Below are 144179 nucleotides of genomic sequence, written 5' to 3'. Positions count from 1 at the left end.
CATTTGTTTGTGTTGTCTCTAATTTCTTTCATCAGTGTTTTGTAATTCTGGTTATAGAGGTCTTTCACTTATTTGATTAGCTATATTCCTAAGTATTTTATTCATTTTGAGGCTATTGTGAATGGGACTGCATTTTTGATTTGGCTCTTAGCTTGGATCTTGTTGGTGTATTAAAATGCTACTAATTTTTTTTTTTTTTTTTTTTCCTAAACGAATTCTCGATTTTCTGCCCAGGCTGGTGTGCAGTGGCATGATCTTGGCTCATCACAACCTCCACCTCCACTAAATGATTCTCTTGCTTCAGCCTCCCGAGTAGCCGGGATTACAGTGTGTGCCACCACACCCGGTTTTTTTTTTTTTTTTTTTTTTTTGAATTTTTAGTAGAGACAGGGTTTCACAATATTGGCCAGGCTGGTCTTGAACTCCTGACCTCAAATGATCTGCCCACCTCAGTCTCCCAAAGTGCTGGGATTATAGGTGTGAGCCACTGTGCCTGGCGTATGCCACTGATTTTTGTACACTGATTTTGTACCCCAAAACTTTGCGGAAGTTGTTTATCAGATCAAGTAGCTTTGGGGCATAAACAATGGAATTTTCTAGGTATTTAATTATATCATCTTCAAACAGAAATTTTGTTCTCCTGGCTTCCTATGTGGATGGCTTTTATTTCTTTCTCTTGCTTGACTGTTCTGGCTAAGACTTTCAGTACTGTGTTGAATAGGAGTGGTGAGAGAGGGTATCCTTGTCTTGTTTCAGTTTTCAAGGAGAATGCTTCCAGCTTTTCTCCATTCAGTATGATGTTTGCTGTCGGACAGTCATAAATGACTCTTACTATTTTGAGGTATGTTCCTTCAATGTCTAGTTTGTTGAGGGCTTTTAATATAAACAGATATTGAATTTTATAGAAAGTCCCTTCTGCATCTGTTGAGATTATCGTGTGTTTTTTGTTCTGTTTATGTGGTGAATAACATTTATTGATTAATGTATGTTGAACCAACTTTACGCCCATGGGTAAAGCCTACTTGATCATGGTGGGTTAGCTTTTTGATGTGCTGCTGGATTCGGTTTGTTAGTAGTTAAAGATTTTTTGCATTTGTGTTCATTAAGGAGCTTGGCCTAAAGTTGTTTTGGAGCTATTGTGTCTCTGCCAGTTTTAGTATCAGGATGAGTGCTCATAGAATGGGTTAGGAAGGATTTCCTCCTCCTCAATTTTTTTTTTTTAATAGTTTCAGCAGAAATGTTATCAGCTCTTCCTTATGTATCTAGTAGAATTTGGCTGTGAATCTGTCACTTCCTGGGCTTCCTCTGATTGGCAGAACTTTAATTACTGATTCAATTTTAAAACTCACTATTGGTCTGTTCAGGGATTCAATCTCTTTCTCGTTCAAGCTTGGGAGGTTGTATGCATCCAGGAATTTATCCATTTCTTTTGGGTTTTCTAGCTCGTGTGCATAGACAAAACCTTATTTTCATTATTGCCTTTCTAAGCCTGTCATGGTAGTTTTTTTCTAGTCACTGAAGCGGAATTTTAATACCAGAAATATACTGTACTTTTGTTTATGTAGTGTATGTATATTTTTGACCCCTAAGAACCAATTATTTCCTGATTGATGGCAATACCATTTCCATTGATAATGCATATAAGTATGTGATTTTTTACATTAATGACATTGGAGCTGATGGAATCTTTGATACTTTCACTATTTTAGGACACTTGGTAATCTCTTGATAACATTTAATTTTGTATATTTTTTACAATTTGGTGTGACTTAGGGTCACAGCTTATAACATTGTTCATTCTACTCATTACATCTTAACGTATAAAGTGCCTTCTGATTGATGTATTCATGTATCCCATTTATGTATTCTTTTAAAATAAAATAATTGAATTCACAGTCATAGCATGACTAACAAAATTGAACTACAACAAAAACATTCTAGTTAACTTTATTGAAGTTATGCAATTATGTTTGCAGAAGGCCAAGTATCTGTGTAACCTTGGTCAATCCTACACTTTCCACTCTTGCTTGCAATTCTTGGGTAGGATGTACCAAGAATGCAGCATCCAGAGATAAGGAGGAACTGTACAGAACAGCCCAGTCATTGTCCTCATCTCTCCTAGAATAGGATGTCCACAAATCTTTAGCACAGAAATCCCAGTTACACCCAGAATATAAAACCCAGAGCAAAATGTTTTTGGGGTCTCTCACCTGTGGTACAATGTGGCACACAAAGACAAGACCCTATCCATCCTGGGAAGCTTCCTTGATCCACTGGGGCACTGGTTCAACTTATTTTTATTCTTACTACCTACCAGGGAGTAATGCCTGCCTGACTTATGAGAGTATTGTTTTAAAAGACTGGGCTTAAGAAGGAAAGTGGTAGCAGTGTGACTGCTATGCATCTGGGTCTTCTATGAGCCCCTGCCAGAGTCAAGAACACCTGCAGATCTCTGGCAGATTGTTCTGTGCAAAATTTTCTGCCAAACATAGGAATCTTAGAATAAATTAGTGAGGTATTTAGAGTCCTTTCCTCAGATTAGTGACTAGCACATGGTGCCCCTATCCCAGGGGTGGATACCAGTGCATGGCATTCTGATTAACAATGTTTAGTGCTTCTTTTTTTTTTTTTTTTGTACATTTCAGTAGAAGAGGCTCATGTATTTTCACAAAATCAATATATTTTAATCAACTGCAATCAAGTTTTCTTCTTTTGATGCTCAAATGGTAATCCCTGGCCACTTAGAATTTCCTTTAGGTTAGGTCTTGTTTTCTTTTGACATCACTTAAGTTATTGTTTTTCTTTCTGTCACAAAAACTATTTAAGGGTCTTCTTGTTCCTTCCTGGTCCAGACATAAAATCAGAAATTTCTTAAAGTAGCCATCCTTTCAGTAGGAAAAAAGTATTAGAAATAATGATTTGAGCATCTTTAATGTTTATTAAAGATGACAATTTGCTTTACAACAGCTCGAAATAAAGAGCTATAAAATAAACATTGTGAAATTTATATTTTAAGGTCATAAATTTATATTGACATTTCCTATTTACTTTTAACATCGTAATGCTACTATTTAAATTTTTTGATCCAATATTATTCCTTTTTAAAAATAAAAGCCTTTATTCTTAACTATTTGGTAAATGTTTCAAAAACATGATGTTTTTTAAATTTATGTCTTATTTTTAACTAACAAAAAATAATAGTATATATTTATGGTGTACAATGTAATATTTTGAAATACGTACAATACATTGTGGAAAAATTAAATCAAGCTAATTAGCACATCCATCACCTCCTCTACTAATCTTCTTTTCTGGTGAGAATAATAAAAATCTACTCTTTTATCAGTTGAAATGTATAATACATTATTATTAACTATGATCAATATGCTGTGCAATAGATCTCTAAAAGTTATTCCTACTGTCTAACTGGAACTTTGTATCCTTTCATCAACATTTCCCCTTTCCTCCTTCTCCCCATCTCCACTAGCCCCCAACCATGCCAGCCTCTGTTAACCACCATTCTTGTCAAAAATTGATTGGCCTTAAACATGTGGATTTATTTCTGAGCTTGTATTCTATTTTAATAGTTAAGTTTTTTTTTTTGCCAGTACCATTCTCTATTTATTACAATAGCTTACAATATATTTTTAAATCAAAGAGTGTTATGTCTCCAGCCTTTTTTCCCTCAAGATTACTTTGGTTATTTGAGTTTTTATCATTCTATGCACATTTTAAGATTATTTCTTCTATTTCTGTGACAAATACCATTGGAATTTTGATAGGGATGATGTTAAATCTGTAGATTGCTTTGGGTAGTATGAACATTGTAACAATATTAATTCTTTCAACCCATGAACCTAAAATATCTTTCCATCTATTTGTGTCTTTTTCAAAGACATCATCAATGTTTTACAGTTTTCAGTATGGAGGTCTTTCACCTCCTTTATCAAATTTATTCCTAAGCATTTTGTAGCTATCATACTGAGATTGTTTTCTTGATTTCTTTTTCAAATATTTTATTGTTAGTGTATACAAACACTACTAATGTTTGAATATTGATTTTGTATCCTGCAACTTTACTGAATTCATTTATAAACTTCATTTCTAACTTTTTGTTGGAGCCTTTAGGGTTTTCTATATACAAGCTCATGTCATTAGCATACAGAGACAATTTCACTTCTTCCTTTCCTATTTGGGCACCTTTTCTTTCTCTTGTCTAACCACTCTAGCTAGGTCTTCTAATACTGTATGTTGAATAGAATGGGTATTTTTTGTCTTGTTCCTGATCTTAGAGAAAAGTCTTCCAATTTTTTACAATTGGAGTGTAATGTAAGATGTGGGCTTATCATATATAGTCTTTATTCTGTTCGGGTATGTTTCTTCTTTTCCTTCTCAGCATTTATTTTCAGTTCAAGGTGTACATGTGGTTTGTTTGTACATGCAGATTTGTTACATGGGTAAATTGCATCTCATGGGGGTTTGGTGTACAGATAATTTTGTCACCCAGGTAACTAACATAATACTCAATAGGTAGTTCTTCAGTCCTCACTCTCCTCCCAGCCTCCATACTCAAGTAGAACACAGTGTCTATTGTTCTCTTCTTTTTGCCCATGTATGCTCAATGTTTAGCTCCAACTTATGAGCGAGAACATGTGGTATTCGGTTTTCTGTTCATGTGTTAACGTGCTTAGGATAATGGCCTCCCATTCCATCCATGTTGCTACAAAGGATAAGATCTCATTATTTTTTATGACTGTGTAGTATTCCATAGTGTTTATGTACCACATTTTCTTTATCCAATCTACAATTCATGTGCCTCTGGGTTGATTCTACATCTTTGCTGCTGTGAATAGTGCTATTTAGTAAAGACACCATGTGTTTATGGTAGAATAATTTATATTCCTTTGGATATATTCCCAGTAATGGGATTGCTGGGTCAAATGGAGTGAGTTCTCACGAGATCTGATTGTCTTAAAAGGAGCTCTTCCCGTTTCATGCTTCTCTCTCTCCTGTTACCTTGTGAAGAAGATGCTGGCTTCCCCTTCTGCCATAATTGTAAGTTTCCTGAGGCCTTCCCAGCCATGTAGAACTGAGTCAACTAACCATCTTTCCTTTATAAATTACCCAGTCTTGGGTATGTCTTTATAGCAGTGCAAGAACAAACTTTACATATGATTTTACTCATCTTAGAGATGAGTAAAATTTCATTACATTCAGCTCTGATTTCAGTTATTTCTTTTCTTTTGCTAGCTTTGAGGTTGGTTTGTCCTTGTTTATCTAGTTCCTCTAAGTGTGATGTTGTTAATTTGAGATTTTTCTTTTTGATGTGGATGTTTAGTGCTATAATCTTTTCTCCTAACACTGCCTTAGCTATGTCCTAGAGATTCTGGTATGTTGTATCTTTGTTTTCATTAGTTTAAAAGAATTTATTGATTTCTGCTGTAATTTCATTGTTTACCTAAAAGTCATTCAGAAGCAGATGGCTTAATTTTCATTTAATTATATGGTTTTGAGGGATCTTCTTAGTAAAGATTTCTATTTCTGTTGCACTGTGGTCTGAGAATGTGGTTGGCATGATTTTGGTTTTTTAAAATTTGTTGAGAATTGCTTTACCACATGGCTGAGCATGTGATCAACTTTAGAGTATGTACCATATACATATGAAAAAATGTATATTCTGGTGATGCTGGGTGGAGTGTTCTGTAGATGTTTGTTAGATCCATTTGGTCAAGGGTCAAATTTAGATCCTGAATACCTTTGTTAGTATTATGCCTCAATGATCTGTCCAATATTGTCAGTGGGGTGATGAAGCCACCCACTATCATTGTGTGGGTATTTAAGCCTCTTTGTAAGTCTGTAAGAACTCATTTTGTGAAGCTGGGTGCTTCAGTGTTGAGTGCATATGCATTTAGGATAGATAAGTCTTCTTGTTGAATTAAACCTTTTATCATTTTGTAATGCCATTCCTTGTCCTTTTTATCATTGCTGGTTTAAAGTCTGTTTTGTCTGAAAAAGGAGTTACTACTTCTACTGTTTTTTGTTTTCTGTATGATTGATACATCTTTCTCCATCCCTTTACTTTGAGCTTATGGATGTCAATGCATCTGAGACAGGTCTCTTGAAGGTAGTATACAGTTGGGTCTTGCTTCTTTCTCCAACTTTGCCACTCTGTGTCTATTAAGTGGGGGCATTTATCCCATTTATGTTTAAGGTTAATAATGATATATACAGTCATCCCATCATCATGTTAGTAGCTGGTTTTTATATAGACTTAATTGTGTAGTTACTTTATAGTGTCAATGGTGTATGTACTTGAGTGTTTTTTGTGGTGGCCAGTAATGGTCTTTCATTTCCATCTTTAGCACTCCTTTAAGGACTTCTTCTAAGGCAGATCTGGTGGTAATAAATTCTTTTAGCATTAGCTTGTCTCAAAAAAAAAAATCTTATTTCTCTGTCACTTATGAAGCTTAGTTTGCCTGGATATGAAATTCTTGGTTTGAATTCCTTTTATTTATGGATGCTGAATATAGGCCCCCAATCTAATCTGGCTTGTAGAGTTTCTGTTGAAAGGTCCACTGTTAGCCTATTGTGATTCCTTTGTAGGTGACCTGCCCCTTGTCTCTAACTGCTTTTAATATTTTTTCTTTCACACTGACTTTGGAGAATCTGATGACTATGTGCCTAGTAGTCACTATGCATGGTATCTCACAGAGGTTCTTTGAATTTCCTGAATTTGAGTGCCAACTTCTCTAGTGAGGTGGGAAAAAATTTTGTAGGCAACATCCTCAAATATGTTTTCCAAGTTGCTTACTCTCTCTCCCTTTTCATTATGCCAATGAGTCATAAATTTAGTGTCCTTACATAATCCCATATTTCTCAGAGGTTTTGTTCATTTAAAAATTCTTTTCTCTTTATCTTTGTCTCACTCAGTTATTTCATTGAATCAGGCTTTGAGCTCTGAGATTCCTTTCTCAGCTTGGTCTATTCTGCTCTTAATACTTCTGATTGTTTTATGAAATCCTTGTAGTGAGTTTTTCAGCTCTATCAGTTCAGTTTGGTTCCTTCTAAAAATGGCTATTTTGTCTTTAATCTATTAAATCATTTTTACTGCATTCTTTAGATGCTTTAGATTCAGTTTCAACTTTTCCTGAATCTCGATTATCTTAATTGTGAGGCAGATTTGAATTCTATACTATTTCAGCCATTCCATTCTGGTTGAAAATCATTATTGAGGATCCACTATGATCATTTGGAAGTAAGAATATATTCTGTCTTTTAGAGTTGGCAGAGTTCTTGTGCTCATTTTTTCTCATCTGTGTGCAATGATGTTCCCTTAACAGTGGTATAATTTTAGTACAGATAGTTGGCTTCATTTTTGCAGGTTTTAAGAGGCCTGGGGCTTTTTCTTGTGGCTGAAATCTTGTCCTTGGTTTCACAGGGGAGTATATTCGTAAAGTATTTTTGGTGTTGAAGTTTGGGCTGTGATCCTGTAGATGGTGCTTAGTGTAATGGCCAGTGATAGGCTGTTATTCAGCCATATGAATCCTCTATATTTCCTCACACTTGCAGCTGTGCTCCCTCTCAGTGCTTTAAGAGTTTGAGCTCCTTTCCCACTTAAGTGCTGTTTACAGATCTTCACTTGGCACTGCCAGGGTGCAGACCACAGCCCTGGAGAGTTCAGTCTTTTTATTCTCAACTCAGCTTGGAGGCAGCAGGCTCACGGACCTTGGTAGTGGCAATGGCAGAAGGCCTTTCACTTGTCTTTTCGGGCTCCACCCCAGAGAAAAGGAGAGCCATTGCCAATCAGAATAATCAGCCCACGGTGGGGTTTCTGCATATCAGGCCCAAACTGGGAGGCCTTGCCTGGTGAAGGGGAAGGGGGACGGGGGAACATGGGGAAGATAGTATGTCCTCTTCTCCATAGGGCAGCAGTGGCATGCTGGAGGTGTGAATAACGCACTCAGGCTCTTTGTGTCTTCCCCAGCCTGATGGCGGAAGGGCATATACTGCAGCAGCAGCTGCCACATAGGGGATGTCAGTTGTCTATGTGAACTCCACCCCAAAGAAGTGTTCAGTCAGGGATAAAATGGCTGTGCTGTGGGCCCAAGGCAGAGTCCCTACCTGGTAAAGAGTAGGAAGTGGGGGCTTACAGGGTAGACAGATTGGGTTCCTCTCTGTGTGGCAGCTGTGGAGTACTAGGGGTGCAAGCAAACATCAGAGGCTTTACTCTTTCCCCAGCCTGAGGGCAAAAGGGGAACTACTGCTGCAGCAGCAATGACAGAGATCCTGTGGGTTGTCTCTGGGATTTCTTACACAGAGGAACAAACAGCCCGTATTGACTGAAGTGATCAGGATGGGGCAGGGCGATTGTCCTGTCTGGGGTCCCAGATCAGGAGGTCCTACCCAGTGAGAAGTAGCATGGTCAGGGAACCACATGGAAAACATTCTGACAGCTTTTCCTTAAGGCAGCTGCAGTGTGATATAGGCTGGTGAGAGTTCTTTAAAAATCTTCTGGCTGGGTGCGGTGGCTCACACCTGTAATCCCAGTACTTTGGGAGGCCGAGGTGGGTGGGTCACCTGAGGTCGGGAGTTTAAAACCAGCCTGATCAACATGGTGAAACCCCACCTCTACTAAAAAAGATATAAAATTAGCCAGGCATGGTGGTGCATACCTGTAATCCCAGTTACTCGGGAGGCTGAGGCAGGAGAATCACTTGAACCCAGGAGGCAGAGGTTGTGGTGAGACAATATCGTGCCACTGCACTCCAGCCTGGGCAACAAGAGCAAAACTCCATCTCAAAAAAAAAATTGTATATTTAATTTTTGTGGCTACTATGTATATACATTATATACACACATTATATATAATGTATATATTATGTATATATACATATATGCATATATTATGTATATATGTGTATATGTGTGTACATATATAATGTATATATTATGTATATATATAATGTGTGTATATATACACACACATACACATACATGGATTACATGAGCTATTTTGATACAGGCATGCAATATATAATAATCACATCACTCACATTCTGTGTTGTCTTTTCAACTTGCTGATCGTTTCCTTTGCTTTACAGAAGCTTTTTAACTTGATGTGATCTCATTTGTTCATTCTTGCTTTAGTTTTCTGTGCTTATGGGGTATTACTCAAAAAATCTTTGCTCAATCCAACGTCCTGGGGAGTTTTTCCAATAATTTCTTTTAGTGGTTTCATAGTTTGAAGTCTTAGATTTAAGGCGTCAATTTTGATTTTTTATTCAAACTTTTCTTTTTGGTCTTTTTTCGTTTTGTGGATATCAGGGTATCCCTATGTTACCCAAGTAGGTCTTGAACTCCTGGGCTCAAGCTATCCTCCCACCTCTGACTACCTAAGTAGTGAAATTACAGGCATGAGAAACCACATTCAGCCTGATTGTTTTATATGGCAAAAAAATAAGTGTCCAGTTTCCTTCTTCTACATAAAGATATCCAGTTTTCCAAGCACCATTTATTGAAGAGACTGTCCTTCCACTAACACATGTGGCATCATTGTCAACAAATAAAAGTTCACCATAGATTTATTTCTGGGTTCTCTAGTCTGCTCCACAGTTCTATGTGACTGTTTTTATGCTATTAGTATGATGTTTTGGTTACTATAACTCTGTAGTATAATTTGAAGTCAGGTAAAGTGGTTCCTCAACTTCTGGGGTTTTTTGCTTAGTCTAGCTTTAGCTATTGTGAGTTTTCTGAGGTCCCATATACATTGTAAAACTTTTTTTCTATTTTTATGAAGAATGTCATTGATATTTTTGATAGAAATGGCATTGAATATGTAGATTGCTTTGGGTAGTATGAATATTTTAACAAAATTGACTTTTTTAATTCATGAAAATGGGACATCTTTCCATTTTATTGTGTCCTCTTCAATATCTTTCATCGATGTTTTATACTTTTTATTGTAGAAATCCTTTATTTCTTTGGCTAATCCCTAGGTATTTAATTTTATGTACAGTTATTGTAAATCAGGTTACTTACTTGATTTTTCAGATTACTATTGGCATATAGAAATGTTACTAATTTTTGTATGTTGATTTCGTAACCTGCAACTAAACTGAATTTAGTTTATCAGTTCTAATAGTTTTTTTGGTGGAGTCTTCAGGTTTTTCCACCTGTAAGATCATATCATCTGAAAACAAAGATAATTTGACTTCTTTTCCATTTTGGATGCCCTTTCTTTCTTGCTCTTGTCTAATTGCTCTAGTGAAGACTCTAGTAATATGTTGAATAACAGTGGTGAAAGTGGGCATTCTTGTTGTGTTCCAGATCTTAGGGAAAAGACTTTCAGTTTCCCCATTCAGCATGATAGCAGCTGTGGGTCTGTTGTATATGGTCTTTCTGTTCTCCAGGAATATTGGCCTGTAGTTTTCTACTTTTTTTTTTTTTTAATGTGTCTTTGGTTTTGGAAACAGAGTAACAGTGGCATCATAGAATTAGTTTGGAAGTATTCCCTCCTCCTCTATTTTTCAGAATTGTTTGAGTAGGATTGGTATTAGTTCTTTTCCAAATATATGGAAGAATCCAGCCATAAAGTCATCGGGTCCTAAGGTTTTCTTTGCTGGAAAATGTTTTATTATAGCTTCAATCTCATTACTTGTTAATGATCTGTTCAGATTTTGAATTTCTTCATGGTTCAACCCTGGTGCATTGCATGTGTGTAGAAATTTATCCCTTTCTTCTAGATTTTCCAATTTATTGCCACATAGTTGCTCATAGTAGCCACTAATGATCTTTTAAGAAAGTTTTCAATGTTCTTCTTAATTTCATTGACCCAGGAGTACATTGTTTAATTTCTATGTGTTTGTATATTTTCTGAAATGCCGTTTGTTGTTTTTAGATTTATTGCACTATTGTGAGAGAAGATGCTTGATATTATTTCAATTTTTTGAATGTTTTAAGACTTGATTTGTGACCTAACATATGTTCAATCTTTGAAAATGACTCCTGTGCTGAGAAAAAGATTCTTTTGCAGCTGTTGAAAAAAATGTTCTGTACATATATATCATGTCCATTTATTCTATATTGTGGATTAATTCAGATATTTCTTTATTTTCTGTCTGGGTGCTCTGTCTAATGTTGAAAGTTGGGTGCTGAAGTCTTCAGCTACTATTGTATTTGGATCTATCTCTCTCATCATCTCTAATCATGTTTGCTTTATATATCTGGATGCTACAGTGTTGAGTGCATATATATTTACAACTGTTATATTCTCTTGCTGAATTGATCCCTTTATCATTACAAAATAACCTTCTTTGTCTCTTTTTGTAGTTTTTGTCTTGAAATATATTATTTCCACAAATACACAAAGAACTCTAATAACACAATTAAAAAAACAACCTATTTAAGAAATGGACAAAAGACCTAAAGCAGCAGCACATCAGAGAAAATACACATAGTAGAAAAACCATCTGAAAAAATGCTTGACATCATGTGTCTTTAGGAAATTACAAATTAAAATGATGAGATTCCACTACTACTACACAACTATTAGAATAAGCAAATCCAAAAATACTGACAACATCAAATACTGTGAGAATGTGGACCAAAAAGAACTCCCATTCACTGCTTGTGGAAATGGAAAATGGTACAGTCAATTTGGAAGACAGTTTAGCAATTTCTTATAAAACTGAACACACTTTGACCATAAATTCAGCAATTATACTCCTTAGTTTTTACCTAAAGGAGCTGAAAACCATGTGCACATAAAAACATCCACATGTATGTTTACAGCCGTTTTATTTATAATTGACAAATGTTGAAGGGTAACATGATGTAGTACATCCACACAATGAAGTATTATTCATTTCCAAAGAGAAATGAGGAATCAACTCACGATATGATTAACCTTAAAAGCATATTACTAAGTGAGAGAACCTGATCTGAAAAGGCTACATACTGTATGATTCCAAATATAGGACATTCTGGAAAAGGCAAAATTATGGAGACAGTAAAAAGTTGAGTGGTCGCCATGATTTAGAGGAGAGGGAGAAATGAACAGTATGCTCTATGGCAAGGGTCCCCAACCCACAGGCCACAAACTGGTACTGGTCCATTGCCTGTTAGGAACCAGGCCACAGGGCAAGAGGTGAGCTGCTGGGGTGTAAGCATTACTGTCTGAGCTCCACCTCCTGTCAGATCAGTGGTGGCATTAGATTCTCATAGGAGTGTGAATCCTATTGTGAACTATGCATGTGAAGGATCTACGTTGCATGCTCCTTATGAAAATCTAACTAATGCTTGATGATCAGAGATGGAACTGTTTCATCCTGAAACCATCCCCCACCCTAGTCCATGGAAAACTTTTCTTCTACAAAACCAGTCCCTGGTGCCAAAATGGTTGAAAACTGCTGCTCTATGGTACTATAATGATAGATACATGTCATGCATTTGTCAAAACTCACCGAATAAATACCAAGAGTTAAACCTAATGTAAAATATTGACTTTGGGTAATAACGATGTGTCAATGTAGGTTCGTCGATTTTAATATAGGTACCATTCTGGTTAGAGGTGTTGATAAATAGCAGGGAAAGCCCTACAGGTTTGAGGACAGGGAGTATATGGGAAATATCTGCACTCACCACTTAATTTTGTTGTGAACCTATAACCAACCACTCTAAAACATAAATTCTATTATTTTTTAAAAGCCAGTTAACAAGTGTTGGTGGGCACATGCAGATAACAGAACATTCACACACTACAGAATGTAAAATGGCCTAGCTGCCTTAGAAAATAGTCTCACATTTCATCTAATAATTAATATAAATTTACCATATGATCTAGTGGTCCCTGTCTTAGGTAAATATTTCAGAAAAATGAAAATGTATAGCCACGTAGAAACTTACACACAAATGTTTATAGTACTATTATTCATTATATCTAGAAAGTAGAAATAACCTACATGTCCCTGAAGTGATGAATAAATTTAAAAAGAGTGGTATAACTTAAAACCATGGAATTAATTATTCAGCCATAAAAAGGAAAGAAGTACTGATGCATGCTAGAGCATGGATAAACTTTGAAATATTATGCTAACGAAAAGAAGCCATTCAGAAAACACCACACACTGTATGATTAAACTCATATAAAAGTCCAGAATAAATAAATCTAAAGAGACAGAAAGTAAAGTAATGGTTACATAAGGCTGAAGTAGGGGTTAAGGAAATGAGAGGTAATTGTTAAAAGATACAGAGTTACTTCCTCAGGTAATAAAGTGTTCTAAAATGGTAATTCCTTACATACTATCTCCAATATACATTTAAAAGTTATAAGGCGGCCGGGTGCGGTGGCTCACATCTGTAATTGCAGCACTTTGGGAGGCCTAGGCAGGTGGATCACAAGGTCAGGAGTTCGAGGCCAGCCTGGCCAACATAGTGAAACCCCGTCTCTATTAAAAATACAAAAAATTAGCCAGGCATGGTGGCAGGTGCCTGTAATCCCAGTTAATCGGGAGGCTGAGGCAGAATAGCTTGAACCCAGGAAGCAGAGGTTGCAGTGAGCCAAGATCGCACCATTGCACTCAAGCCCCGGCAACAGTGTGAGACTCTTTCTCAAAAAAAAAAGAAAGAAAGAAACTACAAGACATTCTAAGAAAAAAGACAATGTTACTAATAGTTCAGAAAAAAAATAGACAATATAAACAGATACACTGTTGATAAAGATGCTGAAAACAAGAACTATACAATAAGTATTATAAACATAGTAAAGAGAATAAGAGGTGGATAACATGGACGAAATATGTAAAGACTGAACCAAGGTAAATCTTACACGTATTAATTAATGTATTATGTCCACCTAAAATACTTAAAAGCAAGCTGTATCCTGAACATTTGGGCACACATTGTCAGGACCTCCTAAGGTTGTGTTACAGGTGAGTCCTTAACCTTGGTAAAATAAACTTTCTAAATTGAATGAGATCTGTGTCAGATATTTTGGGCTCACACTATAAAGGTACACTTGAGACTAGGTAATTTATAAAGAAAATAGGTTTACTTGGCTCATGGTTCTGCAGGCTGTACAAGCCCATCTCACGTGCAAAGACGCACATAGGTTCAAAATAAAGGGATGGAGGAAGATCTACCAAGCAAAGGGAAAGCAAAAACAAAAGCAGGGATTGCAATCCTAGTCTCTGATAAAACAGACTTTAAACCAACAAAGATCAAAAGAGACAAAGAAGTTCATTACATAATGATAAAGGGATCAATTCAACAAGAAGAGCTAACTATTCTAAATATATATGTACCCAATACAGAAGCATCCAGATTCCTAAAGCAAGTCCTTAGAGACTTACAAAGAGACTTAGACTCCCACACAATAATAATGGGAGACTTTAACACCCCACTGTCAATACTAGACAGATCAACAAGACAGAAGGTTTACAAAGATATCCAGGACCTGAATGCAGCTGTGCAACAAGGAAACCTAACAGACATCTACAGAACTATCCACCCCAAATCAATAGAATGCACATTCTTCTCAGCACCACATTGCACTTATTCTAAAATTGACCACGTAATTGGAAGCAATCCTCAGCAAATGTAACAGAGCAGAAATCACAACAAACTGTCTCTCAGACCACAGTGCAATCAAATTAGAACCCAGGATTAAGAAACACTTAAAACGGCAAAACTACGTGGAAACTGAACAACTTGCTCCCGAATGACTACTGGGTAAATAATGAGATGAAGGCAGAAATAAAGATGTTCTTTGAAACCAATAAGAATAAAGACACAATGTACCAGAATCTCTGGGACACATTTAAAGCAGTGTGTAGAGGGAAATTTATAGAACTAAATACCCACAAGAGAGAGCAGGAAAGATCTGAAATCAACACCCTAACATCACAATTAAAAGAACTAGAGATGCAAAAGCAAACAAATTCAAAAGCTAGCAGAAGGCAAGAAATAACTAAGATCAAAGCGGAACTAAAAGACATAGAGACACAAAAACTCCTTCAAAAACATCAATGAGGGCCGGGCGCGGTGGCTCAAGCCTGTAATCCCAGCACTTTGGGAGGCCGAGACGGGTGGATCACGAGGTCAGGAGATCGAGACCATCCTGGCTAACACCGTGAAACCCCGTCTCTACTAAAAATACAAAAAACTAGCCGGGCGAGGTGGCGGGCGCCTGTAGTCCCAGCTACTTGGGAGGCGGAGGCAGGAGAATGGCGGGAACCCGGGAGGCAGAGCTTGTAGTGAGCTGAGATCCGGCCACTGCACTCCAGCCTGGGCGATAGAGCGAGACTCCGTCTCAAAAAAAAAAAAAAAAAAAAAAAAACATCAATGAACCCAGGAGCTGGGTTTTTTGAAATGATCAACAAAATTGATAGACCACTAGCAAGACTAATAAAGAAGAAAAGACAGAAGAATCAAATAGATGCAATAAAAAATGATAAAGGGGATATCACCACTGATACCACAGAAATACAAATTACCATCAGAGAATACTATAAACACCTCTACACAAATAAGCTAGAAAATCTAGAAGAAATGGATAAATTCCTGGACACATACGCCCTCCCAAGACTAAACCATGAAGTTGAATCTTTGAATATACCCATAACAGGCTCTGAAATTGAGGCAATAATTAATAGCCTAACAACCAAAAAATATCCAGGACCAGACAAATTCACAGCTGAATTCTATGAGAGGTACAAAGAGAAGCTGGTACCATTCCTTCTGAAACAATTCCAATCAATTCAAAAAGAAGGATTCCTCCCTAACTCATTTTATGAAGCCAACATCATCCTGATACCACAGCTTGGCAGAGACACAGCAAAAAAAGAGAATTTTACACCAATAACCCTGATGAACATTGATGCGAAAATCCTAAATAAAATATGGGCAAACCAAAGCCAGCAGCACATCAAAAAGCTTATCCACCATGATCAAGTCAGCCTCATCTCTGGGATGCAAGACTGGTTCAACATATGCAAATCAATAAACGTAATCCATCACATAAACAAAACCAATGACAAAAACCATACGATTATCTCAATAGATGCAGAAAAGGCCTTCGACAAAATTCAACAGCCCTTCTTATTAAAAGCTCTCAATAAACTAGGTATTGATGGAATGTATCTCAAAATAATAAGAGCTATTTATGACAAACCCACAGCCAATATCACACTGAATGGGCAAAAACTGGAAGCATTCTCTTTGAAAACCGGCACAAGACAAGGATGCTTTCTCTCACCACTCCTATTCAACATAGTGCTGGAAGTTCTGGCCAGGGCAATCAGGCAAAACAAAGAAATAAACGGTATTCAATTAGGAAATGAGGAAGCCAAATTTTCCCTGTTTGCAGATGACTTGATTGTATATTTAGTAAACCCCATCATCTCAGCCCAAAATCTCCTTAAGCTTATAAGCAAATTCAGTGAAGTCTCAGGATACAAAATCAATGTGCAAAAATCACAAGCATTCATATACACCATTAACACAGACAGACAGCCAAATCATGAATGAACTCCCATTCACAATTGCTACAAAGAGAATAAAATACCTAGGAATCCAACTTACAAGGGATGTGAAGGACCTCTTCAAGGAGAACTACAAACCACTGCTCAACAAAATGAAAGAGGACACAAACAAATGGACGAATATTCCATGCTCATGGATAGGAAGAATCAATATCGTGAAAATGGCCATACTGCCCAAGGTAATTTATAGATTCAATGCCATCTCCACCAAGCTACCAATGACTTTCTTCACAGAATTGGAAAAAACTACTTTAAAGTTCATATGGATCCAAAAAAGAGCCCACATTGCCAAAACAATCCTAAGCCAAAAGAACAAAGCTGGAGGCATCACACTACCTGACTTCAAACTATACTACAAGGCTACAGGAACCAAAACAGCATGGTACTGGTACCAAAACAGAGCTATAGACCAATGCAACAGAACAGAGGCCTCAAAATAACACCACATGTCTACAGCCATCTGATCCCTGACAAAGTTGACAAAAACAAGAAATGGGGAAAGGATTCCCTATTTAATAAATGGTGCTGGGAAAACTGGCTAGCCATATGTAGAAAGCTGAAACTGGATCCCTTCCTTATATTTTATACAAAAATTAATTCAAGATGGATTAAAAACTTAAATGTTAGACCTAAAGCCATGAAAACTCTAGAAGAAAACCTAGGCAATACCATTCAGGACGTAGGCATGGGCAAAGACTTCATGATTAAAACACCAAAAGCAATGGCAACAAAAGCCAAAATTGACAAATGGGATATAATTAAACTACAGAGCTTCTGCACGGCAAAAGAAACTAACATCAGAGTGAACAGGCAACCTATGGAATGGGAGAAAATTTTTGCAATCTACTCATCTGACAAAGGGCTAATATCCAGAATCTAGAAAGAACTCAAACAAATTTACAAGAAAAAAACAACCCCATTAAAAAGTGGGTGAAGGATATGAACAGACACTTCTCAAAATAAGATACCTATGCAGCAGACACATAAAAAAATGCTAATCATTACTGGTCATCAGAGAAATGCAAATCAAAACCATAATGAGATACCATCTCACACCAGTTAGAATGGCAGTCATTAAAAAGTCAGGAAACAACACATGTTGGAGAAGATGTGGAGACATAGGAACGTTTTACACTGTTGGTGGGAGTGTAAATTGGTTTGACCACTGTGGAAGACAGTGTGGCAATTCCTCAAGGATCTAGAACTAGAATCACCATTTGACCTAGCAATCCCACTACTGGGTATATACCCAAAGGATTATAAATCATGCTACTATAAAGACACATGCACATGTATGTTTACTGCAGTGCTACTCAAAATAGCAAAGACTTTGAACCAACCCAAATGTCCATCACTGATAGACTAGATTAAGAAAATGTGGCACATATACACCATGGAATACTATGCAGCCATAAAAAAGGATGAGTTCATGTCCTTTGCAGGGACATGGATGAAGCTGGAAACCATCATTCTCAGCAAACTATCAACAAGGACAGAAAACCAAACACTGTATGTTCCCACTCATAGGTGGGAATTGAACAAAGAGATCACTTGGACACAAAGCGGGGAACATCACACACCAGGGCCTGTCTGGGAGTGGGGGGCTGGGGGAGGGATAACATTAGGAGAAACACCTAAATGATGAGTTGATGGATGCAGCAAACCAACATGGCACATGTATACCTATGTATCAAAACTGCACTTTGTGCACATGTACCCTAGGACTTAAAGCATAATTTTAAAAAAGAAAGAAAGAAAGCTAAAGGGGTAAAAGGACATGTCAAGTGAGGGAGTAAGAGAGTTGAGAGGAGGGGCAAGGCTGCTTTTTACTTTTATTTATTTTTTGAGACGGAGTCTCACTCTGTCGCCCAGGCTGGAGTGCAGTGGTGCAATCTCGGCTCACTGCAACCTCTGCCTCCTGGGTTCAAGCAATTCTCCTGCCTCAGCCTCCTGAGTAGCTGGGACTACAAGCAGGTGCCACCACGTCCGGCTAATTTTTTGTATTTTTTTAGTAGAGATGGGGTTTCACCGTGTTAGCCAGGATGGTCTGGATCTCCTGACCTCGTGATCTACCTGCCTTGGCCTCCCAAAGTGCTGGGAATACAGGCATGAGCAACCATGCCCAGCCAGGCAACACTCTTTTTAACAATCAGATCTTGTGGTAACTAATAGAGTGAGAACTCACAGATTACCACAAGGATGGAACCAAGGCATTCATGAGGGATCCACCCCCATGACCAAAACATCTCCCCCTAGGTCCCACCTCCAACAATGGTGATTAAATTTCAACATGAGATTTGGAGGGGACAAACATCCAAACTATATCATTTCACCCCTGACCTCCCCAAATCTCATGCCCTTTTCACACTGCAAATTCACATTGGGGGACTATTCTCAATAGTTCCCTAGTTTTAACTCATTCCAGCATCAACTCAAAAGTCCAAAGTCCAGTGTCATCTGAGACTCAAGGCAAGTTACTTCCACCTATGAGTCTATAAAGTCAAAAACCAGTTATTTCAGTTATTTACTTCCAAGATACAATGGTGGTACAGGCATTGGGTAAACATTCCCATTCCAAAAGGGAGAAACTGGCCAAATAAAATGGGCAATAGGCCCTACAGATATCCCAAACCCAGCAGGGCAGACACTAATCCTTAAAGCTCTAATATAATCCTTAACTCTATGTCCCATATCCAGAGCACTCTGGTGCAAGGAGTGAGTTCCTAAAGCCTTGGGCAGCTCTGCCCCTGTGGCTTTACAGGGTGCAGCCCTTGTGGCTGCTGTCACCACAGGGTTAGAGTTGAGTGCCTTTAGCTTTTCCAGGCTTAGGATGCAAGCTGCCAGTGCTGGATTATTCTCAGGTCTAAAGGGCAGTGATCCTCCTCCCACAGCTTCACTAGGCAGTGCCCTGGTGGGTACTCTGTGTGCTGACTCCTTGGGGAAATGGAAATGTGCAATTGGAGCCCCCACACAGAGAAGCTGTGTAGAGACACAGTAGAGGCTTTCTTGCAGCAGGCTTCTGCCTGGGCATCCAGACTTTCCGATACATCCTCTGAAATCTAGGTGGAAGCTGCCAAGTCTCCACCACTCTTGCATATGCTTGCATTCTGCACCCCTGCAGACACCACCACATGCAAGCTGCCAAAGCATAAAATGTGTGCCCTCTGATGCAGCAGCCCAGGTTGTATCTGGGGCTGTATAGCTATTGCTGGAGCTGGAGTGGCCTAGATTCAAGGAGCAGTGCTGAGGCTGTGCAGGGCAGCAGGGCGCTAGGCCTGCTCCCTGAAACCATTCTTTCTTCATAGGCCTCTGGGCCTGTGATGGGAGGAGCTGCCTGAAAGACTTCTGAGATGCCTTCAAGGCCTTTTTCCCACTGTCTTGAATGTTAGAATGTGGGTCCCTTTTAGTCATGCAAATCTTTCTAGCCAGTTCTTGCTCTGCAGCCACTTAGATTCTGAAAATACTCTTTCCTTCTCTAGCACACAGCCAGACTGCAAACTTTCTGAACTTTAATGCTCTGCTTCCCTTTCAATTGTAAGTTCCAACTTTAAGTCATTCCTTCACTCCCAGATCTGATCATAGGCTATTAGAAGCAGCCACATTACTTCTTGAATGCTTCACTGCTTAGAAATTTTTTCTGCCAGATACCCTTGGTCATCACTCTTAAGTTCAACCTTCCACAAATTACTAGAGCATGGACATAATGCAGCCAAGTACTGTACTTGGCGAATGGGTAACAAGGGTGACCTTCATTTCAGTTCCAAGTTCTTAATTTCCATCTGAGACCTCATCAGCATGGCCTTCACTTTCCATATTTCTATGAGCATTGTAGTTACATTTAACCAGTCACTAGAAGTTCTAGACTTTCCCTCATTTTCCTGTCTTTTTTTGAGCCCTACAAACTCTTCCAACCTCTCTCCATTACCCAGATCCAAAGCAGTTCCACATTTTCAGCTGTCTTTATAATAATGTCCCACGCTTTGGGACCAATTTTCCACCTAAGTCCATTTTGGATTGCTAGGAAGAAACACCTGAGACTGGGTAATTTATAAAGAGGTATATTTGGCTCACAGTTCAGAAGGCTATACAAGCACAGCACCAGCAACTGCTTTCTGTCAGGACCTCAAAAAGCTTCCACTAACGGTAGATGGTGAAGGAAAAACACACATTTTACAGGGCAAGAGAGGGAGTGACAAGGTGAAGAAGTGGTGCCAGGCTCTTTTTAACAATCAGATCCTCCACTACCACAACAATGGCACAGATCCATGCACAAAGGATCTTCCCCCATGGCCCAACACTTCCTGCAAGGCCCCACCTCCACCACTATGGAAGGTTATGATTCTACTTATATTACATTCTTGAAATGACAAAGGACATGGAGGAAAAAAATTGTGTTTTCAAGTATGAATTTTATTGCATTTATGAAACATGCTGTTCAACTATTCTGTACTTTGTCCACTTGACATATCATTAACTAATACCGAATCTATGTAAAGCAGTTCACTTTTCCAATCTGTTGTTCCATCTTAGGCAAGAGATGTTAAAAGTTTTGCTTCTGTCCCATCTACTCAATAGAGTTCCTTTGTGTAAGACAAACCTCATGATCAGTTCATGACCAGAATCAGTGAATAACTCCCAGGGTACAAAATGGCAATTACAAGGTCACCCTCTTTCTGGAATTCCAATTGTTTCAAAATCCATTGTCTTCACAACTTTCCAATTTATTTAAAAACATATTTTTTGAAATTTTTATTTTTTAAGTTTTTGATGTGGGAGCATTGGGCTCCCATGGTCTAAAAGATTATACTCAGAAATGTAAGTTTATGATCTATGACATTGACATTTTTAAGAAATGGTGCCAGTTGTTTTGCTTAATATACCAGATTAAGAATTTTTCCGTTATCTCATTGTCATTTAACTTTTTCCTCTAACTTCAATATTTTTGGTAAAGTGAAATTTGGTATAAAGACTTGTAGGAGATTGGTCAGGGTGGTGGGAGAAACTATAGAAAAAGGAGCAGGTCTTCTGAAAGGTCGGAAGGCTCTACATAGCTTTGGGGGAGAATAGCTGAAGGCAGCTGTTCTCTGACCCTGAGGCAGAGGGCAAAAAAGTAGGTACAAGGGAGCGTAGGGGAATTTATCCTGATCAAGTTTGTTTACTTATGTTGACCAGGAACTGACCTGTGTGTGACATTCCCTGAAAGGGGAACAATAAACGTTAATTACCTGCAGGCTGTCTTGGCTTCAGCTTTTTGGCATTGTGTCTGCACTGAATAAAAGCAAGCAGCACCAGATTCTTGGGGCTGCATTTTGACCACTTGAGCCAGGCAGTCCCCTAGCTGCTCTTACACTGCATACCTGTGTCTGAGTACTCCTTTCAGTCTTTTTGATGTCACTGTTTAGGGCTACCAACTTTCCTCTTAGCAACACCTTTGCTGTATCCCAGAGGTTTTGATAGATTGTGTCATTAGTGCTGTTCAGTTTGAGGAATTTTTAAATTTCCATCTTGATTTTGTTTTTCACCCAATGCTCATTCAGGAGCAGGTTATTTAATTTCCCTGTATTTGAATGGTTTTGAAGATTCCTTTTGGAGTTGATTTCCAGTTTTATTCCAATGTGGTCTGAGAGAGTGCTCGATATAATTTAAATGGCCTTAAATTTATTAAGGTTCATTTTATGATCTACCATATGGTCTGTCTTGGAGAAAGTCCCATGTGCTGTTGAATAGAATGTGTACTCTGTGGTTGTTGAAATGTTCTGTATATATTTGTTAAGTCCATTTGCTCCAAAGTGTAAATCCATTGTTTCTTTATTGACTTTCTGTCTTGATGACCTGTCTAGTGCTGTCAGCGTTCCTCTATTATTGTTTTATAAATGTGGGAGTTCCACTGTTAGGTGCATGTATGTTTAGGATTATGATATTTTCCTGTTGGACAAGGTCTTTTACCATTATATAATGTCCCTCTTTGTCTCTTTTAATTGCTGTTACTTTAAAGTTTGTTTTGTCTAATAGAAGAATAGCTACTCCTGCTCACTTCCAGTGTCCTTCTGCATGAAATGCTTCTTTCCATCCCTTTACTTTATGAGAGTCCTATGTGTTAGATGAGTCTTCTCAAGGCAGCAGATGGTTGGTGAGTTCTTATCCATTCTGCAGTTCTGTATCTTTTAAGTGGAGCATTTGGGCCATTTACATTCAATGTTAGTATTGAGATGTGAGGTACCATTGCATTCATTGTGCTATTTGTTGCCTGTGTACTTTGGTTTTTTTGTTTCTTGCTTTTGCTTTTTAACTTGTATTTTTGTTTTATAGGTCCCATGTGATTTATGCTTTAAAGAGGTTCTACTTTGATGAGTTTCCAGGATTTGTTTCAAGATTTAGAGCTCCTTTTACCAGTTCTTGTAGTGGTGGCTTTGTAGTGGTGAATTCTCTCCTCATTTGACAGTATGAAAAAGACTGTATCTTTTCTTCACATATGATGCTTAGTTTCGCTGGATACAAAATTCTTGGCTGATAACTGTTTTGTTTGAAGAGGCTGAAAGTTGGGCTCCAATCCCTTCTTGCTTCTAGGGTTTCTGCTTAGAAAACTGTTGTTAATCTGACACGTTTTCCTTTATAAGTTACCAGGTGCGTCTGTGTCACAGCTCTTAAGATTCTTTCCTTTATCTTAACTTTGGATAACCTGATGACAATGTGTCCAGGTGGTGATTTTCCCAGGTGTTCTTTGTGCTTCTTATATTTAAATGTCTAGGTCTCTAGCAAGGCCAAGGAAGGTTTCCTCGATTATTCCCCCAAATATGTTTTCCAAGCTTTTAGAATCCTCTTCTTCCTAAGGAACACTGATTATTCTTAGGTTTATTTAACATAATCCCAGATTTTTTAGAGGTTTTGTTCATATTTTCTTTTCCTTCTTTGTCTTTGTTCTTGAAGTGGATTAATTCAAAGACCTTGCCTTCGAGCTCTGAATTTATTTCTCTATTTGTTCAATTCTATTGCTGAGACTTTCTAGAGCATTTTGCATTTCTATAAGTATGTCCAATGTTTCCTGAATTGTTGATTATTCTTTAAGCTATTTCCTTGAATATTTATCCATTCATTTCTTGTATCATTTCTTTAGACTTCCTTGCATTGGGCTTGGCCTTTCTCTGGTGCCTGACAGGCTTAATAACCTCCTGAATTCTTTTTCAGGTAAATCATGGATTTCTTCTTGGTTTGGATCAATTGCTGGTGAACTAGTGTAATTTGGGGGGAGGGGGGGTGTTAAAGGGGTTTGTTTTGTCATATTACCTGAGTTGGTTTTCTGGTTCCTTCTCATTTGGGTAGGCTGTCAGAGAGAAGGCCTAGGACTGAAGGCTGTTGTTCAGATTCTTTTGTCCCACAGGATGTTCCCTTGATGTAGCACTCTTCCCCTCTCCTATGGATGTGACTTCCTGTGAGCAGTACAGTGATTGTTGTCTCTTTTCTGGGTCTAGCCAACCAACAAGTCTACCCAACCAATAAGTCAACTCTGGGCTGGTACTGGGGGTTGTCCACACAGATTCCTGTGATATGAACCATCTACAGGTCTCTCAGCCATGGATACCAGTGCCTGTTCTGGTGGAGGTGGTGGGGAGAGCAATGGACTCCATGAAGGTTCTTAGCTTGGTAGTTTAATGCTCTATTTTTGTGCTGGTTTGCCTCCTGCTGGGAGGTGGTGCTTTCCAGAGAGCATCAGCTGTGGTAGTATGGAGAGGAACCCATGGTGGGTGGGGCCCTAGAACTCCCAAGGTTATATGATCTTTGTCTCCAGTTACCAGGGTAAGGAGGAAAGGACCATCAAGTGGGGGCAGGGCTAGGCATGTCTGAGCCCAGACTCCCCTTGGGTGGGTCTTGTTGCAGCTGCTGTGGGGGATGGGAGTGAGGTTCCCAGGTCAATGGAGTTGTTTCCTAGGAGGATTATGGCTACCTGTGCTGAGTCATCCAGGTTGTCAGGCAACTGGGGGAAGGCCAGCAGTCACAGGCTTCACCCAGCTTCCATGCAAACCAAAGGGCCGATCTCACTCCCACCACGCACCCCCTAACAGCCCCGAGTCTGTTTCTAGGTGGTAGGCAAGCCAGGCTTGAGAACTTGCCCCAGGCTACCTGCCTCCCAGTTGAGAAAGGGCTTAGTTCTTCCCGCCTGTGGAGTCTGCACGTTGGATTCACATTCTCCCCCGAGTTCTGGCCAGACTTCTCAACCCATTCAAATTATCACAAAATTCAGCTGGAAATGGCCTTCTCCCTATGGTGCTTATCTCTCCACCTTGTCCTGCTCCTCTGGCCATCCTCCTGATGGATTCCTGTGGTGCCAGGTAGGAGTGGCCTGCTTGGGAAACTGGCAAGCTCCCAGGGCCTTCCTGCTGCTTCCTCTACCCCTGTATTTTGCTCAGCTCTCTAAGTTGACTCACCTCCAGGTTAAGGTTGGAAACTTCTGCAAACAGACCTTCAGTTTCTCCAGTGGGGGTGTGTGTTCAGAAGAGGAGCCTCTCCCACTTCCACAGTTGGGGCAATCACAAGATCTGGAGTGTCTTGTGGGTCTTGCAGGAGCAGTCTGCTTCCTTCAGAGGGTCTGTGGGTCCTCTCGGGATTGCTGGTTCATTCTTGCAGTCGATCTGGTGCTAAAATTCACAATGTGGGCCTCCATACACTGTTCTGTCCATCCAGTCAGAGCTGCAATCCAGTCCTGCCTCCTGTCCGCCATGATGACCTGCCTCTCCCTTGGGATTTTTATATCCAAAAATGTCTTCCTATATATTTGACATATAGATTTAAGTTGGCAATATCTTGTTTTAGGTCTCTGACTGAATCATTACCTTCATTACCTTCTACTTTCTACTATTTCTGTTAGGAAATCACTTTTGAGTCTTATTTTCCTCTCTCAATGATAATGTATCTCTTCTTCCATTAAAGAATTTCTCCTTGACATTGATTTTTAGTAATTTTAGTATGATGTAATTCAGTATGGTTGATTTTCATTGACATTACTTTATAACATTTTTTTGAATTTTCAGATTTCTTTATTTGGTCTTGTATCACTCTTCAGCCAGTATTTCTTTAAGTACTGTTTTACCCTGTTCTGTCTCCACCATCCTTCTTCACTCCACTGACAATAGTATTTCTCATTATATCAATTTATCTCTTATAATGCTTCATCTAAAACCATTTTTTTGTCTCTCTGCAACTCCACCTAAATATTTTCCCTGACAAATCTTTCAGTTTACTACTACTTTTTCCTCTATGTCTACTGTGTTTTCAAATGAATACACTAGTTTCTTAATTTTATTTGCCAAATTTTACTTCTAGAATATCCATTTGGTCCTTCGAACGACTTCCAGTTCTCTGCAAAATGTATTTGTCAATCTTGTTATTTCATTTTAACATCCATGTTTATTAATTCCATTATTTGGGTTTCCTTGTGGTATAAAATGGTTTCTTGGGTAAGTCTTGTTTTCCCATATACTTAACTGGTTGCCAGATATTTTAATATCAGATATAATGCAAAAACTTATAGATGAACTCTAGATGACTTTATCTTCCACCAGAGATAATTTACTCATGCTTTTGTTAGGGAGATGGGCTACAGAAACTAGAAATCCAGGAGTACATTGATTTATTCAAGAAATAATATCTGAAGTTGGAATTCATACTCTATGAAAAAATCATATACATCCACTTCAGCCTTACACTTGTTAAGAGTCTCAACTGAAAGTTGGGCTTGTTTGCCAAAGTCTCATCTCCTTCCCAATTATTTCAACAATTGTAATTGTACCATGAGTCTTCTTAGCATCTGCTTTCAAAACTGGCATTGTCACAAGTTGAGAAAAAAGCTGCATCAATGATAGGCTTACTTCTTTGGGCTTCCTTTATTTGTAAAGGTTGGCCTCACGATTCACCAGTACCTGTGTACCTCTCTGATGCCTTCTAAAAGACTTCTATATTTCCACACAAAGCTAATTAAAATAAAATTAACAAAAAAATGCATCTATCATAAGTAGAGAGTTACATTTTTTTTTTTACAATACAAAAATGTAAGCACTATCACAATCAAGAAGTAAAAGCAAGCCATAACTCCAAAAATTTCCTTTGCAGTCACTTCCCCTACTCCCAGGCACACACACAGTTTTACCTTGTATAATTACAGATGTTTTTGCCTTTTCTAAAATACCATAGGAATGAAATTATACATCATTTCTAGCTACATTATGTTTTAAAATTTCATCCATGTTGTTAAAATTTCATTTTACTTTTTAATGTTTAATTCTTATGAATACTCTTGATATAAGCATACAATATGTTATAATCAAATTTGGGTGATTAGGATATCCACCAACCAAAACATTTATCACTTCTTTGTGCTGGGAACATTCCAAATCTTCTTTTATCGTTATTTAAAAACATACAATAAATTATTGTTAACTATTTCACCTTGTTGTGCTATCAAACACTAGAAATTATTCCTTTTAATTGTTCTTTTGTACCCATTAACTGACCTTCCTTCATTCAATCCTCCCCACTATTACTCCTAGTCTCTGGCAACCACCATTCTATTCACCGCCTCCATGAAATCAGTTGTTTTAGCACCCACATGAGTGAGAACATGGAATATTTGTCTTTCTGTGCCTGGTTTATTTCACTTAACTTAGCGTCATCGAGGCTTATCCCTGTTGCTGCAAATAACAGGGTTTTTGTTTGTTTGTTTGTTTCCAAGACCAGATCTCACTCTTGGCACACAGGCTGGGAGGTAATCATGGCTCACTGCAGCTCCGACCTCCTAGGCTCAAACAATTCTCCCACTTAAGCCTCCCAAATAGCTAGGACTATAGGTACATGCTACCATGCCCAACTAATAATTGCTAACTTTTTGTAGACACAGGATCTTACTGTGTTGCCCAAGTTGGTCCTGAGCTCCTGGGGCCAAGTGATCCTCCCATCTCAGCCTCCCAAAATATTGAGATTACAGGAAAGAGCCACTAAGCCAGACCAATTTCATTCTTTTTAAGGCTAAATAATATCCCATTGTGTATATATACTGCCTTTTCTTTCTTCATTCATCCATTGATGGAACACACAGGTTGATTCTATATCTTGGCTATTATGAATAGTGCTACAATTAACATAGTGGTGCAGATATCTCTTCGGTATGCTGATTTCCTTTCTTTTGAATATATACCTACTAGTAATATTGTTGGATAGTACAGTAGTTCTATTTTCAGTATTTTGAGGAACCTCCAGAGTATTTTCCATAGTGACTGTACTAATTTACATTCTCAGCAGTGTAAAAACATTCCCCTTTCTCCACATTTTTGGCAGCATTTATTTTCTTTTTGATAAAAGCCATTTAACTAGGGTGAGGTGATATCTTATGGTAGTTTTGATTTGCATGTCCCTGATTATAAGTGATGTTGAGCAGTTCTTCATATATCTGTTGACAATTTGTCTTTTTACAAATGTCAATTGAAATCTTTTGCTCATTTTATATAGAAATATTTTTTATTCCTATTGAGTTGTTTAAAATCCTTATACAATCTGGTTATTAATCCCTTTTTGGATGACTAGTTTTCAAATATTTCCTTCCATTCTGTAGGTTGTCTATTCACATTGTTGGTTCTTTCTGTGCAGTTTTTTAGCTTGATGCTATCCCATTTTAAAATTTTGACTTTGGTTGCCTGTCAGGTCTTACTCAAGAAATCTGCCCAAATGTTCTGAAACATTTGCTCAGTTTTCTTCTAGTAGTTTCATATCTTATATTTAAGTACCATCCTTTCCCTAATGTATGGTCTTGGTTTGTCAAAAAGAGTTGACTGTAAATGTATGAATTTATTTCTGGACTCTCTATTCTATTCTACTGGTTTATGCGTCTGTTTTTGTTCCAGTACTATGCTATTTTGTTTACTATAGCCTTGTAGTATATTTTGAGGTAACATAATGTGATACATTTGACTTTGTTACATCTGACTTTTGTTCAGGATTGCTTTGGCTATTCAGGTCTTCTGTGTGTCCATACAAATTTAAGGATTGTTTTCCCACTATCCATGAAGAATGACATTGGTTTCATTAAATCTGTTGATCACTTTGGTTGGTATAAACATTTTAACAATATTAATTCTTCTAATGCATGAACATGGGATATCATTCAATTTTTTTGGTATCTGCTTCAATCTCTTTCATCAGTATAGTTTTCATTGTAAATACTGTTAACCTCCTTGGTTAAATTTATTCCTAAGTATTTAATTTTTTGGAGCTATTATAAATGGGACTGCTTCCTTAGTTTTTCAGATAGTTCTTTATTGAAATATACAAATACCATTACATTATTCACTGACATGCATGTTGATTTTGTATCCTGCAACTCTATTGAATTTATCAGTTCTAACAGATTTTTATCAGGATCTTCATGGTCTTCTGAAAATATCATCTGTGAATAATGACAATTTAAGTCCTTCCTTTTGAATTCTGAAGCCCTTTCTTCTTCCTCAGTAATTACCCTGGCTAGAATTTCTGGTGTGAAATTGAATACCATTGTTAAAACTGGGTATCTTGTCTTGTTTCAGATCTTGGAACAAAAGGCTTCCAATTTTTCCCTGTTTGTCAATATCATGCTATGAGTTTCTCATACATGGCCTTTACTGTGTTTAAGTATGTTCTTTCTATACCCAGTTTGCTGTTTTTATCATAAAGGAATGTAGAATTGCATTAAATGCTTTTCTTTTTTTTGGCATCTATTGACATGATCTATGGTTTTTGTCCTTGATAACGTTACTGTGATATTCAATTTTATTGACTGGGCCAGGCATGGTGGCTCACACCTGTAATCCCAGCACTTTGGGAGGCCAAGGTGGGCAGATCACTTGGGGTCAGGAGTTTGAGACCAGCCTGGCCAACACGGTGAAACCCTGTCTCCACTAAAAATACAAAAATTAGCCAGGCATGTGGTACATGCCTGTAATCCCAGCTACTCAGGAGGCTGAGGCAGAACTGCTTGAACCCAGGAGGTGGAGGTTGCAGTGAGCCGAGATCACGCCACTCCACTCCAGCCTGTTCTTGCTTGCCTAGTTCTTTAAGGTATACCATTAAGTTATTTATTTGGAGTCTTTATTGATTTGGCATTTATTATTATAAATTTCCTTCTTAGCACTGTTCTGCTATATTCTTACAGTTTTGGTATGTTATGTTTCCATTATCATTGGTTTCAATAGATTTTTAAAGTGCATTTAAAATTTTTTCATTGACCTATTGGTTGTTAGGAACATGTTTAATTTTGATGTATCTGTATAGTTTCCAACGTTTCTCTTGTTATTGGTTTCTAGTTTTATTCCAGTGTGGTCAGATACTTGACACTATTTTGATTTTTAAAAAATTTGTTAAGCTTTGTGTCATAACATATAGTTCATTCTGCAGAATTCTCCTTGTGCTGATGAGAATGTGTATTCTGCAGCTATTAGAAAAAATGTTCTATAAATGTCTGCTAGTTCCATTAGGTCTAGAGTGTAGTTTAATTTTATTGTTTCTTTTTGTCCTAATGGCATGTCCATTGCTGAAAATGGGACACTGCAGTTCCCTTTTATTATATTGCAGTCTACCTCTCCCTTTAAACCAATTAATACATGTTTCATACGTTTAATTACTCCAATAATGGTTGCATATATATTTAATTGCTCATTCCTCTTGGTAAATTGCTACTTTATCATTACATTGTGATGTTGTCTCTAATTTTTAGTTTTTGACTTGAAGTCTATTTTATCTTAGTAGCTACTTCTGAGATTTTTGATTTTCTATTGCATGAAATATCTTTTTTCATCCATTTGCTTTCAGTCTACATGTGTCCTTATAGATGGAGTGAGTTTCTAGCAGGCAGCATATACTTGGGTCTTAAAAAAAAAAAATTCAGCCTTTCCATTTCTTTCAAATGAAGAATTTAGTCCCTTTACATTCAATTCTAATATTACTACGAAAAATTTACACCTGCCATTCTGTTGCTTTCTGGTTGTTTTGTAAATCATTTATTCCTTTCTTAATATCTTTTGTGTAAACGTGATTTTGTCAAGTAGTACATTTTAATTCTTTGGCTTTGATATTAATGTATTACGAGTTTTTGCTTTGTGGTTATAAGGCTTACAAAAAATATTTTAAAATAAGTTACTTTAAACTGATTACACCTTAACTTTGGTCAGTGTGAGAAAATACTAAAAAAAAAACTCTAAGCTCTAAGTTTATTACCCCTACTTTTAGACTTTTCATTGTCTCTGCATCTTTTTTATATTGCCTATTTCTTAAGCAATATAATTTTTGGTAGGTTTATGTTTTAGTTTTCATTCTAAACTTTCTAGCATCTTACACACAATTATAGCATTCGAGTGCTCTCAATATTGTGTGCTTAGATTTACCAGTGAATTGTCTATCTTCAGATGATTTCTTGAAGCACATTAGAGCCCTTTTCTTTCAGAGTAAAAAAATCTTTAGGTTGTCTTGTAAGACAAGTCTAGCAGTGACAAATTTCTTTCAGCTTTTGTTTGTCTGGGAAAGTCTAGTTCTTTATGTTCGAAGGATAGCTTTGCTGGATACAGTATTCTCAGCGGAAGCTTTTTTGTTGTCCTTCAGCACCTCAAATATGTCTTCCCACTTCCTCCTGATTAAGTTTCTGCTGAGAAGTCTGCTTCCAGATATATAGGAGCTCCCTTATACATATTTACTTCTTTTCTCTTCCTGCTTTTAAGATCCATTTTTTTGTACCTGAAAAGAGTTTAACTATATGCCTTGTGGTATTCTTGTTCAGGTTTAATTCTCTTGGTGTTCTCTGATCTTCTTGTATTTGGAGATTCATATCTTTTTCTAGGTTTGGAAAGTTCTCTATTATGTATGAATATTTGTTCTGTATCATTCTTTCAATCTTCCCCTTCTGAGACTCAATTACAAGGATGGTAGGCCATTTCACTTTCCTTCAAATTACACACATTCTATAATTTTACTCATTCTATAATTAGAATTACTAAAATTATACTCATTCTATAATTTTTTCTTTGCTTTTTCATTTGTATACTCTCAATTGCTTTGTCTTTGTTTATTGATCTTTTCCTCTGTGTACTCTTAGATTCATTTCTAGATTTCTGTGTTTTGTTGTTTCCATATTTCTGCTGAAATTCTGTATCTCTTCATGTATGTTTTCCTAGACCTTTAGGCACTTTTATCGTCATGACCACCCTCTGATAATGCAAACATATGACAATTTCAATTTGCTTCTATTGACTGATTCCTCTCTGGATAAAACTTTTTTCTCCTATGCGTGTCACATATATATATATATATATATATTTTTTTTTTTTTTTTTTTTTTTTTTTACTGTGTGCTGTATATTTTTTATAAAAGGTCAGTAAGTATGGAAAGAAGTAATAGTTAACACCAGAAAACAGCATGCTCCTACTGTTAGGTTCAGAGTTTGACACTGAATCAATCTGATGTACAGTTGAGAGCAGTTGGGCTTTGTTGCAGCTGTAGTTTAACTTCCTCCCTCCTTTCAATTATATATATAAAATTGTATTATATATGTGTGTTACATACACACACACACACATATATGAGACAAGGTCTCACTCTGTTGTCCAGACTGGAGTGCAGTGGTGTGATCATAGTCCTGGGTGAAGTGATCCTCCTGCCTCAGCCTCCCAGGTAGGTGGGACGGCATGCATACACCACCATGTCCTGCTAATTTTTAGTATTTTTTTGTAGAGATGCGGGTCTTGCTATGTTGCCTAGGCTGGTCTCTAACTCCTGGCCTCAAGTGATCTTCCTGCCTTGGCTTCCCAAAGCACTGGAATTACAGATATGAGCCACTGTGATTGGCCATTTCAGATATTTTGAGTGGACAAAGTTTTGTTTTAACAGAAAATTTGGATATGAGCACTGGTGAGATTCTAGTGTTTTTTAGGTTTTGTTTTTTTGTTTTGTTTTGTTTTGCTTTTCAGCTGAGCTGCCAGTTTTTGAAAGAACAGATTTTTCTTTGCACTAATCACAATAGTGTATTTTTTGTTTTCTGGGGTATTTGACTTGTAATCTATTGATGTACTTGGCTTTCTGTGCCTCAGGTGAACTCTCAGTCATATTATCATTCCCTTTGGAGGCCACAGTTCTTAGACCATAATGCCTCAGAATGACTTCCTTTGTTCCAGGTCTGTTATTTTTCTTAGCTTCCTAATAAATGAGCACACCCTTTCTAAAATCAGCACACTGGTTGTTTAAAACCAAGAAATATTTCCAACACTAGACTTACAAGGGTACTAACAAGCCACTATTTGCTGAACTTTCATTTTGCAACAAGTCTCTACTGGACAATGAAAGATAAAAGTTACCTTCCTTTTTCACAAATTCATTGAGCACTTAAAATACATAACATCTTACTACAAAATACAGTATAATCTTAGTCCTTCTACTTTGTGATTCCCCATCTTTTTTTGTTGTTGTGGTTTTTTTTTTTTTTTTTTTTGAGACAGAGTCTTGCTCTGTGGCCCAGGCTGGAATGCAATGGCATAATCTCAGTTCACTGCAACCTCCACCTCCTGGGTTCAACTGATTCTTCCGCCTCAGCCTCTCGAGTAGCTGGGATTACAGGCACACGCCACCAGGCCTGGCTAATTTTTGTATCTGTAGTAGAGACAGGGTTTCACCATGTTGGCCAGACTGGTCTTGAATTCCAGACCTCAGGTGATCTGCCCACCTTGGCCTACCAAAGTGCTGGGACTACAGGTGTGAGTCACTGTGCCCAGTTGATTCCACTATCTCTTACACGCTTGTAATCAATATCCAATCGGTACAAAGAGAAAAAACTGGGAGAAAGCATTATGAATTCTCAAAACCTTAAAAATAGAAATACATCCATTCCACTTTCTAAAATTCAGTTTTGCACCTACATCTAACTGCACGTGAGGCTAGGAAATATAGTCTTGCTGTATACCCAGGACAAAAAGGAAACAGATTTTTCACTATCAGTTCACAGTATCTGCCAATTTTGTTAGCTTAAGACCTCTTACTTTAAAAGTTAAATATTCAACTCAAAAATGTTGATGGAATTGAAGAGAAATGCCTTATCTGTTCAATCAAGCTACTGTATCTGACAATGGAGGCAAGGTATATTTTGATGGTCAGTATGACTGTCTTCTGTCACTTCAGCATTACAGTTAGGGATAAACACACATTCCAAATTCTCTTATAATCCCTCCACAAAGCTACAGCAGTGTCCCCTTATCAGTAGGGATATATTCCAAGATCTCCTGTGGATTATCTGAAACTATAGATAGTACTAAACCCTCTATATACTGTGTTTCCCTATACATATATATATAGACCTATGATAAAGTTTAATATATATGAGATAAAGTTTAATATATATATTAGGCATAGTAAGACATGAACAACAATAATAAAATAGAAAAATTATAATAATATGCCAGCATACTACTCTTGTGCTTTGGGGCATTAAATAAAATATGGGCTACTTGAACACAAGCACTGAGATACTGCAACAGTCCATCTGATAACTGAGATGGCTACAAAGTGACTAATGAATGGGTAGTCTCTACAGCATAGATATGCAGAAAAAAAGAGATGATTTACATCCTGGGCAGCAGGGCAACAAGATTTCATCACACTACTCTGAAGAGCCTATAATTTGAATTTATGAATTATTTCTGAAATTATCTTATATTTTCAAACCATGATTGACTGCAAATAACTCAAAATGCAGAAAGCTAAGCCATGAATAATGCAAGCCAACTGTATTAACATTTTTAGCCTATGTTATTTCTAAGGGTAAAAGTTAACTAATGGGATTCAAATATTATCAAAGTATTTGTTTGGTCTTAAAACAATTTATTTAATATGTTGGTATGTATCGCTAAGCCTCGTGTTCTAGGAATGGACAAAGTCCATGTTTTTCCCTGAGCCACCTTCCCCATACAAATTTTATAATTTTATAAACGTTGACTCTGTCAATTTCCTTCTCCCCATACTACGATGCTTCATAACTTAAATAATAGCTTCCCTAATACAGGAATCAGGACTAAATGACATTTTGCAGGTGTGTTACACTGTGCTTTTCAAAGGCATGATACTTTTTCATGGTTTGTATCCAAATTATTTCTAGCAATGTCAGTATTTAGTCAATCAATGCTTATGGAAATGTCTCCCAGGTTTACTGCTGTTTAATATAGGTATAGTATTTTATTCCCTTTCTGTCTTATCAGTCCAGAAGACCTCAGAAATATTATTTACTGATTCTTGTATCTAACAACTAATTTATAATTGAGGTCTCCATCACATAAGCATTATTCCTTGAATTGCTCCACCTGACAGTTTAAATGTTTTCTCACCATCTTTTCTTCTGGCCAGGGAACTCTCTCTTCTAAAAAGATAAAAAGCCTGGTTAATCGTCTTCAAAGATTATTTTGTAAACCAGTTCATCACTGGGCACTTTCCAAATGAGCATTTTTTTTCTTTTTCATCAGAGATCTGTAAACTATTCTTTACCTGCACATACAGAGATCCAAGGAGAAACAATCCAATCATCTGCATAACCAGAAAAAATGAGAACATTGTTTTTGTAGATGCATGTATCACAATTATTTTGCATGTAGTTTAACTGGATTGCCAATTTTGTTCTTTAGAATTTGGGCTCTACAAAGGTTACATCCCATTAAAAAGGCTCAATATTTACCTGTTCAAGACTACTTTTACATGTAATTATAACTTGCTATAAACAAAAATCTAAGAAGCTCTTGACTACGGTTATGACTTTTGTTTGATATTAATCATATCTGCTGTTATTCCCAAACTTCTCAATGTTATATGAATACTAACCCTTGTTTTATATAAAATATGACTAAATTTACCTATAGGTACCTCTCTCCTTCATTGGTGATTACAGTCTCACACCAGAGACTAAACTGCATGAAACTACTGCAAGCATGTGTATGACAGACCAATCAGCTTAGTATCTGGCATTGTGACCAGAAAAAAAAAAAAGAAAAAAAAAATCATCACCTACAAAATCTCTTGGGCAAAACTCAAGCCATGAAAGAGCTCACACGAATCCAGGTCTACTTTCCTTTACAGGTAGATTCCAGAACAATAACAAAAAATTTAAGACTATGAGAAATGATTTAATATGATAAAACTCCCATTTCAAAACCCAGTTCTAAAGGATTTACTGACCAATGCTGATTATTTAGTCATGGAAAATGTCTCTCATAAAAGTGCTCCTAACAAAACATGATCTATAATAATTTATAAAATGTGAAGGGCTAGATGTGCAGACTGATTGGTGCACGTCAGGTTGTTTCTCTTAAATAAGGTATAAAAAACTATGATATCATAGTCTTTCGACTTCATTTTCTAGGATAGAAAAGTATAGGCATAGGTGTTTTTAATAGTCTTCTTGATGATATCCTTTAAAATAATCTATCGAATGGCTTCTTTCATATTTCCTGATTATCAGTATTCATCATTGTTACTGTCAGCCTTGATTAACTGGTTGAAAATTTCAGAGCAGAATAAGCAACTTCTGTGAACCTTTCCCCAATCCCTGAGAATCATAATCATTACAGAAATATTTTATCCTTTCATCAAATATCTCTGGAAAGTAGCCGTGTTCGTTCACCGTTAATAGGGCAAGGTGCAGTGTCATAGAGGGTTAATCCATGTAAATTGGCTTCCACCCGTAAAGAAATTTTCTGGAACAGAAAAGAAAATTATATATAGAAGTTTCCTCCTTAAAGAGAGATCACTCCTTCAATATGTTCTATAGGTTACCTTGTGATTACGAATGTAAATCAATTCTAATGATAATAAGAGTGAGATAACTGTTTTACTATCAAAGGTATCCTCTTTGTACCAATTAAAATCTGGAAAAATCAAGCTTCTCTATTCATAAAGTTCCTTGTTTTTCTTTGGTTTCTACTAAGAATCAGTAAAATGTTGAGAATGACCTATGTAAAAGTACACAGAATCAATAAAAATTTCTATTTAAGAATTTCTGAAATTTATTTCATAGCCCCATTTTCAAGGCTAAATCTTGCTAGCAATACACTACTTCTTTAAACACAGAAACAATTTACCTGAAAAGTTACATCACTTGTTTATGATACCAAATCATAAACAGTTAATTTTCAAAAAGGCTGAGAGTTGCCTATGGAAAGTTCTCTTAGTCCACCTTCCTGGACTAAGATAAAAGAAGGAAGTCTCACTGAATGAAGCTAATACTGTGTTTTCTTACCTGAAAATCACGAATGTAAGTCAGGAAAAAACCAAAGAAGGAAAATGACATAGACCATTCTGCTGCAGTAGTGATCATGTGAAGCACATAACCCTGAGTGAAAGGAAAAAAAAGAACAGTTTTGCGAAACTTCATTTAAATGATCTATATACTATGTTTCAAATAAAAAACACACAATTCTTATAAAACAATGGAGCTTCTGAAAAATCAACCCTTGACTCACCAGGCATATATCTCTAGAATTAAAGAGCCAGCATTAGGAAGTCTTCCTAAATGACACTCTATTTGTTTCACTGGGAGCGAATAAAATTTCCACTTAAATAGCTAAGACAGAACAGGATCATTTTTACTCTACAATCGAGAAATTACTACTGCCTTACCCAAAGCCATAAGATTCATAATATGTGACTAAGAAAAGTTTAACAATGCTCAGAATAAACTTAGTAAGTGGTGTGTTTATGATATTAAATAATATATGGGTTACAATTGGGAAAATCAAGTAAATTATTTCATTCATTATCACAAACATGTCCAATTTGGGGATAATTCTTAAATAAACCACCACCAAGTGGTTTGTGAAAACAGAGGAATTCAATTTATTCTTTAGTATATGTTCCTCTTCCTTTATTCTCAGGGTCCAAGATGCTATCTACATTCAGATATCAACAATACTGAAACCTAAATGCAGAGTCCATAATCAATTTCCAGATAACAAAAAGTGGGAGATGTCTTTTCAATTCAGAAAACAAGTATTGAAAACATAAATGATCGTGGTTGGCTATATTATATACTATACCCACATTTAGGGGAGTCAATTTCTCAGAAAATTCTTTTGCCATCACAGTGCTCTTCATATTTTGACAATATCTACAGATCACAGGTAACAGGAGAATATAGAAGGTTCTACATAAACCCTACCATATCCAGAAAATAATTTTAATACAGAACTGATTATTCCACTAGAAGACTTTCATTATTACTGATAAAATGAAAAACACATCAAGATCAACCAAAATAACCATCTTTAATATAAAACGAAGTTTTATAGACTATAAGTTCTTACTTTGTCCTCGGGGTTCCAATGGAGTTTCTGTTCTAAATCAATCCCAAAATTGCCACTGTGCAAAACTGATGAGCAAGTCAGCACTATAAAAACATAAGTCAAGGAAGAATCTCAGAGAAGACCTCAGAGAACAAAAATCACTTTACAGTCTGAAAGGATTACTCACACATTTATTGCTAAGGTCTGAACGCATTTTCTTAAAGACTTAATGTTACACAGCAGTGGTACTGTAAAACAAAATGTGCTGCTCAGAGGGTCACAACAAAATGGTTCTCACAGTCAAATCCCACCTCTTTGTTCAGAAAATTAGCAGTTCTATCATAATCTTTAACTAAATAATGGTTCTCAGAGACAGCATTTACTCATCCCTCATTTCTTTAAAGTGAGTATGATCAGGCTCAACATTTTCGTTCCTAGCTCAATTACTGAGGTGCTATGTACAATCTGAGTTTCATATTTCAAATTCTTTAGTTTAGGGTTGTGAACCTAAGAATCTCTCCTACAAAAAAAAAAAAAAAAAGAAAGAAAGAAAGAAAAAAAGGCTTCTTACACTGCACCAATAGTGTTCACTTAAATTTTGTCATTCAATTCCTTTCCAAGTGTAGTCACATTGTACAGTGAAGGATACTGCTAAATGCACTTACTCCACACCAGATAACCAACAATAGTCTGATCCAGAAGACTTGTTTGCCATGGATTTTGGGCTGCATTTGGTAGGAAAGGATGGTCTGAACAAACATATATAATGAGCCCATACCAAAGGTAAGCACAGCTCCACTTACATGTGCAGCAAAAAGGGCTGTTTTCTGAGAGATAGAGAGAAGAAATACGTCAATAAAAGAAACTCAGAACACATTGGCAACACAACATTTAAAAGCACAAGTCAGAAATTTTAATAGGACATTCACTGAGTAGAGAAGCTGAGCTCGGCCAATTCTACAAATTACTGAGGTAATTTTCTCTCATAATACTCGGCATAAACCTGAGGATTATAGTAATACCAAACTATTTCATACATCTCCACTGGAAATATAATAGGAACTATTCATTTATTATTTTCTTCACTTAATAATATGTTTACTGGGTGCCTATTAGGTGCTAGGTACTATTCTAAATCTTCAGATCCATTAGAGAACAGGCAAAAATCCAGCTCTGAGTTTAGTAAAGATACATAAACAATAAATATAAACTTCAGAAATAAGGAAATTCCAGTGTGCCTGATGGTGATAAGTGTCATAGGAAAAGCACAGTGCAGTAAGAAAAGATTAGGATGGACTGCAGTGCTGGGAATTGGGAGTTTCCATTTAAATTCAATTTAACTGTAAATAAAATTTAAAGACTCAAGAAATTGAAACATTCTCCCTTGGCTCTAGCTTGATTGGTTTTATATAGTTACGCTGCCATTAGCCAAGGAACACCAAGGACTACTGGTAATCACCAGAAGCCAGGAACAGATTCTCCCTCTGAGCCTCCAATAGAGAATCAACCCTACCAATACCCTGATTTTAGACTTCTGGCCTCCCAAACTTTGACAGAATAAATTTCTATTCAGTCGCCCAGTTTGATATTTTATTATGGCAGCCATAGAAAATTAATATAGATTTCTGCTTACTAAACTTTTACTACTCTCCTTTGATAAATTTCGTATGAAGAAAAAATTCCTCTAAGTAGGTAGTGAAGACACTTGCCATGTAGTTATTTTACTGAACAACATATACAAATTTGTTTTAAAAGAAATTCAATTTTTATTTTTTAAGTTAGATTTTTCAAATACCATTTTATAGCAATTATTAGGCATCTCTTTAAATGCAGGCAACCATAGCAATAACAGAATTTTTTCTAATCCTGCATAGTCCCTTTAACCTCTCTCAATAAGTTACTAAATAATTAATGAAAGCATGTTTGTCCTAAGTACTACGCTAGGTGCTGGAAATACAATGGTGAACGTTTCAAAACCATTGTGCTTATAATTAATAAAGAAATACATCAACTAAAAAATAAAAATAATAAATTTACAACCATGGATATAAAGGGCGTTATGGCATACCAAACAGAGGAAACAGTACGTGAAAGGGAATTAAATAAGCTTGTCCTATTTAAGCAGCACAAAAAGTGATATATACAATGGAGACATTAAGAAGGGGAATAATGCAAAATTAGGCTTGAAAGGTAGACATCAGGCAGATCATACAAGATCTTTGAGTTAGTTAGGCATTTTGGTGGTTTAGCAAATTATTTCTTTCTCTCTTGATTGTATCTCTTTTTACATAATTTTTAAACCTGTAGAACTTTAAGCAAGGACACAGGGAAGCAAAGTGAGATGTATATACATTTCCAAAAGATCACTTTTACTGCAATATGAAGAAATGATTCAAGGAATGTAAGAGTGAATGCACAGGAACCATTGAGGCGGCTATGGCAGTAGCTCAGATGAGAGATGATTAAATCTAAACTAGCTGAGAAGACAGTAAGGAGGGAAGTAAAGACAGAAATGGAAAGAAGTGAATGTCTTCAAAAAATATTCAAGAAGTAAAACCAGTAAGTCCCAACTCCATTTAAAACACAGTGCTAGCCTCTCTTCCAAGCCAATATCTGCAAGGGTAAACCATTTATAGACCTGGTTTTGTAAAATTTTTCCTGTATAAATCACCCAGAATTTGTCTCCACAAAAGAAAATGGGGAAGTGGAGGAGGAAGAACTGCACTCGCCACTTTAAGTAGTAAACGTTTACTCTGGAAAGGAAGGAGATCCTCATTAGGATAGCAGTGAGTAAAAAAGGAAAAAAGAAAGAGAGTCGTTTGATATCTGCGTAATGCTACAGGCTCTGGTTATAAACAGGGCCCAGCAATAAAGCCATCAGTGAAGGATGAAGAGGGCATCTAAAGTTGCATGAAGAGATGTTAACAAAAGAGAAAAAGTAATTTAATTCAAAATTACACGGCCATAGGTACTCTTGCGGTGAAGGTAAATTAGAATAAAAGCTAAAAGCAAAATAATAAAGAAAGTATATAGGCTACCTTAAGTAAATGAGATAAAGGTGGAAAGGCAGCTTGTGTGGGTGCTATCAAGAACTGCTATTAGCATTTGCTGGGCTGTGTAAACAAATATCGGAGATCCATTTTTACCATAAAAGTGATGAGAAACATTGTTAAATTGACCAAGAGACAGAGAATCACCATCCTCACACTGAAATTCCCCAAAACATTTTTTAACAATGAGCTACAGAAACTGATTAGGGAAGGCAGAACTCTATTTGTGGCACAGACAGCTAGCTAGTTGTACACCCAAATTGTTGGTAACCTTTCATAGTATAAAGTGGCTGTTGGGAAATAATGTCCAGCAAAACTACATTTTCTCCAGGGTCCATTTTTTCTGACCTGTGCACACCTGCTGCACCCCTACATCTAGCAAACATGAATGTCAATGGAATTACATGAGTTACTGTCAGGTGACAAAAATTCTCTCCTTCACCAAACCCAGCTCAGCTTACTCTGAACTCTCTTGTCAACTAGGTCCTAACTTCCGGGTTGCCATGTTCATCTCTGCATTGTCCAATTTTAGCAAGAATCTTGTTCAATTTAACCATAATCCTCCATTCTCAATATCTGATCACCATAAATATAATTATCACCTCTACCATGCCTCAAGTGATGTCTAATCACCCTGGTCTGCCTTCACCAAGAATCCTATTAGGTCAGTACTATGGTTTTGACATTTGACCCCTCCAAATCTGAAGTTGCAATTTGATCCTCAATGTTGGAAATGGGGCCTAATGGCAGGTGTCTGGGTCACAGGGATGGATCCCTCATGAATAGACTGATGTGGGGAGTTGTGGATGGTGAATGAGTTCCCACTCTATTCATTCCTGTGAGAGCTGGTTGTTAAAAAGAGACTGGCACCACCACCCCCTTGTTTCCTCCCTTGCCATGTAAAGCTCTGCACACACCAGCTCCTGCTTTGCTTTCCATCATGTGTAAGCTTCCTGAAGTTCTCATCATAACCAGATGCTGGCATCATGCTTCTTGTACAGCCTGCAGAATCATGAGCCAAATAAATTTTTTCTTATAAATTACCCAGCCTGAAGTATTATTTTATAGCAACACAAAACAAACCAAGGCAGTTTAACCAGAATTCCTTCTTAACCCTTACGTTTTCAGCTTAGTAACTTTCCATCCACTAACCACTGCACCCTGCTCCACAGCTATAAATTCCCACTTTTACTTGTATTCAGAGTTGAGCCCAGTGTTTCTTTCCTACTGCTCTCTCTGTGGAGAACTGAAAAATATTTGATGAAGGTTGATCACTACTTTCACATTAAGTATTTGACATTATTTTTTCCTGAGAAAAAGCTAGAAGACCTACAGCTCTTCCTTTCATTTCCTCATATACAAGGCAGGACACCTAGGAATGCAGGCAATCAATGAAAACATCCAAACAAGTAGGTAAAATAGGTAAATGATTATAAATTGTTAGGCATGCTAAAAACAAAACTTCTAAAATCTGTAATTGTGTCACTTATAATTTATATCAATTTTGTTTCAGTAGTGAGTTGAAGTAATCTCCAACTAAGTAGTAATGACGACTCTATAGTCCTGTGGATCCTAAAAAAAAGTTAAAATAATTTGTATTTGTTCAGACTTCTAAATATGAATTTTTCTAGTTGTGCAAGTAGCTATTTCTAGTAGGGTCAAATAATTTAAAGGAAGTGATTTCTGCTTTGTTAAGGTAAAGAAATAACAGCATGTAACTGAATGCTTCAGGTTTCCCTTTTAATATGTATTATATTTATGTACTTAAGGAAAATACCTATGCTGGGCTAAAACACAAACCTGGAAGTTTGCCACAACAGCAAGTCCTAAACAACTCAGTATTCCAAGTACAAGGCCAGCCTTGTTTAATTTGATGATAACGTTCTCTTCAGGACTCAGAGCATGAACTTGCTTATAACGAACATAAATGGTAGCAACGCCTGGGAAAAGATAATCCAAAAAACAACAAAGTAATAAATAACCAAGAAACAAAGTTGCCAATGAAGAGTTCACAAAGGTCACTGCTATCCAGAATCACAGATTTTCCTTTTAAAATTAACCAGAGAGAATGAAAAGAAAAAAACAAAAAACAAAATAGCTGTAGTTTTGTTTTTGCTTTTAAGAGATGGGGGTCTCTCTATGTTGCAGAGGCTGGATTCCAACTCCTGAACTCAAGTGATCCATTGGACTCAGCCTCCCAGACAGCTGGGACTGTAGGTACATACCTGTGTGCCTGGCTCATGCTGTGGATGTTGGAGAGCCTTAAGGTTGTATTACAGAACTACTGATGTCTCCAGTGACTAAGCAAATCATCTGCCTTCCATGGGTCTCATATTTACAAATAGTTACATAAAACACAAAATATTTTTACGATGAACATCAGAATCAGAAGTAACTAGTTCTAGAATATAGGTAAAATGGGCATAGGCAAAAAACCCAAAAGCTTATTTGTGTCACTCTCATATCATTTTATTTCAAATTACAACTTGGCTCAATAAGATATTGCAGCCAATTACACAGGGAGAAAAGCCCACCTTACCATATTTATCAGTCAAGAACTAGCTAAATCAAATTTTCCACTGCAGAAATATTGCCAGAGAATTCAACAGTGTAGAAAGCATTTCAGAGATATGCTGGTAAAGACATGTTTCTAAAGAGTTTGGTCATGAGATGAACTTCTTTAAGTTGAATTATCTTCCTGATTTCCATTTTTGACCCAAGCAAATAATAAACATCATACAGAAGAATGCAAATATTTAAAACAATCACACTTGATAGAAAAATATCATGTGAGTAAACCATTAATAAAAATTTGGTTCAAATTAAATAGGGCTATGAAATACTTCAGTAGCAACTCTATCCCTTTAGCATTAGAATATTGCTCAAAAATCAAAACATGGTTCCATCTTTATTCTCAAACACCTAAACTGCTTATCCCAAAGGAATTTAGTTAAGATTAGTTGTGGTCAGCTGCATCCACAACTCTTTGTTCCTTACTGGTTGCTTAAGAAGTCCACTACAGTCCTCAAGGAATATATGGTTATACTTAACAACTTCCATTTGAATGAATAGTAGAATAATCCTATACATATTTTTTAAAGGTTTATTCCCATAAGTCAGCATTTCTAGAAAAGTGTTTATCTTTTAAAAGGAGCATAATTATGATCAATTATTTAGTGATAACATACTCTCAAATACAACTAGAAAGTAAAACAAGTAACACTCCAGTGTTGAAACAAGAAAATACAGTAGCAATTTGGCTACTAAGTATTATTGTTAAAATCACTTTAACAATACTTACATAAATACTTACATAAAACTGCTGCGATATTTAGCATTGCCCCAAATAAGCATTTTTCTGGAGCCAGTGTACCAGTGTCACTGAAAGAAGAAAAGGAAGATATGTGCATTTCTCACACTAGATAGACACATATATTTCTTCTAAGGGATAAGAATACCAGGAGTTACTTCAAACCTCTTATCTAAGTCCATGAATTCAACTCATATCATTTTATACAGAGAACATGACAATTTGAGTTCACAAATAACTGCCTACTTCACTTTCTACTCACATCATTTTAAGATTATTTTTCTTCCACATAGTAGAAATCAATATATACTGATCTTTAAAAAGCTATCCTTGGTATGTTAAGACTATGTTATTGACCGACCATCATTCAGGCAGATGCATTTATCTGTCCCACCAGAATATTCCTTAAACACCACAGGTTTTTCACAACTCTGCCTTTTTGCACCTTTTGTTGACTATGCTTGTATTCAATTAACACCTATTAACCTACTGATCAATTTTTAAAAGTATTATCAAGTACTTACCATGTGCCAGACACCATTTCAGAAATGGGAACACAGTGATAAGTAAAACAGACAAAGCCCCTGCCCTCGCAGAGCTTACATTCAAGACCAGTTTTGAGTCTCTTCCCCTCTATAACCTTGGATGACTCCTCTAGCAGACAGTGACTCACACACAGCATGTTTTCTGAACTTCCATAAACTCACTTACCACACAGCATTGCCATGTATCCACTTACATGCCTGTCTTTCAGGGCAGTATGCAACACACCCAGGCAGATTAAAACCCCACCATTTACTTACTGCAGGACCTTAGGTTCATCCTTTTATCTCCCTAAAACTGTTCCTTTCATTTGCAAAATGGGGCTATTCATTCCCTCCCAGCTTCATCATATCACTATAAGGATGAAATGTAATGGTAATGCATGTTAAGTATCTAGCACAGTAGCAGGCTCATGGGAGATACCCATTAAATATTAGTTCTTTTCCCCTTCTTAAAACTACTACAAAGATTAAAAAGACAATGTCTTTGGCCTTGAATTGACACACTACAGGAAAGAGATAATCAGGGTTTCAACCAAGACAATGCAATGGGGATAAAAAAGAAATAGAAAGTTATAGCTGGTAAGAAGCCATAACATTTAGTAAACATTTAGATTAAAGGTGTTAGGAAATGGAATATATTAAACATGAATTGTAAGGATTGCTCCTTCTAACTTTACAATTCCGTGAGTCTTTCACTTAAAAAAAAATAAAAATCTGCAGTGAAAAATAGAGAAACAAAAAATAATGTATTTGTAAAGAAACAATTATAAAATAATAAAACGGATCTTTTACATACAAAAGATTTTGGTACTTTGACCATCTTCAGGAGGAGGGAATGAAAAAGTAGAAGTTCCTTCTACTTTTCAAATTTTCCACAATATATATGTATTATTCTTAGAAAAAAGAAATCCATAATTTTCATAGATATACTTCAAATGGTACATGTAAGTTAACAAAGGCATGTATTTCCAGGATGGTTGGCTGAGAGTGTTTCTTCCTTTGGCTCAGGACAGAATGACATACACTGGCCTACAAATGAAAACAGCCATGCCCATCACCTCATTATCATAGCACTTCATCTCAGTGGTCACATCATCACCAAAAAATGTCTGACCATCTAACATCAAAATATATGTTATCATTATTCTATATGTTAAATATTGGCAAAGTTTAAATGTTTTTAGATTAAAAATATACATAGATGTTGTAGTATTTCTTCTCTTACCCCAGTGGCTAGTCACTCCCTTGGGCATCCACTACTTGAACCAACTAAGAGAACACCTGAAGCACACTTATAACAAAATTGCCTTTGAAGTGAAATTTACATTTGGTTATGTCCACTGGGGCTGTTAACAGCTAAACTTTTTTTTTTTTTGAGACAGAGTCTTGCTCTGTTGCCCAGGCTAACAGCTAAACCTTTTGGATAGGATCTATGAACTGAAAAGAATTTTGCAGACTAGCTAGTTTAATCATTTTGCAGATGAAGGAAATGAGCCTACAAGAAATAAAAATAAGTACTAGAGTTTAAATATGTATGTCAGAATGTTGGAGAAAGACCTCAGGGTAATACTAAGTTCAACAGCAGAAAAATGAAAAAGCAGAAGGGGCAGAACAGAAAAGGATGTGCCTAGGGTGCTTTTTAAAGAAAATCACATGCAGTACCATCAAGGAAGTGAAACTCTGAAAAAGAACTAAGTAGCATTTTATGTTACAGTAGTCTCTTGGTATCTGTGGGGGAATGGTTCCAGGACCCCCATCAGATAACAAAACCTGGGGATGCTCAAGTCTCTTACATAAAATGGTGTAGTATTTGCACATAACCTATGCACATCTTCCCATATGCTTTAAATCATCTCTAGATTACTTATAACATCTAATACACAGCATTTCATTCCTGTGGATTCAACAAAGTACTTGGCACTTGGCAAACTCAAGTTTTGAGACCTGATGGAATTTCTGCAGAATATTTTTAATCTGTGGTTGATTGGATGTATAGAAGTGGAACTATGGATACGGAGGGCTGGCTGTATTAAAAGTTCTTCAAAATGAAAGCAGATAAGTTCTCAGATGGAGAAAAAAAATATTGTGAAAGACCCTCACAAATGTTAAATATATACCTTCTGGAGTTACTAAAGAATGGTGTGGCTCCTTAGGCTACATATTCCACTAGCAGAGTGGTAATTATTTATCAAATTATTCCTTGAAATGGAAGCTTAAATTCTAAAACATTTTTGGGTTTTGTAGATCTTCCCAAACTGCATCCAATTTGTTTATATCTCTTGTGCCATGTCATACCACTGCAGAAACAACATGTAAATAGTAATGTCCAGATCTTCTCTTGACATTTTTAAAAGATAAATTTAACCTTCCAATTTATCATTCTTTAAAAGATTACTATTTTCTGTGCTGGAAAGGTTATTTTTCTGAAGGTAAACAAATAAATGAAACAACCACAACAACAACAAAACAAAAAATATTACTTAACAATAGCAACAAAATCTGGCATCTCTATGAAGAGACCAATGTTTCAAAAGCATCATATAGGGGTTGAATACTTTCAGGGGCAGACCTAACCACATTCCATGTGAAATCATCTAGATTAAAACACTAGTAGTTGCTTAATCATATTTAATAATAACAACGTTTTAATAATTATGCTTTCTTCATCTCCCTGACCTATGTAATTTAACTTTTACAGAGAAATTTAAGCCTCAATAGCTCAGAAACCATGCATATGATTATGATTTCCTCATATCCTTTTTGTGAATGCATAAATAGATGCAACACTTTTAAAAGCATTTCTAGAAATGTCAAATGAAAAATGTAGATGCCCTATTACCTATCTAGCAATCTCACTTCTAGAAATCTACCTCACATCAATATCGGTATGTAAAGTTATATGTAATAAAACCTTCATTATAGCAGTTTGTAACAGCCAAAAGGAAGAAAGAATAAGTAAGCAATTTCTGTATCAACATCCTATCACTTTTTACAAACAAAACAAATTTAAAAACCCAAAACAGTGAGAAAGGAGGAGAAAAAAAAGAGAGAGTTTTGTACATACATGATAATAAGATAAAACAAACCAAGCTCTGGAAGGAAATCTACCAAACTACGAATTGTCTCTAGGGTATAGAAATTGGAGGGTTTCAGGAAGGGATTTTTGCTTTTCATTTTTATAATCACTCTGGTATTATTCAAAATTTGTTGTAATAATTACTGCCATTGCAATTTTAAAAAAAGAGGGTTATTATAGCTTCTTGGCCTTTTGCCTAGGATCAAGTGTAAAAAAAGAGCATATGCAACTGACTATCCCTTCTTCATTCGTTGTGAGATTTCAAAAACGTTATCGATCAATTTTGATACTTAATATATCAAAAATATCTAGGCAGCATAAAGAGTAAGAGCGTAGCTTCTAGAGTCAAACTGTCCAGGTTTAATCCTTGGTTCCAACACTAACTGAGTTGTATGCTCATGAGCAAATAACTTGACCTCTCTGGACCTCATTTCCTTCTCTCTCAAATAAGGATCATAGTTCCTACCTTATCCAGTTGTTGTAAGGATGCAACTATTTTTTTTTTTTTTTTTTTTTTTTTTGAGACGGAGTCTTGCTCTGTCGCCCAGGCTGGAGTGCAGTGGCCGGATCTCAGCTCACTGCAAGCTCCGCCTCCCGGGTTTACGCCATTCTCCTGCCTCAGCCTCCTGAGTAGCTGGGACTACAGGCGCCCGCCACTTCGCCCGGCTAGTTTTTTGTATTTTTAGTAGAGACGGGGTTTCACCGTGTTAGCCAGGATGGTCTCGATCTCCTGACCTCATGATCCGCCCGTCTCGGCCTCCCAAAGTGCTGGGATTACAGGCTTGAGCCACCGCGCCCGGCCTAGGATGCAACTATTTAGGACATGAAGAATGCTTAGAAAATTACTTTCTACGAGGCTGGGCGCAGTGGCTCATGCCTGCAATCCCAGCACTTTGGGAGGCCAAGGCGGGCGGATCATGAGGTCAGAAGTTCAAGACTAGCCTGACCAACATTGTGAAACCCCGACTCCACTAAAAATACAAAAATTAGTCGGGCGTGGTGGCATGTGCCTGTAATCCCAGTGACTCAAGAGGCTGAGGCAGGAGAATCACTTGAACCTGGGAGGCGGACGTTGCAGTGAACTGAGACTATGCCACTGTACTCCAACCTGGGCGACAGAGTGAGACTCCATGTCCAAAAAAGAGAAAAAAAGAAAAAAAAAAACAAAGTTTTGGGCATGGTGGCTCACACCTGTTAATCTCAGCACTTTGGGAGGCTGAGGCGGGTGGATCATGAAGTCAGGCGTTCAAGACCAGCCTGACCAATACCGTGAAACCCCATCTCTACTAAAAATACAAAAAATAAAAACATTAGCTGGGTGTAATGGTACACGCCTATAATTCCAGCTACTTAGCAGTCTGAGGAAGAAGAATCGCTTGAACCCAGGAGGTGGAGGTTACAGTGAGCTGAGATTGCACCACTGTACTCCAGCCTGGGCAATAGAGAGAGACTCCATCTCCAAAAGAAAATTACTTCATATGCAGTAAGTATATCAAGAAATGTTTGTTGTTTCCAGTATCTTTTCATATTATTATTATTATTGTTTGTAGCTTTTTTTTTTTTTTTTTTTTTTACTTTAAGGGGAGAATAATTCCAATTCTATATTCTGAAACAACTTCAAATACTTACTTAGAAAACAAGGCACTAAGGAGTCACAGTTCAATAACCAGTTCACAAACTGAATCTTACTGAGCTGTCTCTACATTTCTCTATCACAAAGGAAAAGCCAAATTTAAGTTCCTTTATATATTCCCTTTATTGTTGCAATGCCAGTGTAAAATCTGATTTTTAAAAGGTTGACATTAAATGTCAGCTTCAATGTTAAAATAGGAATGAGACATAGAGTCTCCTATCTAAAGAATACATTTCACTTACCTGATATAAGGTAAAGCCGGGTCTATATGGTGGAGTGTTACTGCAGTAATGTATGAAAATATGAAAGCAGCAGATGTCCAAATTACAAGAGCTGAAGGAAGGAAACTTAGGCCTTGCTGAAACCACCACATTTCAAACAGGTTTTCTGAAATAGAAAAAACACATTAGAAAATTCACAAGGATTTCTTCATCCTACTTTAGCCATCCACGCCCACAGCCTTGTATTTACCACTCCAAGCTGTTTCACCCCGAAATCATCCCTCATGCCATACCCCAACACTCGCTCTCCTTCCCTTTCTTGGTGAGTGGAACCAAGATTCACCCACTTGACATAGCTAGAAACCTGCTTTCTTGTCCCATCTTTCCATGGAAAGTACCAAGTACTGTTTATACTACCTCCTAAATTTATTTCAAATCTACCTTTTTTCTCCATCTTCACTGTCATTACTTTACCCAAACCATCATCATCTCTTGGCCAATTATTATAACTTCCTAAGGGGTACCTGTGATATTGTGAAATATATATGTATTTGGTCTTCATCCCATTTCCTGGCAAAAAGCTCTTAAAAACGCTTGGAATCTCCAGGGTAATAGGAGTGTCTTCTATATACTAATAAGGCTTGCAGTTCATAGATAGTTTTAGGATGGGAACTGGTCACAGGAAAGACCAAGGCATAATTACAGGGTTGGATATTTAGTCCTCCATCCCCAATTCCAGGAAGGGAGAGAGAGAGGATGACAGTTAAGTTGATCGTGCCTGTGTAACCCATAAAAACCCAAAAGGACTGGGTTGAGAGAACTTCTAGATAGCCAAGTATGTGGAGATTCCTGAAGGATGGCATACCCAGAGAGGGTGCAGAAGCTCCGTGCCCCTTTCCGTATCCCTTGCCTTACGCGTCTGGTAAATGTAAGCATTTCTCTGAGTTCTGTGAACCACTCTGGCAAATTAATCAAACACAAGGAGGGGGTAGTGGGAACCTTGGTTTACAGCCAGTCAGTTAGAAACATGGGTAAGACAAGCCAGGCTTGTGATTGGTGTCAGAAGTTGGGAGGTAGTCTAGGGGGACTGAGCCCTCAACCCGTGCAATCTGATGCTCTCTCTAGGTAGATACCATCAGATTTGAATTAGGGGGCATCCAATTGGTGTCGGCTGGTGGAGAGAAATCTCCATACTTCTTGATGATCACAGAAGTATTGTGTTGACTATTGAGTGAGAGAACAGGAAGAACACTTTGGTTGGTTTTTCTTCCTCTCTTTTTTTTTTGAGACAAGGCCTCACTCTGTTGCCCAGGCTGGAGTGCAGTGGTACAATCACAGCTAACAGCAGCCTTGACCTCCCTGGCTCAAGTGATCCTCCCACCTCAGCCTCCCAAGTAGCTGAGACCACAAGTATACACTACCATGCCCAGCTAACTTTATTATTTGTAGAGATGAGGTCTCATTATGCTGCCCAGGCTGGTATCAAACTCCTGGGCTCAAGAAATTCTCCTACTTCAGCCTCCCAAATTGCTGGAATTATAGGTATGAGCCACCCAGTCCAGCCTAGTTTTTCTATTACTCAGTCCTCCTCCAGTCTTGACCAAACCAATCTAGACTCCATTCTAAAACCAAAGTAATCCTAATTTCAAAATACCAATCTGATCACCTTATTCTCCTACAATGGTTTCCCCTATACCCTTAGTCTTTCCTCCTTAACATGGTCCATAAGGTCCTTGCATCATCTGTCTTTACTTATCTTTTTTTTTTTTTGAGCCAGAGTGTCACCGTGACACCCAGGCTGAAGTGCAACGGCACAATCTTGGCTCACTGCAACCTCAGCCTGCCAGGTTCAAGAGATTCTCCTGCCTCAGCCTCCTGTGTAGCTGGGATTACAGGCGTCTGCCACTACGTCCAGCTAATTTTTGTATTTTTAGTAGAGATGGGGTTTCACCACATTGGCCAGGCTGGTCTCGAATTCCTGACCTCAAGTGATCCACCTGCCTTGGTCTCCCAAAGTGCTGGGATTATAGGCTGAGCCACCGTGCCTGGCCTGTCTTTACTTATCTTTCTATATTCACCTCTGGCCATGCTTGGTTCTCAATTCTTTGCTCTAGCTATCATTATCTCATCATTATTACAAAAGCAAACACCTAGCATTTACTATGCCTTACCAGTGTTTACTAAACACCTTAAATACATGAAATAATGTACTTTCCTCAACAGAATTACAGAGTTTAAGACAATTGCCCAAGGTCATAGAGCTGGATGTGGTGGAGATAGGATTCGAACTCAAGCAATTTGATTCTAATGCCCAATCAACTATGCCACACTGCCATAGCATAGTTCTTGCAGATCTTCAAATGTGTCATGCTCTCTAGCACACCTCCAGACCTTCATGGTGACTACAACACTACCTACCCAGTTAACTTTTATATGTTTTTCAAGGCTCAATCTTTCCAGCTTCAGTTGAGTGTCCCTGCTTTGTTTTTAACAGCACCCTTTACTTCCCCAACCAGAGCACTCATTACATTTAACTTGCTTGTTTGGTTTTCGCTTCCTCACTAAACTTAAAGTTCTGTGAGAGCAGGAAACAACTGTTGTGTTCACTATTATATTTCCAGCTCTTACATTGGGGCGGCGGGAGTGGGGGCAGAGACAGAGGGCCTAAATACCCCCATACCACACATCACCACTTTCTTCCTTGAATTCCAGACTAAGGACGTTATTAAGTAATAATGAGTCAACAATGTGAATTAAGAAACCTTGGAACAACTTCATGCTTTTAATTTTTTTAATTTAATTTTTTTAAATATAGGAATACTTTTAAATTAGAATACTCCTATGCATGTGAGAATAATTTCATGTTTGAAGGGGTATCTTCTCATATTTTTTGATGACCTAAGGAAATTTAGTGTTTTCCATGAACTTTGTGAATACTTACAGCTTCCTCATCTGAGCCTGACTTTCCAAATAATGAAATCTCAGCCATTTTTGATTTGTATTTGTCATTTACTCTGGCCATCTGATTTGTTGCTAAATATATACATTTGCATTTCATAATCTTCTCTTTTCTCTTCCTTTTTCCTTGTCAGTCCTTAACATCCCATCAATATCTTTTTTCTTCATCTATTCAGTTAATCATCACAAGTCCTTGCCAAAATCCTATTGGTGCTTTCCCCAGTATAGGTTTCCAGGACAAGAGTTCTTAATTTACATAATTTCGAGTCATTTCTAAGATCTTTAAATTTTTCATTTTTCATCTCTTTAAATGTTCATTTCTGTTTCTGATCATTCCCATAAGTCCTTAGGTGTCTAGTCAGTTTAGCTGTCCCTTGCATATGTTTTACAGTTTTTGACTCTGGGCCTATATTGGACAATCTTAAAATCTGGAAGTATCCTAAAAGGCTTAACTAAGGGTGAGTCATTACAGAGAGGATCTGTATTTGTTTTTTCCAGAGAGTATGGCACACTACCAACCCGAGCCAACTTTATGTTAATTTCTTGGCTTCTGGTTTTTCAGACCGTGTAGGTATGTAAATTTGAACTTTTTGACTATGAGTGATGGCAGACCCTACAGTTTCAAATTTTCAGGTGGTATCTTTATTTCCCCACCTGGAGCTGTGATGAAAATGAACAAATTTCTTTGTGATCTCCCTTTGCCAGGAGGGAGATATTTTCCTGGCCCACCTATAACTGAGTGTATAGACTTTTGTGGGTCCTGGCTGAATTTGGGGAAAAGTGCTTCTCCAACACCATGAGTTGTACAATTTCAAGTGGAAATACTTAAACTTTATTCTATGAAAACATCACCCACTGAAACACAGGTACCATTTATACCAACTACCATGGAACGGCACCCATTGGAGCTATGTGCCTGGGAGGTTACAGGGGTATGAATTCTATTTCTCTGTTTTGGGTAGAGAGCAGCCTGTCACCTGTCCCTGATTGTGCTTTACTTCTGCCATCAGCCAAATGCCCCCAAAGGAAACACACTGCTAGTATACTACTCTAGTTTCGGTTGTTTTTCTTTTTAAACTTTTTAGCCATGGAGATTTCCCTGTCTTTCGTAGAAGACCTGTCATGAATTTAATGAGCTAATGTAATTTATTCAGCATTTAGGTGTATTGGTAAAAAGGATTTTCAAACATTTTGTCCACATCATTGCTAGTAGCAAAACCTCCTCCCCCTTTGTTGTTTTACATGTCTAAATCCTTCCTTTTCTTCAAAAGTTCAAATGCTATCTTCCACAGACAACTTTACCTAAGCCCTCTGTAGATAGAAATAAGCACCCCTTTCTCCGAGAACATTTGATTTTCACATCTTTCAGAGCTCATTATCTTCTACAGTATGAAAATTCAGGACGGTGTCTTAAGGGAATGAAATCTTTCCACTTATCTGCCTAAGCAGAGCAGAGGACCTTACCCATAGTAATCATTCAATTATGTGTTGAATGAACAGCCAAAGCAAAATCCTTTTAATTCCCAAAACTGTTTATGATTTTTCTATTTCAGTAAACAACATTACCATTTTTTTCAGGTTATGACGATTCTAAGACTTCAGAGGAATCTTAAGTTCTCTCTATAAAGTCCTCACATGCTGTCACCAAGTGAGGGCAATTCTATTTCTACAAGTCATTTAAACCATTCTTCTTCTCAGTTCACACTGTACCCATGTGATTCTGACTTTCAATTCTCTTGCCCTATCTGCTTTTTCCTTCCCCTTCACCCATTCCACTTGCATTACCAAATTAACATTCCTAAAGTATTCCTCTCCTCAAAACTGTTTTTTTAAATAAAATTGTGTGAACTTAAGCAAGCTTCGTAACTTCTCTGAACCAGTTTCTCCTTTGAAAAATGGAATAATGTGAGGCGGGGTGAGGTGGCTCACGCCTGTAATCCCGCACTTTAGGAGGCTGAGGTGGGCGAATCATGAGGTCAGGAGTTCGAGACCAGCCTGGCCAGCATGGTGAAACCCCGTCTCTACTAAAAATACAAAAATTACCCAGGCATGGTGGCATACACCTGTAATCCCAGCTACTCGGGAGGCTGAAGTAGGAGAATGGAGGCTGATGTAGGAGAATCGCTTGACCCTGGGAGGCAGAGGTTGCAGTGAGCCGAGATTGCGCCACCACACTCCAGCCTGGGCGACAGAGTGAGACTCCATCTCGAAAAAAGAAAAATGGAATAATGTTAAGGTTATCGGCACAGATTGTACCATCTGATATAGCAACCACTGCTACGTGTAACTATTGAAATTAACATCTCAAATAGATTAAAATTAAATAAAATTTTTAATTCCTTAGTCACACTAGCCACATTTCATATGCTCAAAAGCAACGTCATCATCCTGGCCAACATGGTGAAACCCCGTTTCTACTAAAAATACAAAAAAATAGCCAGGTGTGGTGGCAGGCGCCTGTAGTCCCAGCTACTTGGGAGGCGGAGGCAGGAGAATCACTTGAACCCAGGAGGCAGAGGTTGCGGTGAGCCGAGATCGTGCCACTGCACTCCAGCATGGTGACAGAGCCAGACTCCGTCTCAAAAAAAAAAAAAAAAAAAAGAAAAAAAGCCACATGTCTAGTGGCTACCATTCAAGACAGTAAAAATTTAGAACATTTCCAAGATTGTGGAAAAGTTCTACTGGACTGTGCTGAGTAGTTTTTGTACAGCTTATACTGATAGCACAAGCAAACAACCTAACACATTGCTGGTGCATAATAAATGGTAGCTTTTAATATTATATGTTAAATAGTATAAAACAATACCCAGTTCATAGAGGTTTATTCAAGGATTAAATAAGATATGTATTTTCAGAGATGATTAGTATGTACTTATTCCTCTTATAATATGAAAATGAATTACCTGTTTTACAAATTCACAAAATGTTAGTCTTCAGATCTGCTCATACCTGCACCTTTTGTAAGTCCTAAAATCCACACACAAAGAAAACAGAAAGTTTTTCTCTCAATCCAAACAATTTTAAACACATACAGTTTTAAGTTAACATACCATATTGTTCATGGGCAGAATACTACACTATAGCATTGTTAACAGGTTATTTTTCTTTAAAGAGTTGACACTTTAGTTTTTTACAATGATGTTGTACCATCTAGAATTAAATAACGTTTTAATTCTGGGATATCAATTTTCATATGCATTCTCACATTCAACACCTTCACTATCTTAAAGAGGATAAAAGAAAAATCATTGACTCCTCCTATAGAGAGACAACATGAGGAAAAAAATAATAGACTAAACAAAATAAAGCAATTGCAAGTCCATGTGATATAAAGAACACAGCTGTGAGATGAGATTTCTCCAAATGCAAGTCCCACCTTTACTACTGCCCAACTCTGTGATTTCAGGCAATTTACTTAGCTTCTGAGTTACAGCACTCAAAGAGTTGTTCCTTGGAGTGGAGTAGAATAAGCACACAATATAATAATGATAGCTGATTTATTAATTATGTAGTTATAAGGCCACAGGTATGGAGAACAACTCTGTATGAATTTTTTCTATGTAGGAATTATCTTGGATTCATATCTCCTTAGGCTTTGAGAGTCCTAGTTGTTTAAACTGACAATTTATAGAGAAGCAGAGCTTGAAATAAATGGTTTACCAGTTTGCGAATGACAACTGAGGAATTTAAATGCATGGACTAGTTGAGGAAGACTAATTGTCAATGTGTTTTCGCCTTTGAAACCCGAAAGCATTGCTGAGTAATTGCCAACCAAACAAAATTAGAATTTTAATGATTCATAATTTAAAAAACCTTTCAAAATAATTGAGAGTATGGAGGAATAAATTTCACAGGGCAGTAAGAATGTTTATAAAAATGTTCTTGTAGGCTGGGCGCAGTGGCTCACGCCTGTAATCCCAGCACTTTGGGAGGCTGAGGCGGGCGGATCACGAGGTCAGGAGATTGAGACCATCCTGGCCAACATGGTGATACCCCGTCTCTACTGAGGCAGGAGGCAGGAGAATCGCTTGAACCCGGGAGGCGGAGGTTGCAGTGAGCCAAGGTCTCACCACTGCACTCCAGCCTGGCAACAGAGCGAGATTCCATCAAAAAAAAAAAAAAAAAAGTATTGCATCTCTAGCCTATCTTCTCTGCTTTCTTTGAAGTTCCATGAATCAAAACCGTGATTACAATTTTTTTAACAAATATTTAAGTACCCGTGGTAATAAAACGAATTCCTCATGCTGTCTCTGCTAAGTGGCGAATGCTACGAACTAAGTAAATTCTGGAAGTTCCAAGTGAACGGTCAGAAAGCCCTAGGCTGCTTTTAGAGATGGACAGAACCATCAGGCTCAAAGCAAAATATAATTTAAAAATACTTACTTTTCTAAACCCTAATTTGGCCTCCTGACAAACGTAATATTCTCCTAATGGTTAAATCCAAAAGAGTATAGAAAATTAAGTTTTTTAAAAAGCTGCATCAAATGTTACATTAAGAGAAATGAGGACAATCCGATAATGCAATGCAAAATACAGAGTTGCATTTGGTTACTGATTTATAAATTAAAATTTGGGAGAACTGGAAAGATTATTTCTACAGTGTTTCTGTATTTTTCAGATGTATTCTACTATAAAACACGGTTGTGAAGATACCCACGACAGGCAATTTCCTTCCTGTGTAGGACCCACCCGCTGCGATAGAATTGAGTGTAGAAAACTGAGCTTCGTGTAAACACAAGGTCACCGGGGATCATAATTTCAAACTCTCCCCTCCCCCTCACTCCCTCCAGCCACCAAGGTATATGAACCCCGAACTCACAACAGGAACGTGGACTCAACCGTAGCCTTTGTGGGAAGGGGGTGAAGATTCTTGGTAACTGCTTCAACAAACCAGAGGAATTAATTAGATCTTTGATTTTCTCCGGAGGCGCGAAGCACTAGGACGTTTGAGGATCTCCGCTCCGCTTTGCCTGGGACCAGGAAAAGACGCGAGAGACGGAACTCGGCACTAGGCACTGCTTGGGGAAGGAGGAGAGTAGGGTAGACCAAGAAAGAGGACAGAAAGGTAGGGCACGGAGAGCTGAGCCCAGCTGCACTCATCCCCGCCCCCGGAAACCCCCGCAGCTCCCGCCCCAACCAGCCCCTCTCTGGCGCCTAGCACAAGGTAGCCGCCGGAGGCAATGAGTGCTAGCACGAGTCTCGCGCGCCCGCGACGCGGGTAAGGCGGCTCCAGGCTGCGCCCACTTCCGCAAGCTGCCAGATCCCAACCTCTGACGCACCCTTCTAGAGGGAGCGGGCTCCAAGCGCTGGGGCCTGTGGTTTCTCCCCTACTTCGGCTTACCTTACCAGAACGACCAGCGCTGGCCGGTAGCTCCTACGCCCGCCCGCTAGAAGGAAACAGGGCTGGGCCTTGGGGCGCGCTCCCGATCTGACCTGCCAGCCCCGGGGCGCGCTCACGGCCCCGAGGAGCGCGCTTACGGCGCTGCTCTTTCAAACCTTGTTTCCCTTTACGGCAATCGCGAAAGTGTCGTGAACGTGCTGCCGCCGATCAGTCATCCAGTCGGCTGGAGTCGGAGGTGGTATTTCTAGGGGTGTGCTTGTTGGGGTCAGGGTAAGGCTGCTGGACGCGGTCACCGGGCGTGAAGGATTTGAAGGGCGTTGTAGGGGCCGGTGGAGAAAGGACTGGATGCTCTGGGGCAGGTCATTAGGATATAGCTGTGTATGGACTCGCGCGAAGCGAACGCCGTCCTTCTTCCTGGCGCAGGGTGGCCTCGCGCGCGGGGTTGTGGGGAGGCGAGGGGCGACTGCCCCTTTGCTCCTCTGTGGAGACATTGGGGTGGCGGAGCGCCGGCGCGGGAGCCGGGGGGCTGTTGTGTGGGAGCCGAAGGTAGGGGTAGGAAGAACCATGGAGGGCCAGCGCTGAGCGGGCCGAGGGCTGGGAGCGCTACCCATGCGGAACGGACCTTGCCTGTCAGGTCCACACCCTCCTGCCCGAATGCTGGCAAGTCCACACACCGTGTGGCATCCTCTGCCGGGTTTGCCTCCCCTTAGGAATGCGGTGCTGATGTTTGTGGCTGGGACTCGATTCTGGTCAGCAACTTTTTTAGAAATTTCAGCCTATATTAATAAGCTGTGAGACTGCTAGCCGGCGTTTATTTCAGCAGTAGTCTTTCAAGGAGAAATAACCAGAAGAGTTGCTGGTGTTTGCCAGTATTCCCAGAAACACTGCATGAATGGGATCTTTACATTTAGCCGTGTTTAACTTGTTTTCTCCAATTCAGTGCTTGGCATTTTGGTGTCATTTTTGCCATTTTGCATCATTAGTATTGAATATATAATTTTGCTTGAAGTCTTTTAGTTCATCAGTAAATCCGTAGTATAATAGTAGGCAAATTCATAGATGTCTTTCAACAAATGTTAGTGCCTTGTATTGTATGTGGACAAAGAATAAAGATGTATTTCCTACTCGAACTATTAGGAATATGTCCAGTCCGTAGATGTTGAGTTGAACGACTTATAACACAAGTTAGACTTTGGTAAGGGCATTTAGAGCATTACTAATTTAGAGCCATTTGCCATTCACATAAAATTCAAGATTGAAGTTCTAAAAGTATTTATTTGCCTGTTAGTTTTATGCTGAGAAAAACTAGTTAAAGCCCCCTGCACAACTTGTCTTTCCAACACTTCTAAGAAATAAATTAGGTAAATCTACCTTGTATTAACACCAATTACATTTTATTGCACAATTTCTTTGTTTTCTAGGCTGCAGATTTGTTTTTTAAGCTGGCTAAAGGTGATGTTCTTTTCGAGGGTTATGCTGTGTTATTTTTTTAAGAGACTAGAAAAATAACCTATAAAATGCCAAGCTTTTGCTAATTTTTGTGTTGTGTGTGTGTGTTTTTTAAGGGGGAAGAAAGCTATTTCCTCTTTTAAGGAGTGCAAGATTTCACTTCAGCAAAACGCTAGATCTAAATTATGTTACACAGCCCTGTTTTTGCTTCCGAGTCTGCTGAAAAGGCTTTTGTTTTTGTAAACTTGCTCTATGTATCACTTGTTAAATAATGCTGAACTTAATCCTGTGATCCTATTAGTTTTCTTTTCCTTTTTTTCCCCTCCTTTCTTTCCTTGTTCTTTATAATTTGCCCTTCCTTTCTGCTAGTGTTGCCATGAGTGTTTTTCTTTAGGTAGCCAATTACCTGTGAAAAGACTGTAAACATACTGCTGAATCAGTACAGATCAAAACTTGGTACCCTTAGACATGGCAGGGATGGACATTCTGGAATTTCACACAACAGGTTGTATATTGTGTAAGCTTACCTTATGCACTGCTCAGAAGGTAGAGTTTTGTGTTTTGTTTTTTTTTTTTTCAATATGGTACTTGTCAGCCGTTCCCCATGCTAAAGTCCACACAGGAATAATGTAGCCAGTATGCCATTATCCTCAGCTGATACAAATGCAGCCATTGTGCATGATAGACTTTTTTAGTAAAGGTATTAATTAAATATCTCTGATTATACTTTTCTACCTTTTTTGGATTTTCCGCATAAATATTTAGCTTGCACAAAGAAAATTCTTTGTCAGACCGTATGTGTTTTCCTAGTTCTCCTCTGGACTTACAAAACAGTTTGTTGATAGCATTCATAATTTAGCCGTTTGTGAAACCCCACCCTCCCCCTTTTGAGCTTCTTAAATGTATGGAATGGTATATTTCAGTCTTTTTGTTTCCTCAGAGTCTGGAACAACTAAGTGTTTATTAAATACTAGACAAGTAATATTTGTTAATTGTTCAGTAAGTACTGGTTACCTACTAGTAGGGTGTGGTGGCACATGCCCGTAATCCTAGCTACTCTGTGGCTGAAACACAAGAATTGCTTGAACCCAGGAAGAGGAGGTTGCAGTAAGCCAAGATCGCGGTACTGCCTCCAGCCTGTGCTACAGAGCGAGATCCTGTCTCAAAGAAATTAAATTAAATTAGATTAAAATAAGTATTGATTATCTACTTAGTGCTAAGTATGGTATGAGCTTGTGGGAAAAGAATGTTAACAAGACAGGCTTGGCCCATGCACTTGTGGAGTATACAAAACAGTGTGGGAGAAAGACCAAAAAAAAAAAAAAAAATCAAACAAAAATAGTTCAAAGTGTGATGAGTGCTTTAAAGGGAGCAGAGCACTGGAGCCAGATTTTAACAGAGGAGGGGAGTTACTGATTATAAGTGCAAAGGCTACAATAGCTATAGGACTGTGACAGTATTATTATGAACTGACTTACAGCATTACAGCTGATGGGAATTTTATACAGTTTAAAATATTCACTTTTGCTCTTATAATATATGAAAACGTATCCTCAGTGAACAAATAATTTTGGCTGTATTCTAAAGTTACAGTTTTCTTTATAAGCACGTCAGTTGCTTTCCATTACATCCAAGTAAAAATCACAACTCTGCATTAATTCTCCAGACTTCATTTTATCCCATTCTTCCATCTGGTTTATTCCTGTCCATCCGTGGTGATCTCTCTTGTACCTGAGCAAGACAAACTCTTTACTATCTCAGGGTGTGTTCCATTTTCTTGGATTATTCTTCCTCCTGCTCTCCTAAAATGTCTGGCTCCTTCTTTTCCTCTGAGCTTGGTATAAAAGCTACTTGAAGACTTCACCCTATTTAAAATGTGTACCCCCAGCTATTTTCTAGCTTGGCACTTTGTTTTCCTCATTGTGCCTATCACAGTGTGTAATTTTTTTATTTGCTTGTTTACTAGTTTTTATTTATTTTCCCACTGGACATAGGAGATGGGATCATGTCAGCCTCATTCACTGCATTTATATGTTGGCTGAGTGTATTGGAAACTTGTAATCTATTTTCTTATAAAAACTATTAAGACTGGTGGCTAGGTTTCTGAGCTAACCAGCAATAATTTTAATTTCTTACTTTTTTTTTTCTTTTTTTACTTATACTGTGGTAAGAAAAGGACATTTTCTGCTCATCCTTTTGGTCATAGGCCTGACTCCATATAAAAATTACAGCTGGCTAGAAAAACTTTTGGGTTTTTTTGTTTGTTTTTGAGACATGATTTTGCTCTGTTGCCCAGGCTGTAGTACAGTGGCATGATCATGGCTCACTGCAGCCTCAACCCCCAGGAGTCAAGCAATCCTTCCAACTCAGCCTCCCAAGTAGCTGGGACTGCAGGCACAGGCCAGCATGCCAAGCTAATTTTTTTGTATAGATGTGGTTTTGCCATGTTTTCCAGGCTGGTCTTAAACTCCTGAGCTCAGGCGATCCACCTGCCTCAACCTTCCGGAGTGCTGGGATTACAGGCAATGAGCCACCGTTCCCAACATAGAATAATTTTTTAATATTCTCCTTCCTTCGTGTATTCCCATCCCACATCCGTTTTTCCTTTCTCGCCACATTGCCCTGATCTTCCTATTGTAGCCACCTACCTATCCTATGCAGCTCCATTGAGATATGCTTGCTTTTAATTTGCTAAAATTCAGAAGTTCCTGTTTTTGTCTGTAATGGTTTTCATGGTCAAAGACCCTGGATCTCAGATATGACAGAAGGAAGAGTGGAGATGAACCTGTAGTAGTGACTGCAAACTCTGTATCTGTATGTATATGTTGAAAGTAAAGTAGCCATCTGTAGGTAAGAGACTACATGTATCTGAATTTATATTTGCAGTGTTGTTGTTAATAGCTTCACAGAGACATTGTTGCTGCAATGTTGGCAAAGAAAACTTTCAAAAACTCATTGCCTCTTTTCATATATAAATTTATACAGTGGCTAGATCTGGAAAGGTTTGTCAAAATGTAGATTTTTGTAAAAGAGAAATAGAAGGTTAAAAAACCATCTAGGTCGCAGAGGGGGACAACTGAGAGGGAAAGTATCCATTTATCAACTAGTCCTGCCAAATGCTCAAAGTTAAAACCGTTAGGATCAGTTGCTTATAGCTATTCAATGCCAAAAGCAGGCTAGCACTTATCTTTTTTTTTCTTTTCTTTTTTTACAGTAAGAGAATAGAATACTGCAACAGTAAAATACAAATGGAATTGACTAAATTTTTAATTCCCATTTCAAGTGGAATTCCATAAGAGCTGTCGTTTACCAAATACAAAAATATATCATTGCTTGACTATAGAAAATTTGGCTACTATGAAGCTAAGTGTATTGGTGGTTATTGATCTTTCATTTGATCTAAAGTAATCTGGTCACCAGTTATTTAATATTATATAAACATTACTTTAAAACAGTTTTAATCAGTAACTTTGTGATGCACTTGTGTGAAAGAATTCCTCAAAATGTAAGGAATTAGCTTTGATTTTTCTCCTTGATTTGAAATATTAATTTTTTGGGTTTTATTGTTTGTTTGTTTGTTTTAAGACAAGTCTCACTTTGTCGCTCAGGCTGGAATGCAGTAGTGCGATCTCGGCTCACTGCAACCCCCACCTCCCGGGGTCAAGCAATTCTCCTGCCTCAGCCTTCTGAGTAGCTGGGATTACAGGTGCCTGCCACCACACCCGGCTAATTTTTGTATTTTTAGTAGAGACGGGATTTCACCATGTTGGCCAGGCTGGTCTTGAACTCCTGACCTCAGGTGATCCGCCTGCCTCAGCCTCCCAAAGTGCTGGGATTACAGACGTGAGCCACCCTGCCCAGCGAAATATTAAATATTTTTATTTCAGGGCACCTCAGTCGGTTAAATTGTGACACTGATGAGTCTCTTGAGATTTTTGAAAATTTATTTAAGGGCATTAACTTGACTATAACGACTATTTTCTAAACCAAATATTGAGATACGTGATTTACAGAGGTCATTCACCTTAGGTCATTAGTAATATTGAAATTTTGGAATTTGGTATTTATGGGGATATACGAAAAAAGTTCTGGTCTGTATGTGACACCAATATTGTGTTCACATGTCCCTACTAGGCTGTGGGGTGAGTGTCCCCCTGGCCAGTACCTACTTGTCCATGTGGTTACTCATGAGCTGAGTGCCTACATTACATGTTTTGTGGCATGTGACCCTGTGGCCCACTTCCCAGAATGCACATGTGGCCTGGGTTCATAGTCCTCTAGCTATGGTCCGGTCTCAGTTCAGTGCCTTCCATCCTGGGCAGCAGGAGCACCATGCTCCAGTCTACCACAGCTGCCTCTGGGCCTTGGCCTGGCTTCACTGCATTCCAGGGACTATGTGCTGCCTCCCCTCCACCCCAGACAGAGGGGAACCTGCCGCTCTCAGGACCACCCTGCAAAGGCAGAATAAACCAGCAAAAATAGTTAAAAGGGACAACTGAGCATGTTTTGATAGTAGATCCATTGTTGAGATGTCCTAAACCCATACCATTTCTGGGACTTTGATCTTGCTTTATGGATAGTTTCCAGCCAGAAGATCAAAGTATACCTATGCCACTAATCTTTTTGTTCTATTAAGATTCTTTCTTTCTTTCTTTTTTAAATAATCTTATGGTCTCTGTTCCTCCTTCTCCTAACTATGGTAAGTTTCTCACAAGGTTCTTTATTCATTTTTTTCTTTCCATGCTTAATCCCTTTGAGAACTTTTCTACTTCCTAGTTTTTAACCAGACTAGCTTTTAAGTTGATGACCTGAACTTTTCACTCTTACCAAAACTCCAGTTTTTCGATTTGGTCTAAAACATCTCTACTTAAAAGTCACATGTATATATATATATTCCCTTCCTACCCTCGTCCCTAGTTCCCTTTCACCCCCTGCACCCTAAAAGTCAAAAAATAACAAACTGATTTTCTTTTCCAGCTTGCCCTTTTGACAACAGTACCAGTAATCTCTAGCAGTTGACTCTTTTTTTCTTGTTTCCTCACCTCTCATATCTAATTCTTAAGTACCTTCTGCTGAGTCTTCCATCTAAATAGAAATTACTTACAGGTTTGACTGTCTTTCATATTTTCATTTTTACTATCCTACTATAGGCCCTCACCACTTCAAACCATTGAGGTCACTGTAGTTACTAATTTTTAATTGTTCTCACTATTTTCTCCATTCTGATTCATCTTGAAAATACTCTTGTATTTCCTCATGCTACCTGATTACTTATAATTGTTATCTCTAATCTTTTCTAAATGAAATACAAATACTTCAGGGATTAAACTCAAGGTCCTTTATCAGCAGTCATCACTTGACCCACTTTTACTTTTTTTCCTTGTACTTCTTCAGTTCATCAGGACACTCTGCTAATACATATATACTCTCTTAAAGTTAATTTTTTTCATTGTTTATCTCCACCGAGAATACCATCTATATTCGTTTTTACCGATAAGAAGTTTTATGTTTTGGTTTAGTTTAAACAGAAACCCTGTGTTTGTTTGAATACTACTTGGTTTAGTTTAAACAGAAAGCCTTGTGTTTGTTTGACTACTACGTCCAGCTGTGTGATTTCAACAAGTTAATTAGCCTCACTGAGCCTTAGTTTATTTTTCTGTAAAAATGGGGATAATTAATAGTCCTTGCCTTCTAGGGTGGTTATGAGGATTAAAGGAGTTAGTATATAAAAAGTGCTTAAGTTTTGTAATATGAAGGGCATGCCCGACAAATGTTAGATATTACCATTAAATAAAAATCTAGTTTAAGACTCATTCAAGTCATTCCTCTGATACTAATACTGATTTGCTAGCCTTGAGACCTCAGTTTCCGTATATGTGTAATGATGAGATGATTTCTAACATTTGTTGCATTATACAACTGAAAACTGTGTGAGATCGAAAAAGAATATGAGCTTCAAAGTCAGACAAGCTATCGGATAATAGGAAGTGTACTACTATTAAAGGCTCTTACTGTTTTTTGCTTAAAGTTGAGGTTATACACTTTCAATAAGAACTAGAACCAAAATCAGGTCCCTACTTTTCTGGTCCTGTTTGATACTTACTACTTTATTGACAATTGGATTTTTTTGTTTCCTTATTTGTTAATATTGGCATAAGATGTAAATAGTGGCTGACAAGTGTATTTTTTATTTTTATTTTTATTTTTTTTAGGTAAGCACCAGCCACAAAATCCTACAAAAGAAGTAAATTACTGTCTTTAAATATTAAAAAAAAAACAAGATCCATGAGTGGGCATCGATCAACAAGGAAAAGATGTGGAGATTCTCACCCGGAGTCCCCAGTGGGCTTCGGGCATATGAGTACTACAGGATGTGTATTAAATAAATTGTTTCAGTTACCAACACCACCATTGTCAAGGCACCAACTAAAGCGGCTAGAAGAACACAGATATCAAAGTGCTGGACGGTCCCTGCTTGAGCCCTTAATGCAAGGGTATTGGGAATGGCTCGTTAGAAGAGTTCCCTCCTGGATTGCCCCAAATCTCATCACCATCATTGGACTGTCGATAAACATCTGTACAACTATTTTATTAGTCTTCTACTGCCCTACAGCTACAGAGCAGGTAAGAGTTTCTTAACAGATCTCAGTATTTGCTGTATACCAAAAACATTGTAATTGGGATCTTGGGGTCATTTTAACCAAAGATGAAGTAATCTGACAGCTATCTGTCGACTATTTTAAAATATCACACACACTGTGATAAAGCTTATAAGTACAACCTACACACTTGCTTATTAGAAACCAGAAGCAAAGGGTAGACTGTGATCCTAGTAGTTAAATTAATGTTAGCAGGGATTAATATGTAAAATGTTCCCTTTAAAGTCACTAAATCTCAATTTTTTACAAAAAAGTTTTTCATTCTTTTAAATGGTAGAATAAAGTCTTAGCAAAAAAAAAAAAAAAACTGAGAAAAGTCTCTGGTGTTTAGTATGGCATGACTGTAAACTAGCCTTATCAAAAGGTTTTTTTTCCATTCTCATGAGAAGTTTTAAATTACGTTTCTCTCTTCCTTTAAACATGTATGCCTGATGGACTTCAGGTATATGGCTCATTATTCTAACAATTGTGACAAAGGAAGTGTAAGAAAAAGTCAATATAATGTATTTCCTATTCCATATCTTGCTCTGGCTACCATTAAGAAAGGATGCATGCTATTGCTTACAAAGACTCACAGGCCTTCTCACATCCAAGCCTCTCTTCTACTGTTACCCTCTATTACCCTCTGTACTCATTACTTGAAACCAAAACTAGAACTCTTTCTCAGAATAGATAATTGATATTTATTTCTTTGGTTTTAAAATGTCCTTACCAAAACATGAACTAAGCTAGTTAGGTAGATGAGAGAATTACAAGCATTTGTTCTGCCTGTATTAGTTAGACTGATCAGTTTCTGGTAATTCAAGACAACAGAAGGTAATTCTAACTAAACATGTCAGAGTGACTGAGCTAAATGAGACGATAATGGCCACAATGTTCCTTACCTTGTTTTAAGCTTGAAGTAATTTTTTTAAGTAATCTTCTAGATTATTTGTCCTTTGAGATAAAATTACCACCATTCAACCCTCTGTTCTTTTCTGTTTTCATCAATTTGTCTGTTGCCGTAGGTTAAATTAAAAGTCATTAAAGTGAATGGCTATTGAGGGTCACAGTTACCCACAGAACATGTGATTTCTGTCATTTTCCAGGTTTTCGTTTCCCATCACCCTTAGTTCCTCTTTTACAAATACAGTCCATACAGATTTTATAGATGTAAAATCTGGTTTCTCCTCGTCTTTCTCATCTTTTTTTTTTTTTTTTTTTGAGACAGGGTCTCCGTCTGTCACCCAGGCTGGAGTGCAGTGGCGCTGTGTTGGCTCACTGCAATTTCCTCCTCGGGGGTTTAAGCAATTCTCCCGCCTCAGCCTCCTAAGTAACTGGGATCACAGGCCCACACCACCACGCCTAGCTAATTTTTTTATTTGTAGTAGAGATGGGGTTTCACCTTGCTGGTCAGGCTGGTCTGGAACTCCTGACCTCAGGTGATCCGCCAACCTTGGCCTCCCAAAGTGCTGGGATTATAGTGAGCAACCAATACAAACCAGTGCATTATTTAAATGTGTCCTTGGATTCTTTATCACATATCCTTTAAATTGTTTCACTTGAGGCTTATCTGAGAATTTGACTGCCACTGCCAGAAGAGTTTGGTCCAAATCACACAAATCATTAGAGATACAGTAGAACAACAGGGAGGTGGGTTGATTCCAGTGGAAGACCTCCAGTACTAAACTAGTTCTAGGATGGGGATCAAGGAGTGAGAGCAGGTTTAAGGATAGTTCAGCCACTGATAGTCATTTATTGAACACCCCAGAGTATATCAGATAATGTGTTCCCCTATAATACTTTTTCTTGGCCTCTGTTCTTAAGTGATTTGGAATATATGACTAACCCAGGAATTAGTTAAATCTTTAGGAAGACTTCCAGAATGGAAGCTATTCTTTTCACTAGTTGTAATGGTTCACAATTGCTGCTAGGAGGAATCAAGGCGGGGTATAACTGAGCTACTGTTTGTTTCTCTGCAAAGGAAGGTAATGTCCTACAGTGGAGATACCTGGATGCATCTTCAGCTACAAGGTAGTTATCCTTATTAGGCTCAAAGCAGAATTCATTGAAATAAGTCTTGGTTGTTTTCTGTGACAAGCTGTTATTATCTCTGTGATCTTCAGTAAGATATGTAAATTCTCTAAGTCACCTTCTTTAAATCTTATTTTGTAGTATGACGATCATACATTCAGAGTAACTAGCATATAATGTTCAAAATAGTAGATGGTGGTTGTTTCATTGATCAGAAGGATTAGGTATATAATCTGTTCTTCCACAGTCACCTTCCCATTCGTGATTTCCTCTAATAATACATAATATGTCCAGTCACAAATTCATCTAAGTCCTTATTTCTTTTATATTTTTCTTAATCATCATGTTGGAGTCAGAGAATTTCATAAATTTTATCACCCAGGGAAATTCTCTTTCGTTATATCTCTGATTCTTTTGGGCCTTATGCCAGTGGATGATCATTAAGTTTCATGTCTACTTGTATAGTACTACGAACTTCCATTTATTTTTTATGTTACTAATTTTTTTTAATGTATTAGAGTTTTAGACACCAATCTTTCTGGTAGAAAGGAAGGTCATTATTATAATAGTTTAAGCTCAGTTTGTTTCTTTTCTTAGAAAAAGCAATCTTCCTAGTAGATAAGAAAATAAGTTAGTCTTTATTTTTCACATTCTTAAGGTAGAAATACAGACTTCTCTCTTTTTATATGGAGAGCCAAAATTTCCCCTTGATCTGTTCATTACTCAGTATTTAAACTTCATTAGCTAGTAGCTTTAGTTTTAGTGTCAGAAGTTAATTTGGAATTTCTCTTGTAACTTGGTACATATATACTTGTGTTCACCTTGCCACCATCCACAAAAAGAGCCGGACTCTGTAAAATATTTGAAGAGATTTATTCTGAGCCAAATATGAGTGACCATGGCCTGTGACACAGCCCTCAGGAGGTCCTGAGAATGTGCCCAAGGTAGTTGGAGCACAGCTTGGGTTTTTTTTTTGTTTGTTTGTTTTTTTGAGACGGAGTCTCGCTCTGTCGCCAGGCTGGAGTGCAGTGGCTCAATCTCAGTTCGCTGCAACCTCCACCTCCCTAGTTCAAGCTATTCTCCTGCCTCAGCCTCCCGAATACAGAACTACAGGCGCGTGCTGCCACACCCAGCTAATTTTTGTATTTTTAGCAGAGGCAGGTTTTCACCATGTTGGCCAGAATGATCTCAATCTTTTGTTCTTGTAATCCACGCGCCTTGGCCTCCCCGAATGTTGGGATTACAGGTGTGTGCCACTGCACCCAGCCAGCTTGGTATTGTACGTTTTAGAGAGGCATGAGACATCAATCAAATACATTTAAGAAATACATTGGTTTGGTCCAGAAAGGTGGGACAACTCAGAGTGGAAGGGCTTTCAGGCTGTAGTTGAGTTTAAACATTTTCTGGCTGAGTTTGTCCAAAGATCTGGGATTGATAGAAAGGGAATATTCAGGTTAAGATAAAGATTGTAGAGACCAAAGTTCTTTTGAAGTCTTATAGTGACTGTCCTTAGAGACAATAGATAACAAACGTTTCCCTTTCAGATCTTAGTTAATCTCTTTAGGATTGGGACGATCTGGAGGAAAAAGATCTAGCTATTTTAATAGAGGTTCTTTACAGATGCAAATTTCCCCCTATAAAGAACAGCTTTGCAGGGCCATATCAAAATATGACCAAGAAACATGTTTTGGGGTAAAATATTTTGATTTTCTTCCTTGTCTTGTAATGTTATTCCAGAGTCAGGTTGGAAAGTAAATCAAGATATATAGGGTTAAATAAAACCCATCTGATGAGAATTTATGATTTGTAGGGCATGACTCCCCAGACCCCTTAGATACAAATTTGGGCAAGGTAAAAATCAATGGTTTAGTCCTCATCACAAAAGACAGATAAAGGAAGTTGGTGTTAACCTGTATTATACCCTTAAAAACCAGAAATGCCATCACCAAAAAGAGTTCTGTCAAGTTTTAATATAACTTTTTGAAATATCGTAAGTTGTTTAAATGCTCATTTGTTTTTGTTTTTATATTGCTAGTTTTAATGCTTTTGATTCACCTCACTAAAAAATAACTTGTTAGATTTTTTTTTGGCATAGAAAAGTGAAAAGAAAATTAAAATGGCACATTGCCTGTAATTTCACTGTCCAGTTAACTTATGTTGACATTGAAAAGTGAAGGGGAAAATAATTATATAGTTAGAAAAATTCAAAGAGTGGCATAAAACAGAAAGTAAAATCTTCCCTATCTGCCTTTCCTTCCTATGCCTCACCCTAAGCCCTCTCCTCGAATGTAATAAAGTTTAACAGTGTTTTTGTGTGACAAATCACACCCTAAATTTTATTGAATAGAAAAAGCAACATGCGGAACACACAGTACACCATTTAGAAATTTTTTAAAATATGCAAAATAAGCCTTTATTGTTTAGGATCGCATATATATGTAATCAAGTCTAAAGGCAAACATGGGAATGATAAAGACTAAATTCAGGTTAGTGGGTACTTTTAGTGGGAGATTGCATGATGGATTGGAGAGAGCTGTTCATGCTGCTTCAATTATGCTTTTTAGGCTGAGAGGTTTCTCAAGGGTGTTCATCATATTTTTAAAACTTTTTGTATGTTTGAAATAGTAATAAAACTCATATTGTACCTGCCCATATATATGCCCGCCAAAATCTTAGGAGTATTTTTTTCCTTTTAGTTGACACATAATAATTATATATGAGATACTGTGTTATATTTTAAAACACATATACAGTGTATAATGATCAGATCAGGGTAATTATATCTATCACCTCAAACATTTTTTTCTTTGTGTTAATATTCCAGATCCTCTCTTCTTGCTTTTTGAAAATATGCAGTACATTATTGTTAGCTATGTTCAGCCTACATTGCTGTAGAGCACTAGAACTTATTCCTCCTACATAGCTGTAACTTTGCGTCTGTTAAACAACCTGTCCCTATCCTCTCCTCCCCTCCTCCTTACCCGTCCCAGCCTCCTCTTGTAACCACAATTCTTCCCTTTACTTCTGTGAGCTTTTTTTTTTTTTTTTTTCGCTCCTGCGTATAAGAACTTGCGGTATTTATCTTTCTGTGCTAGATTTATTTCACTTAATATGATGTCTTCCAGGCTCATCTGTGTTGCTGGGAATAACAGGATTTCATTTTTCTTTATGGCTGAATAGTATTCCATTGTGTATATTTACCACATTCTTTATTCATTCCTTTGTTAATAGATGTTTAAGTTGATTCTATATCTTGGTTATTGTAAATAGTGCTGTAATAAACATGGGGGTGCAGATACCTCTTTGATACCCTGATTACCCTTCCTTTGGATCAATATCCAGTAGTAGGATTGCTGGATCGTATGGTAAATCTTAGTTTCTTGAGAAATCTCCATACTATTTTCCATAGTGGCTATATTAATTTACATTCTTGCCATCAGTGTATAAGAAAGAGCTCCCTTTTCTCTGCATCCTCACCAGGATCTGTTAATTTTATTTTTTTATGATAACCTTTGTAACTAAGGTAAGATAATACCTCATCGCAGATTTGATTTGGATTTCCCTGATTATTAATGATGTTGAGCATTTTTTCATATATTTGTTGGCATTTTTATGTCTTTTTTGAGAAATATTTGTTCAGATCATTTGCTCGTTTTTTGATTGGATGATTAGCTTTTTTGCTGTTGAGTTCTTTGTATATTCAAGGTAATATCCCTTGCCAGATGTATAATTTGCACATACTTAACTCCCATTCCACAGGTTCACTCTTCACTCTATTGATTGATATGGAGAAGCTTTTTAGTTTGTTATAGTCTCGTTTGTCTACTTTAGGTTTTGGTTTTGTTTTTGTTTTTGAGACAGAGTTTCACACTTGTTGCCCAGGCTGGAGTGCAATGATCTCAGCTCACTGCAACCTCCGCCTGCCAGGTTCAAGTGGTTCTCCTGCCTCAACTTCCCAAGTAGCTGGGATTACAGGCATACACCGCCACACCTGGATAATTTTGTATTTTTAATAGAGATGGGGTTGGTCAGGCTAGTCTTGAATGCCTGACCTCAGATGATCCACCTGCCTTCGCTTCCCAGAGTGCTAGAATTACAGTTGTGAGCCACTGTGCCCTGCTGTGTCTACTTTAATTTTTCTTGCCTGTGCTTTTGAGATCTTAGCCATAAAATCTTTGCCTAGACTGATGTACTGAAGCATTTCCCCTGTGTTTTTTCTAGTAGTTTTATACTACTAGGTCTTACATTTATGTCTTTAATCCATTTGAGTTGATTTTTGAATATAGTGAGAGATAGGAGTCTAGTTTCATTTTTCTGCATGTGGATATTCAATTTTTCCAGCACCATTTATTTATCCTTTCCCCACTATATGTTCCTGGCATCTTTGTCAAAAATCAGTTGGCTGTAAATACGTAGATTTATTTCTGGATTCTCATTTCTCTGGGTCTGTATGTCTTTTTATACCAATACCATGCTGTTGTGATTACTATAGCTTTTTATTATATTTTGAAGTCAAGTAGTGTGATGCCTCCAGCTTTGTTCTTTTTGCTCTAGATTGTTTTGGTTATTCTGGGGTTTTTGTGATTCCATACACATTTTAGAATTTTTTTTTCTGTTTCTGTGAAGAATGTTATTGGTATTTTGATAGGGATTAGTGTTGAATCTATAGATTGCTTTGGGTAGTATGGCCATTTTGACAATATTAATTCATGGACATGGGATGTCTTTTCATTTTGTGTGTGTCCTCTTCAGTTTCTTTCATTAGTGCTTAGTAGTTTTCATTGTAGATATCTTTCAACTCCTTGGTTAAATTTATTCCCAAGTATTGTGTTGTATTGTATTGTATTGTATTGAGCTGTTGTTAATGGAGTTACCTTCTTGATTTTTTTCCAGCTAGTTTGTTATTGGTGTATGGAAATGCTACTGCTTTTGTATGTTGATGTTGTATCTTGCATATTTACTGAATTTAACAATTCTATGCGTTTTTTGATGTAGTCTTTAAGTTTTCCCATATATAAGGTCATGTCATCTGCAAAGAGGGACAGTTTTGACTTCCTCTTTTCTAATGTGAATGCCCTTTGTTTCTTTCTCTTGTTTAATTACTCTGGCTGGGACTTCCAGTACTATGTTGATTGTGGAAAGTGGGCATCCTTGTCTGGTTCTAATTCTTAGAGGAAAAGCTTTGACCATTTCCCCATTCAGTATGATGTTAGCTGTTGGCATGTCATATATGGTCCTTGTTGTGTTGAGGTATGTTTCTTATATGCATAATTTGTGGTGATGTTTTATCTTGAAGAGATGTTGAGTTTTATCAAATGCTTTTTCTGAGCCTATTGAGTTCTTCGTTCTGTTGATGTGATGTGTCACATTTATTGATTTGCATACGTTGTACCATCCTTACATCCCTGAGTTAAATCCCACTTCATCAAGGTGAATAATCTTTTTAATGTGCCGTTGGATTTGGTTTGCTAGTAGTTTCTTGAGGATTTTTGTATCTGTGTTTATCAGTAATACTGGCTTGTAGTTTTTTTCTTTTATTGCATCCTTGTCTACTTTTGATATCAGGGTAATGCTGGTTTCATAGAATGAATTAGGAAGAATTTTCTCTCCAATATTTTGGAATAGTTTCAGAAGAATTGGTGTAGTTCTTTAGAAGTTTGGTAGAATTCAGCAGTAAAGGCATTTGGTCCTGAGTTTTTCTTTGTTGGAAAACATTTTAATATTTATTCAATCTTGTTATTTGTTATTAGTCTGTTAAGGTTTTCTATTTCTTTTAGTTCAATCTTTATAGGTTATACGTGTCTAAAAGTGTATCTCCTTCCTCTAGGTTTTCCAGTTTCTTGGCATATAGTTGTTCATGACAACCTCTAATGATGTTTTATATTTCTGTGGTATCAGTTGTAATGCCTCTTTTTTTGTCTCTAATTTTATTTATTTGGGTCTTCTCTCTCTTTTTCTTGGTTAATCATAGCTAATAGTTGGTCAATTTTATTTCTTTTTGAAAAACCAACTTTTCATTTTGTTTATCATTTGTGTGTGTGTATATATATATACACACAATATAAATGAGGCACATGTCATGTGTGTCATATATGTATATATACATATATATGACACATATATTCACCTTTTTTGGGTTTTTTTTTTTTTTTTTTTGAGACAGAGTTTTACTCTTGTTGTCCAGGCTGGAGTGCAATGGCACTGCAGCCTCCTCCTCACCCGGGAGGCGATTCTCCTGCCTCAGCCTCCCCAGTAGCTGAAATTACAGGCATGCGCTACCACACCCGGCTAATTTTGTATTTTTAGTAGAGACGGGGTTTCATCATGTTGGTCATGCTGGTCTCGAACTCCCTACCTCGGGTGATCCGCCCACCTCTGCCTCCCAAAGTGCTGGGATTACAGGCGTGAGCCACCATACCTGACCAGATATTCATGTACATATATACACACATATACACATATATGTGTATGTATATATATTCTATTTCATTTCGCTCTGATCTTCTAATTTTGAATTTGATTTGTTCTTGCTTTTCTGGTTCTTTGAGGTGCATTATTATGTTGTTTAATTGAAATCTTTCTACTTTTTTGATGTGGGCATTTATTTTGCTTTATTCTTTCCTCTTAGTACTTCTTTTGCTGTGTCTCGTAGGTTTTGGTATTTTGTGCTTCTGTTTTTATTTTTTTCAAGAAATGTTTTACTTCTTAATTTCTTCATAGATTCATTGGTCATTCAGGAGCATGATGGTTAATTTTCATGTATTTGTACAGTTTGCAAAGTTCCTCTTGTTTTTGATTTCTAGTTTTATTCCGTTGTAGTCTCAAAAGACACTTGAAATGACCCCAACACAAATATTTAAAAATTTGTTGAGACTTGTTTTGTAGCCTCACACGTGGTTTGTCCTGGAGAATGTTTCATGTGCTGATGAGAAGAATGTGTATTCTGCAGCTATGGAATGAAATGTTCTGTAAATGTCTGTTAGGTTCATTTGGTCTATAGTGCAGTGTAAGTTCAATGTTACTTTGTTGGTCTTCTGTTTAAATCAGGGGTGTCTAATCTTTTGGCTTCCCTGAACCACACTGGAAGAAGAATTATCTTGGGCCACACATAAAACACTAACAATAGCTGATGAGCGGGAAAAAAAAAAAATCTTAGTGTTTTAAGAAACTTTACAAATTTATGTTGGGCTGCATTCAAAGCTGTCCTTGGCTGCGTGCAGCCCACGTGCCACAGCTTGGACAAACTTAGTTTAGATGATCTGTCCAGTGCTGAAAGTGGGGTAACATTTAATGGTTTTTTTGATGTATCCTCCCAGAACAAGAAAAACATTACTCTTGTACTAGCATGTGCATATATTTGTGTGTGTGTAAAATCTTCATTTCTGTTTCAAAAGTTTAGTAAAACCGTATGTTTCTTGGAATTTTTTACCTGAGTTGACTTACATAACATCTCTGCAAGATTTTATAAGTTGGTTAATTGCTACATTGTGATAAGATTATTTGTTTATGTCAGTTCTTTCCCATACACTTATCAGGGCATAATGAGTTCTGACTGATGCGTGAGTTCCTTCATTCATTCAGTATCTCCCCCAGGGTCTTACAGCAACTGGGATCATATTTATTCCTGAATTAGAAGGCTTTCTTCTTAAAATACTTCTGAAAAGTATAAAATAATGTAAGGAAGAAGTATATAAATATTAGTGTATCATTGTGCAGATTCACAGGAAGAAAGGAAAATCCAAAGTCAGGAAAACTTCCTATGTCTGTGATTGTTATTTTACTGTTTCCTAGGATTGTGTATATACTAGTTATCTTTGTTCCTGAGCAACAATTTGCACCATTAAAATCTTAAGCTTGGACCCCAACAAGCCCCTAGATTTCTTGTCCCCTAAAGCAGAGGTATTCAGCAGAATTTTCTGATGATGGGCATGTTCTATGTCTGAGGTCCAGTATAGTAGCCATAGCCACGCATGGCTATTGAGCATTCAGAATGTACCTAGTGTAACTGAGGAACTGAATTTTTAATATTCTTTAATATTAATTAATTTCAAGTAGTCACAGATGACTGATGGTTGCTGTACAAGGTAGTGCAGCTCTAGAGAATTACTGGATTCCTTTAGGAGCAAGAAGCAGTAGACCCAAAGTCCAGAAGACAGAGTTCTTAGTCATACAGGATTAATTACTTAGTTCAGTGTGCTTGCATGTAAAGTATGGTTCCATAACCACATTTATTGCTTTCGGGGTTTATAACGCTGGCTTAGTGGAGGTATGTACTAGGTCCTTTGGATAATCTCAGTGTCTTAACAGAACTCAAAAAAGGTTTGTGAAAAGATTCTTAGGTTTTAAAAACTGGTCTCTGTCGGAGAGATCTAAATATATCTCTATCAGAAACTCCTTTGCAGTGCAGAATATACTGAATGTTATTTGCATCTCTGAGTGTTTAATATTCACAGTGTAACTTGATAACCAATATACAGTAAAATACCTTGTGATTATAAAAAATATTTTATAACCTGGAAAGGGGAAAGTAATGAAAAGTGATACCATATACTCTTCTACATTCTCAAGGATAAGACAAATAGGACCTCTTCTTTTTGAATATACAACATTTAAATTCAATACCAGGCCAGGTGCAGTGGCTCACACCTATAATCCCAAAACTTTGGGAGGCTGAGGCAGGTGGATCACTTGAGGTCAGGAGTTCGAGATCAGCCTGGCCAACATGGCAAAACCCCGTCTCTACTAAAAAAAATAATGAAATAAAAAATTAGCCGGGCCTCGTGGCACATGCCTATAATCCAGCTACTAGGGAGGGTGAGGCAGGAGAATCTCTTGAACCCAGGAGGCGGAGATTGTGATAAGCCAAGACTGCACCACTACACTCCAGCCTGGGTGACAGAGCAAGACTCCGTCTCTAATTAATTAATTAATTAATTCAATACCAGCAGTTCAGTTTCTGTTTGGGAAAAAAGAAGCCATTCCTTGAAAATGTGACTGTGGATTTGAAAAATAGTATTCTGAGCACTCTGTGCACTGGATATCATGCACTAGTGTTATTTTATGCCCCATTGAAGAGATATGTTTAAAAATGTTACAAACTCAAATTTGGAAAATGGCAGCACATTATGTCCCCCTCTTGAATATGCACAGGATGTATTAGCAATATTAAGGACTGGAGGAAGTCCTATAGTAAAGAAATCCATTTAACATTGTTTAGTGTTTAACCCAGTGTGTTTCCCATATGAGCTTAGCATGGCATTTTTCATGTAATACCTGCAAACATTTTGAAGAGTACGGTTTTGGAAAAAATTCAGTAATTGACCCTTCTAATCTAAACATTGAGAAGAATCTTATGGAAGACACCTAGTCCAATCTCTTATGGGATTTCTGTAATCTCCCTGGTAAGTTGTTATCTAGCATCTGCTTGAACACCTCTAAATGCAGGAAATTTAATTCTTTTACAATTCTGATTGTTTCAGTGAGTTCTTCATTATGTAGCACTTGGATCTTCTCTCCCATAGCTTCCAACTAGCTTTCCAATCTGCAGGTAAAAATGTATTAGTCAAACATGGTAACTGTGTGTCTGAATATTCTTGCCTTTCTTATTTCACAGGCACCTCTGTGGGCATATATTGCTTGTGCCTGTGGCCTTTTCATTTACCAGTCTTTGGATGCTATTGATGGGAAACAGGCAAGAAGAACCAATAGTAGTTCTCCTCTGGGAGAACTTTTTGATCATGGCTGTGATTCACTATCAACAGGTATTGTTGATTTTTTTAATGTTGTTGATTATTAACAATGATTAAACCAATGCGATAAACAGTGTTAGAATATATGTTTAGTCATGGAAATAAGTAATTTTGTATTAAATTTTATGAACCTAGTTAATATTTGTTCATTATTGGTAGTGTTAGGAAATTTAGAAATTAAGTTAATTTCTGCGTGTTATTTTTAGCCCCAAATATTGTTTTGGCATCTTTTGTTTTTAAAAGCTTGGGGCATAATTGTCATCATCAAAACTATTATGAACTAAATGAGAGTACGATGATGGGAGACTAGTTAAGTAATTTGTGGTCTTTGTATATTTAAGTGAATGTTATATAGACATTCAGAATTACGTTAATAGACTTGGATTATAACTATGTCATGAGAAGCTTAAAGACTGACAAATTAGGAGTATCGTTAATAATGCATTGTGTACTGGAAATTTGCTAAGAGAGTACATTTTAGGTGCTTTTACCACTGGAGAAAAAAGATAACTATGGGACATGATGGATAGGTTAATTTGTTTAACTATAGTAATCATTTATATGTATGGCATGTATTACACCTCATATACAATTTTTAAAAGAAATACTAAAGTGCTAGCAATAACTGAGTTACTCTATTTGGATTATAAGTGATATCTCTTTATTTGCACTGTTTTGCAAGTTTTTAAAATAATAGTTTATTATGTTTTTAGAGGGGAAAAAGACACTTAGAAACTAAATGACAGTTTTGCAACTAGTCTTTCTGACAGGAACTCATCCCTCCCCTCTTTTATTTTTATTTTATTTAGTTCCTCAATTATTTTCTTGTTTGGCATGGCACTTAAAATATTTAAAAAGAAACAAACAAAAACCCCTTATAGTTTTAACTCCTGAATCCAGATTTGCAGGTATAGGTGCATGTCAAAATCATCGCTTCATTGTATCCCAACAGCAGCTTATTTAGTAGAGGATGAGAAGCAACTAAGCTCATACAATTTTTTAAGAATCAAATCAAGAAATACTCAGAACTTCTGTTGAATAAATGGTAGTTGGCTGTCTTGAAAGGTAACAACCAGCTGACTGCAAGATGGCAGGCTTCCTATTATTTATTTTAAATTGCAGTCATTTTTGTGTTGTAGTTTGAGTTCTAGAGTTTTACAGGAAGTCTTTTTCTATGTATGTCACCCATAACAATATCTGTTTAAAAAAAAAAGACAGTTATCAATCTGAAGCAAGTAAGTAGGTCCATCTGGGGATTATATAGCCCATTTGTTTTTCTTTCTTTTTGGCTGTCTGCCTTGTAATGTTTTGCTGATCGTTAGTACTGGTGTGTCTCAGTCAGGAAAGTGCCCAAAGAAATGCTGAAGTTATTTTAGTTGCCTTCAAGAACTTTGCCTCCACTAAGTGATTTGGTTAAAAAAAAAAAAAAAAAAAGAAAGATTGAAATTATGGGGTAAGAGATTATGTAACAGATTATATCCTACTTTTCTGTTACCATAGATTACTGAGAGAAGATAGTGCGTTTACAACATATGTTTTTGTCTCATCTAAAATCATTTCCAGCTCCCTTGTTTGCTATTCATATTATTTGGTTTTCATTGTGATCTTTCTTCTGCAGTTTTTGTGGTTCTTGGAACTTGTATCGCAGTGCAGCTGGGGACAAACCCTGATTGGATGTTTTTTTGTTGTTTTGCTGGGACATTTATGTTCTATTGTGCACACTGGCAAACGTATGTTTCTGGAACATTGCGATTTGGAATGTAAGTAATACTTAATGGTAATTCTTGTTTTCTCTTTCACATATGGAGAATGTTGCCTTATAAGTATTTGAGTATTAGAAATTGATCAAATCACTAAGTTAGTTTAATAAATTTAAAAGAATTTTAAGCTTCATTATTATAGCTATTTCCTAATAGTCTCTGCATATGCCCCTCTTTTATACCTTTTTAAAAGGAGATATCAGAACCTCCCAGCCAGTATTTTAAAAGCAATACAAAAAGCAGTAGCCCCTCATCGTTGTCTTTCCCACAGAAAAATTCACTTTTTTCCCCACCATTATTTACCTTAATTCCATTTTTATTTTGACATATAAAAATGCGTTTCCAGGAAAAAGAAGATGGTTTCTGAGAGCGGTACCCTAATCCAATCTTAATTTTTAGTGTTTCTACTATTTTCAAAAATGGCAGAATTTATAATATCTGGATTTCACATAGTTTGTGTTTCATTGGTTATTATCTCACAGTTCACTTTCAATACCTATTTTGAAAGCTTATTTATCAGTCAACCCTAATGTATTCTCTTTCCCTTTCGAATAATACAGCATCAACCATATGGTGTGGGAATTGAAGGAAGGAAAGAAAATTAACCATGGAAGTAGGAGAAGAGTAAATAGTGTTTTTAGTAGTGATTTGATATCACAGCTTTCTGTCTTCCAGTCTTTGAATTTCCCTCATGATGTTATCCTGTGATGAAGTGTGTATTTAGAGAACTGTAAACAGCTCCATATGGTTGGATGATAAGATGCCTGCCTGTAGGGGAGTGGCAGGAGATAAGGCTGGAGAAGATCCAGAAAATCAAGGTCCTTCTGTGCTCTGCCGAGAAATATGAGCTTTTATCCTGAATCTGCAGGGACCTTTTGCAGGACCTAAAGCAGGGAAATGACAGAAGTGCCTTTTAGAAAGATCAGTCTGGCAGTAAGGCAGAGGGTAAATTGTAGTAGGCTGTCACAGAAGCAAGGAGACCCGTTAGAGGAAGCATCAGCATGATTAATGAGAGTGATGAAGCATGCATGAACACAATGGCAGTGCTATTGCAGAGCAAGGAATAAATTGGAGAGAGACTTAAGAGGTAGAAACTATAGGACACAATATATATTTGGATGTGGGGAATGAATGAGAGGGCAGAGACTGAAATGACTCCTAGTTCCCTTCCTTGGGTGGCTGGATGAAAGTAGAAAAAGGCACTACAGGAAGAGGAACCTATTTAAAGAGAACAGTCTACCCAGAAACATATGTGAGGAATTTTAGACATCCAAATAAAATGAGAACAGGAGAAAACTTAGAGAGCAAGCTTAGAAAGAAGCCCATGAAATTTATTGAACAGCCAGAGTAGTAGGAGGCGTACTGGAATGTAAAGCCAGAAGGATGCATTTCACAAAAGAACATTGCTAAATGCTGCCAAGACTCAAAATGAGGACAGAAAAGTGTACATTGAATTTGGCAGTGTAAGCTATTCATAGTAATTTCTGTGTAATGGTGGAGTAGAAGCCAGACCATAGGGGATAAGAAGTGAATGGAATGAATAAATAGACTACTATTTATTACACATTATATAAGGTTACTTATAAAATGTGTGACTGTGATGTGAAGGAGAGAAGCATTGGTTAGAGCAGAGAATATGGGCTCAAAGGAAGGAGGGTCTTGTATTTTTATGAGAAAATTTTGAGCATTCAGAAGAAATCTGCTAGGTAAGAGATTGAAGATAATGAATAAAAAGAGAAGGAATGATTTATAGAACAATAGCCAAAGATTTAGGACCAAAGGAATTCTAGGGTAAAAGGCAGAGGCATTAAATAGGAGGAAACTCTGCCACTGACACTAGAATGCTTGCAAGGCTAGGGTGGGGGTGTGGGGACAGGGAAACACTAGATAGTTTGAATTTAATATATGAGCTTAAGTATTAGTATTACAAGGGATTGGTTTTAATTTGGGAAATTGTATCCAATTTTCAGAAATTCTACATTTGCTTTAAAGCAGCACCAAATTTGTTTTTTAAGTTAAAAGCAGGCTATAATGTTCATAGAAATGTGCTATGGCCAGGCACAGTGGCTCATGCCTTTAATTCCAGCATTCTGGGAGTCAGAGGAAAGAGGATCACTTGATCCCAGGATTTCAAGACCAGCCTGAGCAGTATAGACCTGGTCTCTACAAAAAATTTTTTTAAAAATTAGCCAAGCATGGTGGCGCTTGCCTGTGGGAGGATCACTTGTGCCCTGGAAGCAGAGGTTGCAGTGAGCTGAGATTACACCACTGCCCTCTATCCAGCCTGGGCAACAGAGCAAGAGGCAACAGAGCAAGAACCTTTCTCAAAAAAAAAAAAGAAATATAGGCTAAGTGCTCTACATTAGGGAGCCATTCAAAATAACAATGTAATGGAGGCATATAGAATAGAGATATACATATAGATACATAGAATCTATAGAATACATGTAGATATCCCTAAAGACTTATCAAAGTTTGTATACATGGAGGAGAAAGTCAAAATTTATTTTGCTTAATAAGGAGGGAACAAGGTCAGCTCTGAAATGTAGTTTGAGTAAAGAAATTTTTTAAAATCCCTTGCATTTTCTTACTCTTTTCTAGAGATAAGTGAAAGCAACTTTAAGTATCTTAGGAATCTTATTTTTAAACATGTTTATTTATTTGAATTGTTTTATTTTGATGTTTACATACGTAAGTGAAAGGAATAATGAGAATTTCTTTTTTATTTATAATTTAGGTTGTTATACTTTTAATAACTTCATAAAATAGAATGTTTACCAGATAAGAATTTTTTGTTCCTTAGCCTCTTTAATATTACTGTTTTTAATTGTTATTAAGTTTGCTTATAGTATCTTGAACAAAAATAGTCACGGGATTTTAATTCATCTGTGACTAAATAATTCTCATTAAAGTCTAGCATTTGGAGAAAGTAAATGTGCTTTGGATACACCTTCCCTGAAATTATGAGCTACGTCTTCCAACAGTTTGCTCTGATGACAGCTTAAAGCTGCCTTGCACAGAGAATATTAGTACCTATCATGTCTATACAGACTCCTGTTCTCACAGTGCCCCTGGATTGAGCAAGTAGAGATCTTACAGAGATGACTAGCCTGGATATGAAAGACTGGGGAGGAAAATGGGGTTAGAGGCTAGAATTTCATGGGAGGATTGGGTTGTAGAAGATAAATATGAATTGAAGCTCATTTATCAACATGTGCAAAATACTCTTTAAGTTATTTATGGATTATACTGAGTGGGAGAGTTCACATTTTCTCCCTTAAGGCCTAAACTATCTATATTAGGATTTTTTTGTTTTTTTTCGTTTTGCTTTGATTTTGAGACGGAGTCTTGCTCTGTTGCCCAGGCTGGAGTTTAGTGGCACAACCTCAGCTCACTGCAACCTCGGCCTCCCGGGTTCAAGCAATTCTCCTGCCTCAGCCTCCTGAGTAGCTGGGACTACAGGTGCGTGCCGTCACCACACCCAGCTAATTTTTTGTATTTTTAGTGGAGACGGGGTTTCACCATGTTAACCAGGACGGTCTCGATCTCCTGACCTCGTGATTCGCCCACCTCGGCCTCCCAAAGTGCTGGGATTAGGTGTGAGCCACGTGTCTGGCCTGTATTAGGTATCTTTAAGTATATAACTTGTAGGCATATATATAGAATCATTTCTATAAATTAAATGCTTAGAAATCTTAATCAATCTTTAATAAAACTATACTTATGTAAAACATCGGTCTTAAAAAAAAATCTGTGCTATAAAGGCAGAACTCATTTAAATTATTTCAGGAGCAAAATACTCCTCAATTATTTTTTCCAAGACAAAAAAATAATAATTTGAACTTGGGCCAATATATGTTGGCTCAAATGTTAATCTCTGTTATCTTTTTTATATATCAGCTTGGGCAAGGCTTATAACTTTCATGGGCCTCATTTCCTAATTTGTAAAATAAGCTTTAGATTAGATGATCTATAAGGTTCTTTCTGTTTATAAAGTCTGTGAGTCTACTAATTCTACACAGATATTATTACAAGTGTACTTATTTATAATTACAGTAGGCAGAGTATTGATTTTTGCTTTTATTACATTTTTCAGCTCATGCTTCTAAAGTTTCACATTTACATTAGCTAAAAACCCTGTCACCAAATGTTTATTTCTATGTAAGTAAGTAGCTTCCCATTCTTTTCTATAGTTAAATGAAAAAAGTTAATAGGTTATGTATTCCACTGGGTTGTCTGACAAATTTAGTTCGTCTTTTTGTCCAGGTAATTTTTAAAGAATAATTATTTGAAGACCTCTTGATAATAAAGAACTGTTATTTGTTAATGTATAATCCACTTTGTATGGATTCAGAATTGGGAAACTTTCTAATCCCTACATAGAATCTATTTATCTTTAAATGTCTAATACTTAACATATGAATTATTAAATACCAGAGATTTTCCTTCCAGTTTCCAATTTCCCTGTGTAGCTTTTTTTCAGCAATGATCTGTTCATTTGGGCCTCAGCTCTGTTCGTTTAATTTTATCAGTTGCCATAGGTGATGTCCTAAAACAACCATTTGTATTAATGTAAAACCTAGATTGCAATCTGGCCTCTCAGATCACCAGATAAAATCATGGACATCTATCTATCTCACTAGCATTCCTCGGTTCTTAGTTTTTATTTAAGTAGTTTTTATTTGAAGCTTAGTCTATACTGCTACTTTTTTGTGTGTTATTATCTGTGTTTCCAAACTTTTTAAGTGATTGAACTGGATGTTTTACCTATTTTTATCACTAGTAAACTAATCCAATGTAGTAGAGTATTATAATGCTGGTATGGAATTAGGGAAGAGAAAGAAGAAAAAGGAAAACTTCTGGACTAGAGATTATCAGGAAATAGGATAAGGAGATGGCCAATTTAGTTTTTGCTCTAACTATATCCAAATAGAAGTTACTCTTGATTAGATTCTTTCCCACTTACTCTTTCCACATATATGCTAGTTTTTTTTGAGATGGTAGAGGTAGGAGTGAGGTGAGGCTTGGGACAAGGAAGGAGCATAAGACGGATTAGTGGTTTTTCAAAATGTACATTGGGACTTCTAAGAAGAATTCCTATCTACAGGGAAGTCTAGATCAGTTCTGGTGCTAAAGGGATTTATGTCGTAGTGTAATTATTTGGCAAGTAATATTCACCACTCCTAGGTAATTAGAGTTGATACTGTGTTTTTAGTATTAGTGTTTCCAGCTGCCTACTTAAAAGTCAATTTTTCAGTATATTACAGTTTTAATTTTTTTAACTTTTCTTCTATCTTGATTTGGATAAGAACTATGCATGTTTGTATAAGGATAGTATAGTACTGTATAAATTGTATCATTCCATCTTTAGGTGTCTTTGTAAGAAGAATGCTACTTTTTAAATCTATTTTTGTTACCTGTGTTAGTAGGGCTCTTTAGCAAAAGTTCCGAGTAAAGTTATTTTGAAATGTTTGTTTCCTTATGCATAGATTCGATGTTACAGAGTCCCAGATCATAATTATAATATGCCAGCTTCTCACAGGAACCCTGGGGCCGTGGTTCTGGAACTTCACGGTAACTGCTAGAATATTCATGCTATCTGATGTACAATGGTGTGAACTCAATAAAGACAGCACCTTTGTCATGCACAGAATAATTAAAACATGAAAAATCAAAAGTCTTCCTGTTCGTATGTCACAAACAGGTTATTAGAAAACATAATTTTAATATATAATATTAGGGCAATAAAAATCCACCCTATTAAATAAAATTTTTAAAAAGTGGTATTTCTGGTGATTTGATGCTAAAGCCAATTCTCCCATTTGCCTATTGTGCCTAAAATTTTTATTCTATATACTATTTTTTAAAACAAATACCTTTCCACCAGTAAATAGAATTTTTTTTATATTTCTATTTTGAAAACAGAATAAAGCAAGCAGAGTTTTTCTTAGGTAAGGAAGTTGAGATGATCCTATATTAATGTAGGAAAGATTCTGCTTGTTCTGTTATATACTTCTTTAGCATATACTTTAAGCAGTCTAGTACTAGTTCTTCTGCTTGTCTTTGCAGCAGTCTTGGTGTTGTATAATATTTATGCTGGAAGCTATTCTGATTTCTGTTTGTTTTGCTTAATGTTTTTCACTCTTAGTTGTGCTTTTGAAACTAAATATCCTTAGCTTTTCATGTTACTATAGTCATTCTTTGAATACTTTCCTTTTTTGTTTTTTTTTTCTTTTCAGTAAATACATATGTCTCTAATGTACTGCTAAAAGTAATATACCTTTTTCCTCTTTTTTTTTTAATTGAGATAGAGTCTCATTCTGTCACCCAGGCAGGAGTGCAATGGCACAGTCATAGCTCACTGCAGCCTTGAAACTCCTGGACTGAAGTGCTCCTCCCACCTCACCTTTCTGCACCATCACACCTGGCCAATTTTTAAACTTTTTTTTGTAGAGACAGGTCTTGCTGTGTTGCCTAGGATGGTCTTGAACTTCTGGCCTAAAGCATTCCTCCCACCTCAGCCTTCCAAAGCACTGGAACTATAGGCATGAGCCACAGCATTCACCCTTCTTTCTCTTCTTATAACTGCAATTTTGACCTTATGACTTTTAAAGACATTGTTAGGAAATGTTTTCCCAGTAAGATAGTCCAGAATCATTTGCACTGTAGCATAAGAAAAATTAGGGCTTAGATTCAATTTATTTGGTAGTTCAGAGAATGTTGGAGAACTGTTCATATGAAAACCTGACAGATAATTATATCAATGCAAGGGTTCATTAGGTTTCCTACATTAGGTCTCCTGCCCTGAAAAAAAAAAAGAATTGTAAAAATTTTAATATTGCTTCAATAATACAGAAATAGTGAATTCCTTGTTGGCCGAGTTCGTTCTTTCTTTCTTTCTCTTTGGAGGAGGGGTGGATTTCTCACTCTCTTGCCCAGGCTGGAGTGCAGTGGCGCTATCTCGGCTCACTGCAAGCTCTACCTCCCGGGTTCACACCATTCTCCTGCCTCAGCCTCCTGAGTCGCTGGGACTACAGGCGCCCGCCACCACGTCTGGCCAATTTTTTGTATTTTTAGTAGAGACGGAGTTTCACTGTGTTACCCAGGATGGTCTCGATCTCCTGACCTCATGATCCACCTGCCTTGCTGAGTTCTTTCTGAAAAGTATATTTCAGTGTTGTAAATCCAGTTATTCAGTGGCAGTAATGATGGCTTTGAGGACAAATTCACAGTGAGGGATATTCTGCATCTTTTTTCAAAATAACCTTGGAATGTGGAGAATACAGTTGTGCCTCCGTATCTGTGGGGAATTGGTTCTAAGATCTCCTGCAAATACCAGAATCCAGGGATGCCCAAGTTCCTGATGTAAGGTGGTGTAGTATTTGCATAGAACCTATACACATCCTCCTGTATACTTTAAGTCATTCTACGTTACTTATACCTCACACAATGTAAATGCCAAGTAAATAGTTGTTACACTGTAATGTTTAGGGAATAATGACAAGGAAAAAAGTCTGTACGTTTTCAGTACAGACACAGCTTTTAATATTTTTGATCTGTGGTTGGGATAATTCATGGATGCAGAACCCACAGATAGAGAGGGCCGACTGTACTAAGAAGTATATCATTAGTCTCCCTTTACCCTTACACTGTCTTCTGGTACTTTCTCCAAAGACCTGTGGCTTTATGCTCATTGCAGTTGTCTAGATTTATAGGTTTATAATTTTTGATAGCCCTTTTTTTATTATTGTTGATTATACTTAGCAAAGGTCTTTTCCACCAATGTTCTTAATGAAATTAACAGTCAAAATATTGACTGTATCTACTTTCACCTTGTCTATGATAACAAAGTACCCTGTATTTATAGAGCCCTTTCTGTTAAAATGTTTCTAGAAACTAATGCATTTTAACATCATAAAAAAAGTTTTCAATATATTTTGTTTTCTCTGTATATACTGTTTTTTACCAGTTGCTAACTTGCAGAGATTTTCTTTTGCTTTTAATACTTACTGCTTAAACTGATTTGATAATTAAAATGAGATTGTCAAATATACTCTCTTTTTTTATGAAGTTTGGAAAAAACCTTCAGAAAGAATTGTCCTTAATAATTTGTTTCTAAATGAATTTGATTTATTAGCATGTAAACTATATATAAGTTATTTCCTGTTGTATTCTAGCATTTCTGGTAAAATTGTATTAGAATATGAAGAGTTTTAGCACTGCATGGGAACAACATGCCGGTTTCTCTTCAAGGTTGTTTTCACTGTAACCTTGGAAAAGTCACTTGACCTTTCTAAATTTTCTCATCTACAAAATGGTGATATTTCCTACCTCCTAGGGTGGTTGTCAAGATTAAAAGGGTTAAGAATGTAATGTACTTACTGTAGTGCTAAGCATATAATAAGTCTTCATTATTGTTACATTAACACCTGTTTTAGCTGACTCCCAATGATTGGCAAATTTTTTATTGTGCCAGTTAGAGAGGAGGAATAAGTTCATGATCCCTTTATTTAACTCAGAGATTGTGAGAGGATTCTCCTTTCGGGTCTTATTGTTTTCAAAGGTGATAAAGATAGACTGCCCCTTAAATTTGAGACCTATACTCTATTTCTTTTTATGTTAGAGGACTTGTTCTATTCTAGCCTTTGGCTATATTTTTCTCTTCTTACTCAGAGTTATTCAGTGGGCTTTTTCTTTTTAGTCTTCTCAGAAAGTCTGAAGATCCATGTAGTCATCCCTGTGGTAGGTAATGTGTTTTTAATAATTAAGCTTATTTCAAAAATAGACTTGCTGTTTTCCAAATTTATAACACTTGAATTAAAAATATACCAAGTTACCACTCAGCTGTATGGTTAATATTATTTAACATTAAGATTACCATGTCCAGTTTGTCCCTTATCAAGGATAGAAAGTAAAATATTCAAAATCAGTATATTGAATTTCTAGGTAATCTGTATTTCAGTCCACCAACAGTTCACCCCACCCGTGGTATTTCTGGTAGAATCTATAATGAATGTCATGCTCTGGTTATCCATAAGTTACCTAGAGCTTCAGATCCATTTACAGATAATTATAAATCTAGAGTTAATAGCTATCTAATCCTTGAGTAAGAATCTAGACTTCTTCAAATAGATGATTTTTTAAACAAAATGCTTCTCTTTAACAATAACTCACAGGTCAAATTGTACAAATCGGGGATTCTTTGACATTGTGAATTTATCCCTAATGCATATTCTATGTTAACCAAACTAATGCAAACAATTGTGTTGCCAAACTACAACACAATTATATTTACTATTTATAGTTTAACAAAAATACTTATGTTTACAAAATAACTGCAAGTGTATCTTTGAAATGCATATGTCACATGTAGAAGAAAAATGGATTGTCTGTTTCTGATTTTAGAGGGGAAAGACATTAAAAATTTGTGGGAAAGATGATTAATGTGCTTAGCTTTCATAGAATGCCATTTAAATCCCTTCACATCCCTCAATTAAAACTGAATTCTGGAATTCAAACCAAATGCATTTGTCAGGTATCTCTCTGAACACTGATAAACAAAAATGGAAACTTTCAAAATAGAAATTTTTCTCATAGTTAGCTAACTTACTTTGGAGTTGTTCTACCCCCTTTTAAAAGCTGTACTTCTGATGTAATAACTGCCTTGATCAGAGAGTTTTCTAAGCTTTTTGTAGTGATGAAGACCTCCTGAGATCATCGCTCCAACTAAAGAGATGCTCTGTTCCCTTGTTTAGAAGTTTAAATTCATTTAGTACACTTTATTCTCTGTTAATCAGTAGACTATTAGAGTGTTGTAAGGAATGATTGGCCTAAAGTTTATTACGGGCGTTGAAGGTTATTTTGACCTCAGACTGGCACATTTATAGCTTCCCCATCAGATGAATGGTTTGCTTCTTTTTTTTTTTATTTGTGACAGCCATCAAAACAGTGTTTGTTTCTGGCTTGTCATAGGAATTTAAGTGTGTCCTGATGAGAATATTCATTATGGGTTATCCCCAGTAATTGGGAGAATTCTTTGTTGTCTTTTGACGACCTATATTAAAATGAAGTAGAAATAGGAAATTATTATTTATTTATTTATTTATGTTTAAGTCAGAGTTTTGCTCTTGTTGCCCAGGCTGGAGTGCAATGGCACAATCTCAGCTCACCACAACCTCCGCCTGCCTGGTTTAAGCAATTCTCCCGCCTTAGCCTCCTGAGTAGTTAGAATTACAGGCATGTGCCACCACACCTGGCTAATTTTGTATTTTTAGTAGAGACAGGGTTTCTCCATGTTGGTCGGGCTAGTCTCAAACTCCCTGCCTCAGGTGATCTGCCTGCCTTGGCCTCCCAAAGTGCTGGGATTACAAGTGTGAGCCACCACGCCCAGCCAGGAAATTATTTTAAAGCAGCAGTAGTCAAGATGTTCATGTACCTTCATAGATATAGAAAATTGTCGTTAGTATCATTTAATTTTCTCCCTCTACAACTTTAGGCTGTAGAAATCTGATGCGACACATAAGTAATTTGTTTTCCCATATGTTTTGTTAAAAAAATCACTGGTGTTTGGGTGCTCTTCGACCACATATCCTATGTGTCTTGAAGGGTTTTTTGGTTTTGTTTTTCATTGTTTTTTTCTTGGTGTGGTAGTAGTGGTCAGTTTCTGTTTTGGTTTTGAGGAACAGTCCCAACACTTGAGAATATTACCACTGATGATTCTCCGCTGATGATAGGCAGTTCTCATGATTCAGAGAATAATAATAATAATAAAAGAAAGTGATTACAGACATGCCACATTCCTACCCTTATATAATATTCTGTCCTCTGTGTATTTCCTGTATGGCCAAAAAGATTAAAATGAGCCTCTTTCTAGTATGTGTTACAGTAAATTGAGCCCATACTGAGACTTCTTAGTGGAAAGGTGGAAGAATGAATTGTCATATAATAGCTGTCTTCTAAACAGAATCATAAACTCTTGTTTATCATTTCTACCACCTGTTCCTCTTAGCTTGCTTTAGTTCCCATCCCTGGGAATGACTTTGCACTGCATGCACCCTTTTTCATTGACAGTCAAGATTAGAACCACACTTCCAGGAGTTATGATAGGCAGTTCTCATGATTCAGAGCAGAAGATTCTCATCCTGGAGTTCAGAATATTCTTCTAAATCAGATAAGCAAATAAGAAAAAATATTCTTAACTAACTACCAACTGGTAAGTAAGTTTTCCTGGCCCTCTCTCCATAACAGTAAGACATTATTCATCTAAATAAAATGTCAGTATTAGAATGGTTAAGAAAATTCTGTCTTTGAAAGTTTCAAATGACTATTCTATAAAAATTGCCCTAAGAATCCCAATTTGAGACTTTGTAAAGATCTTTTATGTTTCCTATTCTCTTGTATATTCATCCATGGTACAAAGATTAATTGCATGAGGTTCCCTCCATTTTTATTTTGTAATTCTATACTTCTGGCCCTTCCCCTTCCAAAAGGCTACTTCATATATCCAGCAAAATGTTCTAAGATGTCTACCCTCCTCCACCCAAGACAGAATCGATCATCTTTGACACCTACCTGCTTAGTCTCCTGAATCTGCTACTGAGTGTAATTCCCCTTATTGGCAACACCAGTCACCAGGTCAGCTCTACAGATTCTTTTTAGCCTAATTCAGTCCATTTTTTTTTTTCAATGTGTATATCAGGATAACTACATCACTGTATGTTTGCAGCTAAATAAGCTTGTGTTTAAAAAACATTCCTGGGCAAAAAAAGACCCATTTTTTTAGTTGCAAGACATTAGTTTCAACCCAGTTATTTATCACAGCATAACAGCTTATGTATCTTAAACTCACATTACAGATTACCTGCTTTACATATTTTTAGAAATGGAGGCTCTGTTCTGTTCTGGGAATTGAATCCCTTTGCTGTTGTTACCTACTTTTAGACTAATTACTTATAATAGATAAATTATTCACTTTGTTGAAAAACTAGCATTATAAAAAGGTATACAGTGAAAAGTCTCCTCATTCTTATCCCCCAGCTCCCCAGTTTCTATACTGTACTCCCCAACAGGTAGCCTCTATTCTTAGTTTGTAATGTATTTTTCGAGAAATTTGTTATGCAATTACTGGCAAAGATAAAAGTAGAATACTGTCTCTTTTTTACACAAAAAATAGCCTGTACACATTCTGCAACTTATTTTCACTTACTATATCTTTGCTACTTTTTATATCAGTATATAGAGAGCTGCCCTACTCTTTTAAAGCTGCAAAATATTCTATTTTATGGAAGTACCATAATTTTTATAACTATTCCCTTTGAGGGAATTTTTTTAAATTATGCTATTGTAAATTTATAATTCCATAGTGAATAACCTTGTATAAACATCATTTTGTGCAAGCATATCTGTAGGGTAAGTTCTCAAAATTAGAAGGCATTTGAATCCAGTAATCTAAGAATGATAATCTCAAAATTGTAGAAAGTGCTAGTTTACAGGAGGAAAGGAAAAACAGCGTATGTTTTGCTTCTCAATCTTTTTGCCCATATTCTTTTTTTCACACTTTCAGGCTTCTAATTTCTGCTGCCCTGTTGTGCATGAGGTTTGTCTCTTCTTGACTGTAAAATTATTTTCAGCAACCCCAAAGCTAATTCTTGGCTGCTTTCAGTATCTTCTTTGCAGAAGTCTTAGAGTAGTTAACCTAGTAAGAATAAGAATTTGAGAACTGGAGGAGATTTTTGTTTTCACACCTATACAACGGCAGACATTAAATGAATATATCTAAAGAACAGTAAGTGTTACAAAGTCTCAGTGAGTTAAAGTGCACCATTTATTTCATCTGATACTACAAAGCACTTATTTCAAGATTTCATATTTTATAGCAGTGCAGTGTAATCCTCTGCTTGATACTCAAAATTTAATACCTCCTCAATTTTTTTTTGTTTTTTTTTTTTTTTTTTTTTTTTTTTTTTGGTGGGAAAGGTTAATCTATGGTTTCAGCCCAACTTCAATGAGTCAGAAATTTCCTTTGGAAAGGAGGGGTTTTTATTGCTCTTTGAAATTCATCAAATTAAATTAAAAGGCTTTGGATTTTATATGATTTTGCTCATAACAAATTTTTGATGCCTCCTTTTCCCCTTTCCTCAATATTTGAGATTTTTTTTTCTATTGTGCATGATAGAGGAATGCTGCTAAGCTTGCACGTAATTAACTTGAAATTGTTGTGAGTAATTCTGCTCTTTTGGCTCTTTGTACCTAATCAGAATTGATGTGACTGAAGTGCAAATCTTCATAATAATCATGCATTTGCTGGCAGTGATTGGAGGACCACCTTTTTGGCAGTCTATGGTAACTTTTTTCACATTGTGTATCCCATTTAATGCATGTTGTCTTTTGCTTGTGTTTTGTAATATGCGATAATCCAGTTAAAGGGTAATGTGTGAAATTATTTTATTTTTTCTGAAAATGAAAAGTCAGCAAACAGTAGAACACAACTTCTCTTTAGAGGATGGTGAATTTTACTACTTGGAGTTATGTGGAACGTTAGGACTATTCCAGGGCTGTTACTTTTGAAGGCCATTGAGAATCTAAATTAGTATTGTCATCCCATTTTACAGATGAGGAAACAGCAGACACTATTAACAAGTCAACCAGTGACAAGATTAAATTAGACCGTTTATTCTCTTTCTTAACTACATGAGTCTACCAGTTTCTCCGTCATATATGTAAAGCTGAATAACAAATTTGAGATTGCAAGTTAACTCTAGCTCCAAAACAGGATAAATGCCTGTTGAATGAAATCAGTGCCATGGAATTGTTTGAATGAGCTTGGACCTTGATTTCCAGGTCTATCTGAAATACAGTGACTCCTACAAACAGATTCTGTTCCACAAACCACTGAGGTAGGGAGTAAAATATGGGGGCCAAGAACACAAGCTCTGGAACCAGACTGTGTGCGTTTGACCCAAGCTGCACAACCTACTGTGTAAACTTAATCTGTTGTGTAACTCTCTCTGGCTTAGTTTCCTCCTCTGTAAAATGAGGTCATTAGTAGTACCTATCTCATGAAGTTATTTTATGCATTAAAAGAGTTAATATATTGTGTAAAGCACTTAGAATAGTGCCTATCAAATTAATACGCACTCAATAAACGTTGCTGCTGCTCTTACAGTTTTAATGTATTCTTTCAGATTTGGGTTGTCATAGTTTGTACTCCCCTCGTCATCAGTTAACTGCTGATTTCTACCATCACCCCTTCAGAATACAGTATTTATCATTCATTTGGTGAAAGCTTAACAAAGAAAATATTTACTAGACATAAATTAATGTAATTCTTAAAAATCAGATTAATTTTAAAGTACAAGGGAAATTTATTGAGCAACATTTTTCCCTTACCTAACTCACTTTATGATGGAAAATGAGGTACTTAAGAAGTGTAATTGATACACTACCCGAAGTATTTATTGCCAGAAATGAATTAAGTGTCTTTTTTTGGGAAGATGAGTCTGTGAAGGGGTAGGAGATGAAGGAGTAAAAATAATCCACAGTCAACTGGGAAAATTGTGAAACTATTCAGTTATGTACATAATATCATTCATTTATATATCTTAGATTTCACTATAGAGACCCTATTGGCTTTTGAGACTAATGCATAGGAAATACGAATTTTATTACTTTTGCTCTTCAGTAGACTAGTTCTTTTTTTTTAATAACAGTTTTGCCTTATAGGAAGGAAATAATAGTTCTTGTTTTCCTGAAACCAGATCATAAAGCTGAAAGCTTACCCCCACTCCTAAAGTTTTTACTATGTGATTATTTTTATAAGCCTTGTATACCAAAATTTTCCCTGCAGAATTATTTGTAACATCTTGTACATAAAGTTTCAGCATACCAATATCCAAAAAGTGGGATTTCTGGCTTGATTATTGGAAAACAAGTCAGTGTTTGGTTTATACAGGTTAAGTATCCCTTGTCTATAATTCTTGGGACCAGCATTTCAGATTTCAGATGTTTTCAAATTTTACGGTCTTTGCACATACATGAGATATCTTGGTATCTGGAGATACCAAGCCCAAACATCAAATTTATTTTCATATACATCTTATACACATTGCCCGAAACTAATTTTATACAATATTTTTAATAATTTTGTGGATAAAACGAAGTGTGTGTACTGAACCATCAGAAAGCAAGTGTTACTATCTTAGCCACCCATGTGGATAATCTGTGGTTTGGCATCAATGTTACTCCTGACTCTGAATTTACATACTACTGTTAAGCAATCATTTTCTAACACTTATTTACACATAGATATATTTAGCAAAGCATAAGACATATCAGTGAAAAGATAATGTGTTCAGGGTAGTGAAGCAGCACAGTAGCATCACTAGAATACCTATATGTTATCACTATTAACCAAAAATTATCTGCAGGCCTTTTTGACATTTTCAACAATATCTTTATACCACACAGCAGATAGTAAGCAAAAAACAAAAACAAAATTAAAAAGCAGTAATTAGTTCTTGGCCCCATGTCGGGCATTGGGGAGAGCCTGCTGTTGGAATGTCCAGCCTGCATAATGTCATTTTATTACCCTTTGTGGGTGTACTTACGTGACAGGATATGGGTCTTTACACAAAGATATATTGCAGCTATGAAGGGGACTGGGAGGGTCGTTTTTCACTTGGAGATGCTGAATAAACTTTAGTGCACCTACATTTTGACCTCGACCTGTCACATAAGGTCAAGTGTGGAATTTTCCACTTGTGGCATCACGTTGGCACTCAAGGAGTTTTGGGATTTGTAGCATTTTAGATTTTGAATTTTCAGATTAGGGATGCTCAACCTGTGTGCCTAATCATTTTTTGTAAATATGGAAATGCATAAAACATTGTAAATGAAGTTGTCTGTGCACGTTATATACATACCCTTATTTCTTAGGTGATGCCTGGTAGTAAATTGCTTCAGTATACTTTTTACCTTTTTCCATTAGGAAAAATCTATACATGTACATAGTAGATATAATTTTTTCTTTTATAAAGATCAAATATTTTGTCCTGTCTTGTAATTAATATAACTATCCTTTTTAAATTACGTACTTTATCTGAGGAACTCTCAGATTCACATCTGAAATGGAGTTCCCAGACCCAGTAAACTAGCAGTCTAATTTCAGGATTCGTGAGGTGAGGTTGCAACAGGAAAACAGATTCTCCCCGTGCCCCTTCATTCTATTGTTAGCACTTTGGTCCTACTGTTAGCATCATTAAACTAAAAGGGAACAACCTGACTTCTCTGGTGATATATTTGGAGACTTAGTGAAATATTCTGTTTTTTCTTTTTTTAACAACTCCCAATACAGATTCCCATAATTGACCTCAGATCACTATATTATTATTATTTTTTTTTTACTTAGCATTATGGGTTCATTACTGAATATACTGTTTTGAATTGCATTATGCTAATACAGGAACAATTACTACATATTGAGCTCTCACTTATTTGCGTGCCAAATGGAGAGGAGATATTCACTTAGGGTTCAGGTGTGAAATTTACATCTCTTCTGAGATTGAGGCCATAAAATGGAAATTGCCTTCCAAATCCTCATTAAATTAGAAGGATTTTACTGACATTTAGAAAGCAAGTTTATGGTCAGAACAAATAAAAACAGTGCAGATGTCTTCATAAGGCTGATTCCAGAAGATCAGCTGTTTTGTAAAGGTAAGTGATTTGCATCTATTACATATGGATTACCCATTCTTTGCTAATTTTTTTCCCCAAAGAGATGAGTTTTTACCATAGGTTATAGTTATTGTTGTTGTTGTTGTTTTCCCTTTTTTTTTCCCTAAAGGAAAGAAATTGTCTTCATCCATAAAAGTCAGTACTTGTTTTATACATTGCAAGAAACAAAAAGCATATTTTTTTGTTTTTTGCTTCCCCAACAGACATTCCTTTTAGAATGTCTTGGAACTATCTTCCATCCTATCCCTCTTTAAAAAAACAGAAAAGAATATATTCTTACTTTGGAAGAAACTTACATATAATCAACTCATGGTTACTTTTACTGATGCTTGAGTCTTATAAATGTAGTAATTGATCAAATTGTATTAAGCCACAAAGGACTTTCTGGAATTCAGTTAAGGCAACTAGGTGAGTGTTACTATTGCAGGTAAAGTTTCAGGATTCATTTGGTCCGACTGAAGACTTTCTATGTAGTATAAAGTGATATCTCATTCTTGAACTATAAGACTTTAAAATGCCTTTACACTTAAACAATTCTGATAGGGTGATTTTCCTTTGTGGACACTGGAATTATGTTAACATTTGCTGTATTTTGGTGGAATTCATTTACATTAAAATGATTTACAAACAGGCATTCCCACATTCTTTGAGGAAAGTGTCTAATCTCAAAATGATACTTTTTATTTCTGGTGTACAAAGCCTATAAGGACATTTTATCATGCTTATAAGAAAACTAGTCAAAGTTTACTAACTGATAGTAGTCTGCATTAATACAAACTATTGAACCAGAAAACATGACCTTTGTAATCTGGTAAAGATACTGATAATTTAAGATTTTCTTTTTCTATCTCTAACCTTTTTAAAAGTGAATTACATTACATTGTTATTATTTGGATGCATACCTTCATGGTATGAGTCTGAAGAGTTTTCACCTGGCTATAGGACAGACACCGTGACCCAAAGGAATTCTTACTCTTCCCGACTCTTAAAGACGTGAAACTGCAAGCAGTCCTGACATAAAGATGTCTTTGGTATAGCTCTTTGGCTATTTCTAAAGAGTGGATGCACTTTGGCCACCTTTGATGAGTTCCAAGATGATGACAGAAAGAAAAAGGTTGGGAAAAACAGAATGTGCCTGTCCTTTTTGACCTGAGGGAAAGATAGAATGTGCCACCCTCCTTGATCTTAAGTGTGGGGTGAGAATGGCAACACTTTGTGTTTTTTATAAGTAGGAGTGCCCATTTTTAAAGGATCACCTGCTGAGACTTGGGATTCCTTTGACTCGATCTTTTCCTTCACTTTGCCTCATATTTTCTTGGTAGCTCATTTTATTGCTAATGTGGGGGCTAGGTGTTTCTTCATACTCTCCCAAAACAGGAGTTCTACATAGAAAGTAAGAGAAAGGGAGATTTTAGTCTTCATTTAACAAATGTGTATTGAGCCACCTACAATAACCAGGGCTCTAGAGAGTGTACAAAATCAATTCAAACAAAATGTGTCACTCAGGAGCTTATGTTTTGGTGTATGTAGCTAACATATATGACAAAAGTGATGAGAACCTTAAGAATCTATGATGCTTTGCTCCTAGGTCAATAGCTTGCTTGCTTCCTTTATAATCCAAGCCATGTACTAATTTTCCTGGCTTTTCTAATGTTTGTACTTATTCTTTTAAAAGGCAACAATTTTTACGATCCTAAGGCAATTTCACCAAATTATAAATACAGTTATGACTCTCATTCAGTTCATTTATGACACAGATGACTATTATACAGAGATGGTACTCATTTAGTACCCTGGCCCTAATACAGGGCTGCCCCTGTGATAGAATAATGCTTTGCTTTTTTTGGAATCTGAGAAACGTATAGTATTTTCCCCTTTGCCAGAGAGATCCTTTGTCTCTGTGGAGTCAAAAGTGGGAGGGGTGGAAAGAGAGTCTGGGAACCAGGAAACTAGCCACAGTATTGAGTTTCAGCCAGGTGCATCAGATTGAGAACGTAATGTCCCTAGTTTATTGAACAAGAGCAGAAAAATATCTTGGAGTTCAAAGCAACCATGGTGTTGATTTTCTCCTTTATTGAAAACAAGTTTTGAACTTAGACTGCAGAGGTTGGAGATTTAGGGGGAGAAGATAACCATTTAGGATAGTTTAGGACTTGACTTTTAGGTTGACCTAGTTAATTTCAGAAAATTTAACACTGCTTCAGTACAGCTTAAACTTGAACATTTGATTTCAATTTTTCTTTAGAGTTGCATTTTTGCAAGAGGTAATGGAGTTATCTAAACAAAGTGAGTTCTTGAGAGTTTTGAAGAAATGAAGTATCCAAACATTAAGATTTATGTCTTCCAATCTTAACTGAGGTTTTCCATATAGTAGGAAGTGCCACATTTGCTATTTGATTTTAAAAGTGTAGATAGATGACAGCCGTACAAAGTGTAAACAGCCCTAATTAAAATGCTTTCATTGTGACCAGGCATGGTGGCTCACACCTGTAATCCCAGCACTTTGGGAGGCTGAGGCTGGGAGATCACTTGAGGTCAAGAGTTCGAGACCAGCCCAGCCAACATGGTGAAACCCCGTCTCTACTAAAACTACAAAAATTAGCCAGGCCTGGTGTGGCCGCCTGTAATCCCAGCTACTCGGGAGGCTGAGGCAGGAGAATCACTTGAACCCGGAAGCGGAGGTTGCAGTAAACCAAGATCACACCACTGCACTCCAGCCTGGGTGACAGAGCAAGACTCTGTCTCAATTTAAAAAAAAAAAAAATTTTTTTTTCATTGTAAGAACTCATGGCTTATTAAACCATTGGGGGCTTTTGGAATCTTGTTTCTATAATCATTTGTTTCGATTACTAGACTACGTCATTTATTTTACTGTTACTTTCTTTTCAATCCATATTAGACAAAATTTGAGACCAAAAAAGCTAAAGGGAGGGGTGCAAAAAAGAAGAGACTCTTAAATGATTTTTAAAATTCAGTACAAGTGTATTTCATTTTAAATGATGGATATTGTGTTTGCAAGATTAAATGCATGATATCAGTCCACTCTGTCCTCCATACTTCAGGTAAATAAACACATTTTCAGTATATTTTATGAATGTATTATTCACTTTTCTGAAAAGTACATTTAAACTTTAAAATTTTGGATGCATAGTAGTAGAATCTGTTTGAATGTACTTGACCTGTTTTTTCTCCTGCATGTGAATGCCTTCTTAGTTGCCTTTTGCTTTTACTGCCTGTATCCTAACAATTTGGAGTTGGGAACTCTTCTGAATAGAAATTTTGTCTTCCATTCTCTGTACTCTGGAGATTTTTATATCTAGTTGCAACATTTCTGTTATGCTTCATACTTCCTCACAACAATTATGAATGTTCTACAGATTTAGAGGTAGAATTCAAAAACATATACAAAGAAAAAGGCGAGGTGCACTCCTTTTATTAAAAGGCCAGAACACATCCTGGTTCACTGTTGCAAGACCTCTGGGATGCATTAGGTGAATCTATCTTAACTTGTGACACAAGTTAATAAAGTTGAATCTGGTTTTTTTTTGTTTTTAAGGTTGATATCAGAAGTGAGATTAATTTCTAAATAGTCTCAACTCTCGAGACTTGCTGTATTGCTTGTAATGAAGAGGAAAAGGAAACTTTCATTACTTTACATATTTATGTAATTGGAGGAAATGGAAAGTTTTTGGGAAGATGAATCAAATATTAGACTGTTTTCTTAGTTTGTGTATGTTTTAATTGTTTTCTCTCTCTACCCATTAAAGATTCCAGTGCTGAATATTCAAATGAAAATTTTTCCTGCACTTTGTACTGTAGCAGGGACTATATTTTCCTGTACAAATTACTTCCGTGTAATCTTCACAGGTGGTGTTGGCAAAAATGGATCAACAATAGCAGTAAGTATGCCTTAAGATTTTCAACACTTGTTTACACTAGGACTTGGTTTTGTTGTCATTTTGTTTTTTATTTCAAATGTATAAAATCATTTGTTAATTTATAATTTATACATAGCCTTTAAAGAAACTAATGTTCAAAACTTCAATTTTGTATATACTTACCCACATTTATATGCTTTATATAGTCATACTTTTATGCATACACACACACACACACATACTTATTCACATGTTTTTTAAAGTATGAGCTGCTTTGTAAAAATAAGCCTGGTCTCTTAAGTGAAATCTTCAGTTTGTGCCTAATCAATTTATGCTGTTACTTTTCATTAGCTCTTCTAGTTTGTGATTTATAGAAATTGCTGCCTATCAGGCACCATGAGGTTCCTGAAAGTTTGAGTTGAACTGTTCTGGAGCAGATCCATGTAGTATCTGATGAGCACTGAATACTATTAACTCTTCTCTTCACTCTGTACAGGGAACAAGTGTCCTTTCTCCTTTTCTCCATATTGGATCAGTGATTACATTAGCTGCAATGATCTACAAGAAATCCGCGGTTCAGCTTTTTGAAAAGCATCCCTGTCTTTATATACTGACATTTGGTTTTGTGTCTGCTAAAATCACTAATAAGCTTGTGGTAAGCACCTGAGTTTTTATTTGTTTTGTTTTTCACTTTTATCTTATTTTGGTTTTATGGCCATAGTTTTCATTCTGTGCTTCCTAAATGGTCCTAGAGTTTGCCCTCCTCTATTCAGAATCTCTTGATATCAACATGGGTACTATTTTTACCCTTTGTGAAGCTACAATTTGAAGTTACTGGAAGTTCTTGGAAAACATACAACTTTTCACCCTTTTATCCACTGTTTAATTTGGTTGTTCAGTTTATCTACATTCTTCAGTCTCAATCTGGACACTCAAATCAAGGCTCCCTGTGAAAAGCATCTTTTGGGCCGGGCGCGGTGGCTCAAGCCTGTAATCCCAGCACTTTGGGAGGCCGAGATGGGCGGATCACGAGGTCAGGAGATCGAGACCATCCTGGCTAACACGGTGAAACCCCGTCTCTACTAAAAATACAAAAAACTAGCCGGGCGAGGTGGTGGGCGCCTGTAGTCCCAGCTACTCCGGAGGCTGAGGCAGGAGAATGGCGTAAACCCGGGAGGCGGAGCTTGCAGTCCGGGCGACAGAGCAAGACTCCATCTCAAAAAAAAAAAAAAAAGCATCTTTTGGCGGGTTAGTTGACATGATATATCCCTTTCTTTCTCAGACACATTTCTTATTGTTGGGTTTTTAGTTTTGGGAATTCAACAGCTGTTCCTAAATAATTATTGGAAGTTGATATCTGAGCACAATATGATTTACTCTGTAGTCCGCAATTGTCCTCCTATGAAAATGCCTATGTTATTCTGTTTTATTCATAGGTTGCACACATGACGAAAAGTGAAATGCATTTGCATGACACAGCATTCATAGGTCCAGCACTTTTGTTTCTGGACCAGTATTTTAACAGCTTTATTGATGAATATATTGTACTTTGGATTGCCCTGGTAGGTGTTGTACTAAGTCTTATTTCATGGTTTGAGGGTTTGAAGGTTGTTTGTTTTCTTATTTTGATGAACCAGTTATGAGAGATAGTTCATATAATTGTAATGATTTGGAATGTCAGAAATCCACATAAATGGGGCTGTGTGAGAGTTCTGTGACTTTATATTTGAGCCTTTTATTTGTTGCATTAATCTTACTAGTCCTGCCTACATCAGGCAGGGCTCATAAATTGCAAATTGCTGACTGAGTAAAAAAGCATGAATCGGCATACTACACCCTGTGGGCCCATAGCCTGTTTTGGTAAATACAGTTTTATTGGAACACAGCTATGGCCATTCATTTATATATTGTCTTTGGCTGGTTTCATGCTACAATGGCAGAGTTAAGCAACTGTGTCAAAGACAATAAGGCCCATAAAGCTTAAAATATTTGCCATCTGTCTCTCTAACAAAGAGTTTGTGTGTGAAGGAAAGATTGCAAGGAAATTGAATTATTGTTTAGAATGGAAGGTCAATCTGCAGAGAAAACAGAGTCCACTCCTCTTTACTTTCAGGAAGCTTAGGGAGAGCCTAAACGGGTGCTGAGAATGTCTCTTTTCTTTCCAGGTTTTCTCTTTCTTTGATTTGATCCGCTACTGTGTCAGTGTTTGCAATCAGATTGCGTCTCACCTGCACATACATGTCTTCAGAATCAAGGTTTCTACAGCTCATTCTAATCATCATTAATGATGTAATTGGTATTATATAGGAACACCATGTTTTCTGCAGGAAAGAATCTGAACATATTAAGGAGAATGGGGGTGGATAAGAACAAATATAATTTATAATAATCAATGTTGTATAACTTTTATTCTTTATTATTGGTAACACTCCCTAACTATCCTGTGTGAGAATGGGAATTTCAAGTCCCATCTTGTAAATTGTATATGTTATCATGCAGCGTTTGGGCCAAGAAAGCATGCAGAAAAAAATGCCATGTGATTGTAATTATCCTGGATTCAGAATAACATTGTGATGGGGAGCCAGATCCACAGTGGTGGAGAGTTCTGATGTTGACTATTTGCAGGCCAAAAGATGATTGCTTTATAATTTTAACAAATCATCGTCTTTTAGTAACATCCTTGTTTAGTGTCTTCTCAAGCTTTCTTTACTGAGGAGTTCAGCTTGTGACACAGATACATCCCACTAGCTTGTGAGGTGGAACTAGTAATAAAGACCTTGAATTTGGATTGAAAGGTTTCCTATTTTTACATTGTTGAGGAAGTTTTGTTGTTTTTTTTTTTTTAATTGCTCAAGAAATGATTCTCTCACAGGCTTGGGAAATCCTGTTAGCATGCAGAATAATGTGGTAACTTTGTCAATTTCCCATTTTATTTTTTTAAATAAATATATGATCTGAAAGCCAACTTTTTCTCAGTTTTATTCAGTGGAAAGATAAACTAAGTTTTAATATTATTTTTTTAAATTTAAGCAAAATTTATTTCTGTTCTTTAATAAATAAGAAAATTTGGTCCACTGCATTGTTGTAATGTGTCTTGTGACATTTCTATTTTGTAGAAACTTTAACTTTAAAAAGGAGAACTATGTTCATCTTTCCTGTCAATGGATTTTTTGTGTTGTAGTCATCACCTATGTAATTATCAGTCACTTAGAAATATCAGACCCTTCCCCTCAATTTTCAGCAAGTGCCTGGGCCTCTCTAAGGGGTCACTTTGTTCTCTCCTTTTCTGGCACTCTCCTCTTTGGTATCTGTACTATAGTTTGAAATGGGAACCAGATATGTTTCCATTTTATACAGATAATTCAGTTGCTTGAAGAAGAGGGACACAGGAGAAAAGATTTAAACTATTGGCTAAAATGAGGTGTCTTATTATTGATTTTCATCTATATCCTGTCCCATAATCAGGAATAAACAGTAGTTACACTGTCTTGTATGGCAGCCGGAGCACTCCTTGCTTGCACTTTTAATGATTCCATCCATCCCGTGTGGATTGGATTAGCAAGGAGAAGTAAACCTTTAATTTCTTTGCCAGACTATATTGGGAAATGAAAATCCATCATTACCTTTCCTTGCTAGCAATTGTTCCAATATCTGGGATAAAGAAATACATACAGGAAAATGTTAGGGCAGATCAAGTATTGAAAGCTAGGACAGAGCAGGACAAAGAAGGAAGGATAATTCTACTTGTTTGGCAAAGTTACATCAGTTGTCTTACTGACACATCGGGTATTATCTGTAGTGGAAATTGAGGCCTGGAGAGGTTAAATGGCATGCCAGTGTCAGTTGCTATTTTTCAGAACAAAAATTAGAATCCAGATCTGAAACCTGGTGCAGTGTTCTCTCCTTTACTATACTGGGCTTTAGTGGGCTAAGGCTCTAAAGCAAGATGTTGAGGGCTAATTGAAATGTGTTTATTCTCTTACATTCTTTTTCAGCATAGATGGAATCTGAAAAGCACTCAGATATTTAGTGTGTGCATCCTTCAGCCCTAAATACAGCATTAGCATCAAATCAAGGGTATATTTCTAATAAGCCTCAGCAAACCTTACCTGAAGAACCTTTTAAGAAAGTACAGATTTCCAGGTCCTGTCACTGGAGATAATTTGGTATATTTGTGATGAGGCATTAGAGGGTGTTTTCACAAGACTCTCAGGATTCCAGTTCCTTTTCTGAAACCTTTGAAGGTACAACCATATTTAGGCACCACTGCCATAAACTACCAAAAAAAAAAAAAATGTCATTCCTAGAAGCTGTGAAGAATAGTAGTGTAGCTAAGCATGGTGTGTGGACAGTGGGACATCTGCCACCTGCAGTAGGTCTCTGCACTCCCAAAAGCAAATTACATTGGCTTTAACTTCAATATGCCCTGTTCCACCCTCCAGAAACTTTTGTGTTCTTTGTACAGAATTTAGGAACTTCTGAGGGCCACAAATACACGCATTAAAAAGGTAGAATCTTTGAAGATAAGATTCTTCTAAAAAAGCTTCCCAATGCTTGAGTAGAAACTATCGGTAGAGGTATCAAGGGAGGGGAGACTAGGTGACCACTAAACTCCTTCAGACTCTTAAAATTTTGATTCTTTTCTCAAAGGGAAAGAATGTCAGTGCAGAGATCCCTTCATCTTTAGCTAAAGAATTGAACTGTGCTGCTCAAAATAAAGATCATTTGGAGGTAGGATGTCCAAGACTGAAGGTAAAGGACTAGTGCAAACTGAAAGTGATGGGGAAACCGACCTACTTATGGAAGCCATGTAGTGTTCTTCACAGGCTGCTGTTGACTGAAATTCATATCCTCAAATTACTCTAGACTGAAGCTGCTTCCTTTCAGTGAAGAGCCTCTCCTCCCAGGATTCTGGAAAGCACACCTGACTCCAAACCAAGGACTTGGATGCCCTGTGTCGAGTGGTGCTGCTGCTTTTACCAGTATCTCTTACCCTTCCTCTTAGAAGAAGTAGAGCTGCTGCCCCCCATGATTCTATCACTCCAAACATATCCCGAGGTTCAGGACCACCATGGCCAGGTCCTCCACTTGTAGTCCACTTGATTCTCATATTCATTGCCTTATTTTCCTCATTCTCCACCCATAGTAAAAGCCAAAGACACACATAAAAATAAGATTTTCCTCTTTACTCTCATCCTTACACGTCCACAGACTTCTTCATGTGGAGAGGCTGAGCCTTTCGAACACAAAGTGTGTTCTCTATTGAAGATGTTATAATGATGGGAGAGGGCAGTTGCAGCAGCTTCTAACCAAGTGTCTACAACACATGTACTACTGTTTCCTACCTGTCACCTCTGCAAAAAATGCAGCTCTGAGCCCAGTTCTGTGAGCATGGTGTCAGAGCCCTCCAAAGTCCTGAGAAATCGATACCAGGGATCCAAATGTCAGACACCAATTTGAAGCAATACCTGGATACCAAGACTCAGAGTGAGGTTATGGATTTGGGGGGCTGATAGCTTTGCTGATCCTGCCACACTGGCAGGGGCTGAAGTCCAGAAATGGTGTGTAGCTGTAGTCATTCTTATTCACCACAGCTCTTATTTCACAGTTTTTCCCCTTGGCTTCTTCTGTTTCTTCTGTTCCTCATATTCAAGTATTTTCTGTTGGAAATAGCCTGTGGGTTCAGATACAGGTGTTAGAGGCATCTGATCTGATCAGGCAGACTATAATGAGCTCAGGAATAAGGATCAGAAATATCCTGTCTGCTCCCCATACTCCCATCCCTGCCAGGATGTCTCTGGCCTCACAGGCTTCTGGAGATCCAAACATTCAGTTCTGTCCAAAAAGGAGCCCATAAACAGAGGATAGATACTTAGCAGGAATTAGCTCCAGACTGAAACAAAGGAAAGGGCTCAGTCCTGTTGGCTAATGAGTAAACCAGCTTCCACAAAATGGCAGCCCATTAGACATTTTCTTAGGTTTCGGGTTACGTCATTTCAACTCCACTAATAAAAGTTGGCCTACACCTATTTTGTGGGTTTCTAAAGAGAAATATTCTTTCTTTCCCCTCCTCTGTATTCTAGAGGTAACCTTCTGTGGGCTTAGACTGATGGGGACTGTCACTACCTGCAGGAGGATTCTTGCTTTTCTCGGCTTCCTGGATGAAAAGTGAGAAGAGCTGTGTCTTCACAAACTTCTTCACAAATCGGCGCTTGGTCTTGGAGGTCAGAGCCTTACAGAAGGGTCGTTCTTGGAAGTGACCTTGCCCATTTGCCTCCCGCTTGATATAGGAAGCATAATGACCCACAGTCTTGACAAAGAACTGTACAAAAGGGCCTGAAACATGCTCGTTGATTTGTTCTGCAGCTGCAGGAGATATAAAGGCCATCTCAGAGGGTAGCAGAAGGATGAAATTACCCAAACTCACCTCCAAGAGTGGCTTTCATGCAGGCTGAAAGCTCCTGGGGAAAGCCGTAGGGTAGGGTTCATAATTACTGACTGAAATGGCAATCTGGGTATGGGTTCTCTGCCATTGCTTAGGAAGAATACAATCACAAATTCAGACTTGCCCTAGGTTCTAGGCCTCTAGGGCTGGTTCTAGGACTGCTGAGTGAGTTCATTTTAGTTCTAGAAGGGAATGATTGAGAATCACGCCCTTGCACTCCCTGGAGAGACCCAAAATAAGAGTAAGGACTTACTCTTTAACTCATTGATCCCCTGACCGAGAGAGTCTAAGATGCCATCCTGAAGCTTCGGTGGCAGGATGTCTTTTTCATCACCAACCTAGAGGAGGACAGAGCTCCAAGGTCAAGCAGGAAGGAAGTGTGGAGTGAAGCGGGTTGGCAGAAAAGCATAAGGAGGGCATGAATTCTACACCCCTACTCCACCCACAAATAATCAGCCACATGGGACAGAAACAACACAAGCTGTTTCTTGGCCTTTAGTTTGACTCTAGACATTAGCAAGGAATCCTCTCCACCCCGGTGGTACTTGATTTATATCCCTTGCTTAAAAGGCACTATCACTGATTGTCTTATAGTGAAGTCATCTGTGTTTTATGTCCATGGGCTCCTTGAGAGAGATGCAGTCTTTTTAGCACAGATTCTCACTCAACAAAGAACTTAATGTTTGTTTAAGTAAGTGGAAACTAGAGTGGTAGAGTTGGTGGTAGCCCTGCAGGGGATCTGAACCCAGATACTTACCGACATTAAGAAGGTTCCTTCACAAAGATTGACCAGCAGGACCTGAAATAAACATAGACTGGCTTTCTCTGGTCCCCTTTCTTCATAGACCTCTAGAGGATTTACCATCTTGATTTCTGCCTGTGGCTGTATCTTTCAGCCCAGGTAGCAACAAAATCAATATCTTCAGTTCTGATTTCCTGTCTAGCATTCTCCTTTCTCACCATTCCCTTCTGGAAATCTCAGTTCCCTTCCTGAGGGAAGAGTATGACTGTTTGTAGGAAGGGAGAAGGAGAAAGAGCTCAGGTAGAGGGGAAATACAAGATGGAGAAATCACAGCCAGTCACTCCCTTAGTAAAACATTGCAGAAATTGCTTCTACCTGGAGCATTTAGTAGATTGCTCACATAAGTGCTTTACACATTTGATCTTAAGCAACAGTCTTGTGAGGCAGATACCATCTCCATTTTGAAGATGAGGAAACAGACCCAAAGAAGCTTCCCGAGGTCACACTATACTGCTAATAAGAGAACCAACTTTTTTCCAAGCCTAGACTGATATTCTTGAGATTACATTCCTCTCTCTATGATTCCCCTTCAACTCCCTGCTCTCTAGAACAGAGACCAACATCTTTTTATTTTTTTTCATGCTTGCAACAACTTATGTACAATTTTCTATTAGAAAAACTCCCGCCGGGCACAGTGGCTCACTCCTGTAATCCCAGCACTTTGGGAGGCCGAGGCGGGTGGATCACAAGGTCAGGAGATCAAGACCATCCTGGCTAACACGGTGAAACTCCGTCTCTGCTAAAAATACAAAAAATTAGCCGGGCGTAATGGCAGGCACCTGTAGTCCCAGCTACTCTGGAGACTGAGGCAGGAGAATGGCGTAAACCGGCAGGCAGAACTTGCAGTGAGCAGAGATCACATCACTGTACTTCAGCCTGGGTGACAGAGCGAGACTCCATCTCAAAAAAAAAAAAAAAAAAAAGAAAAACTCCCTCACAGCTTTGGGCCTTCCAGCAGGAAACAGCAAAGGAAAGAAATGAGCCCAGGGTCAACAGGAAGAGGAAAGGAAAGGAAGTGAGGAGACCATGTGTCTACAGTCCTCAGGTAAGATAAGCACAGGGCTGGAACTGCCCAGGGAGCCTTCAGTCTAGACCAGAGATTACAAATAGGCACCCTGCTGGCTGATTCCAACCAGCAGATCTGTTTCTTTGATCCTTACAGTATTTTTAAATAATTGATTTGGTTTCCAATATTTAAACTGGACTATCTCACAAAAAATTTGGATTTGGGGCTTCTCCTGAAAAGTCAGGAGATCTAACACTGGGCCCACATTTCTAAAGGACAACACTCAGATGGAACTGAGTAGCAGTTGCCTGCTTTAGGCAGGGAATGTTCCCACCAGTTTACCGTAATTTCCCAAATCATGTGTTGGTCATTTAAATGCCTGCTGGGCCTCTCTTTTCCATTTGCGACCCTTGGTCTTGACAATAGAGAGAATGATCCCTCCATTGTCCCTTCTTCCAAATACAAGGAAAGAGAGTGGAAAGTATGCCAAAAAATAGAGCATGCACTGTAATTATCTGTCGTCAGGGGAGAAAAGTTGAACTAGTCCAGGCCTGAAACCACTTGTATACATAGGCTCAGATGCCTTCATGGAGGGAAGACTGTTCCTTTGAGGGACTGGGAGGAAAGTGTGTATATAAATAATTTGTTTTTCAAGATTGTTCCCAGAACTCTTTCCAGTATTTGGGCATATTATTGTCTGTGGAGTAATCCCTTACCAAAAGCCAGAGTCTGAATGGCCATCGGGAGAGGAGCCACGGCTTCCAGGGAGCTGGAGCTGCAGAGTCAGGAAGTTTCATAACTTCTGGGGTTGGGACATTTAAATGTTTATTGCTAAACATGGGGCTAATACTTTGTCCCAGTTAGTCACAAAGCTAAGGCTGGTTCAAAGGGCATGTGTACTCAGCAGTCCTCCTAAGGAAGGATGAGGGGCTAGTGGAGCAAAGAAAGGAAACACAGCCTTCTTTACTTCCCAGCAATAGTTTCTATAGGAGGGGATATGGTTTTATTTGTGCTAGGTTCCACTGTTGTCTGTGTGGCCTTGGATAAGTGTCTGGAGCTCAGTAATCTCTTGGAATGAGTCAATGGTTATGGCCAGGGCAGATATTCCCAAGTCCCTCTTCTGGCTTAAGATATAGGAACATGCTATCTTTTGAAAGTCCCTACTGACCACTCTAAAGCGCATGCTTTGAGTTATTTTTCCAACAGTGGGGATAGATTTATGCTTTTAATGCCCATTTTCACAACTGAGTCCTCTGGTTTGTCTGGGGCACTGCCAAGATGTAAGAAGCTAACAAAATGAAAAAGGATTCAGACCTATATGCTCATTAACCAACTTAGCTCTGAGCTACTCCGAAAGATGACTTGCTGCATTCTTAAGACTCAGTTTGCCAGAGGGCCACATTAGCTCATTTCCAAGGAATTCAAGTACATTCCAATGGGGTGTGTGTTGTATAGACCAGCTGTGTCATCCATTTGGATGAGATGGGACACCCCGAAGACTGCTCATCAGGGTCAGCTGGCATAGAACAGTCTGATCACCCCTGAATAAGCTATCCGCTGCCCCTTATGCCTAAAGGGAAAGCCTTCGGAAGGGAGCCTGCTTTTATTGAGCATCAACTGTGTGTCGGGTGCCAGGTTAGGAGCTCTATGCAGGTGGTTTCCCCCAGAATCCTTAGGAAGTGAACACTGTTATCCCCATTTTAGAGATGAGAAAGCTCAGACTTACAGAGGTACGGTAACTTGCCTCTAATCACACAGCTGTAAGCAGCAGAGCTGGGATCTGAATCCCAGTCTACCTGGCTCCAAATCATGCACTCTTCTTGCCACATCATACCTCTTCCATAGGGCTGTCCATGACCTCCTGCTGGAAGCGCATCTGTACTCCAACCATGAAGGGGGTGGGGCAGCAGACGGTGGCCAGAAGGCTCTCAGGGACAACAGGGATGTAGGTGTGCGCCCAGCTGAAGGGGTAGAGCAGTGCGGCAGCAGCATGGATGCACTGAGACAGGGTGCTGGGACAGAGCACAGAGGATGAGAGTCAGGAGGCCCCTACAACCTCCATGCTACACACCTGTCATCGCCCACCACCAACCAACAGCAGCTACAGCAGTGCTGCCCGTGCCCATGGCAGAAAGGCAAGTCTGGGGGCCATGCTGGTCACAGAGCTTGAATGTACATTGCTGGGAGAGAGGGACAGAAACTAGAGAGGCCTAGGCTTCACTATCAAGAGGGGGACCTCGATTTGACCCTTCTTTTCCCAGTTAGTCTTCTCAACTTACTACTGACCAAAAATAAAAGTGACTCTGAAGAGAAGAGGGAAGAAGAGTTGCTTTCATTCAAGGAGATAACTGATTGAGCCCCCAGCCTGTGCTCACAACTGTGAGCATACCCCACAGATGTGGATACCAGGAAGAGCGAGACACTGACCCTGCTTTTAAGGAATTCACAGTGTAGTTAAGAAACAAACATCTAAGTAAGCACTGGAGGCTCGGCCGAGAGGCAAAGCCTTTTTACCTCCCTATGTCTATCCAACCTCACCCCCAGCCTTTGCCCCCACACAGCCCCCTCTGGGCACTCAAGGGTATTAAAGATTACCAGGTTGCTGCCTGAGTAGCTTGGGAAATTCCCAGGTTCTAAGAACCTCTGCCCAGCAATTCCTACACGGAAAGTCCCACAAAGGTGGCTCCTCAAGACTTTCCAGTGAAGCATTTCTCGTCACTCCTGCCCAAGTCACAACTTGGACCCTACTCCTCTCGCCACCACACACACAAAGTCCCACTCTCTGTCTTCTCATTTCTCCCCTGGCTTTCATGGCTCTTTCCTCCAGCCAAATTGCCTCAAAGTCAAGGCCAATAAAAGCACAGATGCGGGAATCCTTGTTTCAATTCTGGGTTTCAAGCTAGCACTTCCTGAATTAGCAAAATTGAGTCTCTGAGAGGCTAGCTGACTGGAAGTCCCCTCCCTGGCTAAGCTTCAGGGAGCTGAAAAACTCAGTGTGGGAAGGAAGTGGGGAGTGGTAGGATTTCCCTGAAGAAAGTAAACGTCTGAGAGGTAAATCCTGCCAACCTCCACTTTCCAAACACTGATCTGAGGAGGAAAGGCAGAATCCCAGCTCTAGCCACACAGGAACTTCTGGTTTCCATTCAGGACTGGGCGTGAAAGAGCTATTTCCAAAGCAAAATATGATGCCACTCCCTTCAAGGATTACCTACAACTAGTTCCTTTTTGGTTATCACCCATTTTTACAGAATCTTCAACACAAAGACCCCACTGCTTGCCCAAGTTTCCTTTCCTCTGAAACCCATGACATTCACCTGACCCTCTGACTGCTATTGAGTCCCCAACATCCTTTTCTTCCCTAAAAGATAAAAGCAGGATTTTAACCTAAAATCGTTGGTTCTCTGCCTCCCCAGATATGAATAGAAGGTCCACCCCACCCCTACTGTTTTATGACTTTTTTCATTCTCCATTCTATTACGTCTCCCCATGTCCTTCTCAGATCTGAAGCCCCTAAGATGTAGAGACTATGGCACAATAGTACCCTGCTTCCACTACACACAGGGATATACTCAACTGTGAACTTAAGGATAGCAGCTAGCATTCAGCAATATGTGCTTGGCAGGGTGTTAGGTACCTAATGTGCATTATTTCATTTAATCCTCACCACAACCTTATGAGGTAATGACAATCATTATTTCCATTTTCAAGAAGTTAACAAACTAACTTAAGGGGAACCTCATAGCTAAAGGTAGAAGAACTGGATTTAGACCTCCTAATTCTGCTGATTTCAATCCCTGTGCTTTCAACCACTATATAATTCTGCATCCCCTTCAGGTAAAGGGAAGTTTGTATTTCCCAATGTTTGGCATCTGGCAAACAGTTGACACAGAATAAATGTTTGTTGAATGAGTATCTACCTCCTGCCCTGTTCTCCACCCTCCCTCAGCCTTGCAAGGGCAGAATCATGTCTACATCCACCCTAACTGGTCCCACCTGGGCTGTCCCAGGAATACTTCCCGTCCTTCCCTTAGCTAAGTCAGGAGCATTCCTCAGGCCCAGGCAGCAGTCCTGTGTGGAGGAAGAGGCAGTGGGGGTGGTTCAAAACAGCTGTTTCTCTTGGTTTAAAGAACAAGGAGCTAGAAACAGAAGGGTGGGCACATGGGCCCTACAGCCCATTTTCCTTGGATACCCTCCAGTCTGTTCCCTTGAACTCAGGGATGCTGGGCAGTTCAGGTGAGCAGTTCAGGGGCCGGGCCCACCTGAGACCTTCCGCCAGGAAGATGATTTTTCTCTCCAGCACGGCAGAGGCAAAGATCTGAAGTATCTGTTCAAAACTGAGACAGTGCAATAGAGAACTAAAATCCACATGTTCTAGGTGGGAGTCCAGGGGCCGTGTCAGTGAAATGAACTGTGGGGAAACCAGAGAGAGAGAAGGCGTCACTACACTGCAAGATCGTGCAGACCCCGGAGTGCTGGGCCTCTACCAGTCTCTATTCCTTCCCCCAGGAGTGAATCTGACCCTGTCTCTCTTTCCCCTGCTAATTGGCTGGAGGACAGCGCTGACGTGATCTCGAGTGTGGCCCATAACGTCCCGCACCCTCCCTCACTCGCCTCCCTGAGCACACACCCCTCTCTCACTGCGCTTCAGCACATGGGCTTCTGTTCCTTGAGCAATTCTATCTTTTCTGCCTGCAGCCTTCACTGTGGGGGCCCTCCTCCTGCACTGCTCTGCTCCCTTCATTCTTACCTTCCTTCAGGTCACAGAGGCCCCCCCTTGGCCGTGTGATACTTTCCCATCTTCTTCTTACGTAGCACCCTGTTTTTTGTTTTTTTTTTCCTTTCATCCATTACATAATTTCTAATTCAACATGCACTGGTGTGTTGATTTAACATCTGTCTTCCCCAGTGGACTTATAGCTCCAAAAGGTCAGGGACCACATTCATTTTGGTCACCACTGTATTCCCAGAAAATGGTATAGTTTGGCACACAGCAAGCATTCAGTACTAATTTTTCTAGAAAGTGAAAGTTTCTAGCCTCTCCCCTTATTTTCCTGTGGGGAAGCCAAGTTTCAAAGGGGCACAGAGACTATTCAGAGTTCCAGGGGTCAGGACTGGAATTCTTAGAACAGTGTTCTACCTGCTGCCTCAGTGTGCTTGGTGCCTTAAAACAATAGCATTCCCCCATGCATGGGTGGAGACTCGGGGGTGGGGATGCATGATAAGAAATGCACAGATGGAGGCTGTAAGGTAGAGACAGGACAAACAAAGGAGAGTGGAGTGGGGGTGGGGGCAGCTGGCAGTCTGGGGGCTGAGGGAACAGTCCCTTATAGCACCAGAAGCCTCAACTTACATGGTTTGTTTATTATAAATAAAAGTCTTGGTGGCTTGAGCAGTAACTAGGTGCTTGTGGGTATCAAGTTAGAAGGATCAGAAAATCTGGGCTTGATTTCAGCTTTGTTCATTCTAACCAAGTCCTAGTCCCCATCTGGCTCAGTTTCTCTGTACCTTCACCTGGTTAATGGAAGAACAGTGGTAAGAGGTGCCACAGATGCCTACCCTCTCCAGCTAGGGACGGCCTCACCCATTGTGCTAACCCACCTCAGTGCCTGAGTCGGGGATGAAGCTCTTGAGAGTGACAGTCTTCCCAGGAGCAGGGAAGGCTGCCTCTCGGAGGCCCTGCATGAACGGGTAGATGACAGCCATGGAGATCTGATGTCTCTTCTCCACTTCATCCAGGATCTGCAGAGAAAAGAACCACGGGAGGCACAGCTCAAAGGGACACTATCGGGCAGGTGGTAGAGACTCTACCTGCCCCTGAGCGTCATAATGTTCCCATACTGGTTCCGCTGGTCCTCACGTATCTTCTAGGGCCCTCCACAAACTGGTCTCTCCCTCCCTGGCAGAGGCTGGGCTCATGCTAAATAATCTTTATTTAGTTTATTTATAAATAATCTTTATGCAGTTTATTTCCCACGTAAGACCTGCTTTTTTCCAGCTTCCTTTTTATTCTCTCTCTACCAATCCATATTCTTCCCCTCTCCTAACACCAACATAAAAGCACCTCCCTGGGAAGTCATCCCAGGGTAAACTCACCACCCATGATGGTACCATGTCCACTCATGCTGGTTGCAGCAGGAGGCTAGAAGCCTAAGCCTGTTGGTACCACTCTGTCCACTCCCACTATAGATTCCCGGGGTCAGAGACTGCCTCCATCCCTAGGAACACTGCACAAAGGAATTCTTTTTTTTTTTTTTTTTTTTTTTGAGACGGAGTCTTGCTCTGTGGCCCAGGCTGGAGTGCAGTGGCCAGATAGCTCACTGCAAGCTCCGCCTCCCGGGTTCACGCCATTCTCCTGCCTCAGCCTCCTGAGTAGCTGGGACTACAGGCGCCCACCACCACGCCCGGCTAGTTTTTTGTATTTTTTAGTAGAGACGGGGTTTCACCGTGTTAGCCAGGATGGTCTCGATCTCCTGACCTCATGATTCGCCCATCTCGGCCTCCCAAAGTGCTGGGATTACAGGCTTGAGACGGAGTCTCGCTCTGTCACCCTGGCTCGAGTGCAGTGGCCGGATCTCAGCTCACTGCAACCTCCGCCTCCCGGGTTCACGCCATTCTCCTGCCTCAGCCTCCAGAGTAGCTGGGACTACAGGCGCCGCCACCTCGCCCGGAATTCTTTACCCAAGCAAAAACTGACAGAGTTTCCTCCCTTCCTCCTCCAAAGGTCCTGCTGGGGTCAGAGCATAATGATGTCCTTTCTGGTCACCAATGGATGACATGGCCCCCATGGATTCTGCTCAAATCCTGACTCCGATACACTGGCACTCAAATTAGCTCCAGCAGAATTCCTGGGGACCTCAACTGTTCTTCTCCCCTTGAAGGAGTCAGAATGGGTCTTATAACTCCTTCATATTTGTTCAGTGCTCTGCCTTTTATAACGAGTCTTCCCATATATCACCTCATTTATACCTCACACCACCCAGTGAGATAGGAAGGTGAGATTATTATATCCATTTGACAGATGAGGAAATTGAAACTCAGGGCAGAAGTTTCTTCCCCTTGTCCTACTTCAACTACTTTCTTACTTGGCTAGAGCGGGAACAGTAGCTGTCGCTGCAGGGAGTCCAGTCCCCTAGATTCAATTTCCACTTTTCCCTTAAGTCAAGTGCATGCCCCTTTGCCTCAGTTTTCCCAAGTGTACTTTAAAGCTGATTCTGGCTATGGGAGAAGAGCTCCACTAAGGGCTTAGGTTGCACAGGCAGGGTTGGCAGCCAGAGAGAGCCTGGAAGATGGGCAGGACAAACAGGCCCTGGGGAATCCTGTTCCATCCCTACCTTGGAGAACAAGCCGAAGCAGCCGATGCAGCTGATGATGCAGTACACTTTGGGAAGGCGGGGGCCAGGGCCGGCAGGCTGGGGAGGGACAGAGAGGCTTCTTCAGTGCTGCAGCCTCCCCAAGGGTTTCTCCCAACTGGGTATGAAGGAGCACAAGGCTGAGGGCTGGGGAGGGGGACTTTATGGGGAATGGTGGGTGCAGCAGGGAGGTCAGAGTGGCCACCAGGGTCAAAAGGAGAAATCCTTGAGGATACTGGGTGAGTTGGTGGGCAAGTGCTGCCGCCTTCAGTGCCAACACAATCTGGGGTCAGCAAAGAGGGGAAGCAAGTGTGCCTTAGAGATGAAGAAATGGCTAAGGTGGAAAGCACTGTAAAGGTGACTTGGGGAATCCTCCTGAGACCTGAGATTTGAAACTAATTGTCCAAATCCCAGCCTCTGCTCTAGGAGGCTCCAGGGTCCAAGGTAAGCAGGCCTGGGTAGAGCAGCAGGGAGAGGAGTCATTTGGAGCCTCTCACAAAGAGGAAAGTTATCAAAAGCCCGGGAGAGCACAGACCAGAGCCTGACCAGCAGGGGGAGAAGGGGCATCAGGTCTTCGTGCTTGTGGGGCTGCAGAGGGAGCACCAGCATGGCAGAAGGTCCTGGGCTGTGCTTTCTCTACAACCAGTGCTGCCAACAAGCCTGGACTTTTACAGCTAAGGCTTGAACAAGCCCAGCCATGGAGCTGAGCAGACTGCAGAAAGGAAGGGGCAGTTCTGAGCTGCACAGACCAAGAGGCGCCTGCAGTATCCAATCTTTCTGCTCCCATCCACATTGGTCAGAACGAAGGAGAAGGTCTCCCTAAGAAAGAGCAGACAAGGCTTGATTTGCATTGCTCACTAGATCTAGAACAGGAAAGTGGTCAGGATTAGAGGGTGGAGAGGAGGGCGAAGCGGAGCTGCTGATTAATCATAGGAGTAAGGGCTCACTGGTGTCGAGCCCTAAACACATCATCTCATCTAATTGTCACAACAACTCTTTGAGGCAGGTTCAGTTATTATCCCCACTTTGAAGATGAAGGAACTAAGGCCAGAGGGTGCTTCTTATTCAAGGTCACTCAACTCATAAATAGTGAAGTCAAAGCTCAAGCAGTCGAATTCCAGGGCTCATGCTAGAAAGGTCTTTGCTACATCGCCTTCTTAGAGGCTAACTGCTTTCTGCTAAGTCTAGCTTGGGCCAATAGCAGAATTAAAAGCAGAAACTATTGCTTCTAAGACAGGTGGGAGAATCTGGCTCTTTGGACAGAAGTGACTGGTCAAACTGATAGCTAATATCCTTGGCCTTGAGGGACCCCAGGCCAGATGTTTTCAAATGAATCGATTACACTCCTGGGCTGAAAATCAACAAATGACAACAGTGAGGGAGGCTACAGGAGCCACAGAACTCACACGTGTTCCTTCTCTCCAAATCCAATACCCTTGCCCAAGGCTGAGCAATTACCTGGGATACTCAGTGAGTGATGCCCACTCATTCCCATCTGGGAAGCAGAACAAGGGGATAGCTTTGAGTAGCCGCTCCTCCTCCTCCTGCTGACCCCGAAGCAGGTTCTCCCGCTATAAGGAAAAGGAAAAGACAAGTGGATGTGAAGCTGGGGGCAGAGGTAGGAGGAGAGGGCTTCAGAGCTGGTGGGTTTCCTTTGAGGCTCTAAAGCAGTCTAGGGATAAGCTTCGCCACTAGCATAGGGGCAAAGGGTGCCTTTGCCCATCACTCTACACAGTTTGCATCCTGGATCTGGTTGGAACAACTCCAAAGCTGAAACAACCCCTCCTCAGTCAACTCGACATAAGCTTGAGTTCGACCTCAGTACTGAGGATCTACATAGAAAGGGGACAGGGCCATGTTGAATATAGAAAGGTCCTGAAATGACCCAGGCCTCTGAGAGGACAACATCAGAGAGGCACCACATCAGAGAAGAGAAGCGGCCAGCTCAGTTGGCACACCTCCTAATGAGAAGGGTTAATGAGGATTCCTACCCCTCTACCTGGTGCAGGATCAGACAAGAAAGAGTCTGATGCCTGGGCTCGGGCAGAGGGCTATGCCTGCCTACCAGTTACATGGCTGCCCCACTCTTTCCTTCCCACACATCCCAGAGAGGGGATTTATTCTAGGAGGTCTGGCAGAAGGTAAACTTCTCTACAGAGAAGGGTGACTGAAAATGGGATTTGGAAGATCTATGAGGTCCCCTAAAAGGCAAAATATCTAGCCTAGTTTCCCTGCTAGGAAGCCTAGGTCAGTCCCTCACAAAGAAGTTAGACCTAGATTCTGTGGGTGATAACAGAGAACTGGAGCTGTGCTAAGAAGGAAATGGAAAGCAGCGAGCTCAGAGCTCAGGGCAGCTCCAGGCTCAAGCCCTGGTAGGGTGGGGAGAAGGAGGTAGAACACCCACCCCTACCACCTTCCAAACACCCCAGTCCTCTGACTGGCCCTGCCCCTCCTTCAGTCCTTACCTTGGGAAATTGGTAGGTGATTATAGGCTCGTAATCATCCTGTGAACGCTTTTTTTTGAGAGAAACCACAAGAAGATATTCAAAGAAGTGCTGCCCCCCAGCAAAGTTGGGCAAAGAGTGCTCCTGGGCCCTTTCTGGTTCCTTTAAAGCTTCCCCCGAATTGTCCTGGGGCGGTCCTGAAACCAAGACACCAGAGCCCATTTAGTATAATCTCATTGATCCATTCCTAGAGTGGAGTCTGTGAGAATCTGGATGACCTCCACACCTCAAGGCCGCCTTGCCAATGCTGAGATACCTGGATACTGGCCAGCACCACCAGTCACTCAGGATCAGGGCCAAATGGGCAGTTTCCACACCTGCCCTGGTAGACTTGAAACCATGGGGAACCAAGCAGAGGAAAGAAAACACTGACGCGGAAGCCACGGAAATGTGCTGGAGAGGCCACATGGAGGCCAGGGCCCCAGGGTACCACAGACACTGCCTAACCTGTCGGGTGCTTCTGGCAGTCCTGGAACAATATGGCCTGAGAGTTTAGTTCATACTAAGTGAATAAGAACAGGCACAAAGGGCATGTGACTGTGACCACACTAGCCCCACAGAGGGCATGACCAGCTCTTAAAAACCAACAGAGGAAGCCGCCTGGCCCAGTCACATGGGCCGAGATATAAAGTAAGAGGAGGAAGGAGTATTTCAAAGAAGAAACAGTCCCGCCTAAGAGGGTCACCCTAAAAACAAGGAAGTGGGCAGTCCAGTCCTGACCTGCTCGACGTCGGAAGAGCCTGAACACCCGGCCTACCACTTGTCCTTCCATCTCTGGGCCTTCAGGACAGAGCGGACTCCCCACTCCCCTAACACAGACAGACTGGTGACAGAAAGCCTGAGAAAGGGGCTGCTTCAGTCTCCAGCCACAACTCCGTGAAGCCAAGCCACGCGCTGTCTTCCAGAGAGGGGAGAGAAGTTTCCATCCTGTGCACTCAACCTAGTTGAGCAAGAAGGATGTGACGGGACCCAGGAAGGCAGCAGCAGCCAGCACCAACAGAGTCAGCATCCTGGCACGGCAGTGCAGATCTCAGCTCCTCCCAAGAGCCTCAGGGTGTGGCGAGAGAAAAGGTCAAGAGCAAACACCTCTAGCTGAAAGAAGCCAGAAAGGTCTGGCTACTCCTGGGCCAAGGGTTTTGAATCTGGGCTGCAGATTGTGCAGAGAGTTTATTTACAATCTTAGAACAGTGGACAACAGTGGATAGCATCAGACTGTGGGCAGTGGAAACTGGCTGGTCTCAGGATAGGGATCCTATATCTCCATCACTTAGATTGCTGACCTTTCACTTCTCAACTTGGTCAATGGAAGTCAAAAACCCCAGCAAGGCCACCTGCTGAATTCTAGAACTTCCAGGACTTCCCAACCTAGAGCACATGCCCAAACACTCTCTGCAGCCGGGATGCCACTGTCCTCTCCTGATTGAGATAAATAGACTTGGCCTAATAATTATCCAAAGAGATTAATTCTTACAACAAAAGAAAGAGTTCTGGAAGTCAATATCCAATAGCCTCCTTTCCTGATGGTGCAATGAAGAGCAAAACCCATCTCTAAGCCCAGAGTTCATGATATTTTGGAAATAGCTACAACGGTGAATTTCACCCGCTGGAGAGTTCTGTCACTGGCACTCTTTCCAGGGTTCCAGCAGAGTCCCTCTTCTCAAATAGGAAGCACTAGCTCAGGAGACTGTCCCCAGCTCAAGGTAGGGGACTGACTGCACCAGCAGCCTGAGAGTGATTCTGTGGCAGTGGAAAACATCCAGGTGATCTCCGCCCAACCCCCACACCTGCTCAGCCTTCCTCTGGATCAGGCCAGGTCAGCTGTACTGCCCAAGCTCCAGGCAGAGCTGCTAGCCCACTGCTGTGTCTGGAGACTAGGTAAGAGAGAAGGAATAGCAAAAAATCACCTTGGATTCTCACAGAAACCCCTGAATGAGTAAATGCAGAGAAGGCTTTTGCCAGGAAGCTGTCTCAAAGGGAAAGCAGGGGGCAAAAGGGGTTGGCGCCAGTGTTTGCCACTCCTACTAAGAATAAGAATAAGCCTTCTGGAAGAGAGTGGGGTGCTAGGATAGGGAACACAGCTGCTTTGCTTCTAAGAGCTCTAGACCTGGCTCTGTGGGACTAGTAAAAGCCAGGACTTATGGCCAAACTCATTTACAGTAAAGAAAGATGTGCAAATGCTGTAATGGGTGAGAAGAGCAAACCAGAACACTTGGAGCTGGCTGGCACCACACCTTACTTGCAAGCTACACAGACTTGTTGCACAAGCCTTACCACCTGTCTAAGGAACTAGCATCTTCCTGATACAGATGGGGACACTGAGGCATAAAGTAATTCAAAGGCTATTAAAATTGGCAGGATTTGTTGGGAATGGGGATTAGGAAAGCTCCACATCCATGCTCCTGCCTTCTGGATGCATTTGACATCAAATATCCCACAGAGGTTTTCAAAGGACATTGAGAAACAGAATCTTATCACTGACATTTCCAGATTCTAATGAAATTATGCCTTTCCCTAAATCTTTTGGGCTGCATTTTCAGATCATTTTCTTCTGCTTTATCAGGAAAGCCAAGAGAATAGCAAAATTAAGAAATCATTGACAAAAGAAAGTAATTAGACTTTTGGGATGAGGCCCAAGAAATGCAGCAAAAGACTGTTTTCTCCCCTCTTTCAAAAGGGGTTATCCACAGGAGAGAAAAGCATAAGAGAAAAGTAACCTCCATCAAACTCATGTTTCATATAAGGTATCTCATTTAATCTCCAGTGCCCTAGAAAGGAATTATTATCCTGAGTTTTAGTTGAGGAGGGAGCCACCCTTTCTAGGGAAGTCAGGAATCTGGTTACACTTGTTCCTCCACCAGAAAGCCTCTCCCTGACACCTGACTGAAGTCCCAGATCTGTCCAGAATATAGGTGAGAGGACCTTCCGGAACCTTGATCTGGGAAGCTGGCCCATCCCTTCCAGCTCAGGTGCTGTCAAGCCAGGACCACCACCACATCACTCCTTGTCACCAGGATACACACACACACACACGCACACACACGCACACACACTCCTAATACGCAACTGTCCTGGGGCCAGAAAGGCAAAGAGGAAGGGGGAGAATCCCCAGGCAGGTGGAGGATGGTATGGAAGATGAACAGGACACACACTCCTGGCCAGAAAAGTATTAGGCCTCAGTTCTTACAGTTCCTCAGTATCAGGAAGCTCCTCCAGGCACAATCAGGAAGTGCCTGGTGTTGGGGCAGAGGTGGATGGGAACAACTGGAATGTCTCCTCTGGGCTGCAGGGGGCAAACCCCTTCCATTCACACAGGGTCTGGGAAGACGAGGACAGACCAGGCCAGTGCTCTCCAGAGAAGAGAGAATGTTAGCCTCATCCTGCCTTCTGCTCCCACCACTGCATGGTCCCAGGCCTCTGCCCCAAACTGTGGTTTCTGACCTCTCCCTGATGGTGCAGCTGGAATGGCCAGATATCGGAGATCTGTGTCTAGAGAGGACACTGCAAAGGGGGAAGGAGCAGGGTGTGGCAGGAGGAATGGCAACAGGATGAAGAACAGAACACTCAGAGGTCACTGCAGTTCAAAGAAGGGCGCACTGACCTCACTCCCTGAGGTCCTCCCAACTCTGGGGCTTGGGCTAAGAGAGGGACTCACTTGGCCTCCTTGGTGTGCCAATGTTGGAAAGGGCAGGCTGTCTGGGAATGGCCCCTGCTCACTTTCTAATCCACTCTTTGCTCTTCAGACGGTAGGACCTCTAGGCAAAGTATCTAAGGGTCATGGCTGCTCAGCCATAGGACTGGCTAGTGGTAAGCCACACAAATATTTGCGGAAGGAATGAATAAATGAGTGAATTTCTAACTGCTCTCCTTCCAACCCCAGGGCTCTGCTAAGAAAGAAAAGCAGCTGCTGCTTTAAATTAGCAGTTGGCTTCTAGTTTAATCCCCATAATCCTGGACGGGGGAATTATGTCCATTTCACTGTTGCGGGGCTGAGGGAAAGGGAAGGGGTGCCCTGTCTGGGCGACAGGCTGGAAAGCAGCAGCTGTGCAGGTTCTACCGCCGCTCCGCTGGAGGCCACGCTCTGAAGGGCACTTGGCCGCAGGTGGGTGGGGGTGGTAACGTCATCGAGGAGACCTGTGTTTGTGGCCGGTGGCTATCTGCGGGGCAGGGGCAGGGGCGCTGGCTCCAAGGAACTGGGCAAAGGCCACGGAGGAGTCCCAGGGCGGCGAGATGGGGTGGGGCGGCGGGCACGCCGGGAGCTGACCCAGTGCCTCTGGGAGCGCCACAACCGGGGCGCTTTCAGGCACACTGCGGTTGCACCACAAGCTTCCTGGATGGAAGGACACGTGGCCCCGGGGCCCCACAACGGTTTCCTGTGTCCCGCCGCCTCCCCCTCGCCCCCGCAGGCCTGGCCTCACCGTCGTGTCCCGCCCCCGCCCCCACCTGACTCTCTTCCCCTCTCCCCGCGCTCCCTCCCGCTCACCTGCCCCGGCGCAGCCTCCTGAGTCCCCCTCCAACTGCTCCCGGATCTCGACGCCCCGTGCCGCCCTCCCCTGGGCCCCAGCCGCCGGCCCTAGCCCCTGCTCCCCGGTGCCCACGCCGTCCCCGCGCGCTCTCCCCGGCCGGCACTAACCCCCATGGCCGCGCTTCAGTCTCAGGCTGGCTCGAAGGCGGCGGCCGAGCCCATCCATGGCCCCTCGAGTGCCCGGCGCCCGCTCCCAGCTCCGCGCTGGCCCCGCCCCCCTATCCTTGACCTCCTCGGGTCCGACACTTTCACTTTCACGCGGGGGGAGGCCTAGGGGACAGGTTCGGGGCGGCGCGGCGCACCTTCCGGGCTCCGGCCCAACCCCTGGGCGCACCTGGGCGGGCCCGCTCTGCCCTCGCCCTGGGCAGGGCTGCTTGGGGTGGCAGAGGGCGCTCGACGCGCGTCCGGGACTGGGCGGCGCCACCTCGTTCCCACCCTCCGTGGGGCTCCCGGGGAGGCTTGACTTAGCGAACCCCCTGCACTCCGCAAAAGCGTGTGTCCTGGCTGAAATCACCGTCTTCCAGGTGGCCCCAAACGAATCCCAAAAGAGACAGAGTTTTCAGTCCTCACACCTCTCCAATCCCTCCACCTCTCCCTTTGCAACTGCTTTAGCCCCTCGACCATCTCCAGGTCGAGATAAATAAATAACAGCTGCGTGCAATAACATGGCTACATTGCACAAACATCATGTTGAGAAAAGCCAGACACAGAAGAGTACATTATGTAAGGGTCCATTTATATAAAGTTTAAAACAGGTGAAATTAATCTACGGTATGAGAGGTCAGGATGGCGTTACCTTTAGGGAGAAAGGAGGAAATAATGACTGGGAGAATACCATAGCGTTTCTGTCTAGAATGCTGGTCATGTCCTATTTCTTAACCAGGTGGTAGACACCTAGATGTATTCGCGATGTGATCGTTCTTTGCGGTGAACACTTAAGCACTTCTCTGTATGTATATGATACTTTAAAAAGATTTTTAAAGTATTCGTTAGGATGTTAGGGTGACATTAATGAAGGTAATGAAACAGGAAGAAGCCAGTTCAGAATAAAATTAGAAATTATTGGGATGGGAGGAAGTGGAACTAACTAAGTATAATCTGCATTTTTGAGAAGTGTGGATAATAATAGGAACAAGTTAATTGATCCATAGAGGAAAATTTGGTTTTAAAGTGATGGGTTAAGATGGGAAACATGAGAGCATATTATGGGTATAGCAATGAGAACTAGCAAGGGTAGACATTTGAAGTATAAGAAAAAGGGTGTGCACGTGGAACAGAGTCTGAGAGAAGAGGGAGGAGGGGGCAATTAGAAGCTTAGGTAGAAGTTTGGCTTTAAACAGGAAACGGAAACTTTTTTTTTTTTTTTTTTTTGGAGACAGAGTTTCACTCTTGTTGCCCAGGCTGGAGTGCAATAGCACGATCTCGGCTCACTGCAACCTCCACCTCCCGGGTTCAAGCGATTCTCCTGCCTCAGCCTCCTGAGTAGCTGGGATTACAGGCAAGCGCCACCACGCCCGGCTACACTTGTATTTTCAGTAGAGACAGGGTTTCACCATGTTGGTCAGGCTTGTCTCAAACGCCTGACCTCAGGTGATCCGCCCACCTCGGCCTCCCAAAGTGCTGAGATTACAAGCGTAAGCCACCGCACCTGGTCCGGAAAATGAAACTTTATCTGAGAGAAAAAAAGATGAAAATGGCTATAGATGTTGATAAATGTATAGATAAGGTAGCAAGAAGTTAAAGGATACCACAGGAGGCCTCAGTTTCTGTTAAGACAAAAGGTTATTTTTCTTGTTGTAGCTGCCATCTTCCACTGTCCCCTAGGTCATTCTCCTAGTCTGGCTGTAGAGTGGAAGTGAATGACCCTAGCCTCCCTTTTTTGAAGGTCTTGAAAGGAAGCACACTAATATTCAAAGAGGCAGTCAGTATGACATAACAGAATGAGCCTGGGCGTCCGACACAGACGAACTTGGACCTGAGCCCACTCTTCCTCTTGCTTGCCCTGTAGCCTTGGGTTATGCATTGCACTGAGCCTCACTTTTCTGACATAATAAAATCACCTTGCAGGGCAGTTGTGAGGATTAGAAAGAATATATTTGTAATACAAATTCCAAACTTCATACATACCTTTAAGGCTCAAATCACTGTAGTTCTCAGCTCCATTTCTTTTAATTGCAGAAAGTACTGTCTATTACCAGGCTTGTATCTCCAGGAATTTCTGAGAAGCCTCAAGAAACACACACTCCAAAGACCAATTCTGATATTCACTGGTCCTTAGAGTCCATCATGGGAATTCAGACTACTACTTTCCCTTCCACAATTATACCCATTTGTCTGAAGACATACTGCTATTGTTCTCCCCTGTGCCATTTTGCCCAACGTGGACAATGATTCTTTCTTCAATTCCATATAGAGATAGCTGAGGTCAGAGGAGGTTTTGTTAAGACTTAGTCAAAGGTTTGTTAAGACTTTGTTTTATAAGAGAAGCACATTACAAAAGGAAAACTTAAACACAAAATATCACCGCTCTTGGGATCTGCATGAGGGTCCTCTTTGGAGCACTTCTCTCCCTACCCCTAGAGCTGCCCCTATCTTGCAGGGATTAGCTAACCTGACTCCAGTGGGAATGCCCTTGAACCCAGCCCTGCCTTAGTATTCGCATATTCCAGAATGATTGACAAGAGCAATGTTTATTACATTCACGGGGAAACCCTGTCTCATACTTAGAATCTAATCTCATCTTTTGGCACAGAGACACCAGAAGAACAACGAAAACAAAAGCAACCCAAATTTCCCCAAGAATAGGCCCATCGATGCAGAATGCCACCATCAATTGACCTGCACAATTCCTCTTCCTTTGAGATGAACAAAAGCTCAAGCTGTCTCAAACTATGTATACTGCAAGTCATCTGAAGTCTTGCCTTCTCATCTCCTATGAGAAATGAGTTGAATAACCTACATGTCTTCCAGAAACAAGCAATGATATCCAGGATTAGGAAAGAACATCCGAATATTAGAAACAAAGATAGCCTTTTCTGTTACCACAAAGAGTTCCTGGAGTTAAAAAGTTCTCAAATCTCTCTCTCTCCTAGAAAGGGTCTCTGCTCTATGTTTGAGAGCCAAAAATCTCCTTGTATTCTCTTTCCTCCCATTCTTCTAAAGTGCTAAGATTTCAATCCCAACATTTTGTGTGTGTTGATCCCTCTAATTGGAATGTTCTTCCTCCCACTCCCCACTCTACTAACTTCTACTCATTCTTGATATCTTGCTTAAACGAACTTTTCGGAAAAGACTTCTTTGACCACCTCCCCTTTCCATCTAAATCAGATCCTCCTGTTACAACCTCAATCACACCATTTCCTTAGGAGCATTTATAGCCATTTGTAGTTACATATATGTATTTCTGAGATTATTTGTTCAACTACTCTCTCCCTTTCTAGAGTCGTCCCCAGGAGGCATGGGTCTTATCTCTTTCTCTTACTTCTGTGTCCCCATTGCCTAGCACAGTGCCAGGCATACATTAGATAAACAGTAAACATTTGTTGAGTGAATAAATTTATGAATTAATAGATGGGTAGTATGCAGAAAGCTTCTATCTCTAAGGAGACAGAAAATTAATTTAAACATTTTTTATTTTCTGGGTTCTACTCAGGACAAACACTTTGGGTGCCTAAGACTCATTTCCCCCTTTACCCTTACTGGATATATGGATATATTTGCTCAGAGGTGTATCAGATGGTGGAATCTGATCGTGATAGTCCTGGTCTCCTTCCCCCAGGTTGATTCATGGTGGCCATGTGATCCAGGTGTGGCCAGTAGGAGGTAAGGAGGTGTCTAATCTAGTAAGGGAGGCAAGATGCAATCTCCTAGGGACTTCTGGATAGGATTCTCCAGAAGTGATGCTGTTTCCTTGCCTCTGGGCATCACTGGGTTTGGATATGATGACAGGAACTGCTGAGATGAAGCCAGCTTGTGTAGCAGAACAGGGACAACAGGCTCTCAGGATAATGGGGCAAGAGTTAGGAATGGCATGTCAGGCCTGAAGCTGCCTTCACTCTGCACTGCTTGTTACCTGAGGTAATAACTCTCCTTATGTTTTAATGCAGTGAGCCTTCTAAATACATTTTACATGGCATCTCAGTGCCATGTAATATACACACATGTAATACACAAATAAAAGTTTCATAAAACAATACCACTCCTACTATGTGCAAGGTATGCTGATATTTCTCCTTTTTCTTCCATTCTATTATTGTGCTTTTAAAAAAAATCCTTGTTTGAGGCAACTTAAAATTATTTCACCCCCAAAATGTGTTGTGACCCACAGTTTAGAACATCTTTGGGTTTTCTGGTACTTTTTCTGCAGACCCTGGAGCCAGACTATCTGAGTTGGTGTCTCAGCTCTGCCAGTTACATCAGGCAAGTTTCTTAACCCCTTTGTGATTCAGCTTTTTCATATTTGGTAGAATAATAATGGCATCTACCTTACAGGGTTGTTTTAAGGAATAAATGAGCTAATACACCTAAAGCACTTGGAATGGGAAGCCATTGGCAGGTCTGAACACAAGACTTACATGATCCTACAAAGATGAGTAAGGCGTGGTCCTTGTTCTCACAGAGTTTGCATTCTTGCAGGAATAATATAATGCAGAGATACTGGGATTAAGATAAGCACAGGGTAGTTCAAGATCACAAAGGAGAAACACGCATTTTAGCCTAACACAAATCAAGTCTGATCTCCAGTAGGTAAGCCTGGGAGATAAAATCTTTTTTTACTTTTTTTGTTAACTAATAGACTAGTTTTAGGTTTATAGAAAAATTGAGCAGAAGGCACAGAGAGTTTGCACATAGCCCCTCACCCCACCCCTATACATAGTTTTCCCTATTATTAGCATCTTGCATTAGTGTGGGACATTTGTTACAGTTGATAGACCAACACCGATCCGCTATTAACTGAAGTCCATCATTTACATTAGGGTTCACTCTTTGCTTGTATATTCTATGGGTTTTGACAAGTGTACAATGACATGTATTCACCATTACAGTATTATATGGAATAGTTTCATTGCCCTAAACATCCTCTGTGCTCTTCCTGTTCACCTCTTCTTCCCCCTGTCCCACTCCCCAACACTGATCTTTCTACTGTCTCCATAGTTTTGCCTTTTCCAGAATGTCAGATAGTTGGAATCATACAGCATGTAGCCTTTTCATCATATAATATGAAGCCTTGCTTCTTGTAATTAGAAATATGTATTTACCTTTCAAAACCCTCTCTGAATGCAGAATACATTCATAAGCAAATGAACAAAGAGTAATAATTTTTAAGTGTATTTTCAGCACTGTTCAGGGGATTGAGCAGCCAATAGGTGTAACCAATTTCCTTAACAAGCATCTGCTTAATAAATATTTGTCGAACAAATGAATGAATGAATTCCCAGCTTGATGACTACATTAGCAGATGGTCAATGCGTGCTTGTTAAATTGAACTCTAGACTTAACATTTTGATTGCATTTAGGGGATTCCCAGTTCTCCTTGACCATAAACTTAAGAGGAACACACAGTTTTCATGGCTTAGTCACTTTATATGTTTCAGACACTATGCTACGCATTTTACAAACACTATTTCAAATCAGTATTATCAATAATCTTTTGAACTAACAACTACTATTCCCACTTTACAGATGAAGAAGCAGGCTCAGAGATGTTAAGGAACTTGCCCGAAATCACACAGCAGGTAAAGTGAACTTTTAATTCACACTCAGACGGAAACTTTATCCCCAGGAGCATCCTGATGAACCCACCAGGACATGTTGTGGAGTCTTCCATGGAGCTGACAAGTGGCCCAGCACTCCAAGCTTTCCATGATGATCTCAAATAGATAGCCTATGAGACTACACTCAGGTCAGTCTGTGTACTGCTCCCAAAATGCCCTACCTTGCTTTCTACACTGAACAATGCCCCAAAGTAGTGGAATTTTTTTTTTTTTTTTTTTTTATGGAAGCCAGAGGTTCATCATAACAGGTGTCACGGAAGTCCTCAGAGATGTAAATAACCCCCTGGAGATAAGGCTGACATATAAAAGTCTACCTCAGTGCTGGGGAAATGAGCACACTGTTCACCGCTGTAGGAGAAAAGAAGGAGACAGACGATCACGTAGGGCTTTGTAATTCATCAAAGATTCTTAGAGATTTCTACCTACAATTAGAAATGAAATTACCTCCAACACTTCAAACTTCTGACAGAGAAGATTTATAAATTTGATAAGCAGAATCTTTGTAAGCATATAAATAAGTCTTGAAAATCGAACATACCCACCTGCTAAATGTGCTAAGCAGAGACAGCATCATCAAAGCAGCACCATGAGGACAATTCAGTTTCCTTGAATGAACACAATTTACCAAAAGTATTGATCCCATTTTTATCTCTTTATTGTGTCTCTGCTTGCTTGTACAGTTTCCCAGAACTACACATTTTTCTCATTCAGATAAGGGAGACTTAAAAACTAGGTCAGTCACATGAGTACAGTAACTGACATTTCAGAATCAGGGTTTGGTCTGAGACTCTGGATGGGAAAGCAAGGCCTGAGCGTTAGTTCCAAGTTCATTCTAGATGAGCCGTAAGTTAATACACTGAACGCTTCTCGTAGGAATACAACTTCCTAATCATATACTTTTTCTTGCAGTATAGTGCATCCTTTATCACCTTTTTGGCTTTTTTGAACAGTAACCTTTGATAACACTTTACCAAGATGTCTTTTATATAAATTTTTATTGAATAATTTGAGTTAAAATTCTCTTCTTCTTGCCTGAATTGCAATGAAATCTTTCTATTGCCCACCTGGGTCCAACACCCTATTTGTTCCTCTGAACCTTTTGTGTTTATTAACCACCATGTTCTGGCCATTTATTGACAGAAAGAATCTGGAATTTTAGATTGTCGAGTTAGAAGGGACAGTATCAGAGGCATTCTTGTGCCCACCCCTCCATCCCCGCCCCTGCCCCACCCTGCTGTTACTGCTAAGTGCTGGGAACTCTGCCTAGCAGTTTCAACAATAGGAAAATCTAGCCTCGAGAAAATATAAAGCCTGCCATTCCCTGGCCTACCTGGCTGGGGTGTGAAGCCTTGTGATTATACAGCCAGTTAGGGGCTGTCAGGACCAGAATCCAGGAAATGTCTCTCCAAGCCCCTATCTTCAGCCCAAGAACGAGATCTGATGGATAACTGTTTTCTATTTTCTCCCCCCTTACTTTTTTTTTGTTTGATGAGCAGAGATAGACAACAGAGAACAGTGAGCCCTTAGCTCAGTCCTGGAACTCAGAAATCAGAACATACTTGTTAATGGACTGATTAACACCACCAGCCCCCACCTTTCCTGGTTGCCCTAATCACGAACCCCAAGAAGGAATGATGCTCACACCCCCACAATGCTTCTCCTCTTCCCTCACCCCTGCACAACCCAGGAAGGTGCTGTGCTGAGCAACCGCATCAGGCAGAAGGGCTGCCTGCTAAGTGACCACGGCATTTAAGGGAAGCCAAGAAAGTGATGAAAGACTTCGAAAGACAACTGCAGGAAGAAAGAAGGAAGGTCATGGTGGACAGGATCCTGGAGGGAAGAGAGATACGGTCAGGTAGAGAGGCTGGGGGCGGATTGCCATCACCCTCACCATGTTGCCTACTTGAGTCTCAGAAACAACTCTCTTTTCCTTCCCTTTGTGCTCCTGCAGAGAATATCATTCCATCTTACATCTTATCGCTAGCAGTGGCAAATCTGTACAGGTCTGCAGCAACCTCAATTCTTGGCTTCTCAGAAGAAAGATTTTGACTGAGGGGAATAAGGCAGAGGAAAAGACTGAATCTAGTTTTAGAGCAGGAGTGAAAGTTTATTAAAAAGTATTAGAGCGGAAATGAAAGGAAGTAAAGTACACTTGCAAGAGGGCCAAGCAGATGACTTGAGAGATTCAAGTGAATGGTCTGACTTTTGACTTGTGGTTTTATAAGTTGGTATGCTTCCGAGGTCTTGCGTTACCTCTCCCCTGATTCTTCCTTCGGGGTGGGCTGTCCACATGTGCAGTGGCCCTGCCAGTACTTGGAAGGGGCCGCATGCACAGTGTGTTTACTGGAGTTGTGCACATGCTCACTCGAGGCTTTCTTCCCTTACCAGTTGAGTATTCCTAGAGGAAGGTCATGTACCAGTTAAACTCTGCCATTTTGCCTTTTAGTGTGCATACTTGGGCCCACTCGCCCAACTCCTGAGATCTTCTTATTGGAAGTTGCCGATCATCAAATTTTGGTGTTTTCTATCTACTGAGAGATGATTGCCTTTCCCTGGTGCCAGCTGTGACCAATTATTATTTTAGCGAGATCGTTAACAACCGCCTGACTATCACCTGATGGTCACCTGGCATTCCTCACTGGGGAACCCACTCCTGCCCTGTTCATGTCTGCATGACTACCTACTGTAACATCATGTTTTGTTTAAAGAGGTGGATGCACAAAGTGTGTATATGTATAGGTGCCCACATGTCTATTTAACCGTATGTACTAAATTCACACCTGTCCCCAAACTGATCTCTGCTGAATAGAGCCCATCAAACTTGGTTCCCTTGGTGTGCTTGCACTCTTGGAAGTATATACCGACTAGGGGACAGGGCCAGCCTCAGCCCTGGTGTTACAGTCTTACCAATGCACCACAAAGTAGCAGTCTCTCATTGTGAGTTATCACCTGGAGTTCTTTGTCTCACAACTAAGAGAATTAGAGAGAGTGAGCACAAAGGGTGAAGTTAGAGCGAAAGTTTAACAAGCGAAAGAAGAAAGCTCTTGGCTGCAGAGACGGGACACAGAAAAGGGTTACTGTTTTTATAGTTGAATGCAAAGGCTTTTATAGGAAACCAATAAGGACTGGGGATCTCATTTGCGTAGGTACGAATTTCTGGTAGCTCTACCTTGTTCCTAATGCGCATGTGGGCTGTTAGCTTGCATGTGTCCGGGGATGGAATTGTCCATTGTGGGCATGTCTGGGCAAGCCACCTGTATAGCCTTTCTTATCTGTGTGGCTGTGGGCATGTCTTAGGCAAGGCCCCCTGTGCAAGTTCCTTTACCTGAGCCTGCAGCTAGATTTTTCAGGCAGTTCTTTTGTTTGAAAGAGGACCCACCCTAACTATCTGCCTGACCAGTTTCTTCCTTTCTCCTCCCTCATTAGGAGATGCTGTTATCAGACCTTCCTATGTGGAAAAAAAAAAAAAAAGCCACAGCCTACTCCATCTTTTCTCCACTTCCTTGTTCACTTTTCATCTTAGTCTTTATGTAGCTATCATTTCCTGAGCATCACATTGCTTGGTGCTGGGAGTCAAACCACACAAACCTGAACTCAGCTCATAGGACATACCATCTGTAAACCAAAAGTAAAATTCTAAGCCCCCCGACCATCTGAATGGACCCCTTCTCTCAGCAAGGGCGTTCTAAGACTTACCTGAGGGACTGGTTGAGGCCATGATGGGGGGTGGAGTGTGGACGGGCCTCATCGTACACGCCTCCCTCTCAGAACAGACTCTGAGAGTTTGATGAAAAACAGTTACAATCAAGTCTTTTTGAAGCCTGCTGCCTGAAGGCTTCATCTGAATGATAAAACTTTGGTCTCCACAACCCCTTATTGTAACCCAGACGTTCCTTTCTATTAATTCCAGGTCTTCAGACAATAACTGTTTCAACCAACTGCCAATCAGAAAAATTTTAAACCTGCCTATAACCTGGAAGCCCCCATTGCAATCCCCCCACTTCAAGTTGTTCCCCCTTTTCAGACCAAACCAAGTACATCTTGCGTGTATTTGATTGATGTCCCATGTCTCCCTAAAATGTGTAAAACTGGGCTTTGCCCTGATCACCTTGGGCACGTGTTCTCAGGATCTCCTGAGGGTTGTGTCACAGGCCATTGGTCACTCATATTTGGCTCAGAATAAATCTCTTCAAATATTTTACAGAGTTTGACTCTTTTCCATCAACACATTTCAGCCTTTTGAGGAGTTTTCACAACCAACATAATTTGCACGGTACTTGCAAAGACCGACAGTGATTTTAGATATAAAAATGCTTTAAATAATTGAATTATATGAGCTAATATTATTGCCATATACTCCAATGGTAAAACAGAGCTCACTAGTATCCTTGCAACTGAGAGGAAGCAGAATATAGTGGTAATCAGCACCTGATGGGCTGTCTGAGAGATGTGAGGTCTGAGCAGCCATCACGTTGTAGAGTTGTAGAGAACATGAGAAACCACCAGCATCAAGTTCCCAGGGTGAATGGGGCTGGGCAATCACTGCTTCATTTTGCTTTTGCTTTATCCCCCAGCTCTTCTCTCTCTGTCTCTCTCTCTCCCTCTCTCCCAAGACACAAACGAAACCAAATGCAAATTGATACTTATTCTATAGGGTCCAGATACTAGTCTCCTTCTTAACAGGAAATTGAAAGCCTCAGTAAGTCTCTCCACAGAGGCTTGTTTGCAGGAGGCCAGGGCAGGAGGTGGAGCTAAGTTTGTTTATCAGCTTATTCTGGGGACGGAGGTAGAACCATCACCCACAACCAGAGGAAACTGTCTGGTTCCCCAAGGTCATTATGGGACTTCCTGCCAGAGCACCTGATGGAACAGTTCATGACTGAGGTGGGCCCTCACCTTAAAATCTTTCTGTAGACAGACGTGGGGGATGGGAGAATTTGTAAATGACCAACCAACCACCTGTCAGGTCAAATCTGAACTCCCTGGTAACTTAAGGGAGGTTTTGTGCAGGAAAAGCACCAGGCCTACCAGGCCTGCAATGCAGTCAGAAATTGCTGCATGTAAATCCTGGCCCTGCCATTTGAAAGTTGCTCAACTTGTTCCCTGTAAGATGGGGAGAGGCTGTAAGGTACACTATACCCCGGTGATGAGGGTTATGTAACTTCCTCTCACATTCATTTTCATTTCCCCACTTTCCTTCCCAGTTCCCAAGATCCTGTTACCCTTCCTCTTACACTGACAGCCAAAACTTAAAATTCTACTTGCTTTATGTTGCAGAGCAATTTAGTTCTGTTTCATTTTTTTCCAAGACAAGATTCTGGGACCTAATTTTTCAGCATTAATCAACCATACAAATGTTTTACTAACACACACACACATGCACACGCACACACACACACATACATGAGTCCTCCAAGAGGAATTCTGCCTCCAGCTTTAAAATACATGCATTTTCTTTTCTCACTGTATTTGTTTTTCAGTCCATACTTCCCTTGTTTCTCCAGAGAACCTAAAATGAGCAAGACCACCAAGCCGGTCCACCACCCTCTACATGGGTTTCAAGGGTCCCCAGAACACTATGCTTTTTATGGTCATTTTATAATCTGAAATGGTGCCCCCTCCATGCTCCTCCCATGTCTTTCAATCAGCTTATTTATAAAGTCTTCCATAATCATAATGCCATTGTGCCAATATCTTATAAAAACATGTTTATTATACACACCTGCCAAACATAGGCACCAGGTATTTTGCAATAAAAGTGAAAAAAGCAATCAACAGTCAAAATTGTTCATCACTAGCCCAACATCCCTCCTACCACATGCCCTTTCTCTGCTAATAGAACCCCTATTTGTTAGGTACTGGTAGAAATCCTTTGACTTTAAAGAGAGGAGGCCTCCTGCCCTGGCCATAATGCATGAATTGTAATTCACCTAAACCACACATAGTAATTTCATTCTCCTATAATTGGTCATGTGACCCAATGAGATATGAGGGGAAGTTTGCTGAATGTAGCACCCAAGAAAGCTTTTGCTTTCTGGGCAAAAAAGGACAAACTCAACTGGTAGAGTCCCTTTTGCCCCTCTGCCATTTCTTCTTTCCTGTAATATTGACATTATGCATGGAAGTACTGCAGCAATCTTGGAACCATGAAGCACAAGGAAAAGAACAAAGAAGCAATCTATTAAACTATGGCTTAGCAGAAAGATAGCAAGAGCCTGGGACAGATGACAACTTTGAGTAGCAGACTGAAGGGGTGGCCTGCCCCTCCACACCTGTGGGTGCTTCTCGTTAGGTGGGACGAGAGACTTGAGAAAAGGAAATAATACACAGAGACAAAGTATAGAGAAAGAAAAGCGGGACCCAGGGGACCAGTGCTGTGTTTTCAGAGGACCCACACTGGCACCGGCCTCTGAGTTCCCTTAGTATTTATTGAGAATTATCTTTATCATTAAAAGGATAAGGGAGTGGCTGGACAATAGGATTATTGTAGGGAGGAAATCGGCAGTAAGACATATGAACAAATCCTTGTAACATGAATAAGTTTAAAGGAAAATGCTGTGCCTTGAGATGTATATGCGACATCTCCATAAACCTTTTAGCAGTATTACTCCAGCAAGTCCCACCTTATTCCTAAATGTGTTTTCTCCTTACTCAGTAAACAAGACACACAATGGGTATTACCCGGAGATGTTCCAATCTCAGGGAGGGGCAGGATTTTTAACCGTCAAGCTTCTTTCAGGTACTTGTTTAACAAAGACACATCCTGCACAGCCCAATATCCTTTTAACCTTAAATCACCTTCGCACATGTCTCTTGCAAGGACAAAGTTGGGGGTAGGGTTACAGATTAACAGCATCTCAAATACAGAACTAAATGGAGTCTCTTATGTCTACTTCCTTCTATATAGACACGGTAACAAGCTGATCTCTTTCTTTTCCCCACAGCAGACCAGCCTTGGTCTGACTGGTTATGTGAAACAGCTAAACCCTCATTTGTTTATGTCACTGTAACTGGGTTTCCTGTTATATATACTTAAATGTAGTCCTAATAGGTACATAGTGCATGCTCACAAAAACAGTTAAAGGCTCGTTATATACACCTTTGCATCAGTCTTGATTCCAAATCTAGCACATGAGCAAATCCTGTCTGCTGTACCATCAAAAGTGTATCCCAGATTTCAACTATTTAGTACTTCCCACCACTCCCACTGCCATTAACCTGGCTGAAGCCACCATCATCTCTCACTCATAATGCAGCGTTCTCTTAATGGGCCACCTGTGTCTACTCTTTTCTTCCTTCAGTCTTTTCTCAACATGGCAGCCAGAATGATTCCATTAAAATGTAAATCAGATGGTATCATTTCTCTCAAAAAGCTCTCCAATGGTGCCCCATTACTCAGATTAGAAGCCAAGGTCCTTAAAATGGACTATGGGGCACCTACCTGATTGGGCTCCTCTCTGTTTTCTTCATTTGTTTTGTTGTGTGTGTGTGTGTGTGTGTGTGTATTACTTTCTATTACTGTCTTCAAGTTTGCTTGTTCTTTTGCAGGATCTAATTTTTCATAATTTCTACTTCTCTCTTCATTATACTCATGTTTTCCTTTAAAAATCCTCGAACATACTTTTTTTTTTTTTTTTTTTTTTGAGATGAAGTCTCACTCTGTCACCCAGGCTGGAGTGCAGTGGCACAATCCTAACTTACTGCAACCTCTGCCTCCCAAGTTCAGGCAATTCTCCTGCCTCAGCCTCCTGAGTAGCTGGGACTACAGGCACCTGCCACCATGCCCAGCTAATTTTTGTATTTTTAGTAGAGACAGGGTTTTACCATGTTGGCCAGGCTGGTCTCGAACTCCTGACCTCAAATGATTCACCTGCCTCGACCTCCCAAACTGCTGAGGTTACAGGTGTGAGCCACCCTGCCTGGTTTTGAACATACTTATAATAGCTGCTTTAAAGCTGTTGTATATTAGTATCTGTCATTTCTAGATCTGTTTCTATTGATACATTTTTCTCCTGGTTATAAGTCATATTTTCTGTTTTTTGGTATATCTGGTGATTTTTTAATTGGATGCTTGACATTGTAAATGTTATGTTGTTGCTGAATGTTTAGTTTTTGTGGCCAGGCAGTTAATTCATTTGGAGATTGACATGAGCTATTTATTTATTTATGTATTTATGTATGTATGTATTTATTTATTTATTTATTATTGGCAAGGTCTTATTCTTGGCCAGGCGTGGTGGCTCACGCCTGTAATCCTAGCACTTTGGGAGACTGAGGTGGGTGGATCACTTGAGGTCAGGAGTTCAAGACCAGCCTGACCAATATGGTGAAACTTTGTCTCTACTAAAAATACAAAACTTAGCCAGGCGTGGTGGTACATGCCTGTAATCCCAGATACTTGGGAGGCTGAGGCAGGAAAATTGCATGAACCCAGGAGATGGAGGTTGCAGTGAGCCAAGATCGCGCCACTGCACTCCAGCCTGGGTGACAAAGCAAGACTCCATCTCAAAAAAAAAAAAAAAAAAAAAAACTGAATTCAAGGTCTTATTCTGTTGCCCAGGCTGGAGTGCAGTGGTGTGTTCATAGCTCACAGTAGCCTCGACCTCCTGGGCACAAACAGTCCTCCTGCCTTAACCTCTCAAGTAGCTGGGACTACAGGTGTATGCCACTATGCCCAGATGATTATTTAAAATTATTTTTTGTAAAGACAGAGTCTCTATGTTGCTGAAGCTGGTTACAGACTCCTGGCCTCAAGCAGTCCTCCCACCTTGGCCTCCCAAGGTGCTGGGATTATAAGCGTGAGCCACTGTGCCCTGCTCATCTTGAACATTTTGAAGCTTATGTTTAAACTTTGTTAGAACAGGTCTAGAGTCACCCTTACCATGGGGCTAGTGTAGCCCTTAACTAAAGTTTGACACTTCTGAGGTTTCTATTAAATTCCCAGCTGCTCAAGAAGGACTTTCCACTCTAGCTGGTCTTATCAAATGTCTGCCAGCCCACTGCAAGCTCTAGTGGTTGTTCAGCTTCCAGATCTCTGGTGGTGCTTATTTCCTTGGTAATTTTTATTGTTGTTGTTGTTGTGGCCCATTCTCCTGCAGTCTCACCCCTGTAGGGGAGCTTTGTATTCAGCCATGGATTGGAGGGAACCCCATGCAGATTTCTGAAGCTCTTTTTCTGTACTGCTTCCTTATCTCCGGCATTCTATTGTGAAGTTTCCAAGCCTCTCAGCCTCTTCAAACTCTGTTCTTTGTCTCAGTGGGACTCGCATGCTCTCTGTAGGGCCCCCCCTTGTGTTGCAGTCTGCAGAAGGCACAAAGCTGGAGCTGCGGGAGGGCTCACCTCATTTGTTTTCACAGCCCTGCATTGCATGTTGCTCAATGTCTGAAAACAATCATTGTGTATATTTTATATCATATTCTAGTTTATTGTGTAAGTTACTCAGTCATGACTGAAGGAGGCCACAAATACTTCTTAAATGTGTGAAGCATTTAACTTCCATGCTGGTTAGTAGGCTGTGAAGATGAGTTAGCGTGCATAGAGGAGGTAGAGGAACTGAAACTCAGGGTGGGTGGGTGGGGAGGAATTTGCCCAAGACAAAGCTATTGTTAGACCTAGGAGGAGAAGGCTGGTGTTTTGCATCCTCGGGCTGTGCTTTCATACTCAAGCCACATCACCTATTCCCTGGCTTAGCTGCTCTGAGCACTGCCTCCTCCTCAGTTGTCTCCTCAGTTATGTCTTCCAGCACTTGGGATGCTGACTTCTTCAGCCAGGCCACCTCAAAGCCCTCCCCATACCCACATTCAGATAAAGTGGAAAGAGGTTTTCCACCCCAAGTGTATCAGATCATTTGGAAAAACCAAGACCCACTAGCTCCATCGTGAGCCAGTGGATGAGCTTTCTGATTGTCCCTACTTTGACTCCTGCTTCTGATTTGCCCAAAGGCCCCCTCACCACCACGCAGCCTGCAATATGAGACCATATCTGTGAAACCGTGCCATGAGCAGCAACACTTAAGCAAACTGGATTCTTTAAACAATAATTGGAGCAATAAGCATCTGCCTCGGTGTGCCAGGCCACAAAGGGCACAGGTAAAAAAGGCCTGTCTTCTCAAGAAGCACTTATTCTTAGAGACTGGCTGCCCACCGTGGGGTTCAGTTTGCAGAAAGCACCCTGCTGCCAGTGGCTTCAGGGTCTGCCTCAGATGCAGATAAGGCAAAGGATCCCTTTGCCCAAGGTCATGACTTACCAGGGGAGCCCATAATTTGTGGCTGAATGAGGAGGGCGTATAAAGACCCAGGCATTTTAGTCTGAAGTGAGACAACTCTGATGGATGTCACTTGCTCTGGATCTCCCAGCTAGGTGGGCTGAAGCTTTGTCGGAGCTGCGTCCAAACTCAGCCTCTTCCTCTGCGCAATCTTGCTCCCTCTTTCCTTTCACAACTGATCATTCCTTTTTTTTTTTCTTTGAGACGGAGTCTGGCTCTGTTGCCCAGGCTGGAGTGCAGTGGCCGGATCTCAGCTCACTGCAAGCTCTGCCTCCTGAGCTTACGCCATTCTCCTGCCTCAGCCTCCCGAGTAGCTGGGACTACAGGCGCCCGCCACCTCGCCCAGCTAGTTTTTTGTATTTTTTAGTAGAGACGGGGTTTCACCGTGTTAGCCAGGATGGTTTCGATCTCCTGACCTCGTGATCCGCCCGTCTCGGCCTCCCAAAGTGCTGGGATTACAGGCTTGAGCCACCGCGCCCGGCCGGGACAACTGATCATTCCTAATTAACAGCTTGTGCCCACACTTCAACTCCACACCTGCTTCCACGGGGCCCAACTCGTCACACAGGGAATGACCATGGCCATGGGCTTTGGCATCTACTGTCCAGTCCAGTTTCCCTGCAGACAGGGAAAGGTCAGGTCAGGCAGGGGATGATGACTCCACAGAATAGTCACCCTGACACCACAGGCTTCAGCTTCTCAACACTTTATATCTCCCTTCTTTTTTTTTTTTTTTTTTTTTTAGATGGAGTCTTGCTCTGTTGCCCAGGCTGGAGTGCAATGGCACAGTTTCGGCTCACTGCAATCTCTGCTTCCTGAGTTCAAGTGATTTTCTTGCCCCAGCCTCCTGAGTAGCTGAGTTTACAGGCACCCTCTGTGCCTAGTTAATTTTTGTGTTTTTAGTAGAGATGGGGTTTCACCATGTTGGCCAGGCTGGTCTTGAACTCCTGACCTGAAGTGATCCACCCACCTCAGCCTCCCAAAGTGCTGGGATTACAGGCAAGAGCCACTGCATGCGGCCAACCTCCCTTCTTTATCAATGTGACAGAAAGTTGAAATGAAGATGAATTACTGGGACATGAGATCAGATCATGTTTATTGAGTGTACACTCTGAGTCAGGTACTATGCTAAGTGCTTCACTTGCATTATCACATTTCATTCCCTCAAACAACCTCCCAGGGAGGTAATCTCATTATCCCTTTTATAAAGCCCCTTGCCTCTGTCTTATGAGAGTTGGGGCAGGCCTAAGGGCAATGAGTGATGATCTCAGATGCCCTCCAAGGTCCTGGCCTGTCTTCTACAGCAGGAATCCCTGTGAGCAGCTTCATTCTCATTGCTGACTCCTGCTTATCTCCTCTTTTTCCTCTTTCCTCCTCCAGTCCTCAGTTCTGCAGATCTGGCAGCACCTGCTCAGACCCCACCAGCACATCAGAGGCACTTTCAATGCCCATCCCCCACCCTCAAAAATAGGAAGAGGAGAAACTCTCAGACCACATCCTGCATTCGAGCAAAGTTCCCACCAGTGGTTCAATTCAGGCAAACGTTTATGCGACATCTTCCAGCTCATAGCTAACCTAGCAACCACCAAAGCTGGACTCCCAAGAGGTCATTCATTCACTCATCAGCAATGGACTACCAGTGATGGACCTGCTATGTGGGGGGGGCCGGGGGGGGGGACTGGAAGTGTACAGATGAGTGATTCACTCATTTATTCTTATACTTTTTCACCTAACAGTGACTTACTAAGGTCTTATTTTGTTTGAGCACAGGTCCTAAAGATGTGGTGGGTAGCGAGAAAGAGTCTTGATCTCATGTTCCACTTAGTGGAAGAAATAAGATTTACAGCCCATTATCAAACAACTTCATAACAGTCCAGTCATACGCACACAAAGTCCAGAAGAATGTGCAAGAGATTTGTAGTTTGGGATGATGGATCATAACATCTCACACATAATGGGTCTCAGACAAGGTGAGTATTGAGGTGGCTGCTGCAGTTTGTTTTCTTCCTCCCTGGTTCTGCACTGGGCCCAGGTCTTTCTCTTTAGACTCTCTGGGTGCCTCACAGACCCACTGCTCTCCCCAGGGAGCACATGCCTCTCTCTGAACCTGCTACCTCTTCTCCCCCACGCCCCGTCCCAGCGGGCACTTGGCCTCTTTAAACCTCCCTCTAGTGTCCTCCCTTATTGATGGCCACACTGAGCAAGTATCCCATGTGTCCCATGCTGAGATATGTTAAAAGAGCCAACTCTTCCTCAGCCTTGAAGCACATTAACAGACGTCCCTTTCTGTTACACCAGTCTTAGGAATGAATCCGGCCCCAGAAAGCAAGATGGGACAGTGCCAAGCCTCAGGAATGCAAGTGTGTTAGGGCAAACAAGAAAAAGCCACTTTGCTGTATTTAGAACAGAGCATTTCTTCTTCCTTTATTTTTATTTTCATTTTTCCCTTTGATCTTCCCTGGTGTCCTCCCTCTGCATTCTCTTTTTTGGGTCATACTTATGTCTGCAGTGAACAAAATTATGACATCATCCCTCTCTCCTCACTCGTCCTTCCAACATTTCTGAGACAACTCTGGGGCCAAGAAGAGACTGAGAAGCTGGGGGAGGTAGGACCTTCCCAGGACACCTGCCTAGTGCCAACTAGGTGTTGAGCTGCCTACCAACAACCACCAGAGGGCACCCCTTCCCCATGCCGCTACTGCGGAGGCTCCCTCCGGAGTCCAGGCTTGGGTTGGGTCAGAAGTGCTGCAGGCTGTGGACACAGGCTTGTATCTGGACAGTGACAGTGCCTCTGCCTCATCACTGACTAATAGAAGGCCACCTTTCATTGTTATTTCCTCCCTGTGGCAGAACTGGGTTCTGAATTTCTCCTCAAGCAAATCCCCAAAGCATACTTTTAACCTAACCTTGGGTTAGTAAGTGTAGTTTTTCCCACCATTAGGGATTCAAGTTCCCCCTGGGGTTTGGAATGGAGGTAGATCCTGCCTTCGCAGACCCCTGTAAATCAAGGGGAATCGAAAGTGGCATTTAAATCTGGCCTTATATGCCAAGAAATGAACATCCTCATGCTTCCACCCCGCTGGTGATCTCAGTTCCCATTACACCCCTACACTCTCATTAAGTCACACTTGTTACCATGTCTGCCACAGAGTTACAGAGTCCAGCTCTGAGACTTCACTAAAACTGGTCTCCTTGTGTGTTTCCTATTCTCCTCCTGGCAATGCCCAGATCCTCTTTCTAATCCCTTCTCGAAAGCTTGCTTTCAGGACGAAGCCAGCTGGGTCCCTACCAGGGCAGTGTGGCCTTTCTATTCTCTGCAGTCCTCCATTCTTTCTGTACCACTGTGGGGTTTGTGTTTAATTCTCTGCTCCTTTATCCTGCCTCTTACATATCTCTTTCCCGAGGTAGATGCAAAAACTGAAAATCAGATTGGCAGACATAAAAATATTTTTTAAATTATATAATGAAAACAATATAAACACAATAGGAAGTAAAAACCGAAAAAAAATACAATAATATGATAATGGATTAATTTATATAATACAGAGAATTCCTAAAAAGCCATACCAAAGAGACGGAGAATCCAATAGAAATGGCCAGGCAACTCAGAGAAGGAGAAAAAGTATTGGCCAATAAGTGTATACATTAAAACATTGCCCCACCTTTAGTTTTAACATAAATTAAAATAAGAAGGCATAATTTTAATATAAAAGATAGACTGATAATACCCATTATTTATTGTTTAGTAGAACGGGGGTAATAAATATGCCCCGTATGTATTTGGAAGGAGTACATGCTGAAGCACAGTTTGAAATGTAGTATAAAAATAGTAAATGGGCCGGGCACGGTGGCTCAAGCCTGTAATCCCAGCACTTTGGGAGGCCGAGACGGGGGGATCACGAGGTCAGGAGATCGAGACCATCCTGGCTAACACGGTGAAACCCCGCCTCTACTAAAAATACAAAACTAGCTGGGCGAGGTGGCGGGCGCCTGTAGTCTCAGCTACTCGGGAGGCTGAGGCAGGAGAATGGCGTAAACCTGGGAGGCGGAGCTTGCAGTGAGCTGAGATCCGGCCACTGCACTCCAGTCTGGGCGACAGAGCAAGACTCCGCCTCAAAAAAAAAAAAAAGAAGTAAGTGGATGTCTTTTATACAAAATCATCTCATTGCAGAATTATCTGTGACTGTGAAATTTGGAAACAACTGAAATATTCATCAGTGGGGGATGTAGTCATTGAAAATCGCTTATAAATTGATATTCTCTATTTTGATGATGTGAAAGGATGCTTTACCATAAATTGTTGAGGGTTAGGGAGAAAGAGAGAGAGAGAGAGTGTGTGTGTGTGTTAAGAAAGAGGAGAGAGAGAGAGAAAGAGAGAGAAGGGAGTTAGGGATGATACAAACCAAAATTGTTAACGGTAGTTTCTTTAGAGAATGAATAGGTACTTTCATTTTCTGCTTTATATATTTTAATATCCTTAGGGTTTTGCTGCAATGTAAATTTGCTACAATTAAATTTTTTAAATTTCTTTTTGAGACGGAGTTTCGCTCTTGTTGCCTAGGCTGGAGTGCAATGACGCAATCTCAGCTCACTGTAACCTCTGCATCTTAGGTTCAAGCGATTCTCCTGCCTCAGCCTCCCGAGTAGCTGGGATTACAGGCATGTGCCACCATGCCTGGCTAATTTTTTGTATTTTTGGTAGATACAGGGTTTCTCCATGTTGGTCAGGCTGCTCTCGAACTACCGACCTTAGGTGATCTGCCTGCCTCGGCCTCCCAAAGTGCTGGGATTACAGGCGTGAGCCCCCGTGGCCGGCCCAATTTTTTAAATTTCAAGTTTGAGGAAAAAAGGAATAATTTGTTTACATGTTTTTCTCCCCCACTAAAAACATAAGTCATTAGAAAGCTGAAATCAAATTATATTTGGTTCATATTTGGTTTACTGTATAAATTGTATTTATACAGTGACTGACAAACACTCCATTAATTTTTTAAATTAATTTTCTTTTATACGTTTTAAGGGTGGATGCTTTATTTAGCACATACTTCATTCCCCATAATGTTATATTTTCCTGTATTTATACATTTGCCTCCCCAAGTAGAGTACAAGTTTCTTGAGGCAGATCAATTTGGGACTCTATAAGCTCTTACCAGTTCTTTACAAGGTGTAGATTTTTCCATAAGTGTTTGCTGTACTTGTTAGATGCTGAAGGACTGAAAGCCATTTTTCCTCCTTGGGCTCCAACCCCCCCACCCACATTATCTTTCTCTTCCACGGTGGGGTTT

At 39.5% G+C, this 144179-nt stretch overlaps 4 protein-coding genes across 19 annotated transcripts in view; 2 read left to right on the top strand and 2 right to left on the bottom strand.

Annotated features, from left to right (window-relative positions):
* Nucleotides 1-35325: 35325 nt before the first annotated feature.
* Nucleotides 35326-58170, bottom strand: DRAM2 (DNA damage regulated autophagy modulator 2). Of its 8 annotated transcripts, none has more exons than XM_023232539.2 (10): nucleotides 57990-58170; nucleotides 57468-57666; nucleotides 55552-55615; nucleotides 49712-49856; nucleotides 44219-44286; nucleotides 42706-42845; nucleotides 38505-38682; nucleotides 37877-37959; nucleotides 36814-36906; nucleotides 35326-36271 (listed from the first exon to the last, which is right to left on the bottom strand). In XM_023232539.2, the coding sequence occupies exons 4-10, from the start codon at nucleotides 49840-49842 to the stop codon at nucleotides 36164-36166; spliced, it is 801 nt and encodes a 266-aa protein (XP_023088307.1). In that variant the 5' UTR covers nucleotides 49843-49856; nucleotides 55552-55615; nucleotides 57468-57666; nucleotides 57990-58170; the 3' UTR covers nucleotides 35326-36163. The 8 variants fall into 8 exon arrangements, with proteins under 8 accessions (XP_023088307.1, XP_023088305.1, XP_023088311.1 ...); XM_023232537.2 differs by having other exon boundaries at nucleotides 57468-57663; XM_023232543.2 differs by having other exon boundaries at nucleotides 57468-57528.
* CEPT1 (choline/ethanolamine phosphotransferase 1) lies at nucleotides 57350-103307 on the top strand. Of its 7 annotated transcripts, none has more exons than XM_023232532.2 (9): nucleotides 57350-57713; nucleotides 65651-66062; nucleotides 77724-77871; nucleotides 79478-79619; nucleotides 92876-92960; nucleotides 100118-100249; nucleotides 100725-100883; nucleotides 101665-101790; nucleotides 102394-103307. In XM_023232532.2, the coding sequence occupies exons 2-9, from the start codon at nucleotides 65724-65726 to the stop codon at nucleotides 102511-102513; spliced, it is 1251 nt and encodes a 416-aa protein (XP_023088300.1). In that variant the 5' UTR covers nucleotides 57350-57713; nucleotides 65651-65723; the 3' UTR covers nucleotides 102514-103307. The 7 variants fall into 7 exon arrangements, with proteins under 7 accessions (XP_023088300.1, XP_023088301.1, XP_023088297.1 ...); XM_023232533.2 differs by having other exon boundaries at nucleotides 57691-57866; nucleotides 102394-103193; XM_023232529.2 differs by lacking the exon at nucleotides 57350-57713 and adding an exon at nucleotides 57899-58224.
* A 2086-nt stretch (nucleotides 103308-105393) lies between these two features.
* On the bottom strand, nucleotides 105394-123201 carry DENND2D (DENN domain containing 2D). Of its 2 annotated transcripts, none has more exons than XM_023232525.1 (12): nucleotides 122965-123201; nucleotides 118296-118471; nucleotides 117289-117401; nucleotides 116580-116649; nucleotides 115813-115890; nucleotides 114080-114220; nucleotides 112741-112889; nucleotides 110316-110493; nucleotides 107431-107472; nucleotides 106927-107011; nucleotides 106355-106594; nucleotides 105394-105902 (listed from the first exon to the last, which is right to left on the bottom strand). In XM_023232525.1, the coding sequence occupies exons 1-12, from the start codon at nucleotides 123020-123022 to the stop codon at nucleotides 105826-105828; spliced, it is 1407 nt and encodes a 468-aa protein (XP_023088293.1). In that variant the 5' UTR covers nucleotides 123023-123201; the 3' UTR covers nucleotides 105394-105825. The 2 variants fall into 2 exon arrangements, with proteins under 2 accessions (XP_023088293.1, XP_023088294.1); XM_023232526.2 differs by lacking the exon at nucleotides 122965-123201 and adding an exon at nucleotides 119055-119347.
* A 17245-nt stretch (nucleotides 123202-140446) lies between these two features.
* The window catches only part of CHI3L2 (chitinase 3 like 2), a 20799-nt gene continuing 17066 nt past the window's right edge, over nucleotides 140447-144179 (top strand). Inside the window, exons 1-2 of one of the 2 annotated variants that reach the window (XM_023232620.1) lie at nucleotides 140447-140500; nucleotides 140665-140864. In XM_023232620.1, the coding sequence (XP_023088388.1) occupies nucleotides 140822-140864 (43 nt within the window). In that variant the 5' untranslated portion in view covers nucleotides 140447-140500; nucleotides 140665-140821. Of the gene's footprint in view, nucleotides 140501-140664; nucleotides 140865-144179 lie in introns of those variants that run through there. The other variant, XM_023232619.2, reaches the window with a different exon arrangement.

Source organism: Piliocolobus tephrosceles, chromosome 1 (genome assembly GCF_002776525.5).
Source record: "Piliocolobus tephrosceles isolate RC106 chromosome 1, ASM277652v3, whole genome shotgun sequence".
Taxonomy (NCBI): Eukaryota; Metazoa; Chordata; class Mammalia; order Primates; family Cercopithecidae; genus Piliocolobus; species Piliocolobus tephrosceles.
The sequence above is the reverse complement of the archived record's forward strand: the minus strand, read 5'-3'. Positions and strand labels throughout refer to the sequence as shown.

What these genes read in the sequence shown, in the direction of transcription:
- DRAM2 (XM_023232535.1), bottom strand. An exon ending in CTGTTGTGGCAAACTTCCAG is followed by an intron (nt 38,683 to 42,705) that starts GTTTGTGTTTTA and finishes TCTATCTCTCAG; the next exon opens with AAAACAGCCCTTTTTGCTGC. An exon ending in TGGAGTAAGTGCATTTAGCA is followed by an intron (nt 37,960 to 38,504) that starts GTATCCTTCACT and finishes ATGTTTTTATAG; the next exon opens with TGCTGACTTGCTCATCAGTT.
- CEPT1 (XM_023232532.2), top strand. Translation starts at nt 65,724, where the DNA reads ATGAGTGGGCATCGATCAACAAGGAAAAGATGTGGAGATTCTCACCCG. An exon ending in AAAATGGATCAACAATAGCA is followed by an intron (nt 100,250 to 100,724) that starts GTAAGTATGCCT and finishes CACTCTGTACAG; the next exon opens with GGAACAAGTGTCCTTTCTCC. An exon ending in AAATCACTAATAAGCTTGTG is followed by an intron (nt 100,884 to 101,664) that starts GTAAGCACCTGA and finishes TTTTATTCATAG; the next exon opens with GTTGCACACATGACGAAAAG.
- DENND2D (XM_023232525.1), bottom strand. Translation starts at nt 123,022, where the DNA reads ATGGATGGGCTCGGCCGCCGCCTTCGAGCCAGCCTGAGACTGAAGCGC. An exon ending in ACTGAAGCGCGGCCATGGGG is followed by an intron (nt 118,472 to 122,964) that starts GTTAGTGCCGGC and finishes TCTTGGTTTCAG; the next exon opens with GACCGCCCCAGGACAATTCG. An exon ending in AAGGAACCTTCTTAATGTCG is followed by an intron (nt 107,012 to 107,430) that starts GTAAGTATCTGG and finishes GTCCTCCTCTAG; the next exon opens with GTTGGTGATGAAAAAGACAT.